Source organism: Centropristis striata, chromosome 21, assembly GCF_030273125.1.
Source record: "Centropristis striata isolate RG_2023a ecotype Rhode Island chromosome 21, C.striata_1.0, whole genome shotgun sequence".
Lineage (NCBI taxonomy): Eukaryota > Metazoa > Chordata > Actinopteri > Perciformes > Serranidae > Centropristis > Centropristis striata.
In genome coordinates this window covers 6850652-6971143 of record NC_081537.1, presented here as the reverse complement: position 1 = coordinate 6971143, position 120492 = coordinate 6850652, and the positions used below count along the sequence as shown (strand labels likewise).

General features: G+C 37.4%; 2 protein-coding genes across 2 annotated transcripts in view; both read right to left on the bottom strand.

Moving 5' to 3' along the window:
- Positions 1 to 5987: 5987 nt before the first annotated feature.
- Positions 5988 to 93004, bottom strand: gas7b (growth arrest-specific 7b). The gene is made up of 14 exons (XM_059324092.1): positions 92740 to 93004; positions 52887 to 53004; positions 41765 to 41842; positions 40340 to 40428; positions 34294 to 34347; positions 29278 to 29367; positions 27234 to 27349; positions 26960 to 27034; positions 18341 to 18419; positions 15233 to 15361; positions 14054 to 14177; positions 8813 to 8892; positions 8495 to 8593; positions 5988 to 7076 (listed from the first exon to the last, which is right to left on the bottom strand). The coding sequence occupies exons 1-14, from the start codon at positions 92917 to 92919 to the stop codon at positions 6963 to 6965; spliced, it is 1425 nt and encodes a 474-aa protein (XP_059180075.1). The 5' UTR covers positions 92920 to 93004; the 3' UTR covers positions 5988 to 6962.
- Positions 93005 to 97458: 4454 nt separating this feature from the next.
- Positions 97459 to 120492, bottom strand: part of LOC131959005 (myosin heavy chain, fast skeletal muscle-like) — a 23887-nt gene continuing 853 nt past the window's right edge. The window contains exons 2-38 of the mRNA XM_059324087.1: positions 120304 to 120447; positions 119337 to 119493; positions 119200 to 119227; positions 118999 to 119113; positions 118016 to 118108; positions 117864 to 117927; positions 117687 to 117785; positions 116592 to 116695; positions 116373 to 116511; positions 115183 to 115301; positions 114376 to 114525; positions 114119 to 114289; positions 113728 to 114034; positions 112898 to 112986; positions 112712 to 112799; positions 112479 to 112596; positions 112287 to 112410; positions 111108 to 111244; positions 110695 to 110950; positions 109531 to 109773; positions 108467 to 108643; positions 108250 to 108395; positions 107264 to 107354; positions 106782 to 107171; positions 105827 to 105953; positions 105626 to 105744; positions 104558 to 104754; positions 104279 to 104462; positions 103040 to 103205; positions 102764 to 102888; positions 101761 to 102069; positions 100821 to 101024; positions 99731 to 99856; positions 99403 to 99573; positions 99117 to 99317; positions 98199 to 98330; positions 97459 to 97562 (exon numbers count right to left, since the gene is read on the bottom strand). Of these exons, the coding sequence (XP_059180070.1) occupies positions 97545 to 97562; positions 98199 to 98330; positions 99117 to 99317; positions 99403 to 99573; positions 99731 to 99856; positions 100821 to 101024; positions 101761 to 102069; positions 102764 to 102888; positions 103040 to 103205; positions 104279 to 104462; positions 104558 to 104754; positions 105626 to 105744; positions 105827 to 105953; positions 106782 to 107171; positions 107264 to 107354; positions 108250 to 108395; positions 108467 to 108643; positions 109531 to 109773; positions 110695 to 110950; positions 111108 to 111244; positions 112287 to 112410; positions 112479 to 112596; positions 112712 to 112799; positions 112898 to 112986; positions 113728 to 114034; positions 114119 to 114289; positions 114376 to 114525; positions 115183 to 115301; positions 116373 to 116511; positions 116592 to 116695; positions 117687 to 117785; positions 117864 to 117927; positions 118016 to 118108; positions 118999 to 119113; positions 119200 to 119227; positions 119337 to 119493; positions 120304 to 120447 (5628 nt within the window). The 3' untranslated portion in view covers positions 97459 to 97544. The remainder of the gene's footprint in view (positions 97563 to 98198; positions 98331 to 99116; positions 99318 to 99402; positions 99574 to 99730; positions 99857 to 100820; positions 101025 to 101760; positions 102070 to 102763; positions 102889 to 103039; positions 103206 to 104278; positions 104463 to 104557; positions 104755 to 105625; positions 105745 to 105826; positions 105954 to 106781; positions 107172 to 107263; positions 107355 to 108249; positions 108396 to 108466; positions 108644 to 109530; positions 109774 to 110694; positions 110951 to 111107; positions 111245 to 112286; positions 112411 to 112478; positions 112597 to 112711; positions 112800 to 112897; positions 112987 to 113727; positions 114035 to 114118; positions 114290 to 114375; positions 114526 to 115182; positions 115302 to 116372; positions 116512 to 116591; positions 116696 to 117686; positions 117786 to 117863; positions 117928 to 118015; positions 118109 to 118998; positions 119114 to 119199; positions 119228 to 119336; positions 119494 to 120303; positions 120448 to 120492) is intronic.

The following is a 120492-nucleotide window of genomic DNA, read 5'->3' as shown; positions in this document are numbered from 1 at the left end:
TTATTATATTATATATTATATTTGTTTAAAAATTTATAATTTAACAGAATATAATCAAACATAATGGTTTTTAACAATGAATAAAGAACAAAATCTGAATGAAAATTGATGATAAAAAATGATTAAATGTTACGGTAATGATAGAATTGTTTGAATTTAAATATGTGAATATTTTAATAAAATACATTTTGGTGATACCAGCTACCCTTGAGCAAAAGAAAAAAGAACTTTTGTTGTTTTTTGTATTTAAAAATGTGTTACAGTAATGAATTTAGCTCACAGTGTCTCTAAAAATGTCAGAAAATACCTTAAAATTTTAAAAAATAGATCATAAATGCATATTAAACAGTGACTTTAGATTGTATATGTTATAAAGGGTCAAAGAAAATATGTATTCATGCTCTTGGATTTTTGCATTGAGCTGCACCATGTTCATGAGAATCACCCATCTGCTTCAGACTGGAGAGTTGAAGAAACATACAAAATAATCACTATATTCTTTACAGTTTTTCTCAGTCGCTTTGGTGCATTTTTCATATCACTATTAACATTTGCACAACAGTTAGTTCAAACTCCACAACATTTAGTCATTTGTTCACATCATATTAGCAGTTTTTCCTTACAACAAATTATAGATGCTTTTGCATCAATTGCTTTCATACAACTCTTTGCTGTTTAATGACATTATCATTTGCTTATGTCATGTCAGTCAAAATAACTTTCATTCATTTCATTTCATCAATTACATTCCATATAAAACTAATAGTCCTCATTTCATTACTTCAGTCATTACATACAACAATGTTGAACTAGTTGTCAAAATCTGTCAAGCAAATTTTATACATTTTTTTAATCTTTTTCTTTACTGAAAAGGTCTCCTAAATTGAGCAATTTCTCTCAGGTGAACCTCAGATTTCACTGATGAGACTGATAAAGAGCTGTGTGAAGCATTAGTTGAACAAATGACAAGTCACTTCTCTACAATAACTTAGAGCTGAATCCATAAACCCAGAAACACTTTACAACATATATGAACCAAGTAGTAAAGATAGACCGATATATATCGGCCGAGATACACTACCGGTCAAAAGTTTTAGAACACCCCAATTTTTCCATTTTTTTATTGAAATTCAAGCAGTTCAAGTCAAATGAACAGCTTGAAAGGGTACAAAGGTAAGTGGTGAACTGCCAGAGGTAAATAAAAAAAGGTAAGGTTAACCAAAACTGAAAAATAATGTTCATTTCAGAATTATACAAGTAGGCCTTTTTCAGGGAACAAGAAATGGGTTAACAACTTAACTCTATGGAGTCTTGTCCATTTTTGAATTCTTTTCATGTCTTTGTAAATCATTTTGTGTCCTTTTTGGTCATTTTGTGATTTTAATGTCTTTTTTTTAGTCATTTTGTGACTTTTTTTAGTCATTTTATGTCTTTTTTTAGTCCTTTAGTCCAACATAAAATGTGATTTTGAATCTTTTTTTTACTTTCAAAACACTATCATGCTCAATAAGGAATTTTAAATGTTGCAAATGTGCATTAATTTCAGAGTACACTGAGACATTAAACTGCATCATTTTCAATTAAAATCTGGAAAAGTTGGTGTGTTCTAAAACTTTTGACCAGTAGTGTACATTGGCCGGTATTTGCGTTTTTTTCTTGTAAGGCTCGGTGCAACATCTGCCATTCTCTGGTGAGCTGCTGCTGATACCGGGAAAAAGAAAAACACATCAAATATGTGGATCATCTGAGGCGCCACCACCTCGAGGCCTAGAACAACATACACATTGTTTACTATCCAACTGTTAATATGTTTTGTTTGTTTTGTTAATAAATGTGGAAGAGGGGATGACATCACAGCAGAGTCCTGCAGAGGAGAAACTGTCCTCGGTGCATTGCAAGTGATGATTGTTGTAAATAAGGGTGTGTTTTTCTTTTGCACAATGCTGTGAACAAAATAGATTTGCAAAGAGCATATGCAGTAAATATATGAAACATACATATTCAGTGTGTTGTACTCAGTTACCTCACTAAATACAGTAATGTGTAACTTTACTGTAGTTTTCAAATGGCTGTGCAGATAGTATAAAGTGCTGTCTGGAGCATTTTCAGGTAGCATCACCAAGAACTGACTTTTTTTGCATTGGAAAACATTTATCGAGTAAACTGTCATAATGAAAACATGACAGAGACATTTGACTATCTTGTTCATAAACATGGTGTCAGGACTTTTCATCTTGATGTCACTGACACTTTCATTAATATGAATACTTGCTTTTGAGGAATGAGCTATCTATTTTGAGCAAGTGACACGCTTCTGCATGTTATCAACTAGGTTTTGCAGGTTGTACTAATTGTTTTGGTATCAAGATGACCAAAAAAAAAGACACAAAATGACAGAAAGAAACCTAAATTACTTAAAAAATACATAAAACGACCAAAAAAAGACACAAAATTACTAAAAAAAAAAAAAAAAGACACAAAATGACCAAAAAGAAGACACAAAAAAGACACTAAATGACTGAAAAGACACTAAATTACTTTAAAAAAGACACAAATTACCAAAAAAGACAAAAAATAATTTTAAAAAGACACAAAATGACACAAAAAAGACACAAAATTACCAATCCATTTATTATCCATTTTGAGCAAGTGACACACTTCTGCAGGTTATCAACTAGGTTTTGCAGTTTGTACTAATTGTTTTGAGAAATGCATTAACTGTTGTGCAAATGTACATAGTGATGTGAGAAATGCACCAAAGCGACTGAGAAAAACTGTAATATAAAGCAACGTCAATGTCAAGTCCAATTATATCTCTGCCTGAGTCTAAATTACAACTGTAACATGTCTTGACCAAACCATTTTATTGTTGAATGTGAAAATGTGTTTTTTTAGGAAATAAAATAAATTTCATTTATTATATATTCCTTTTTTTCCCCATTTGTGATCACACAAAAATGTCACACAGAAAGCACATTATGACATAAGATACATGTTTTTATTTTATGAATGAAGACTGTCAACCTTTAGCTGTTAATGTACAAAAGCATCTCAATCCTCTTCTCTCAATAGCAGAGTGATACAAAGCAGTAAAGTTGGAGAAGACAAGGCTGGAAAAATAACAATGTGCTTCTGCAGGCAGCAGCACTGACACTAAATCTAACTGAAGCAACTGATTTACAACCCTGATCACAAAAAGTTGGGACGCTGTGCAAGACGTCAGTAATATCAGAATGCATCACCTGCCTGGGCAGAGGAAGATTAGACCAAAATAAATGTTGAGCCAAAGCTTATAAAAGAAGAACTGTAAGGCCAAAATACACATCTGAGCTTCATTTGAAAGGTCACATCTTCCAGTTTCTGCTTGTTTTGCAACTGAAAGTACATTTCAGATAGGTTTCAATAGGATACATTTTTAATATCTTTTTAACCCTTTATCAGGCGAAGAAATATATTTGGTAACTTCAGTGGATATCAAAATGGGGTCGAGAAAAAAGTTCCAAATTTACTAGATTAAAGGGGCAAATCTACAAGAAAAAAAAGTCGCAGATTTATGAGATTTAAAGTGGCAAATCTACAAGAAAAAAAAGTCGCAGATTTAAGAGATTTTAAGTGGCAAATCTGCGTGAAAAAAGTCGCAGATTGTAGATTTGCCACTTTAAAACTCTTAAATCTGCAACTTTTTTTCTTGTAGATTTGCCACTTTAAAGCTCTTAAATCTGCAACTTTTTTTCCTGTAGATTTGCCACTTTAAATATCATAAATCTGCGACTTTTTTTCTTGTAGATTTGCCACTTTAAATATCATATATCTGCAACTTTTTTTCTTGTAGATTTGCCTCTTAAAATCTCATAAATCTGCGACTTTTTTTCTTGTAGATTTGCCACTTTAAATCTCTTAAATCTGCACCTTTTTTTCTTGTAGATCTGCCACTTTAATCTAGTAAATCTTTGCAAATTTGCTTTTTTCTCGAAATATTTTTATTTTGGATATCCGCTGAAGTTACCAAATACGGTTCTTCGCCTGATAAAGGGTTAATTGAATATATGCCACAAAGGATAAGCATTCTGTTTTATTTACATTTTAGACAAAGTCCCAACTTTTCTTTGGAATCGGGATTATATAATTCCAAAACTGTAGAATTAGGAGGGTTTTTTGTATTGATTTTAAAAACACATGTTCCATGTATTATCAGTACCAATTTCCTGTCTGTCATGTGTTTGTGACTCTCTTCTACTATATAAAACATTTCTTATGAACAGCAACTTACAGTATATTTTCTAGAAAATCAATTGTCTATTAAGTGCAATGCAGATTCTTGATTCTTTTTATATAAAGACAGATAAAAAATATTTTCAGATTTATTTTGCCAAATAAGTGACTTTTGTTCCCAGTAATTGACTGTTCGCAAAACCCCGACCAAGAACAATCACAGCATAGAAACCTCAGGCCTGTCAAACTTTTAATTCTCAACACGTATAAAGTAATAAGAGGAATAGTCCATGTCAGTCGTTCAGGAAGGATGAAACAGTGTGTCTGTCTGCTCTAATGTAGGCTGTAATGTTAGCATGTTGCTACCTAGCTTCCCTTAACTACCTTCACTACAACTGGCATCATTTCCAAAGATATAGGGCAAGTTTTTAATAATTATATTATATATGCTTTGCTTGTCAGACAGTGTCTAAAGCATAACGGTGGTGACGATGAAGTCATGTGACTGTGGTGTAGCGTAACACTTCAAACATCATAAAAGTGGTGTTCATTTAAGAAGATTATCCTGCTGAACGAAACATGTAAGTGTCAGAAACGTGTGTTTGCCACAGAGCTGATTTTCTGCAATGATCCAAAATTAAAAAATTGCAAAAATACGTAATTTCGTTTCCTCTCTACATTCTGCCCTACAAAGCATAACTGCAAAGGGTAAAACTGAGAACAACTGTTTTAAAGTTTTTTAATGTTTTTTAACTCGCCAGCCAAATGGGTTATAGGTAGGTAAGTGACATGACACTTATTTCTTCATGTGTTGATGATGTAATATTTCATATAACCCATTTGGCTGGCCAGTTAAAACACATTAAAAAACTTTAAAGCAGATTTTGTCAGTTTTACCCTTTGCTAGTTACTGCAGTTAGACTCTGTAGGGCGGAGCTGGAGCAGTTTAAGGGACACACAGTGTAATTACAGGTAGTGAGAGCTGTCATTTCATGAGAAGCTGCTTTTGTTTTTCTGTGTGAAATTTAAGACCTATTCTTTCAAAAAGATATAATTAGGTTCTTAAACTTTCAATGTGCTGTAAGAGAATGGTACATTTGATGGGTATAAAAATCTGGTAACACTTTATATTAAGGTGCACATATTCAACTTTAATTAGTTGCTTATTAGCATGCAGATTAATAGTAACATATTGACTCTTAATTAGTCATTATTAAGCACTTATAAATGCCTTATTCTGCAAGGCGTTATTATATAACCAGTAGGCCATTAACTAAGAGTTTTCTTCAATAACCTCAGAATTATTGCTTATTAATAGCAAGTAAAGAAGTTGTTGTATATGAGTTATGATCTCAATATGCTTTGCTTTGTATGGACTTTATAAGGTGCTATTACCACAAGAATAATTATTCTCCTTTAACCCTCAAAGCACTTTGGGGTCCTAAAATGGACATTCTGCCTTTTTTATGTTTTTGATTCTCAATATATCGGTCAGCTTAAAGGCTAATTGTGTGAAACTTGGCCAGTATTCGTTTTTTATTATAATTTGAAAAATTCCACAATTGTAAACACTTGTATGAGAGGGACCATTTATGGTCCCGAAGGGTCTGAGTGTGACTTTTTCGAATAAACTCTCATAGCTCCAAAAATAATAATGCATAAAAATCAATATTGTTATCAATTATTGACCTAATCAAGGCTGTAATAACCTCACCCCAAATATTCCACTATGCACCTTATTTTTGAAAATACTGCATATTTTGTGTTTTTAGCCCTTGAGAAAATCAGGGTTTCTTATGACAAAAAGGCCATAAAATCAAAAAATGCAAAAAAAATTACATATATTTTATAATCTATGGTTAGATCGGAAGGTTTGATGTGGTGAAAGTGAAAAAAAATATTTATATTTGACATGTTTATGCGATTGAGTGTGAGTTAATTTTAAAGATGCCTTGAGGGTTAATAACACTCAATGAATATGATCTGTTCTTACATAATAAAACACAAAACTGCAAGTGTTAATAGAGTCCAAATAACTCTAAATTAAGTCTTTGTTACTGAGAATACGTTCCCCATACTAAAGTATAATTTGCATGCTAATAAGCAACTAATTAATGTTGAATACCTTAATATAAAGTGTTACCAAAAGATGTAGTGGTGGAGGGGGGCTAAGCAAACAGTCAATATCTGCACACGGTGTATATTAGTATTAAAATACTTCTTACTTTGGTACACAGTAATATCACTCTTAGGTCAGAACGCACTTAGCGTAGCAGCATCTGTTAAATCATTTTTTGCTAATAACTTGCAGAAGTCACATGTTGTCAAGTTGGAGAATGACCTCACCGAGCAAAAGCACAAACAACCTGCAGCTTCACGCTGCTGCATGACATAAAACTATTAAACTGTGGGAGGATCCTGATCATTCGTCTCACCTTTTGCCTCAAAATTCACACTCATCATAGTTCCCGTTTGATGCACCAGCTCGCACGACTACGACCCGTCACAATCTGACATCTTCATTCATTCGTCGCTGAGGATTCTGACAACACGCCCCCACCACCGACATCAGCCTCAGCAGGACGCCGTCAGGACGTGGAGAGTCAGTGGGCTCCGACTGAGCACCGTCAGTCTGGAGGAGTCACCAGTGGAGGAGTGGGGGGAGTGGAGATCCCAGCACAGATTTCATCTCCGAGTCAGTTCTCAGGCTTATAGTCTCTCTGTGTGAATGTGAGCCAGCAGCTCTGAGCTCAGATCTCTATGTCCACTGGTCTGATCTCTCCAGTCTTATTCTCCCGCACCCACAGCTCTCGGTCTTTGGCCGGGTCCACACACTGCAGCAGCTGGTCCACCGGCTCCATCGTCTGCATAGAAACAACAGTGAGAGGTGTCGGTCAGTGGGCTCTTTGGCCACATTTATACATAGCAGGGGATTTAGAGAAACTAATATTTCCCCGTCTCCGTTTTCAAAAAAGTTGTCATTTACATCAACCTGCATAAATACACTGTATTTATGCCAAACCTCTGGGCGGCAGTATACATTTAGTCATTTATCCAAAGCGACTTACAGGAAAAAAAAAAAAAAAAAAAAAAAGCAAACAATCAAGGCATAGTGCAGTAAGAGCTATTAGTGCATCAATAAGTGCTAGTGAGGATTCTTTAAGGAGTAGAATTATCATGTGGTGCTAGGAGAGAAGATGTTCTCTTCAGGAGTTAAAAAAAAAAAAAAAAAAACTCCTGAAGATCTCTCCTGAAGTGTCATAACACTTCCTGTTCCTTTCAAAACAACTACATAGAATGAGTGAGAACCTAAAACCCCTTTTCTCCCAGTTAACACGACAACACATAACCGGAGTTTTCCAAATTCTCCACTTTGCCCAGAGTTTTTAGAAATAATCTTTCTCCGTGATAAAAACAGGGTTTTTGTGTAAATGAGAGGCCAAACCGCATTGAAATATCTGTGTTTCCCCTTCGTGTAAACAGGGCCCTTGTCTCTCTCTGCTGGTGTCGGTGAGGTAACGACGGAATTGATTCAATGGATCATGCATCTAATGTACACTACAGGCCAAAAGTTTGGAAGCAAGATCAAATTTGTACAAAAAAAGATCATAGTTTCATTGCTATACTTTGTAACAAAATTAACTTGATTATTATATAAAGAGTCACTTATTAGAACACATTTTTTTTCCTATAATTATGTATCCTTCTTTCCTTAATCTATAAATCTGAACTCTTGTTTCTTTACTCAGCTGCTTCAGTTTGAGCCATTTCTGTGGTAGTTTGTCAGAGATATGAACACAGTTGAGATTTATTGGGATTTTTGGATCCAAACTCTCAAAAGCCAAAGAGCTAAAGAGAATAATCCAAACTGTGATTTGTTTTTTACTTTTGCACTGAAGTTGTGACTCTTCCAAATCTTCTCAACCCTAAAACTAAGCCCTTCTTTTATTTTGTTAACATTTATTCAGCAATGGTCTGCTAACATCAATGTTTACCTAAAGGTAAATTGAGGAAAATGGTTCAATTCAATAAAGGTAAAGTCTGATCATGCAAATACATCCAAAATCCAAAGGATCCATACTGGTTTTTAAGAAAGACATTGTGAACAGAACATTTAACTTGCTTCTAAACTTTAGGCCTGTAGTGTTTATTATAAATTACTCTTTTCATATCAACTGTAAATTGATTTGATACCAAATGTGGATTAGGAAGTTGTGTCTTATCTCAACGTCTGTCCCTCAGAACACAGTGTGGAATATTAATTAATAGAAGTTGCTCTTACACTTTGGTTGAACATGTCCGTTTCGTGTCGAAGGGTGGTGTACTGACACAGATGCTGTCGGATCATCTCCACCCGCTCCACCTCCAGCCGCTCCAGCTCCTGACAGGAAGAGTCAGACAGATATCTGTGAGGACTGGCCATGGATTAACAAGAACAATCTGCACATTTCTGATTTACACAATACATTAGAAGGTTTACACATTGAAGTTGTCATGAAAAATTATCTAAAGTAACTTTAAAATGATCTCAGATATTGTTATAAAGAAGCTTTTTTCTCTCACACACCAAACTAAACACATTGAACACAGGATTTCTTACCAGACTTGTGGTGACCATCTCCTCAAACCATTTGGACTGAGACTGGTTATAAAGATCAACACAGCGCATCAGATCGTCTCCTGTCAGAGGAAATAAAGAGAAAATAATAAGAGGAAATACATGACAGCTGCAAAATGGTTCTGCCAACTGTCTCATTTGGGTTACTGCACATTAAACCATGACTTGTTGACTCCATCCAGACTAGAAAACAAAGCAGCGTGGAGCCCTACTGTAAATTTACCTCTAAAGTTCTGGCTGTAAACTCCATGAGGCCAGTTTCAGTTTGATGATGATATAGCAAGTAAAACTGGAGACAAGCTCAAATAAATTTTGTATAAAATGATAGAACTGGATGCAACCCTCTTATATGTTATATTTACAACCTTTGTTGTAAATATAATTTCAAATTCTTTATTGAGCATGATAGTGTTTTGAAAGTTAAAAAAAAGATTCAAAATCACATTTTATGTTGGACTAAATGACTAAAAAAGACAGAATGACCAAAAAAAGACACAAAATGACTAAACAAAGACACAAAATGACAAAAAAAGACACAAAATGACTAAAAACCCCCACAAAATGACACGAAATGACTAAAAAAAGACACAAAATGACTAAAAAAAGACACAAAATGACTAAAAAAGACACAAAATGACTAAAAAAAGACACAAAATGACCAAAAAAAGACACAAAAAGACATGAAAAGGATTCAAAAATGGACAAAATAGCCCTATAAGACTCCATAGTTAAAATGTATACATGCACCATGTCTCCACTAGATGGTGCTGCTGACCAACTCTTCACTCACAGCTGATGTGTTACCACAACACTTGTGCAGTGTTCGTTTCACCTCACTCAGATAATGTGATTATCCCAAACAGTGCAGACAATCTGGACTGATAATAGATTCCATTATGAAGGGAAAGGTCTAATCCGTCCTGTCGTTAATGTTACTGTCTGTATCCTGCTGACAAACAAACATTTATTATCTTTGAGATTTAATAAAGGAGGAAATGATGCTGATCATGTCAGCAGATGAATCTGCTGCAGTCAACATCTGCTGATAGATACATTACTTTTATTCACATTAATAACAGGTGCATAATTCATTACCAAATCCTATCCAGCAGAGCGTCCTCTGTGAAAGCGCTTTGCTTATAATAATAATAATAATAAAAATAATTATAATGGGAAATGTTTCACAAAACATAAACTACAGGCCAAAAGTTTGGAAGAAAGATCAAATTTATACAAAAAAAGATCATAGTTTCATTGCTATACTTTGCACCAAAATAAATGTGATGACTATAGAAAGAGTCACTTATTTTGACATTTTGACTATAATTTATTTATTCAGTCCATACAGACTTCTGGTTCCCAACCTAAGGGTCTCAACCCCCAACTAGGTCTTGCCAAAGATCCAGGGGGTCAAGAGGGTTTCTCGATTTTAAGGGGCATAAAGCCGCATTTTGACCAAAAAGTTCCGGTTAATTAGTCCATCTGGTAGTTTTTGAAAGTACAAAAAGGTTATGAAAACATCATATGAGAGTTGAAATCATCAACCGTACTGAACTTCCAGCAATCTTTGTCATTAGGGAATAAACTTAACAAACAGCTGTACTTTTTTTTACCCGCTGTGGTTACAAATTATATGCACAGTTCCCATTTCACCGTACTGCTTTAACCCTTAATAGGGCACTCACTGAAATACTTGCAAATTCCAAATTTCAACCCTAGAGAATATTAGAGGATATTACATACAGCCAGAATGTGTGAAAAACATATGGACCCAGGGAAGAGGGAGTAATATTTTGAGAAAAAAGTTACAAATTTATGACCAAAAAATCTCAAATTAATTTATAAAAGTTACAAATTTATGAGAAACAACATCTTAAATTAACGGTTAAAAAAAAAGTTACAAATTTGTTACAAATTTCAAATTTGTGACCAAAAAAATCTCAAATTAATGGTAAAAAAATTTACTAGATTAAAGTGGCAAATCTACAAGAAAAAAATGTGCAGATTTATGAGATTTAAAGTGGTGAATATGTGAGAAAAAAGTGTTTTTTTCCCACTTTTTTCTCATAAATCTGCAACTTTTTTTCTTGTAGATTTACTACTTTAATCTGGTAAATTTGCAACTCCGCCTTAGACAGCAGATGTCAAAAAGGGAGAATTAAGAGTAACAAACAGAAATATGAGCACTATACAAATAATGCTGCCATCCTTATTCAAAAGGTCATTTGGCATGAAAATCAGATGGCACCTCAACATTTCAAAGAAACTCTCTTGCACAGTTATTGGCAGTGTGCAATTGGTTACGCCAGCACTTGCAAATTGTGGCACCAAGGTTATTATAGTTAACAAAAACTAACAAAATAATGAAAACTAGAATTGAAAAAAACATTTTCCTTTACTGAAATAAAAATAAAAACAAGAGTTTAAAAAAAAAAAAAAAATGATTACCTAACTGAAACTGTATTTTGTGGTTACAAAACTAACTAAAATTAGAGTGAAAATGTCCTTCGTTTTCGTCTTTGTCAGCTTTTTTCATACATAAGTTTTTTGGTTGATATGAAATCTATTTCATCCATCTGGTTTTATGATTTAGTAAACTTATTGGGGCTGAGATGGATCAGACAAAGGAAATAAAGGCAACATTTATTGTGACCTTATTGAATCTCACACCCAACAAATACCCCATTACAAAAAAAACTAAGCATTTTCCCAAAAATAAAAACTATTTAAACCCAGCAAACTCACTCTAAAAACTCATTAAAACTCACTGAATTTGGAAACAAAAACTGACAATGAAATTAAAACTAAAACTAAAGAAAAAAACAAAACTATTATAACCTTGTGTGGCATCAAAAAGTCAAAGTGTTAGCTGCTGCTGCTCAGTTTACAGTGGACAGGGTCTTCAGATCAGCTCACAATATGCTTCCATAAATAGAAAGTGAACAAAAAACAGGAAGAAAATGCAAAAGAGCTGCTGCATATGTTTCAGAGCTTCATATCAGCCATCCAACCCTTAAAAACACAGTTAGAAACAGTAAATGTTTAAAGTAAACACCACAAGTAATGAAGCCCATAAAGGGTGGTCACGGCCGTAGGTGGTTGATATAAAAACATTAGTAAATCTCATGAAATGCAGCGAGCGCACCGAGTGATAATGAGTCTTTGTTATGAGCAGACAGATGCCGTGCTTTACTTGTTTTGGCATCAGGCTCCTCTCTGCTCCCCTCACACTCAGTCAGCATCAGACGCCAGCAGCACCGTCAACAACTGCTGCTGTTTTCTCCTTGGTTACATAAGCAGCACGGAGGAGGGATGACTGTGTGTGTGTGTGTGTGTGTGTGTGTGTGTGTGTTCTTGTATTTCCTACATAGTGAGGACCATAACACGTTTTTAACCAACAGAGTGAGGACATTTTTGCAAAGTGAGGACATTTTGGTTGGTCCTCACTTCTTTAAAGGTTTTTTTTTTTTTTTGAAGATTTCAGACTTTGTTTTAACCCTCAAAAGCACCAAAGCATGGCTTCTTCATCACATCCAGGCATAAAAAACAAAGCAGACCAAGAAAGACACAAAATGACAAAAAGAAAGACACAAAATGAGAAGACAGAATAACCAAAAAACCCCCACAAAAGACACAAAATGACAAAAAAAGACACAAAATAACTAAAAAAAGACACAACAGACACAAAATGACTAAAAAAGACACAAAAAAGACACAAAATTACAAAAAACAACACAAAATAACTAAAAAAGACACAACAACAGACACAAAATGACCAAAAAAGACACAAATGACCAAAAACGACACAAAATGACTTACAAAGACACAAAAACACATGAAAAGGATTAAAAAATGGACAAAATAGCCCTATAACACTCCATAGAGTTAAGGGTTAAGGTTACATAATAATGATAATTAACTGAAACTGTATTTTGCGGTTATAAAACTAACTAAAATTATAGTGAAAATATCCTTCATTTTTGTCTTTGTCAACTTTTTTCATACATAATGAAGATAGATAAGACAAAGGAAATAAAGGCAACATTTACTGTGACCTCTTTTAAACTCCCACCCAACAGATACCCCATTACAAAAAACTAAAACTAACACTGAAACTAATAAAAACTATAATAAAATATATATATATATATATATATATATATATATATATATATATATAAAATATAATAAAAACTAAAACTAAAGCATTAAAAAAAAATACTAAACTAAAACTAGCAAACTCACTCTAAAAACGAATTAAAACTAACTGAATTTGAAAACAGCAATTCACCACAAAATTAAAACTAAAACTAATGAAAAATCTGAAACTATTATAACCTTGCTAGGGAATTCACTATTCCAATGAGGGCCCTCACATGGATAGAAGTACAAGAATGTGTGTGTGTGTGTGTGTGTGTGTGTGTGTGTGACAGCATGTGGTCGTGCCTGGTTGAGTCATGTTATGACATCACGTTTGTGTGGAGAGTCGACATCTGTTAACTCTTAACTCGTCACTTTTCTTTGGTCGCACACCTTCAACAGAACCAGCTGCTGCCTCTCTGTCCTCTCTGCCTTCTAACAGGCACACTGTCACAAACTGTTGGTTTTATCAGGCTCTAAACCAGGGGTCTCAAACTTGCAGCCCACGGGCCAATTGCGGCCCTCGTGACGATATTTTGTGGCCCCCACCTTGATATGAAAGTTTAATGTGAGTTTTATATGAATGAAACTTTACCTTGTTGTGTGTGGAAGGTCCCTTTAATTACTTTTTTTGGTAATTTTGTGTCTTTTTTAATAAATTTGTGTCTTTTTTAAAATAATTTTGTGCTTTTTTTTGTCATTTTGTGTCTTTTTTAATAATTTTGTGTCTTTTTTAGTAATTTTGTGTCTTTTTTGGGGGTAATTCAGTGTCTTTTTTAGGTAATTTTGTGTCTTTTTGTGTCATTTTGTGTCTTTTTAAAATAATTGTTGTTACATCCTTTTTGAGTGAAATGATCAATAAATGTCATATGTTACACTTTTGGTGAAGTTTTTTGTGTTTCCTGACAAAACTTGAAAAAATGACTAAGGCGATTATTTTAACAGGGTGACGACATGCTGACCATATAAATGCGCTACACCTACAGACTGCTGGTCTCTCTCTTTGCTAAACCAACAAACACCTGAGTCAGACTGCGACCCCACACTAACCCTGCAGTATGACCTTTGACCCCTGGCTCTGACCTGCTTGTGTGGATTTCCTGCGGGCCTTTTTGATGTCTTCTTCAATCTTGTTGCTGAGTTTGAGCTCCAGCTGCTGAGTCTTTAACTCCAACTCTTTCTGCCTGTCAGCCAGAGCTTTACGAGCCTGCCGGAGATAAGGAAGAGGAGTCAGAAACAGGAAATGGAGTCAGAAACATGCTAAGGTCCCACAGCTGCATGGATAGAAATCTTTTCATCTCAAAGCAGAACCCAACCCCCCCATTATACTACATCTAGTAAATAAGCCTAATTCAGTGTTCTGGAAACAAACAAAGGTAACGCTTTATAATAAGGTCCTTAATAACCATTAATTAACAAGTAATAAGGCATTGGGTAACGCTTTATAATAAGGTCCTTAATAACCATTAATTAACAAGTAATAAGGCATTGGGTAACGCTTTATAATAAGGTCCTTAATAACCATTAATTAACAAGTAATAAGGCATTGTTCTCGCTTTAGATCCGGTAGTTGCAAAAAGCATAGTTAACTTATAGTTAACTTATAATAGATGAGCAATAAAGTATATTTTAATATCAATAAGCAAACAAAATACGATTAATAAAAGCATGGAAAAGACATAATGGGTGGGTCATGGGTGTTTGTAATGTCATTATTAACACTTATATAAGCTTATAAACACACAATAATGTTAATAAGCATCTTGTAAGGACTTACAAGGGCCTTATTACTTGTTAATTAATGGTTATTACAAGGACCTCAATATAAAGCGTTACCAATAAGCCTAATTCAGTGTTCTGGAAACAAACAGATAATGTTGGCTTCCATTCTCCACAGTGATGATGTGGTCCGTTGCACATTGTCTCAGTATTCATCCATCATTCAGTGTCTTATGACAGCAAACATGCTTAGGATCTTGTTTACTATCCGGCTTTAAATGCTCAGTTTATCAGAGAGAAACTGTTTGGTCAAAGATTTGGCAGATGATGTGAGACAGAGTTGCTGTTGCCTTCAGGCTCCAGCCAATTGAATTTCATGGTACATATACAAAAAGCAGGAAACATTCCAGCCGTCTGCTTCTGGAAGAGACCAAGAATTTTAATCACCAGCAAGATGATTCCTGAAATGCTGCTGCTGAGTACAAGGACACAACTGTATGTGTGTATTAGGGTGTGTGTGTGTGTGTGTGTGTGTGTGTGTACCTTCTCCACGGCTGCATAGCGTCCAACCAGCTGCTTCCGTAGGTCGGCGATGTGATGGTCGAACCTCTTCATGTCCTTCTTAAAGTTCTCTCTGAAGGACAGGAAAGGCTTCTCCACTTCACTCTGGAGCTGCTCGAAACAAAACCAACAATTCAACACTGACACACACAAGACTTTTCTCACACTGCAATCAGCAATCACAGGGTTTCCCAAAGCCACTTGCTTTAGTAATCCTGTGGGAAACACTGGTTCTAGAGGCTTGACAGGCTGGACAGACAAGAAATGTCCCAGCAGTATGTTCAGGGTAATGAAAGGAGGAGAGATGTTTTTGGATCCTTCATTGAGTCAGCTTCAAGTCAGTAAATTTGTTTGGCTGCACTGGGAATTTCATTTACAAACTTTTTTTTATTTATGTAAATATGTTGGTTGTTGTTTCCTCTACAGTTCATTTTAAAAATATAAGAAACCACATGCATCTTTCAAAATAAAAGCACATTGGATGTGGAAATTTATAAGAAAACTGTCAAAATATGATGCCTTAAATAAAACAGAAGAACCCTTATTGTCCTTTACAATTATTCATTAAAATATGCAATGATTAAGATGGAATAGTGGCATTAGAATGTGCGACAGGCACCAAATTTAGGCTTTTAGGGTGAAAATGTTCTCCGGGTGAGCATGCCCCCCGAACCCCCCTACTTTGTTTGGGTCCCCCATCATAGTCTCAGAAAATCCTAAGAGCAAAAAATTGCCCAGCAGTATGTTCAGGGTGATGAAGGGAGGAGAGATGTTTTTGGGTCCTTCATTGAGTCAGCTTCAAGTCAGTAAATTTGTTTGGCTGCACTGGGAATTTCATGTACAAACTTCTTTTTATTCATGTAAATATGTTGGTTGTTGTTTACACTACAGTTCATTTAAAGTTGTTTGAATAAAACATATTTTGGTTAAGGCATGGAGTGGAAAAATAACTCATTGAGTTAAAATTATTTGCTGACAGCTTCGTCCCCCCAGTTCAAAAATCCCATCTGCACCTCTGAAGAAAATTAATCAAAAATTGAAGGTTTTGATTTCACCGACCTAAAATAATCGCCAGCACAACAAATCTTAAATATAACCCAGCGTTCTATCAAGCTGCTTTTTTAGACAAGATAAAAATAAGAACATTTTAAAAATCACACAAAAGGACCTGACTTGCTATAAAGTATTTCTGGAAAAACAGTAAACATATTCAGTATATATATTTTTGGCTGGTCCAAAATATTCCCCAGGGTCTACTTCAACCCCCCTAGTCAGATTAGACTCCCACACACTCAGAAAGCAGACCTAGAACTTCTGTTTTGAACTCAGTGGCCGTTATTGCTTGTAATCGGGATAAAGTTAACATCTGGTAGGTATTTTTATATACATTTTTATGGCTGTATTTAGAAACCCAATAATGAGGTGGGTTCACCAGACCCCCAACATTGGCTGAGTAACAAAAACATGAACACCAAACAAGGGTTAAACTCAATTACTGCAGCCTCAAACTCTCCTCCCTTCTTTTTAATCTCCTATAATAATAATAATGCCATAATAATATGCTTGATCCTACCTTTCATTCATTTTGTTGGTTATTATTTTTGGATCTGAATTGCCTTCTTGGAATAATATCTTACTGAATAATCTTAAGGGTTTCTGCAAAATTGTCATATTCATTATCCAGATCATTATAATTTGAAGGCTGACGATCTGACTTATTTCTTCTTGGTCATTCTGAAATATTCCAACCTCCTGAACTCACTTGTTCTGGCCCTGCTGGGGTGATATCACCACACACCTCATTCCAAATCTGTCTCTTAAACCTATAAAATTTGCTTTCTAAAGTCTGTTACAATTCATATCAAGCATGGGGCGTCTGCCAGTCCAGAGCAACGTTATAATAGTTTTAGTTTTAATTTTGTTGTCAATTTTTGTTTTCAAATTAAGTTTAATTTAGTTTTTATTAGTTTTAGAGTGTGTTTGCTAGTTTTATTGGTTTTTATTTTTTGGAAAATGCTTAGTTTTAGTTTATTTTTTATTAGTTTTACTGTTTTTTTGTAATGGGGTATTTGTTCGGTGCCAGATTAAAAAAAGTCACAATAAATGTTGTCTTTATTTCCTTGTCTGATCCATCTCAGCCCTAATAAGTTTATTAAGTCATAAAACCAAATAGATGTAATATATTTCATATCAACCAAATAGGTTTATGTATGAAAAAAGTTGACGAAAGACGAAAACGAAGGACATTTTAACTATAATTTTAGTTTTTTAACCACAAAACACAGTTTCAGTTAGTTATCGTTTTTGAAAAATCTCTCGTTTTTTTATTTTATTTCAGTTAACAAAAATGTTTTTTCAATTCTAGTTTTTGTTATTTCGTTAATTTTCGTTAACTTTAATAACCTTGGTCCAGAGACATGCAGGTGAGGATAATTAGTGACCCTATAACCATTAGGTGAACAGTTGCCAGACCCTAGTTACAGACAGTAAAAGATATAAAAAAAAGCCAACCTTCCCTGACTAACTGAGCACATCTAGGAGACCCTGTCCTGCATGAACAGAACAATCATCGATATCATATCTATCTTATTGCGCCACCTCCTGGTCACAGGCCTGTGCAACAACAACACAACCACCTTATAAACTGTTAAAAGGAACTCTTAAAGCGCTGGACTGTTTTTAGTTCCCACAGGTGTATGTATTCATGTTTTGTGGATTGGTCATGATTATATTGCTTTATGTGGATTATATACTGGCCCAAGGAACAGCAGATGGAAATTAGCATTGTGCTATATCTGGTACAAAACCTTTTCTGTTCATTGTCCCTGTTTTAAATAAACCATTGAAAGAAACAAATCTGCAGCTACTTGTTTATGTATCAGGGAATACCACCAAGTTGTTCAAACACAAAGTGGCATCTGGAGATGCAACAGTGAAAATAAGGTTGTGAGCAGAGCAGATAAATGAGCCAGTAACAGCTGACGTCTACTCTACTGAAAAAATACTTGAGCAGCCAAATTAATGTGAATAATGAATATTTATTGTTGGAAAAAGGGCTTCAGATGATTGGAGAAAAGTGTGATGAATTACCTTTGAGGAGAACTTTAGGTGAACCTCAGCTTCGTCTGCCAGGCTCTTCTTCAGCTGGGCCCAAGCCTCCCCCAGAGTCCTGAGGACAGATAACAGCAACCACACACACTTTAAAGATGAGGAGGGAGGGCTCAAAGTGCTCAAAGTGTCGGGGAAACACACACACACACACACACGCACAGCAGAGTGGTGCAAAAGTTCATGGATGCACACATAAGCAGTAAATCTGGAGAGTTAATCTTGAGGTCCACAGACAGTGGACTTCAAGATTATGAGAATGTATGGGACATGAGACAAGCTCACTTTGTTATGTAGATAACTATTAAAATGTACATATATAACTAGTCTTTTTGGCAGAAAGTAAGTAATGCAGCCACCAGTCTTCCTGTTTAAAGTTCAGTGGGTTACTTCAAGGCATTGTTCTGAAAGGAAGGTATGAATTCCTCAGACATAAACTATAGGCATGTTTCCATTTAAGTCTAATATAATTTTGAAGTGAAATTTTGAAATATTGCATTAAAAAAAATCGTGAATTAGGGACGTTTCCATCAATTGGTTTACAGCGAATAAACAATGTTGCATAAACATACTTTTGTCAGAAGATGGCAGTGTGATGTATTTCTGTAGGCTAATCCGTCAGTTAACAGTAGTAGAAGAAGAGATTGAGCAAGAAAGAAAAAATAGGTTAAGAGGTTACCAATCGGACAACTCTGGCCATCCATGAGGGAAAATATGTCTTTAGGAATTAGATTCAATTGGGCAACTTAAAATTGTTCTTTCATGTCAACTCGTCTTGACCAGGCGGCAACCTCCGGGTCTAAGCAGGGAGGCAAACCAGGAAGTACCTTAAGCTGCATTCTACCAAAAATTCCAGCAGGGGGCGCTAAGTTTGGCTGCAGAAAGATTTCTGTCCATTCATTTCAATGCAAAATGAGAAAACTTCTCACTTGATTTATTACTTCAGAATTTATTTTGTTAGAACACTATGGTCTCAATCACTAGTAAAAATCTCCTTCAAGACAATTTGATGTTAATAGTTCTAATAATGGCCCCATTTAGACGAAAATAGAAGATAAAGAATCGTATGATTTGGGGCGTGGCTACCTTTGATTGACAGGTGGCTAACAAGGCGAGCCTTCATCAGGAGAGAAGAGAAGAAAAAAAATTTCTGAGGTAATAAATCAAGTGAGAAGTTTTCTCATTTTGCATTGAAATGAATAGACATAAATGTTTTTGCAGCCAAACTTAGCGCCCCCTGCTGGAATGTTTGGTAGAATGCAGCTTAAGGCACTTCCTGGTTTGCCTCCCTGCTCAGACCCGGAGGTTGCCGCCTGGGTGTACCTAATGTAGTGGCCCGTGAGTGTATGTTTCTTTTGTAACCCTCCTAACATTGCTTGTAGGAACCGAATAAAGTGTCAGTGAGACCAGACATCAGTTGCACAACTCTAAATGCAATCACATAATAAATGACATGCGTCATGACGCTATAGTCTCACGGTCTCCAGTGACAGACTGTCAATACTGCATCTCAGGGAAAACTAATGTCCACTTTAGCATTAAAAGCGGTCACATGCCTCACTGCCACATCTCCACCAAACAAATGGTATATTCAGGAATAAATAGATGGCTGGTCCTGTTCTGTGGACGTCGGATGGTAGGAACTGAGCAACATAACAGCAATTGTCCTGTGTGACAACAGAGCTGGCCTGAGGGAGAGAAGAATGAAAGTATTGTGTTGCACTTTTCTGGGTGTGGGCATGCTGAGCCGGGTGGCATAATCTGGATTCTATATGGGACAAGTCCATCCCACTCTATCATGCGAACATGAAGAGGCTTTATTTGATATGCTTGTACACAGTGCAGGGGAGGCGAAACCTTGTTAAATCGTGTTTGCATGCTGTCTCATTTGCACCTCAGAGTTCACCCACAATGTTTCCAATGTGGAATTACAAACTTATCATTTCAGTTTCATTTACAGCGTGGGTTTCAAACTCGTGGCCCACGGGCTAATTGCGGCCCTCGTGATGATATTTTGTGGCCCCCACCTTGATATGAAAGTTTAATGTGAGTTTTATATGAATGGCACTTTACTGTGTCGTGTGTGGAAGGTACCTTTAATTACTTTTTTTGGTAATTTTGTGTCTTTTTAAAAAATAATAATTTTGTTTCTTTTTTAAATAATTTTGTGTCTTTTTTTAGTAATTTAGTGTCTTTTTTGGGGTCATTTTGTGTCTTTTTTGGTCATTTTGTGTCTTTTTTAAAATAGTTTTGTGTCTTTTTTTGGTAATTCTGTGTCTTTTTTTGGTCATTTTGTGTCTTCTTTTGTAATTTTTTGTCTTTTTTGGTTCATTTTGTGTCTTTTTAAAAATAATTTTGTGTCTTTTTTAAAATAATTTTGTGTCTTTTTTAAGTAATTTAGGTTGTTTTTTTTGTCATTTTCTGTCTTTTTTACCCCCAGGTAATTTGAGTTTGAGACCCCTGATATACAGAGTTATAAAGTGAGTAAACATTAGCATAAGGTCTGTTTGATAAGTAGTGAAGTGTAACTAAATGTCCCACTCCATGTATGCATGTAGAAATGAATGTTGAAATGAAAGTTATTTTCACAAATGACTGGTGAGTAACTGCAATAAAATCACTTTTTAAAGTGAAGTTGCAGCTTGTGATGCTACACTGACCTTAGTTACTGTTGCTACGCACTCAGGGGTGAATTCACAGAAAGATTCTGCAGCTTTCGTGGCATGTGCAAATAAGGCATAAACAGACTGTGTCATTTTTAAAGCACCAATTGAACCTCTAACCTCCCAAGAAAACTGCGCTTCGGTGCTCAGGTTCTATTTGCACATATTTAAATTAGGTAATATGCATACATTTGGTGCAAAATCCCCTCTCTATGCAAATAAGCCTCATTGCAAATAAAAGTCCAATTCACAAACACCAGCACTAATAACCACACACACTAGTGAAACTATTACCATCTTCAGAGAGCTGGTGTTAAATGAAGCGCATTTATGAGGACGGATATAAGGTCGACTCAGACTCCTTTATTTTTTTCAGTGGCAGGACGGTTAATAAACAAATAGATTTCTTTTTCTTGTGATGTCCACAGCTGATGTGCTCACCAAGGTTACTGTAGTTAATGAAAACTAAGGAAAAAACAAGAACTAGAATTAAAAAAAACATTTTCTTAAATTGTGTGGTTACAAAACTAACTAAAATGATCGTGAAAATGTCCTTCGTTTGTCAACTTTTTTCATACATAATCCAGTGTTCCTGTTAGAAAGAGGATTCTGTTAGTGAACATGCAGGAACACATGGTAAATATGTTTACTGAGACTGGGATGTCTACATTCAAACCAAAATTCAAAACACCCAGAACTGTAAGAGTTAATAACCTTATTTAGGCTAAGGGCTATGGATAAGCCAAAGGAAATAAAGGCAAAATTTTGTTATGACCTCTTTGAATCTTGCACCCAACACATAACAAAAAAAACTAAAACTAACACTAAAACTAATAAAAACTAAACTAAAACTAAGCATTTTCAAAAAATAAAAAGGAACTAGGACTGCGCGCAGTACTGAACGGGCCCTCGCAGTACACACGTGTCGGGGCATGCTGCCGTCAGGGTTTGTGCGTTACAGGGGCCAGTCTATACCACCCCTATGAATTTCATTGCCTTAAGTGTTATGGTCTGGGCACAGTGGCATTTTTTAAATTAAACTGCCGCCAGAGCGCCACCTAGTGGCCGATCAATAAAACCTTCAAGGGTTATTCTCAAGAGGGCATTGACAATAAGTATACCAAGTTTGGTGTTAATCCGACCAACCGATTTGGAGATATAAAATACTTCAATTTAAAGAGCGCCACCTAGTGGTCATCGCCCAAAATTTTGCATCGAGCCTAAGTGGCTCATGGGGAAGCAGCAACCTGAGTTTCATGTCATTCAGACACACCAATGTGGAGATATGCAACACTTTGTGTTTTGTGTTGAAAAGAGCGCCACCTGCAGGAAGTTGTTATTTAATAACTTGAGTATTATTTGAGTAATCAAAATTCTTTTAATAACGTTTTGTCATGAGGGTCCATAGATGCAGTGTGCAAAGTTTGGTGCAAAACGATGAAATTGCCTAGGAGGAGTACGAAAAAGTAGGTTTACGACATTTCGCGAATTTGCGAAAAAAAACTCTAGGCGAAAATGGGAGTGGCCTATATCACGAGATTCAGCACAACTCAGTGAACGCGTGGATATAAGTTTTTTGAATGTGCGATGAAGTATGTGGGAGTTATTAGCTTAAACGCGTTTTCCTTTATTATAGCGCCACCGAGTGGTGGAAATTCAGAATGACAATAGATTATAAAATTTTTCGCCAGGTGTGACTTATATTTAAAGTTTCATGACTTTTGGGGTATGTTCAGGCAGTGAAAAATGCGATCATTTGGGAAGAAGAAAAATAAAAAAAAAAATAATAAAAACTAGGACTGCGCGCAGTACTGAACGGGCCCTCGCAGTACGCGCGTGTCGGGGCATGCTGCCGTCAGGGTGCGTGCGTTACAGGGGCCAGTCTATACCACCCCTACGAATTTCATTGCCTTAAGTCTTATGGTCTGGGCACAGTGGCATTTTTAAAATTAAACTGCCGCCAGAGCGCCACCTAGGGGCCGATCAATAAAACCTTCAAGGGTTATTGTCAAGAGGGCATTGACAATAAGTATACCAAGTTTGGTGTTAATCCGACCAACCGATGTAGAGATATAAATTACTTCAATTTAAAGAGCGCCACCTAGTGGTCATCGGCCAAAATTTTGCAGCGAGCCTCAGGGGCTCATGGGGAAGTAGTAACCTGAGTTTCATGTCATTCAGACACACCAATGTGGAGATATGCAACACTTTGTGTTTTGTGTTGAAATAGCGCCACCTGCAGGAAGTTGTTATTTAATAACTTGAGTATTCTTTGGGTAATCAAAATTATTTTAATAACTTTTTGTTATGAGGGTCCATAGATGCTGTGTGCAAAGTTTGGTGCAGAACGATGAAATTACCTAGGAGGAGTTCGAAAAAGTAGGTTTGCGACATTTCGCGAATTTGCGAAAAAAAACGGTAGGCGAAAATGGGCGTGGCTTATATCACGAGATTCAGCACGACTCAGTGAACGCGTGGATATAAGTTTTTTGAATGTGCGATAAAGTATGTGGGAGTTATTTGCCTAAACGCGCTTTCCTTTATTATAGCGCCACCTAGTGGTGGAAATTCAGGATGACAATAGATTATAAAATTTTTCACCATGTGTGACTTATATTTAAAGTTTCATGAGTTTTGGGGTATGTTCAGGCAGTGAAATATGCGATCATTTGGGACAAAGAATAATAAAAATAATAAAAATAAATAATCATTCGAAATACAATAGGGACCTCGCAGGTCGTTGCCTGCTCGGGCCCTAATAAATAATCATTCGAAATACAATAGGGACCTCGCAGGTCGTTGCCTGCTCGGGCCCTAATTAAAACTAGCAAACTCACTCTAAAAACGAACTGAATTTGAAAACAAAAATTCACAACGAAAATAAAACTAAAACTAAGAAAAAATCCAAAACTATTATAACCTTGGTGCTCACATATGCTCACTATGTGAAAGTGGACTGTGTGTGTGCGTGTGTTATCTTTTGGAGTGTGTAGACTGTGTAGACAAACCCAGATAGAGACAGACATTAAAAAATATAAGGTCCTGACCGATTGGTCTTGTTGGCCTTGTTGGCCTTGTGCATAAATACACAATCTGAAGACAGACAAATTTTTGCAGTAAATGTGCCGAGCTGGGCCAGACCCCAACTGAGTATGCCTCAGATTGGGAGTTAGTCAGGGCAAGCACACTTTAACCTCTGATGCATTTATATTCTGCCACTTGGATAATTGCAGTCATGTGTAAAAGGGAAGCAAATTGCACTTCATGGGTGTGTTTGCATCATAATACTGTTAGTGCAATATCTGTAGTGAACACGTCCTTATGATGGGGAAGGTAGCGGTTACAAGTGATGCGCAATTCATGGTGCTATCTGCGGCTGCAATCTATTCTTTTTGAATTTGCCTCTCCGTGTCCTCATGTTCTCTGCCGTACTAACTACAGCTTCTTCTCTGTGTGGGTGTCTTTAGCCAGCTGTGGCCCTCAGCTTCCTGTTAGCTCACTTCCCCCTAGTGATGCGTCAGTCACCAACGAGCCGGTTGAAAGAGCCACGCTGACTACGGGTGTCACGTGCATGCTGTGTGAACCAATCACTAAGCAGGGAGCGCTGAGATGTGACAGGAGGAGGAGGAGACATGCAGAGAGGAGAGAGAGGAGTGAAGAGGAGAGAGGAGTGTGGTGCAAAGATGAGTGAAAGTTGAAAAAGAAGTAGTATTTGGATGCATTTTGACACTTGTGACAACATGAAAGCACAGTGTAGGATTAGTAAAGTGTCTCTCCTATCAAGCAGGGTCCAATAATAACTTAAAGGCATTTGAGAACTGAACATCTAACAGTTCAGTTGGAAGAAAAAAGGCAGGCTAGCATGCTTCTACCACTATTCCACCTGTTGCTCCTGCTCCTCCTGCTGCTGCTACCCCCCATGCACGGTGTGTTTAAATAAATAAAAAAGAAATGTCAATAGCTGTCATTAGCTGGCATTTTCTATCTGCTTTGTGTAGCAGAGTGGTTCCTCAAGCAAGTTAGAGAGTTACAAGGGATTTTACAACTGTAAAAGCAATAGGCTACAGCAACTTATTAAAATTTAAGTGATATATGTGTTTAAATACAAATCACAAGTCAAAACAGCGCTAAATTTGGCTGAATTATAGAAGGTATAAGTGGTAAAATGAAGAGTCATTTAGGAGCTGAAAGAGGGTAAAGTGAGCCAAATGATCCATGTCACTAAAAAGAGCCCAAATTCCCATCACTACTTCCCCTCCAACCCCCAACAAACTAAATGTCTGCCACCTCAGACCTCCTCCTCTCCTCCATCCATCCCTTCTCTGCTGAGGTATGCTGCAGGACAGAGATCAAAGCATCCAGACCCAGACTCATAGCGGGATGTCTGGCCTGGTTGGCTCGCTCACCGGGGAGAATAACTGACCCACTAATCACACATCAGCATTTATTTCCACCAACTAACATCACTCAGAACAGCCTTTAAAGAGAGCTGATGCCACTTCTAAAAGAGGATATTTGAGAAAGTTGAATTGATGAACACTCAAAACAACTCTGAGGTGTTTCACTTTACTTCTCCTTACTTCATCATTGTTGGCCAACCTAGGGGTTGGGCGATATGGCCCTAAAAGAATATCACGATATTTCAGGGTATTTTTGCGATAACGATATTCTTGACGATATTACACAATACTTTTTTTAGTCTGTATAAATAAATAAAAATCAATCATGAATCTAAAATGTAGTGTAAATTGCAAATCTCAACAGTTGCTGAATACAAAAAAAATACTTTTGACTCTTGAGTATCAGCAAATAATTTAAAAAAAAATAACCATCTCCGCCTCAGGAGAATTTTTTTTACATTTTTTATTAAAATGCATCAATCTCGTCCACTTTGAGAGCTAAATGTGAGCAAACACCTCACATAATATTTTTCACAGTCAACAGGGCTTGTGGTCAGGGACATGGTGAAAAATAGCTGGTTAGGCCCAAATTTGGTGCCTCTCACACATTCTAATGCCACTATTCCATCATATACACTGATCTTTTCATAGCATATTTTAATGAAATATTGTAAAGGAGAATAAGGGTTCTTGTATGTTTTATTTAAGGCATCTTATTTTGACAGTCTTCTTGTAAATTCTGTGGTGGATTCTGTTAGTCACTGTGCTCTTATTTTGAAAGCTGCATTGTTTATTGTTTGAGAGGAAGTAATAGTAGCTTTTTTAGCGTGATTAAAACAACTTTAATTGTTAGCTAATATTAGCTCGCCGCTAACAAACGGCGCACACGAAGACGCACACGAAGAGATGATGTGGGGACGGGACTGACACAGACAGGTAGGTACGTTTCTCTGTCGGCAACACAACGCAAAATAACTTTATATTATGAAAAGTGTAGATATACTTTCAGTAGCTTGAAACGTGACGTTATCTGAGCCAGTGATGTTTGGTCAGTGACCAATATTCTAGTATTCATATGACCATACTGTTTAGAAAAAAGATTTAGTATGTCTCTATGCAGGAGTTCCATGAAGTCCTACTACATCAAATCTTCTGCTAAATATCTAATAATATCTAATAATATAATAATAATGTCTAAAGTATAAGCCAAAGTAAAAGGCATCATGCTCTGACAAAGTAGTACACTGCATGTAACAGTTTGTACTTTGTATGTGATTTGGAACGTCTCACGGCCGTTGTTCTGCAGCTGACCCTGACCTTTGACCTTCCTGGAAATAAATATGCCCTCTATGGTGCAATAAATTCTCACATCCATATTATTACAAAATCTACTGTGGAGGAAAAGCCCCAAAACACATCATTTACTGCCTCTTCGCCTCCAAAGTGGCTGCATAGTGGAATAACTTCTTCTCCAACTGTTGACGTGTCTTTTTGACAAACTGCTCCATGATCACAGTTTGTCTCCCTCTTCCACTCACCCTTCTTCCTGGCTTGCTAAAGGGATCTGGGACAGCTTGGAGAGATTCTTGGCATACTCGTCTTCTATCTTTATCCTGAGAGGGAAGTAGAGAGTTTCATTACCACATCATCTTAACGCAATCTCACTGTTTCCATGTGGGTTTTCCTGTGTTGTGCAACACAGTCATGTACATGAGCAAGCACAAAAAAAGGGGAAATGGTTTGTTTATATCACATCTTTATGGTTTTCATGGTAACTTGAGGGCTAATAGTGGAAAGTGAAACTGCTGATACCTTTCTCGTATGAACTCTGCCATCTCTTTCTGCATTTGTTTCCCTTTCAGCTGTTTTTGCAGCAAAACCTCAAATCCTGTGATGCAGCAGTTGCCCTGGGGATCCTTCTTATCAGCCTACGAAACAAACACAACGAGCACACGAGAAAAAAGCTTAGAAAACAAACAAATCTGCTGCCTGCTGCATGTTGGGTGTCAGATGTCATGTAGCAAATCTGGAGCATGAACACTTTCCCACTGATATGACTGACATTATGTATAGAACTCAATAACGCAAGTCCATATTAAATCATCACTGACCATTATAAGAATAAAGTTGGAGTTAAAGCATCGTCTGCTGACTGGTAATTCAATAAATAAGCAGTCTGTATGAAATAACCACAGTAAAGCCTATTCATTTTTTATTTCACTTCAGTTTAAAGTGAAATAATAATGAAAAAATTAATTATAGATACAAAGATACATCAGCGTTTCCTCTACGACTTTTTTTTGTACCCTGTTTTTGTACCAACGTTTTTTGGAATAATTTGCTTAGCCTGCTGCCCCCACGGCCCCAGATAAGCACCTGAAAATTTATGGATGGAAGTTTTTGTACCCTGGGTGGTATAGAAAATATTTATTTGTACAATTATTCATATTAGTATATTAAAATAACGCATGATGCTAGATTTCAGAAGATTCTTATTTTGAAATTAAATTTATAAAAAAAAATTGGGGTTTTTTGGGTTAAATCTTTCAATCAACTTCAGTCCTGATCAAAACTATCAGCCAAAAAGGATTTATTATATGGAAAATAACTACTTTTTTCTGTTTAAAAAAAAACAAAAAAAACCCATCAGTGACACCACGCAATCAAACTGGCATTTAAAGGGTTAAAATGCCAAAAATGTTTAAACATTTGGTAGTTTTCAGCAGGACGGAACTTATTTAAGAGGTTTATGCAGTAGAAAAAAAAAAGTAGAAAAAAATATCAATCTGTAAAGTTTTTATTGTGTTTTTTTGGAAGTGGACATTTTCAGCCCGAAGGGTCTGAAAGGGGAGTAAATTAGAGTGGGCCCAGATTGGTTAAAACACTTTAATGTTAAAATTCCACATGAAACTCTACTGATAATGAGTGACACTCTGTGGTGACCTATTATAAATACATTTCAGGTGAAATTAGATTGTGCCAAAGAGCTTTTTCCTTTAGTTTAATTTGGAAGAAAGATACCACACTAATCCTTTATTCAGGTTTTTTTCTTCTGATGTCACTTTCTGCTCATGTCTGTGTCAAAAAGTCAAATAAAATGAGCAAAAATCAGAATAACAATGACAGATTGTTCAGAGTGTTCAGTACTAGTGTACTAATGACAACTGCTGCATGTCTGTCTGCCCTTTTTGAGGATTTTTTCCTTATCTGATCTAAAGGTCAAAGGTCAGCGGCTGTCCTATGCTGTACAGACTATAAAACCCTCAGAGACAAAGAAGTGATTTTGGGCTATATAAATAAAATTGAAAATGTTTGTATGTTGTTTAAAAAAATGGATTAATGCAGGCTAAAGCACAGTTGTTATTTTAGAGCATGTAAACCAACTGAAACTGGCAGAAATGCTGAGAACAGAGAACAAATCAAAAGCTGCCAAAACAATAGATAAGTTCTGAAAGATTAAAAAAGCTATACATTTTTTCACGACTTCTGAACTAATATATGTGAGAAACTAACTAAACTGTAACCAATGAAAGTTGTGCTGCTTCCAGCAGTATGTGAAGGACGACAAGTGACCTGAGAAGTAGAGTTACATGATTGGTGTTAAGTAGTGTTGGGACAACGAAGCTTCGTGAAGCATTTCCTTTATTTTTTGACCCCACTAGATGGCGGTCTTGGCTTTTATAAAAAAAGGCTTCAGCAATGGTAATTGAGTGTGTTTTCAGCCCTTTGTTAAACAAAGAGCGCCATCTCTTGGGTTCCGTAAATAAAGCAAATGCTTCAAAAAGCTTCGTTGTCCCATCACTAGTGCTAAGCAACTTGTCTTTGTGCAGCCTTTTAAATGCTGAGGTGAATTTACCCAGAAGTAGTCACAGTAGCTCCATTCGTTTGGTTTCAGCAACTGCTGCTCCGGCATGCATGAAAGAGTCGGGAACGTCACACAGTTCATCTGAGAAAAGGAGAGACAGAGAGTGAGAGGTTAGTTTATTCTATCATGACAACTTTGCTCTGATTGCCACTGAACTGTATCGATATATCGATTCATCTGTGACGATCCAACTGCATTCATGTAATGCCCAAACATCAATGCATATCCCCATCTTTAATATACGCTTTTATTTTGACAATTTTCCTGTTTTGTTTCTATCTTGGGAATGGTTTATGTTCATAATTGAAAGATCATCACAGCCTGTTTAACCCTTTGATGCACAACATGGGTCTAAAGTGACCCGACAGAGTTTTTATGTTCTATATCTTTGCAATAAATTATTTTCATCATTCAGTATTCCAGGTGTTCCTCAAATAGTTTGTTTTTCCTAATTTTTATGTTTTCCTTTATTAATTTTTTAATAAAATCCATTTTTGTGTCACAACTGTTCTAATGCACAACATGGGTCAAGAATGACCCATATCCATTTTTTAGCTAAGTAGCTTGCTAAGCTAACTATTTAGCTAACTTCTTGGCTATGTAGTTAGCTTAGCAAGCTACTTGCCTACTAGCCAAGTAGTTAGCTATGTAATGATACAAAAACTATTTTTCTTCATAAAGTATGAGAAGCAAAATGGAAATAATGATCTGTTGTTATCAAAAACAAGATATTTAAAGGATACTTGGATACTTCAATCATAAAATAAGTTGATATCAAAAGATAGAGAAAAACACAGCAGCATTAATAACATGGCAAATGAATGCAGGTTATTTTTGACCCATGTTGTACATTAGAATGGGTGTCAATATGTTGTGCATCAAAGGTTTAACTTAACTCATAAAAAAACAGTTGCATTTAAAGGCAATGTGGCACTTTATTGTAAACAGAAGGTCTATTTTTATTATTTTATTTATTTTATTAAAAAAGGCCCAGAAATATAATGGTAAATGGTCCGGGTGCCATAATATAATTCCTTTTTCTGTCCAAACGAAAATAGGTTATAGGATTATGCTTGATAATAAGTACTTATTAATAAGCAACTTTTATTTTGACGGGACTGTTATTTTCCCGCTTCCAATGTGTCCGACATCATATCAATAAATGAGAAACGAAAAAATGAAAAAAGGAATTTGCAAAAACCAAATAATGGCCGTTATTTCATTTTGTTTTTTTGGTTATTTCGTTTTTTGATGCTGATAGCAAAATCCGTTTTTCCGTTTTTGGTTTAAAATGAAAAAAGGAAAAGGGGGCACTGTTTTTGTTTGTTCTTATTTTCATTTGGACAGAAAAAGGAATTATACTATATGTAAATGTAACAGGTTGTGGTTAAATGGGATATGATATCGTACCGTTTAAACCCCAAACTATTATTGCTCTGTCTGTTGACAGACATTTAAATACTCACACACACACACACACACACACACACACACACACATTGCTCCTCTGTTATTCAAGGTAGTCTGCACTCTGTTGCTTTGGCAACACTCTCATCTCAGCAGCTCCGGAACAAACCAGACAAAAAAAGACAGCATTGTTGATTGACTTTCCTCCACCTGGTCTGTCCTTGGGGACACTTGTCAATGAAGGGCCTTTGTGGTTCTCAGCTTTTTGGATTTCATCAATCAACTTTCTAACACTCAACTTCTACTTTGATTGACAACACTGCAGCTAATAGTGTCAGCTGTTAATGAGAGGTCACTGTTCATAGTGCATGTCACTCTAGTACAGGGACTTGGTGCATTTAAAACCTCTGGGTTGGGGGGAAAGGTAGAGGCCAATCTGAGCTTAATGAGATACTTTTCCACAGCATAATGACAAAATCAAAACAAAAAATAAGCAAATCACAGCTGCTTTGGATACCAACGCACAAGGAAACTTAAATGCAGAACTTGCTCTGCAGATTCTTCAGCTGTTTTTTTTTCCTGACAGAAAAAGAAACAAGGAAGGAAAAGAAAAGGAAAGGAAATAAACCAACCGTCTCATAAAGAAAACAAATTGAAAGCCATGCGGTCAGAATAAAGATACAAAGAGACTCCCAGCAAACAAATGGATCTCTATCCTCTCTCACATTCATTCCAATGAACCTGAAGGAGTAAAAACAGCCTGCAGCAAGGATGCACTGTTTCTCTTTCACAAACCTCAGAGAGCACCTTATCTAATGCCAACGTCTGGCCATTCAGAGAGAATCGAAAAAACTCTGCTACTGATGACTTTTCCAGAGCCAATATGGAAATGCAGGATGAAGAAAAAGGCCTTTAATTCTACAGTATCTTGGCGTCCGAAGCTTATAATTAGTTTGAGGGAGTTACTTCCTATTTAATCCCTGCTGAGGTCCCCCCACCTCTTTTTGTGAAGATGAAGGCTACTTCCAATAGTCTCCACACCTAGTTGTTTGTGTTCCTTTGGTAACCTCAATCAATTGCCTAGCAACTAAGCCCCTCCTCTGAAAAATCGATGCCTAACCATATATGGCACATCAGGCCTAAAGAGTCAAAGTTTCCGACCAACTCAGAGTTAACGTCAGATGGCTAAAAGTCCCTTTCATATTGCGTTTCTGCAAAAGTGGTGCAACAAGCTCTGCTGTCCAATGGCGGTTCTACACAGGGGCCTCCAGGGGCCACTGCCCCTGTGAAGAAGCCCTTGGCCCCTGCTGTGGCCCCTGTGTCAAATTAATAATAAAATGATCAATTTATAACGATGAACGACGGAACAATTTTACCTATTTTTTGTGCAAACAATATCTCATTGTACACAAAAGGAACCCAGCATGTGTACATTGTATAATAGTTTAATTGTGCAATAAAAGCTTGTGTAAATATATATAAAAAAGATCATTCTCACTGTACTGCACTTTCAAAATAAAAAAAAGTAATTGTGAAGAAAAAATGAGAAATGTCATTGTCGTACAAAAATAGTTATTATTTTTGGTAAGTCTCATCGTCTCAATCAATGTATTTGTATCTTCCAAATAAATTTAAATTAGTTTTTTTAAATAAGCTAAAATAAAGGGTTTGAATACTTAAATATCATCTTTGCCGTTTTTTAATGTGTACACAGTAAAACTGGTCTAGAACCGCCACTGCTGCTGTCACTTCACCTTAGGACCTTTTTTTTTTATTTAAAATATTTTTATTGTCAATTTTCAGAGTAACAAATAACATACATACACAAATAATAATAAAGATAATAATAAAAGGCAAATAAATAAAAACTAGACACAAACTATGACATGTCAAAACAGAGTATTCACAATATAATGTCAGAGTCGAATGTCCACTTGAATGCATCAGAATTGAATCTCCCCTTAGGACTTTTTTATACTGATTCCTCGATGGCATAATATTGGTGTCGCCAGTTTGTGAATTCACATTGCAATCTGGCATTGCGTAACGAAGTAAGAGGAGATGGTAGCTGTGTAACAGAGCAGCGGCAGGATGTGTACAATCAGCAACTGCAGCGGCAGAATTCAAAACAGTGACGGAGGAAGAACTGCAGGCCGCGCTGATTTTCGCTGTACAGATTACAGACTCGAGCACAGTTGTTCTGCTTTTTCCTTAAAATTCACAATTTTTTTGGACTCAAGTGCAAGGTGTGTTTCTGGTACCAGGTCCAATTCCTTTCTTGTGTTGGCCACACAAATAACGTACATCACATATTTTCCTACAACAGGGTTTTCCACTAGGACATGGAGCAGCCAGACAATGTTGAAATAGCTGCTAGGGGGGTCTGGGGGCATTTCCCCCTGGTGAATTTTTTTTCATAAAAGCCCAAATTTGGTGCCTCTCACATATTTTAATGCCACTATTCCATCATATACACTGGTCTTATTCATTGCATATTTAATTAATTATTGTAAAGGAGAATAAGGGTTCTAGTATGTTTTATTTAAGGCATCTTATTATCTTCTTGTAAATTCTGTGGTGGACTCTGCTAACACATCCATGTGCTCTTATTTTGAAAGCTACATGTGGTTGCTTATATTTTGAAGGCCGGTCTAACACGTTCTTAATGTTACGGTATGCTTAAGGTGTGCTAAATTTACACTGAAATTCACACGGAGAGATGATGTGGGGATGAGACTGATACAGACTGGTAGGCATAACTTTATATTATGAAAAGTGTAGATATACTTTCAGTAGCTTGAAATATGACATTAACGCAGCACATGAGACTCTGGAGTCGCCACAGTAGGTAATTAATGGGAAATCCTTACGCCACTACGTCGAGAAGTAGGAATGTTGCCAATATCATGCATTTTTTTACCCATAAAAAAAATATACCGGTATAAACGTGAACGATACGGCACATCCCTAGTGGATGGGACCCTAAATATCCCTTTACAGAACGCCGTTTCAAGCCCTGATATTTACGCCTCTGTGAAGTTTCGTCCTCAGTCTGAACATCCCAGAGGCGTGATGGGCGGACCAAGAGATTCTGACTCTTCAGAGGTACTAACAGAGGCGTTAAGACTGTTGGAGGCGGGATCAATGTGAACAGGTACAGTAAGAAATGAAATCTGAGAGAAAGTAAAAGTGAAAAATAAATCCAGTATCACACAGTAGCATTTCTGCTATTTACAGGATGTGACCCACTGACTGAGAGCAGGAATACTCTGAACAGGATGATGTCACCGTGTATTTGTACGCTAAACACTTTCACTCTCAGAAGTGAATAAAGAATAAAACATTTTTTTTAAAACTATTATATAGGCAAGATATACTGTGTATATTGTATACTAATACTAATGTGCAGAAGCAGCACATATGTGTTAGAAAAAATAAATCCCACCTGAGCAATTAGCAGTCCATAAAAGGACATTTTCCTTACTTGGGGGGTACTGAAGCTCTTCTTTAGAGGTATTAAATGTGGTCCTTCAGGGCTACTGTAGCGAGCCAGGCTGAGTTCATGGTTAGTTTACAGCTCCCATTAGTTTCCCCACTCACCGTGAACGTGGTCTCCTTGTTGTGTTTCCTGTTGGGTGACGTTGATCCCGGGCTCTGTGGAGAAAAGAAGGATGCTCCGTCAAAACCTCCGTCCTCCATGTCAGACATGCTCAACATACAAACACTGTCAGTCGCACGCACACAAACACAGTTGTTTTCCTGGCGAGTGCTGTTATCGTCTGTCTGCTGCTCTCTCTCTGCTGCTCCTGCTGCTGCTGGTGTGTGTGTGTGTGTGTGTGTGTGTGTGTGTGTGTGTGGGGACGATAGTTCTGCAGAGCAAAGCATAGCATGGTTGCCGCTCTCTGTCTTTGTGTGTAAATGTGTGTGTGTGTGTGTTTTTTTTTAACACGTAAGCTTAAAATAGAGTAATTTCCAGCATCCCAATTGAACCAACAGAGTGAGGCAGTATGGGAGGGATGAATAAATTCTAAAAAAGAAAATTAGAGTTAGAAAAGAGAACAGAACCTTGAATACTCGGTGGCAAAAGTGCTTTTATGTGTTTTTTTTTTTTTTTAATGACTAGGTGTGTGTGTGTGTGTGTGTGTGTGCACAAGTGCAAGAGGCAGCAGAGGAGAGCCATGAGGAGACTGAGTGAGTGAATAAGTGGTGGGTGGATCCTGTATAACTGCACCCTGACTGCCTGCTTAATTATGATTAAGGGAGCTGATACTGTGGGAGGGATTAATCTGCTCTCAGTGCCATCAGCTTCTCCATTAATGAAGAGACACATCTGAATAGTGGAGACAGTACATCAATTCAATTGGAACTTCCCCAGTTTGCTAAGATTATGTTTATTAACACAATATTTTTTGGCATAACAAGTTTTCTGAAATGTTTAAATATGAACTCATTAAATAAGCGCTAATTTGCATATGATGTCACGTCAGAAAACTGAACATTGGAGAAAGCCAATTTCAAAGTTATTATTTCATTTTATTGATATATTAGATTCAGTAGTTTGTTTGTTTTTTACAAAAGGATATTGGGATATCTCCTTTTATCATTTAATAAATCAGAAAATACTGTCAAAAGCCATATAAAATACATTTTCGTCATGTTTTTAGGAACCATATCTATCTATAAAAGCAAGAAACAAGAAGATTTCATATATGGCTTGCGCATGGTACGAAGGTGTGCATCCTCCGTTTTTGAATTCATTTTTCAAAATATCATTATTTACGTAGGACGTGTTGCAGCATTGCACTGTTTCCAATCGGACGCCTTTTAGGGGAGCTCCGTCCCTTTTAGGGTCTATTTAGCCTACCTATCTTTAGGAGTTTTAAAGTGCGCTACAAGGTTTGATTTTCCAATAATATTCGAATAGTTTACAGCGAATATCAATATTCAATGTCTATGTGCTGGATGGTGTGGTACCTTATGAAAAGTAAGAGTTTTATGGAGTTGCAGACGTTGTTGTTGCGTGATTAGCATGCTAAGCGGAGATTTAGCTTTATTCACTTCTTATGTTGCATTACTATGTAATTCAGGGATGACATTCATGTTGCTTAGCGCAATGCCCATAATCATTTGATATGAGATATTTACATGCAATATAGTATATCAGCTAATTGGGTTCATGTTAATGTACTTTTAGTGCAGCATACTGCGTAATGTGCTATCTCATGATTAGCATGCTAAGCGGAGATTTAAGCCCTTTCTTCTGCATCAGTTTGATCCATTGAAAACAGCAAAAACAAAACTTTATTAACTGACAGCTAAGCATGATACAGACGGAAAGATAGCTTTAGCTAACACTATCGCTGGGTACTTAATCTCCCACTATACGAATACATACTTCTTACAGGCCCTGCACTACTGTTGTATAAATCAGGGTATGAATGATAAACAGACAACCCCGTCTGTAAAAACCTTCAGAATATATTACGAATAAAACTGGTGAGTCTGGTGACTGTAAGTGGAGCTGCAGTTGAGATTTATGGTTCAGAGCATGAGAAAAACAGCCTTTAAAGATTTCATAAATTCTTAATGGAAATTAATATTTGAGGGCTAAATATGGAATCAAATCCATAGCAACAACAATACAGAACATCTAAAATCCATAATATTGTGCAGATGATGAGGTTAGGTGACTTTTATTGAATTTAGGAGAAATCTACAAATTATAGTAACATATACACCTAAATGTTTGTTTTGGATCTAATGGGATGAAAGTAGCCTAAAACCTCAGAAGCGATGCTTTTGCCTGTACTGTCTCGCCTTAAAAAAACATCAACAGGGATAAAATATTGAAGGAAACAGAGGAGGGATCCCCCTCCCACATGTGTTGTTTGTACAGAACAGATCAACATAATGAAATTACAACAGATAAAATGTGAGGAAGGAGGCTGAGGGAAGAGACAGAGACACACAGCAGCCACAATAATAGCACTAACGCTTCAGTGGTGTATATGACTAATAATCATAGCAATATTAGAAATGAATATACAAATATGACGAATAATGAGAATAGCAACACTGCCCTACAAAGTCTAACTGCAGTAACTACACAAAGGGTCAAACTGAGAAAAACTGCTTTAAAGTTTTTTAACATTTTTAACTGGCCAGCCAAATGTGTTATAGGTAGATAAGTGATATGACACTTATTTCTACATGAACTGATGATGTAATTTTTATGCACAAAAATCATGACGATTTATTTGACCTTTGACCCCAAAAATGTAGTTACTGCACTCTAGTTTTGCATTGCTGTAAAATGTTCTAATAGTAATGTTGTTGTCTTCTTTCAGCTTTTATATTTTGTTTTCAGTGAATAAAAATGATTTTGTTATCAGTGTATTTAAAAGTGTTTAAGAACTCTATTCAAAGATGTGTGTATTTTAGACTTAATATTATAAAGAAATGTTATATTTTAGTCTTAATATAATTTTATCTCACCTTTTTACTTCATCACTATCTAGACAATAATTTCCCTGTCAAATAAACTTATAATTTCTATTATTTTTATGTTTAAATTAGTATATATTTTATATAGTATATGATTTATTTTATTATTTCTCTGAAATAAAGCAAAACTGAAATCTAAAACTTTGTCACAAGATAAAACAGACATCAAGAGGTTCATGTTTAGCTATAACTTAATTTTGACCAAAAAAGTATTTACTGCAGTTAGACTTTTCCTAATTTTTTCTAATGTAATCTGACCTTTGACCTCTGACCTGATTAATGTTATATTTTATTCTTAATATAATTGCATCACTTTTTTTATTTTAATTACAAATAATCACTATCTAGATAATAATTTCCCTATCAAAACTTATAATTTCTATTAGTCTTGTCTTCACTATTCAACACAATGAAGAAATACAAGCCTACACTGTAATCACAGTCTGCTTTGGTTTTGAGCTGGATTTTATAGTTACTGCAATTTTTATATCATTATTTCCCTGAAATAAACCAAAATTAAAATCTAAAACTTTGTCACAAGATAAAGCAGACATCAAGTAGTTCATGTTTAGCTATAACTAATTTTTGACCAAAAATTTAATTACTGCAGTTAGTCTTTGTAGGGCAGTATAGACATTATGGCAGAGGCGAAATGGCCAAAGAAGGTGTTACGAAATACTTCCCAAAAACTTCCCAAAATAAAATCTGCAAACAAATGCTGACCCGGACTTTTCCATGTTAGACTAGTGAGTAATATCAGCTGGCCTGAAGTGTTGCTGTGCTGTCATTTACAGTGTTCATGCATTAAATCACCAATCAGAGCGAATCACGGAGCGGTCATTCTGCTGGTTGTTGCCATGTTTGTCTCCAAATAGTTCAGTAGTTAGCCAATAAATACTGTCTACATACAGTCTGTTGTCTATCAAAAATAGTAATAATCTGCACCCTGTGAATCCATAACCTGTTGTCGTCCTCAGTTTACTGAAAACTACATCAATAACAACAATAGTAGTTAATAACATAGTTATGGCGTTATGTTTGTACAACAGGTTGGGAATAGATAGAACATTATTTCATTCATTTTTTTCTGGATCAGTGCTTTAGATTTACAGAATCTGATTGCAGGGGCGCAGATGGGATTGATGGGCGAAGCTGTCAGCAAATAATTTCAACTAAATTAGTTATTTTTCCACTCCATGCCTTAAGCAAAATTTGTTTTATTTAAACATTTTAAATGAACTGTAGTGTAAACAACAACAGCATGAATAAAAAGAAGTTTGTACATGAAGTTCCCAGTGCAATCAAACAAATTTACTGACTTGAAGCAGGACCCAAAAACATCTCTCCTCCTTTCATTACCCTGAACATACTGCTGGGCAAATTCTTGTCTGTCCAATCCGTAACCAGCGTTTCCCACAGGAGTTTCTGAGACTATGATGAGGAGACCCAAACAAAGCAGAGCATGCTCCCCTGGATACATTTTTGCCCTAAAAGCCTAAATTTGGTGCCTCTCGCACATTCTAAAGCCACTATTCCATCTTAATCATTGCATATTTTTTATAAATTATTGTAAAGGAGAATAAGGGTTCTTCTATGTTTTATTTAAGACATCATAATTTGACAGTTGTCTTGTAAATTCTGTGGTGGACTCTGCTAACACATCCATGTGCTCTTATTTTGAAAGTTACATGTGTTTGTTTTGATTTTGAAGGCGGGTCTAACACGTTCTTCCCTTATGGTGTGTTCAATTTACACTGAAAGTCGGAACTTGTAGCTCGGAACTACTTCGAAAATTCTGACATTTGTGCAGACCTTGAACACATCATTAAAGTTCTATCTATCTACCATTAGCCGCCGGACTCTCTGTGTGAGCTGCAATGTTAATAAGTCTAACTAATGGAACATTAATCCTCTGTTTTACCGGCGATGATTAAGGAATATGAAAGATACTTTCTTATCTGTTGACAGTGGATTCAGCACTTCATTAATATATCCTGTAAACAGGAAGCACTGTGAGCCAAATGACACATAACCAGGTCAGAGACTTCTGTGAAGCTCTCTCTCTCTCCCTCCTTCTCTTTTAATTGATATGAAAGTTAGGTCACACTTCAGATTAGGGAACACATATTCAACATTAATTAGTTGCTTATTAGCATGCAAATATGTAACATATTGGCTCTTAATTAGTCATTATTAAGTAGTTATTAATGTATTATTCTGCATGGCCTTATTATACAACCAGTAAGACATTATGGCATCATTATAGACATCATTACTCTACAAAGTGGCTCACTGGTAGACTAACATTGGCGCAAAGTGACCCACTTTATTGAGTAATGATTGACATTATAATCTACCAATCCTCATCCAGTCATCCAAACGGAGCCACCAGTCACGTCAAAGGTCTGGAGAAGGTGGCTATTGGCCGTTTCCATGGTTTCGTTCACCGCTATATAGAGACTTATAAAGTCCATACAAAGTAAAGCATATTAAGATCATAACTCATATACAACAACTTCCTTACTTACCACTAATAAGCAATAATTCTGAGGTTATTGAGGGAAAACTCTTAGTTAATGTCTTACTGGTTGTATAATAAGGCCATGCAGAATAAGACATTAATAACTACTTAATAATGACTAATTAAGAGCCAATATGTTACTTATTTGCATGTTAATAAGCAACTAATAAATGTTGAACGTTGGGTTACAAGGTAACCCTGGTTCTCTGAGTATAGAGAATGTCGTTGGGTTACAAGGTAACCCTGGTTCTCTGAGTATAGAGAATATCGTTGGGTTAAAAGGTAACCCTGGTTCTCTGAGTATAGAGAATGTCGTTGGGTTAAAAGGTAACTCTAATATATACTCTCTGAGAATATCTCTCCACATAACATATATTCTATATGTAGTGGAGAGATATTCTCATAAGAAAGAGAATATGTGTTCCTTAATCTAAAGTGTTACCGAAAGTTGTTCCCTCTGTCTGATTGTCCTGTGAGATTTCTCTAAGTCTGTAAAGTGCAGGTAACATGTTCTGTGCATGAAAACTGACACGGATGTAAAAAAGGAAGTCGTATGATTCTGTCAGTGAGTCCGTGTCCACTCCACACATGGTTTCCACTGCAGTAGTCAGAAAGATTTACCTGTGGCTCTGTACTGCTCTTTCTAACCAGACTGTTGTGTGAATGTTCCACATGATGCAAGGGACTACCACCTGAATGAAATCCATTCACTGGAGAGAAATAAGAGAAAGAGGGAGAGATCAAGACAGAGAGACAATCCATTAGTTCTTTGCTTTCTGAGGATTGGGCTGAGAACTGACGTTTATGAGTCAAACCAAGACAAACCCTTCTGAACTGTGCTTTCGTTTTGTACCTAGAAAAATGTCTTTAATGGGGCAAACAGATAAAACAAAGATCTGGATTGTGCAACACGAGCTATACACAAGTCTATTCTCTAAGTTGTGCAATGTCCTTCCTAAATTCTTAGTAACTGCAGCAAAGTTTCAAACTTACAAAACTTGGTTGCACCATTAAAACGTAATCAGTCTTTGATAGTAAAGAACTTACAATGTATGTAGGTAATTGTAAATGACAAAGAAGTGTATCAATGTTCCCCACTTCAGTATTTTATAACACATATTAATTATTGTGTCACATTTGACCCATTTCAGGTTAAAACATTTGATTAATATTATCACTACTATTCTGCCCTACAAAGTCTAACTGCAGACACTACACATAAGGTAAAACTGAGGAAAAACTGCTTTAAAGATTTTTAATGTTTTTCACTGATCAGCCATATTAGTTATAGGTAGATAACTGATATGACACTTATCTCTACATGTATCGATGATGTCATTTTTATACTCAAAAATGATGATTTATTTGACTTTTGACCCCAAAAACGTAGGTAATGCAATGCAGGAAAAGGTTCTAATAGTAATGCAAAAACAGAGTGGAGACTTAATATTATAAAGAAATGCTATATTTTAGTCTTAATATAATTTTATCTCACTTTTTTACTTCATCACTATCTAGAAAATAATTTCCCTGTCAAATAAACTTATAATTTCTATTATCTTTATGTTTAAATTAGTATATATATATATATATCCATAGCAGACTATGATAAGTGCAATTACTGTTGGATTTTGTGGTTTTTATATAATTATTTATCTGAAATAAAGCAAAACTGAAATCTAAAACTTTGTCACAAGATGAAACAGACGTCAAGGAGTTCATTTTTAGACATAACTCAATTTTGACCATAAATGTAGTTAATGCAGTTAGGCTTTGTAGGGCAGTATTGATATTCCTAAACTCTTCTAATGTAATCTGACCTTTGACCTCTCACAAACCATACCGCTGCTCTAGAGCAGGACCTAAAGACAGACACACAAGGCTTTATTTCTGTAGTTAAAGGCTACAAATTAGTCACAGGAAGTGTGTTTGGTGTACATGAGCGGGTGCTTTGTGTCACTGTGGAATTTTAGTTCAGCCCCGGGACACGAGAACTGAGACAGTTGACGTAACGGAGAGTTCATAAGGAGAGAGAAAGATTTGTACCTGTGGGCAGGGAGTTCTTGTGTCGGTGGGAGGTCTTGGGGGTCCCAGGAACGCTGGACGGTCTCTCCCATGTTGTCTCTGTGTTGAGGAGAAGGAAGGAAAACGGCATTAGGAGAGCACTAATATGTTTACATATTATATATTGTGTTATGTATGTATGCACAATCTGCACAGGCAAAATATATGACACATTGCTATGTTATTATTATTATTCTAATACTACTATATATATATATATAATATACTGTTGCTGCCATTACTATTATTACCATATACTTTGATATGGTACTATTATTATACTGGCCTTATTATATATATAAATATATATATATATATATATATATATATATAGATAGATAGATATATATATATATATATATATATTATGGCATGCCGTTCAGGAAATTAATCTTTGAATATATTGAATGAATTCTTGAATATATGGAATGAACCTTGAATATATTGAATGAATTCTTGAATATATGGAATGAACCTTGAATATATTGAATGAATTATTGAATATATGGAATGAAACTTTGAATATATGGAATGAACCTTGAATATATGGAATGAAACTTGACTGACGTCATCAAGGCACTGCCATATTGTATTTTGCTGCCGCAATAAGTGAGCATGAGTCAGTCAGCTGGGAACCTTGTGGCAGCAACACTGACCGTGAAACTGACACGGATTTTGCTACAATGCAAGTTAATGACAGTCATATCCCGTGGCTATTGCATGGATGTTTTTTCCTCTTGGTTTGTTCCAAGTCACGTGACTTTCAAGGTGAAAAATAATAAATAATAAATCAATATTTTGACTTAGTTTCTGCATAAAAATGGATTTTGATCACATTTCTAGCGAGCAATATATGTTTTATTTTCTAAATATTCACTCAGTGAATGTACATAATCACTTTGTATGGTGGAATAGCCACGGGATATGACTGTCATTAACTTGCATTGTAGCGAAATCCGTGTCAGTTTCACGGAAATCTGAGTGATTCCGTGGCTATTCCACGGATTTTGAGTTAAGCAAATGACAATTAAGTTATCTGTCAATCTCAAAGTCAATTTCACATGTCCTTTTATTATTTTCAGTCAAAAATGTTTTAACCCTCTGGAGTCTAAAAAAGCTTGCAACCTTTGTTCACATTTGCAACATTTCAAATTCTTTACTGAGCATGATAGTGTTATGAAAGTAAAAAAAAAATTCAAAATCAGATTTTATGTTGTACTAAAGGACTTAAAAAGACACAAAAAGACCAAAAAAAGACACAAAATGACTAAAAAAAGACACAAAAAGACACAAAATCACTAAAAAAAGACACAAAATGACCAAAAAAGATACAAAATAACAAAAAAAAGACACAAAATGACAAAAAAAAGACACAAAATGACTAAAATCCGTGGCTATTTCACGGATTCCTGTGAGACCATGTTGGCATGAGCGACAAAGACCCTAATATCTCTTTGAGTGATTCTAACCACAGCACTGAGCTAAATGAGCCCTTCACTGTCAGCACAGAAGGAAGAGGCAGAGACATGTAAAGAGCTCTTATTTCATTTGGCTCTTTGTGGCGTTGCTTAGCAGAGGAGACAAGTGAGCCAAGCCCATCAGCTCCAATGACACGCATGGACGAAATAACTGGCAGCATGCAGGCTTATGGAGAGAGGCTGTGCCTTCACGTTTGATGCACAACACCAGCGCTCAGCCTTTACTCACTGGCCCAAGATGCCTCAATTTCTCTCCATTAGCTTGTCATAAACAAATCAATACTGAGAGAAATATAGGATATTAATGCAGGGGAAAAATACAGCATAATCTACTTATCTCTGGAAATGGGTTGTCATTGTGCCATGTCAAAGAGATATCAGTGAAAATCCCATTACAAAATATCTATTTATGTGACACTTGATGAAATCCAGTTTGCAACATTGAAAACGAGGAAACTCAATTGAAATGACAATTAAGTTATCTGTCAATCTCAAAGTCAATTTCACATGTCCTTTTATTATTTTCAGTCGAAAATGTTTTAACCCTCTGGAGTCTACAAAAGCTTGCAACCTTTGTTCACATTTACAACATTTCTAATTCTTTACTGAGCATGATAGTGTTATGAAAGTAAAAAGAAAAATTCATAATCACATTTTATGTTGGACTAAAGGACTAAAAAAGACACAAAATGACAAATAAAGACACAAAATGACTCAAAAAAGACATAAAAAGACACAAAATTACAAAAAAAGACACAAAATGACCAAAAAAGATACAAAATAACCAAAAATAGACGCAAAATGATGAAAACAGAATGACCAAAAAAACCCACAGAAGACACAAACTGACAAAAAAAAGACACAAAATCACCAAAAAAGATACAAAATAACCAAAAAAAGACAAAAAATGATAAGACAGAATGACCAAAAAAGAACCAAAAAACCCCACAGAAGACACAAAATTACAAAAAAAGACACAAAATTACTAAAAAAAAGAAACAAAATCACTAAAAAAAGACACAAAATGACCAAAAAAGATACAAAATAACCAAAAAAAGACACAAAATGATCAAAACAGACACAAAATAACTAAAAAAGACACAAAAACAGACACAAAATGACTCAAATAAACACAAAAAAGACAGGAAAAGACATGAAAAGGATTAAAAAATGAACAAAATAGCCCAAGACTCCATAGAGTTAAATGACTTGAGGTATGTGGTGTGAAATTCCACATAAACGATGTGGAACAGGTCGAGTTTCTAGGCAACTGGCTCTTGAAATGCAGATTGATCAGATCATTTCCGTCAAACAGGTTTTTATGCAGGTGAGGGATCAGACTTGGCAGCTGCTGATACAAGCAGCTGGAGCTATTCTTATCAGCCACCTTGTCACAGACGAGCTGAAGTCTGAAACGCTGTCAATCACTCTAAATTGCCTTAATTGTCTTGAATGTGCAATATGAAACCAATTCAGCTCAATTTACCCACTTCACCATTTGTGCAATAGTTTATCCGGCCTGTTCAGGCCCGCCTTGGATCTTAATGATATGCATTCATGATATCAATGACAGTATGTAGCATCAAGGATGAGGCTGTTTTACAGAACATTAATGCTTTCTGACTCACCAAAGTCATTCATAACCATATTTATTCTGCTTATATCCCTGTTTCAGACTGTACAGAGTGTAGCAGCAAGTCAGTGGCTGAAATATGTGCCACCAGAAACAGAATTTGAATTATTTATATTTGAATTTGAATTGCTTAAGTGGAATAATTGCATTAAAAAACTGAATTTGAATCACATAATTTGAATTTGTATTGTTCAATTTGAATCACTGCATTGAAAAACTGAATCTGAATTGTAATTTGAAATTTAATTTATTCGTTTGGAATTGAACATTCAGTTCTCACAATTCAAATTCAGTTGCATGGTTGGAAAAAAATGCTAAAAGAATCTAGTTGTAGTCTAGTAAATAGTTACCCTGCAAGATTGACAGTCTGTCTAAAATCTCAGTGTGAGACTAAAAACTCTAAACACTTGTCTTTAGATGTGAGCTGGTTTTCCAGGAGTCTTTTCCAAATCTTTTCAAAATCTTCTGATGTATAGGTAGCATAAGTTGTTTTGCTGCTTGAAATAAACTTTGTTTTTGGACACTCTGATTCATGCTTTTGGGTTCAGTGCTTTCTGAGTCACGATAGTAGACAAATAAAGGCTGGGTCACAGGCTGCAGGAATGTATGGATTTTACTGTCTGCAATCCATAACATAAGTCATTTTTTGTCAAAATTGTTGTTGTTTTTGCCTAAATCACCTCCTCATAGCCACCTATGGTAAAATCTCCTATATCCTCAGTTGATCAGATCATGTGATGTTACCCCTTTAAGATCATCACTTCTTTGACAATTTGCCACATTCATAGGCATCAGATAAGAACCCAGCAAAGAAGAGCTAGAAGGAGATTGTTTACTTATCAGTTTAGTTTATCAGTGTTTTATTGTTGACACTAATATTGGTAACACTTTATTTTGAAGGTGTCTACATAAGAGTGACATGAGCGTGTCATAAACATGACATGGGATGTGTCATGAACATTAATGACACTTTGAAGTGACATTAATGCTCATGATACTTGTCATGTCATGTTTCTGACAGGCTTGTGTGACTCTTATGTAGACAACTTCAAAATAAAGTGTTACCATTACTTGCTTAAGTCACAAAGGCATGTTCAAAAAATTGCCTGTCTGCCTTCAGTCTGGTTCTGGTTCAGTTTTTATTTTTTTGGAAAATGCTTAGTTTTAGTTTAGTTTTTATTAGTTTCAGTGTTAGTTTTAGTTTTTTTGGTAATGGGGTATTTTTTGGGTGCGAGATTCAATAAGGTCACAATAAATGTTCCTTTATTTCCTTTGTCTGATCCATCTCGGTCCCAATAAGTTTATTAAGTCATAAAACCAGATAGATGAAATAGATTTCATATCAACCAAAAAGGTTTACGTATGAAAAAAGTTGACAAAAACGAAAACCAAGGACATTTTCACTATAATTTTAGTTTGTTTTAGTTTGCTTTGTAACCTCACAATACAGTTTCAGTTATCTTTTTTTTAAAACTCGTTTTTATTTTTTATTTCAGTTAACGAAAATATTTTTTCAATTCTAGTTTTCGTTATTTCGTTAGTTTTCGTTAACTATAATAACTTTGGTTCGAACAAATAAATATATTGTCTTTGGACAGTTTTCAATTGAACATATGAACATAACATACAGGATTTATCAAATGATCACACTGTTTATCTACATTTTAGACAGCTTCCAACTTTTAGGGAATTGGGATTGTAATTACAGACATACTGTTCAAAGTGTGTGGGCAGGCTGCTCTCTGGCTGTGTTGCTTTATACAGCTTTAAACCAGAGCATATGAAACATGAATGTCTCTTCTGAATGTAGTGATTTTGTCCCCAAAAAAGGCAAAAAAAGACACAAAATTACTAAAAAAGACACAAAATTATTCAAAAAAGACAAAAAATTATTTAAAAAAGACACGAAATGACACAAAAAAGACACAAAATTACAAAAGAAGACACAAAATGACAGAAAAAAGACACAAAATGACAGAAAAAAGACACAAAATTACAAAAAAAGACACAAAATTACAAAAAAAAAAGACACAAAATTACAAAAAAAGACACAAAATGTGTGGGCAGGCTGCTCTCTGGCTGTGTTGACAAGAGGACTGTGATGCTTTCTACAGCTTTAAACCAGAGCATATGCAACATAAATGTCTCTTCTGAATGTTGTGATTTTGTCCCCAAAAAAGGCATTTACAGGGTAAATGTGAATGCAGACAGAAATCAGTAAATCTGAAAGTTTTTAGGGTCTAACATGAATCAGTCTGTGTGCTGTAAATGTACAGTGTGTGTGCTGTAAATGTACAGTGTGTGTGCTGTAAATGTACAGTGTGTGTGCTGTAAATGTACAGTGTTTGTGCTGTAAATGTACAGTGTGTGTGCTGTAAATGTACAGTGTGTGTGCTGTAAATGTACAGTGTGTGTGCTGTAAATGTACAGTGTGTGTGCTGTAAATGTACAGTGTGTGTGCTGTAAATGTACAGTGTGTGTGCTGGGACTGGTCAGACTGGGATGAATAGAGTCTTCAGAGACTGCTGGTACAAACCACAGCACCCTGTGCAACTGCACCCAGCAACACAGGAAGGGAAACTTAGAAAAACAAGGCCTGACACAAGGACATGCAGCCCTCACCCACGCACACTGCCCTGTTACTATGGCGACGCAGGAACACAAACGCACACGTAAACACACATGCTGGACTGTATCTTATCGAGCTGAACTTTAGCGTAACAAAGGGGCTCAGCAAAAATAGTAGAGATGCTATAAATAGCAATAGTTTGAGGAAAAATGCTATCAGATGGGTTTGTTTGGGAACAGTTGGTGGCCTGTAGAACACAGAGTGTGTTTTCAACGCCACGGTAACAGTGTTTATGAGCAGGATACAGATGCTGCTGGGGTTTTTTTGCATCAAGTTATGAAAAATGTATCATATTGTGGACTCTTTTGTTCCAGCACATCACTTATTTTCCCTTTGAAATATGACTCTAAAGACAAACCCTGGCACATGAAGACACAACAGAGCCTGGTTAGTTTCAAATGTTTTGACACATTTACTATTTAATTTGATGTATCTATAGAGACGGAGAGGAGGAAAGAGGAGGAGCAGCTTCCCTGGTCTTGTGGCAGGGTGGAGCTCCTTCTCATGGGCACAACTTGACCACTGCAAGCATGAACCATGATCAGACGTACATGATGAAGAGCATCTTGGATAAAAGGCTGGTTACACTCTTAAGTGACTACTAAGTGGCTGCAATCCTGGTTTATCAAAGTCCATGGCATGCTTTTCTGTCTCTAAGTTTTAGTTTGCATTTCAGTATCCTGGGGTCTAACCAGGCGGCAACCTCCGGGTCTGAGCAAGGAGGCAAACCAGGAAGTGCCTTAAGCTGCATTCTACTGAAAATTCCAGCAGGGGGCGCTAAGTTTGGCTGCAAAAAAATTCTGTCCATTAATTTCAATGCAAAAGGAGAAAACTTCTCACTTGATTTATTACCTTTTACATTTTTTTAGGACAACACTATGGTCTCAATTGCTAGTAAAAAATCTTCTTCAAGACAATCTGATGTTAATAATGTAAATAATGGCCCCATTTAGAAGAAAATAGATGATAAAGAATCGTATGATTTGGGGCGGGGCTACCTTTGATTGACAGGTCACTAACAAGGCGAGCCGTCATCAGGAGAGAAGCAGAGCAATGCGTATCCACGGCAACGTGTCAATAAAGTTATATATAACGTTATATAGATATAAAAAAGGACATTTACCGGTTTGGTCTAAAGGTCAAAGGTCAAAAAGGTCTGAAAATGGCTCTGAAAAGGCTGTCGCTCTGATCGTACTGCTATGCTGTATTGAATAGGGATACTTTATGTTTTTAATTCTATCAGCGTGGAAATCAGCTGTGTTTGCCTTTATGAATGCAGATCAATCAGCTGATCCACTTCATCAAGACGCAAGTGTCACCTCAGTTTTAATGCACAAGCTTACAGGGGCTCCGATGGTGATGTCTTTGCTCCTCAGGGCAACATTTAAGGTTGTAGGCATGTTCATAACTGTCATAGGCCAGAAAAACAAATAGTATAAAAACAGCACAATTGGATTGTTGCCAGTGTTAAATAAAACTATCTGACTAACTGAGTTAAATGTCAGTTAATGGGGATCATCAACTATGCAAATGAATTTATCAAATGATCAATGAACACGTGGCAATCGAAAGTTTCAAAAAGTTTCAAAAGTACAAAATCCATCTTGGAGCAGTCATTCAACCAAAGTTCACATATTTAGTAGGAAGAGATTTAGGATCAAGGCCCGGCCAGAAATGAGATCATAATTTACTCTCACTGAACTAATGAAAAAGAAGGAACAAAGGACTTTTTCAACTTTGGTTAACTTTGACACACAAAGTGGCTCTGTTGGCCTTTACCATCCCACCTAGACAGACTTTTAGGGAACAGAGAGCTGGTGAAGCTAAAGGGAAGAAGCTCCTATGGCTTACTATGTTGATTCATCCACTCTTATTTAACTCTGCTCTGTCTGAACCTAAACTGCTACACCAGGGGTCTCAAACTCAAATTACCTGGGGGCCGCTGGAGGCAGTATCAAAATAACAAAAAAAATACACAAAATTACTTAAAAAAAGACCCAAAATGACCAAAAAAGAAACAAAATTACAAAAACAGACCCAAAATGAAAGAAAAAACTAAATTACTTAAAGAAGAAACAAAATGACCAAAAAAGACACAAAATGACCAAAAAAAGACACAAAATTACAAAAAAAGACACAAAATGACTGAAAAAACACTAAATTACTTTAAAAAAGACACAAAATGACAAAAATACACAGAATTACAAAAAAAGACACAAAATTATTTTAAAAAAGACATAAAATTATTAAAAAAAGACACAAAATTACCCAAAAAAATAATTAAAGAGACCTTCCACACAACACGGTAAAGTGCCATTCATATAAAACTCACATTAAACTTTCATATCAAGGTGGGGGCCACAAAATATCGTCACGAGGGCCGCAATTGGCCCGCGGGCCACGAGTTTGAGACCCATGCTTCAGAATATCTTCAAGTCAAAGGTACATAAGAGTTACCAAGAAGACAGTCTATTACAACCATCAGTCAGGTTTTACACTGAGTTCAGTCAAGGACAGAGGAGGAACAGAGGAGGTATTAAGCTGCTCTGTGCAGCTGTGTGTGTCCAGAGAGACACTGAGTGGAGATTGTGTTGACAGAAACAAAGCACTGTTAGCACTATATGCTGTTGTCCGCCCTCTGGCTCTCACTGGTACCATCACTGCCCTACAGACACCAGTGTATGTTTCACTCCATTACTGAAATAGTAGCTTACTTATCACATAACTACAAGCTCCTTCATTTGTTTTTAATTAAAAAAAATTCTGGTTATTTAAAAAGTAGTTGAAAAAGGCAGTGAATGTTTCTGCAAAGTGACAGATTCAAAGTAGAAAGTACATGTAAGGTGAAATGTAAAGAGGATCTCAGGAGATATTTTTAATTTTGGCTGAAAACATTTAATCTTTTAAATGTTGGCCCTCAGTTACTTTGATAAGAATTCATCCCCATCACCCATGACCTGTTTCAGAGTCTAAATACACTCAGTTTTGATCCACCTTACTGAGATAATACAGATTAATCATGTTATAGCCAGGCGGCAACCTCCAGGTCTGAGTAGGGAGGCAAACCAGGAAGTGCCTTAAGCTGCATTCTACCGAAAATTCCACCAGGGGGCGCTAAGTTTGGCTGCAAAAACATTTCTGTCCATTAATTTCAATGCAAAATGAGAAAACTTCTCACTTGGTTTATTACGTCAGAAAATGTTTTAAGGACAACACTATGGTCTCAATCACTAGTAAAAAAATCTTCTTCAAGACAATCTGATGTTAATAGTGTAAATAATGGTAATTATTTAGACAAATAATTTAGAAGAAAATAGAAGATAAAGAATCGTATGATTTGGGGCGTGGCTAACTTTGATTGACAGGTCACTAATCTATCAGGAGAGAAGCAGAACAATGCGTATCCACAGCAACGTGTCAATAAAGTTATATAAAACGTTGTATAGATATAAAAAAAAGGTCGTTTAGCGGTTTGGTCTCATAACTTTGACCCTTTTATTGTATTTTCACTTAATGACAGTTTATTTGGACGTTTTGTTCAGTAAAAATGTCTTGTTCAGCGTTTGGTTGGACTAACAGACACTCCAAGGAGTCGAGTCATTATTTATACAGTCTATTGTTATACCATGAAATTCTCCTGTCAGGCTCTGCTCACAGAAGGAAAACAGGACAAATTTGTGAACCGGGTCTTACTTTCGTAGTTTGTTCCATCATCGCTATTTATCATCTCATCCCTTACAGCAACCATTTTATTTAGAGGAACCGAAAGAACAAGATAAGAGACATGAGACAAAGAGACAGGTGCATGGCAGTGTTATAAAAAAGCAACAAAAGTACTTATTGTGGGGTCGTGTTGAGCCCATATGAACGCCACACTTGTTGTTTTCATACTCAGTAGGTGGAAAATATCTGAAATCTACAAGTTCACGAGTTTTGACTATTTCAGCAAACGGCCGAGGCCATGAATGTTACTTTGTCTGTGTATCATAAGTTATTTTTTAGTTATTTAGTTCCATCCATCCATCCATTTTCTTCCGCTTATCCGGGGCCGGGTCACGGGGGCAGCAGGCTAAGCAGGGGTTATTTAGCTCATATTGAGTTTTCTTTGTAATTGTACAATATGTAACTACAAGATACCGATATTCCCAATCGCCATCACTCATTACATTTTCCTCCATTAACATTACTCTATCTGTTCATGTTGCATCTCGTGTAAACGACTTATAATACGAGTCATGTCGTGATTACGATTTCACAAGTTCCATTTGAAGGCAGCATGAAGCACTGAATGTCTGATGGCTGCACATTAGACTCCTTCTCAGCCATAACAGACATGATACACATATTTTTATCCTCAGTGTGACTTCCTGATGATATCACATATGATGTCCATTACAAAGGAATGTCCATAAATCCAGTTAGAGGAGAAGATGCTCCTCATAACTACAGAATCATTTTGAGAAATGTATTAACTTGTGTCTGTACATTAAGTACAAAGCTAGAGTCAGGAGGCAGGAGGTAATTAGCCTAGCTTAGCAAACACATAAAAATCCAGGACTTTCACCCAGGAGGCCGATCTTCATCCCCCATGTGAAACCAAAAGTAAACAATGTTATTTGAAGTAACGCAACTAAACTTCAGTGCGCCACATTTTTTTATGTAAACATCGCATCTCAGCTCAGTTTTTGTAGCTCTTTGGTTTTTCACTCTGTTGAGGATTTCTCTTGTTGCTCCCTTAATTAAGAGACTTTAAGTACCTGCTCTGCGTCTGAGTCCCGCCTTGAGCCCGGCCTGACAGTTTTAAGCCTAAACCGAACAAAACTGTGAAATGTGACTCTGAGTGGCCATTAAATGGACTGATAACCACCTACTGGACCTATTAGAAGGTTGAGCAGGCCATATTTATGGTAAATGGTAATGGTAAATGGACCTGCACTTATATAGCACTTTTCTAGTCACTTTGCGACCACTCAAAGCGCTTTACACTACAGACTGCGCTCATTCACCCATTCACTCAAACATTCATACTGGTGGCAGAGGCTACCCTAAACGGTCCCACCTGCCACCATTATGAATTCATTCACACACCGATGAACGCAGCATCGGGAGCAATTTGGGGTTCAGTATCTTGCTCAAGGATACTTCGACATGTAGCTGACATGGTCAGGGATCGAACCACCAACCATCCGATCAGTGGGTAACCCGCTCTACCAAATCAGCCACAGCGCCCCCACTTATGGGTAATAACCAATAGTGTGATTAAGTCTAGATCATTTGAAAAGAGATGTAAGACCTTCAGATTATGTTCTATTGTCCTTTTTTTTCTAAATGAGCCCTGGACTGTGACATTTTACTGACTCTTACCATTGTTTGTGGTGTTGACGTAGTATCGCCGCCCTTGTGGAGACATGTAGCATCTCCACTGAGGAGGCAGGGGGTCTCTGAGGTCCTCAACAGGGAGCTGACTCAGAGATGCTGTCCTCTGTCAAAACAAACAAAAAAAAGTTGATCAGCACATTGGAGGTAAACTGAAACAATGTGTTCGATCCAAGCCAAAGACTAATTTCTCAAGGGGCTATCATGATTGAAATCATTTCTGGTGATAAATAGATGAAGGAAGATCAGGCTGCACAAGAGATGAAGAAGAAATGAGCAGCATTCAGTTTGGGTTCAATAAGGTTCTCATTTCCTCAAGTATTTCACAACCAGCAACCAATGACATCATAGCAGAGCAGGCTGCGCTGCCGCCGCTGCTGCACAAAGAACAACAAAGTGCCTGTGAGACTGAGAGCTCCACAGTCAGTGTGTGCACACAACATACAGCTGAAGAACACACGAGAGCGTGGAGGCAAGCTGAGCACATCTGCTACTGATTATCAGGAAAACAACAGGCTGACACCACTGTAACACATGGTGCAGATGCTGTTTGGATAAAGTCCATATGAGCTACAGTTTGGTTATCTAGGTCCATGCCAAGTCACAGAAGCAGCAACTACATGGACATGTTCAAAACAAACAAACAAACAGCATGCAAAAGATTCCCAACGTCCTAAAAAGCACTTTGTCCAAAGATTACTGTGATGTGCACACCTGCTAACACACAGCTAGGTGTACTCACCCTCCTGCATGCACACATCTTAGGCTTCTATAGGTTACACTTGTTGACCTATTGACCTCATCCAGATTGCACACACATCAGAAAGCAGATGACACATCACCTCTGTTTCATACATCATTCATTCTTAACTGCTCATCTGAACTCAGGTCGTGGTGATCACAGCTAACGTTGGCGGCTGCAGTGAACACATGTGATTAACTTGTGAACATTCTAGCAGCTAGCAGAGCTGAGAGTGCTGCTGGAGGGACATCATGTTACTACCATAGACTGTATATGATTTGTTTGGAAACAGACCAAGCTCCTTCTTGCAAGTGGTCTCGGACCGGTTGTTTTAGTCGGCACCAGAGTGACTGGAGCATTCACGAGCGACCAAACGAACTGTAACAAGGATTTAAGTGTACCAGAGTTAGATTAAAACAGACTAAACTTAAGTTGGTTTGGTTAGTCCGAACCAGAGTGAAATTGATACATTTGGTTAGTTTTGTATTTAGTTTGGTTTGCTTCCACGGTACAGAAATGTAAGTGGACCAAATAAAAAAGAAGAGGGGCATATACAAAGGAGGAGGGCTGAAAATCTACTATACAATTATTTCTTATTGGTTGAAAAGTTGACTGTGAAAAATGTAGACACGGAAATTAACAAAGTTACATGGAACCGAGCGCAAACCGAGTACGTTTGATTATACCAGCCGTAATCTGCTCTAGTGTTCACCAAACTAATTTGGGGTGAAACGCTCAGGAAAGGTCCTGTTGAGACTCCGGGTCGTCAATAATGTGTTGAGCCGTTATTTCCAACGTGCTGTGATCAGACAGCTGTAGAATGAGAGAAGGAGAGCCAAGATGCTCCTACCATAATCTGCTTCTACCACAAAGGTAAATATTAAGTTATTTTGAGCAATATGTTGTTAATTCTGCAATGACAAATTAGCTTTAGCTCAGCATTTTGGTTAATTTCCTGTAATTGGGTCTGGGAAAAGTAGGAATGTGACGAGATCCCGTGACACGAGATCTCGCGAGATTAAACTCAATGATATTTCTCGTCTTGCGAGATTTGTGAGTTACTCAAACTTCTATTTGTGACTTGTGGGGGCAGTAAAATGAAAAGCAGAAGAGGAGGGGGAGGAGTAAGCAGCCAGAATGACGTCGAAGGGGCCGGCGGCTCCTTAAGAAGAGTATGAATCGAAGCGCGCAGTCCTCCTGCAACTAGGAGAGAATGCAGCTGCAGAGCCGGAGTCTGCAAATTGCTAACAGGCTAACAGTTAGCTCTGTAGCAGTACAGTGTGTATGTGCTGCTGCTGCAGGAGGTGTTCACTTAGCGATCTCTGTTTGTTTACAACAAGCACCGATAGGGATGGCGGTTAATTAAAGATCGCTATGTTTATGATAATTAGCCATGCTGCTTTGTTTTGATCAGCTGCTGATGTTGTGCACAGTTAGCGACGGCGGCCACAGTTGCGTCTCCCGTCTTTAATCCGTCGCATATGTGATCACGGTCGAAACTGTCCCTAAGCGATTACGTGATGATCGAAAACCATAAATCACCTCCGGAGTCTCATTAATCCCTCTGGGGGATTTTCATTTTTTATTTATCTTATTTTAACATTTATACATTTTAGTTTTAGTTTCAATTTGTAGAAGTTTATTCAAAGCTCATGCTTACATCATGCACGTAAAGAGTTATAATAAAACATTTCAAAATGCATATGCAACTCGGTTAAATAAAAGTCTGTTGGTCCAGTCATATATTTTGTCATTGTAGTTTTCTTAAAATCTCGTCTCGTCTCGTTCTCGTGAGGTGAGAGTCGCACCCCTACTGAAAAGTCTTGCAAGGCCCCTGATGTGTTTGGATCAGCTGGTGTGATGGGAAAGAGGAACGCTATTCATGATCATTACACAGAGAGAAGAGAGAGAAGATCAAGTATGGGTATTCACTTTCTATCATCAACCCATATTTAGTGGTAATGAAACACAAGTAAGCACTGATTGAAGCCCAAGCTGTTTCTACAGGTACTTCTGCATCACCTTTGAACAAAATCCTCCTCTGCTCTAGATGGAGGAAGAGAAAAGAGGCAGCCAGAGCCCTCAGGTCCCACAGGGCTGGGGAGTATGAGTCCATGACAACCGTATGACTTATGACTGCATGTAATTACACAGTTTCTGACAGCATTACAGCCATGTTTTCCCTTTGATGGTCTTGTGGTCACTGTTATATTCGTCCTTTTTGCGCTTTGAGTAACCGATTTGCTTAAATAGTCCAGTTATTTCTAACAGCAGTTAAAAGTAGCAATGAATACAACAATGGACAAACTCCAGCATGCTACTAAAACATATATGATCTATTTCCAATCACGTCAGTGACACAGGATTACATGTTTATGTACTGAAACAGAAATGGAAGGAGAAAAAGTCAATAAGGCTGCCAAACCACAGATAGAGTTACAGCAGAGCTAAGTGCTACAGTACAGGAATGTGTGGTGCCCTTCAGTTGATGCACACATTCTGTTCCTAAGTCAAACAATATGGGTTTTATACATATTTGTTCTAAGCTCTAGTGTAAAACAGGACAGAAAAAAAAGGACAGAGCAGGAGCAAACCAGGGCAAAAATGTACTGTAAAAGAACACACTGCAAAAAAGCCAACTTGTATTTTTTGGCCTAAAACAGTGATTTAAGTTGGTAAAACTTGGAAATATAAATTATTGACATTTAGGGCAATAATGTAAGTTAGCACAACAGAGGAAGCCAGTTGTCTGCTCAAAAACAAGTTGGTGAGTTGTTGTTACTTATATCTTTAAGTTGGGGTTCACAACAAGGGACAATAGTTCTGCTAACTCTTATTTCTTTTTTGTGAAATGCGGGAAAGCGGTGAAATTCATTAGCGAAAGTTAGCGGCTAACTGATGCTAGCCGCGCTGCTTGTTACAGCTACAAGAGTAGCCATTAGCGTATCAATGCTAACTCAAAATTGTAGTGGCAACATTAGCTGACATTTCATAGCGTCGTTACAATCGTGCCAATCGTGCCAGTTCAGCACATTGCAGAAGTTAGCAGAAGTAAGGATTAAAAGTTATTACAATGTAAAATTATAAGTTAGTACAACTTACAGTTGAGTTGACAAAAATCAGAATTCAGAGTTGAGCAAACTCAAAAACAAAACTTAAAATATTTAGTTGAATTGTCCAACTTAAAATTTTATTGAAGTTTGTTGCCTTGAAATTTTGAGTTCACCCAACTTTTCTTTTTTTGCAGTACAGTTACATTGAGGTTACCTTTGCCGCAACAAAGTACTGTACATAAACAAGCAAACAAGAAACAATAAAATAAATAAAACAGGAATACAGACAAAAATAAATAGTTGTATTGCTTTTTTTTTTTAAAACAAAAATTTAAAAAACAATAAATAAAAGCAAACCATAAAACACTAAAACAAGAGCAGAGTCTCTTACTTCATCTAACATTGCAAATATCTGACACGTGTCTAAAAAGAATGCAGAAAATCGTGCCCATGCTTTTGCAACTTTTAGGTCAGATTGCATTAACGAGCATTTGAACAGGTGTACCTAATATATTGGCTGTGAGTGTACATCAGTATGAACTGGTGTTAACAATGTTAAAAACTGTCAGACATTTTCCTCCCAGTTTCTCAAAGACAAAGGTGATGTCTTTAAATGTCTCGTCTTGTCAGTCCAAAAACATCTCTGCATTTGATAAGATGCAATCAGCATAAAATGTGTCATATTAATTATGTAATAGTTACTACTCTATTCTACTCTGTTGATCTGCCCTGTACAACATCTATTGCATGTCTGTCTGTCCTGGGAGATGGATCCTGAGATTTCTTCTTTTTTTTCCCTGTTAAAAGGGTTTTTGAGGAGTTTTCCCTGTTAAAAGGGTTTTTTGAAGCATTTTCCCCGTTACAAGGTTTTTTTGAGGAGTTTTTCCCTGTTGAAGGGGTTTTTCCCTGTTAAAAGGGTTTTTTGAGGAGTTCTCCCCTGTTAAAGGGTTTTTTTAGGCGTTTTTCCCTGTTAAAAGGGTTTTTTGAGGAGTTTTCCCTGGCTCCTGTGAGGGTCAAAGGTCAGAGGGTGTCGTTCCATGTACAGTCTGTAAAGCCCTTTGAGGCAAATCTGTGATTTGTGATTTTGGGCTATATAAATAAAATAGACTTGACTTGAAAAGTGTGAGATCCAGGATCAGTTCTACTGTGTGCTGCAGTAACATAAGGCTGCTGGTTACTTTCCTGTTGGCTTCCTTCCGACACGTTGTTGTTGGTCACATGTTCATTATCAGCAAAGTGATATATCTGTGTTGTTTTCCGGGAGCTAAGCAGAAATGGCTCTTAGGAGCAGGCAAAAACAGATGGGAGTGGGATGCTTGTTTTCAAGGAGGTTTCTGCAAAACACTTGGACGGGAACACATTTAGGGTTGTTGACATGGCTATTTTCTAATGCATGTTTTTCAAATCCCAAAGAGCCTTTAAATCTTCTGTGCAACTTTTTGTATCTTGAAACATCTACAGATCTGTTTGAAAAGGAGTCTCTAAGCTTTGTCTGCTCCCTGACAGGACCATGTGTCAGATCTGACAGTCGTGACATCTATCTGTAAAAGCAAGAAGCTTTGTATACAGGGTTCGTACACTTTTTCAGTGGTCAAATTCAAGCACTTTTCAAGGGCTTTCAATGTCCATTTTCAAGCTTTTCCAGTACCTTTCAACGGTTGTAAATGTCATGTTTTAGATGAGTACTTCGATACTAAAAGGGGTAATTTCACTTAACCATACCACCAGCAATGGTATTACACTTTTAACAACTAAAAGTAGTTTGATAATCTCATAAAACATCCTGGTATGGGAATCTAGGGGCTAGGAGCAAAAGGAAGCTCACAAAAATCATCAAGCGGCAGCTGGTGGAACTAAACACGACCCAAACTAGGAGGAAAGACCACAAATAGGCTACTTCAGGAGCCCTCACATCCACTAGGAATTAGAAAAACTCCCTTCAGTTAGAAGATACAGGGTAGAGCAACAAGATATTAGGCTATTCACTTTATACATTTTTTTCCATTGAAAATGCAGTTATCTATAGTCAGATTGCAAGAGAAATACAGTAAGAATTTCAAGCATTTACAAGCACTTAATCCAAACCTTGAAATTCAACATTAAAATTCAAGCATTTTCAAGGATTTCAAGCACCCGTACGAACCCTGTGTATATTAACACTACACAAGAGTATTACACCTCATTGTACATCCCACTTTCACACACAACTTAATTTGGCCATAATTGAAAAATCTACTTAATCTCCCACTATACGAATACATACTTTATGGGCACTGCACTGGTAAAACAAAAGAGATACGAGGGAGAAAATGGGACACCTTGGTGATGGCAGAGCCGGTCCAAGACAAACTAAGCGACTGCTTAGGGCCCCGTGGCCACTAGGGGGCCCCAAGAGAAAATAAGAAAAAAAAAAAAAAAAAAAAAAAAAAATATATATATATATATATATATATATATATATATATATATATAATTTAAGCTGTTGCAGGTTTTTTTTAAACAAAATAATGACTATTTTGCAGTAAATACTATGTTTTACCATTTGGAACGTTGTGTAAATCAACCCCAGGTTGCTCTTGTAGCTGAATGTGCTACATTTGAGATTAAAAACTATATGTGGACATCATTCATCATTAATTAATTGTTATTATTTGCATTATTATTATTGCATTGGTATTATTTATGTTATTAACTGGGCCATATCAGGCTGACAATAGGATTAGTAGGTGTGTGAATGATCAACAATCAATATTATTGGCAGAAATATAAAGGCCTCAAATTTGAATTTAGCTTAGAGCCCCATGGAGGCTTGGGCCGGCTCTGTGTGATGGATCTCAGAGCCAGCTTGTCTCAGCATATGCAACATTAAATAATGCAGCGCTCCAGATGGTTAACCTTCTCAACCCCAGACTGCCTTTGGCTCCACATTCACAGCGAGCCAGAAAGGCCCCCGGCAGAGAACACAAGGACTCATGGATGGCTGAGGAGCGACCGCAGCTACCACTGCTGCTGACTGGGAGAAACACATTCACTCTCTATGTGTCTCTGATGAACTTTAAATACAACCTGTATGAGTCATAATAGCAGTCATTTGAGGAACAAGAAGATAAGGTAGCAGGGTCTATTTTTACCAACAGATTGTGTCATCATCAGATACTAACAATGATATTTTGCATATTTACTGGACAACAACAAGAAACATGATAATCACTAACTATAGGAGGAATCTTACTGTTATAAATTCCCTTTGTGACCAGCAAATACACCCTATTAATCTGTTAATTTGTTAAATATAATTTATGATATTGATATTGTTGATTTAAACAGGTTAAGAATTTTATTCAGGCACTATTTAGTTCAGTCTGTTTTTGAGTCGGGCAGTTTACATGGCAGCTACGTTTACGTTCGGGGGTCCTTAGAATCAGCATGTGTTGAACAATGTGAGTGTGTACTGACCTGCTGCTGAGAAAGTTTCACATAAAGAAGTTGAACGTCAAAACGGTGTCCTTATTCAATGCAATGTTGCTGAATTATGAATCTATAACTGTGGAGACTGGTCTCCCCTGAAAAACGTCAATAATATTTGTTAGCAGCAAAATATGACACATATTTAAGTTTTAGACTTTCATCTTGCATAACTACTTCACTTCAGGCATTTACATACATTTACTGTTTAAACCTTACCGTATAAGTGCAATAATATTATAGTGCAATATTTATATTCATACTTTCTAAAATACTACCTCTACATGCTACCACTCATTCTCATTTGTCTCCTTTACATACATAGCTATTAATTCTATATTCAGTATTTTTTTGCCATTCAATTATTTATTCTTGCTGTGATATTTTATACTTTTTATACCGCTATACCTTATTGTCCTTAAGTGTTTGTGTGTTGTTGTTCTTAATTTGATTTATGCACTATGGGAGTGTTCTATTCTATTCTATTCTAAACTGTCTTTTATAACGCCTAACCAGGAAGTGTTTTGCCTAAACCTAGGTCAGTGGTTTTGTAGCCTAAATTTACAGAAACTGCAGCCTTTTTTACAACCGTGAACCGTACGTGTATGTATAATGCACTGCAAAACACATTAAGCTTACCAAGTATTTTCTTCTTATATCTAGCAATAGTATCTTAATTTTCTTGTTTGGAGTATGACCATAAGAACATGTGTCTTTTTGTTACAAAAATGAGTGAATAACCCCTCTTCACAGGGATTTCAGTCTTGTGTAAAGACTTCCTTTTAGGACTGACATTGTGAGCTTTTTCATGCTTTTCAATCTAGTCAACTGTTGAATATGGTGAGTTTTTACCAAAAATATTGGTTCCAATTGAGAGTTTTAGGCCCCGTTCACACGAGGACGCTCGCGGGTAAAAAAAACAAAATATTTTATCGGAAGTGCCTTTCGTTTAGACGGTGACGGCGTTTTGGGGGCTTAAAGACGCAAAAATCTGAAACCACCTTCCAAAGTGGAAAAGTTAAATACGCTCCGCCGTAGCGTGTCGTCTACACTGACAAGACACAAAACTCTGCTCAGATCTGCTCACGTCACATACATGCTCCAGTAAAGGAAATAAACAAACATGTGGGATTATTTCCATGCGTCGGACCTTCAAGCTGCTCTGGCAGCTCTAATAAACTTACAGGAGTCTTTCCACCAAATGTACAGGATATGTAGAGATAGTATTAGTGAACAGAGAAGGATCTGTAATTACCTCTATCACATTTTGGATGCACCAATTGGTCGGAGGCGAGCCAGACGGCTGTGAACGAGACCTGGGAGATCTAGTGGATGGTGGATATCTTTGTGGAAGGAGTAGCTGATGAAAATGTGTGGCGTGAAAACTTCTGCATGCCCAAAGATGCTCTTATCGCTTTAAGTGATGCCGCCTGGCTGCATACAATCGAATTTCACACACTTTTGCGTCACCGTATGCAGCAGATTTCCTCCTGAAAATGCTCGTCTAAACGAGGAATAAAAAGTGAAGACGCGACACCACTTTTGCGTCTTCTGTTGAGACCGTCCTCGTGTGAACGGGGCCTTAGTTGCATGTAGTTTAAATGCTATTTCAAAAGCATTTTCTACCATCAGTATCTAACCACAGATACTGAAATGAGAAAAACAATGTGCTAGTTTCAAGTATTTCTGGCTTATTTTAATGTTACTACAGTTGGGCTTTTCAAGCCACATTTACTCAAAATAAGTATTTTTGGACTTTGTCACTGTTTTTCCAGTGCCTAGATATTTATACTTACTTAAATAATTCTTACAAAGAAAAATTTACTTTCTGCACTGGCAGATAATTTTACTTGTTTCAAGCATGTATTTGCTTAATTCTAGTTATTTATTTCTCATTTTTTGTCAGATGGTTTTTGCAGTGTGACGTTCGTGCTATTTTTAGAACGCTCCGTGGTACAGTGAGCCACCAAACGCTCATTTTGACAAACACTCAAATGTGTCTTATGGGTATTGACAAGCGGTCTATTCTGTTGTTTTAGGTTGGAGATCTTGTTGGATTTATGTGATGGAGTTGTGTTTGCAGTTGATAATTTCTGTTGCATCCATATTTGTCCCTTTTGGTGCTCAGTATCCTATTGAACAAGGAAACAAGGAAGAGCTGAAATGAAATTTACAATTTTAAAGTTGTGATGTGACAAGCTCAAATTCCCCTCAGCACGAATTAGTTATTTTTGTGTCTTTCAGTTCTTTGCTTTGGTTTCACAATCCAAAACTTTACAGTTTTAGTTCACTAATCATGCTCACCCAAAAGGTCAGCTGTCAGTGCCAAAGATACACACAAAGTCATGATGTGCTCTAAAAAGAGATTATTAGCACTATGAAAAGAAGTACAAATCTTTTGCACAAACACACAGACTCACATGAGAAATGAAAACGCAGGAAAAAATGATCCGAGAGCCCAAAATGATCGATCGACCAGAATCATACATTGCCCAACACTGTGCCAACAAATATTTAAGAAGAGTGAATATATGTGAATGAATATTATCATGCAAATCTGTGAAATATGTCATCATCAGCCACAAAGAGAAGTGAAATATCAACCCAGGATATGCCATTCATAAGGCTTCAGGTGTAGCTTAGCTGGGGATAAGAGAGAGACTTCTGTCCAGTCTGACCACTTCAAGAGAAGAGGACATCTACCTGAAAAAGACAAGTTGTTCAGCCATCAATCGTTTTTGTGCTCCACACAGGCGGCAACCTCCAGGTCTGATCAGGGAGGCAAACCAGGAAGTGCCTTAAGCTGCATTCTACCGAAAATTCCAGCAGGGGGGCGTTAAGTTTGGCTGCAGAAACAATTCTGTCCATTCATTTCAATGCAAAATGGAAAAACTTTTTTTCAGGACATTACTATGGTCTCAATCACTAGTAAAAAAAATCTTCTTCAAGACAATCTGATGTTAATAGTGTAAATAATGGCCCCATTTAGAAGAAAATAGAAGATAAAGAATCCTATGATTTGGGGCGTGACTACCTTTGATTGACAGGTCACTAACAAGGTGAGCCGTCATCAGGAGAGAAGCGGAACAATGCGTATCCACGGCAACGTGTCAATAAAGTTATATATAACTTTATATAGATATAAAAAAGGACGTTTAGCGGTTTGGTCTCATCACTTTGACCCTTTCACTGTATTTTCACTTAATGACAGTTTATTTGAACGTTTTGTTCATTAAATGTCTTGTTCAGCGTTTGGTTGGACTAACAGACACTCCAAGGAGTCGCTGCTCAGTTTTCTGAGGTAATTAACGTACATTTTGTTTTTGTTTTTTTGCTAGCCAAAACTAACATCCTAGTTAATGCTCCAGTTAATGCTAACATGAATTAGCAGCAGCTTCTCTCAGTCAGGTTGAGGTGTAGAGAGGCTGTAGTCAGTGATCAGATCCCTCTCCTCCTCCACAGTCCAGATATGGTCTGCTCCCCGTATCAGAAACAAGATGGCGACGAGTTTAACGCTGAACTCGATGCTTCCAACGGGCCACAAACCAACGGGTGATGTCACGGTGACTACCTCCATTATTTATACTCTCTATGGCTCCACACTGTCAGATGAGTATGCTGAGATTGAAAACTTTCTTGCACAACTCACTCAGTAAAGGCAGGGTGTTGGAGTGTGTTTGCAGGCAAACTCGCAGCTTTCTTGGCATAGTTAAAGAGCCAGATGGAATCACCATTTTCTCTGTTTTCGAAAGATATCATGTTTATTTTTTGGGTTGATATCAGCTCCACACCCGATTGAAATGATTTTAGCACTACAAGGCTTGATGACAGCTGTCTGCTTCCACATGAAACTCCAACAAGATCTCCCACATTAACAACAGAATAGGTTGTTTGTCTATACCACCCATAATGACTCATACCAACGTTTGTCAAGATGACCAATGTGAGCATTTCGTGGTACAGAACAGATAGCACACGTCATAATACACACACATACGGCTTGTGGTTGTTAAAAAAAAAGGCTGCAGTTTCTGTGAATGTAGGCTACAAAACCACTGACCTAGGTTTGGGGCATCAAAGTTCCTGGTAACTGGGACTGTAAAGATGTGAAATAGAGTCAAAAATGAAGAAGGCTGCACATTTTATTACATTTTTCCTAAATGATGCCGTTTTTTAACATGCACATTTTTATTTTTATTTTGAATGCATAAAATGAGAAAAGAGCATTTATTTACAGTAGTTATTATTTATAATCCCTCTGGTCTAAATGTGAAAAATAAAAATAAAAATATTGTATTCTGGGGGATGACTCCACTGCTTACAAGAAGAAGTCTGTTCCTATGAAATCAATAGGAATTTGAGCCGACTTCTCATTAAACATTCTCATCATGAGTTCATGTCTCAGCTGCTAGTTTCACTTCTGTAACACAGCATGATGTTCATTTCAGTCAGGAACATGCGTCATTATAAATGTAACCATTTATTGCAACAAATCACAGTGTTTCCCATAAATTCATTCATTTTCGTGCACCGCTGCTGAAATTTCACATGACCATTAATATCAATGCACTAATGATTTCATACTGTCTCGCACTGTGTGAGCACAACAACACACAACGTTATTTTCTACTTGTTTTGAGTCATCAACGAGAGCATCAAATCCTGTCGGACCCTCTTATGACATCAACATAAAAGGTAACGTTCAAGCTTATACATGGTCTATATAGCGAGTAGCGCAGGTAACGTAACGTCAATGTAACATCGTAGCTTCTTAGGGCAGTTAGCGGCAGAGTTGCCAACTTAGCGACTTTTCAGACCCCCTAACGACTATTTTACCAAAAAGCGACTAGCAACAAATCTAACGCCTTTTTCTGGTGTTACTGGAGACTTTCGGAGACTCGTTCTTACTCGTCTTAAGGAGCCGTGGGGACCGGCACGAAGTGGCACAGTTCTCCCGCAGCAGTCTCTCCCAGCTGCAGCCACAGAGCCAGAGGGGATGTTAACCCCTTAGTCTGCCGCTGGCTGGTTTACAGTCAGAGTCTCTTTTGGGTCACTTTAGCCGGTCCCGAGGCCGGATTAAGGGTTGAAGTTGTGACAGAAGACAGTGCACTTGCAGTTCTAAAGATTAAGATTAATTACTTTATTAATCCCGCAATGGGGAAATTCAACGTCTGCATTTAACCCATCCTTTTTTACACACAAGTGAACACACCATGCAAGGAGCAGTGGAGCAGTAAACATATTTAGGGTGTTTTTTACTCACTTTTTGTCTCCCCCACAACGTTATTCCTCTCTCCTACAGCGTCCATTACAAGTACATGCACATCGTAAATTATGCAAATTAGGCGATGATGTCATTTAGCGACTTCTAGCGACTGTTTGGACAGCCAATAGCTACTTTGCTTACTAAGGAGTTGGCAACACTGGTCAAGGCCATGGACACAGCAGCACCGCTGCTGAGGAAAATTCTCGGGAAACACTAAATCATGTAAATAAAGTTGGATTTAGTGCTGATGGTCCCATTACAGAACTCTCCCATGAACTGACCCAGCAGCACGAGCCAATACAAGGTTTTTTGGAATAGCAGCATTAGCAACAGTGTGTGATGGTGATCAGTGAGGGGGGAATCATATTTAAAAGGCCTTATTGTGAGAATGGCTGTGATTGGTGTGTGGGTGTGGCTGATGAGGAATGATTCAATCAGAGGGCTGTCAGCTTGTTACAGCTGGGCTGTATAATTTCTGTGTCCTGCATCAACTAACGCAAAGCTCTATTTTGTGAATTATGATGCGATTAAAAGAAAAAACAGACAATAAGGCAGGGGATTTTCAGGGCAGGGCAGTTTTTAGAGTGGGGTTACTTTTGAACTAAAACTCTTTCACAATGTGTTTACACTTCATCAAAGTTAACTGGAACAATTTGGTAAAACAAAAATCACAGGTTGTAAAAAACCCAATATGTGACGACCAAAATGCCACAAACCAATGGGTGACATCTATTGTTTTTATACAGACTGTGGTGATGATGATGAGCAAATGTTGTGTTCACAACCTGTTGCCCCCAGTGGAAAAAATATGTATTGCATATGTTATTAATACATCTAGATCAGGGATGGGCAACTTAAATGCTGGAAGGAGCCACAGTTTTTCATGGACACTACCACAGGGCCACATATAGGACCGTGTACTTCACCAAATATGAGTAAACTGCAATTTTAAATATGTTCACAGTGCAGTAACTTAACATATTTTATGTTCAAATGCATGTATAATAGTATAAATAGGAATACAAAAGGTTTGAAGCAAATAAAAAATAACCACTTACTGTGATTTCTGCAGACCAACATTAATTGCAGTAATTTTGGCCATTTTTCCACTGCACTTTTAAGATTTCATGCTCAAATACATGTAGTTGTACTGAGGGCCACTTTAAGTGAGGGTGCGGGCCGTATGCGGCCCCCGGGCCTCCAGTTGCCCATCCCTGACTTAGACTATGAATAAAAATGTTTTAAAGTAGAATAATTTTATGCAAATCTTGAGAAATTGTTCAAATAAAAATCATAATCAAATAGGACATTGAACCCTTCCATTTATAACATTAACCTTTAAATGTCAATGACTCAAGGTGAACTGTGATATGTGAAATGTTTATGATGGTACTATATTATAAACAGATTCCAGTATTTTATTTCTCAGATCACAGACTTTCCCACACACCCCCAATCACAGGCAGCCTTTTCTATTATGGAAAACAAAATACTTCATAGTCTCTCCCACTGGCTTTCTGCCTGGAAAGCCAAGAATCATTTGTTAAATCCCCTCGGAAAAGCCTTTAAATAAACAGGCAGCCTTGGTTTGAGGTCAGTCAGAGAATAACAGTGTAGTAAACCTTCACCTGGGTTTGAACAGCTTCACCTCAGACTGTGATGATATGGGTTGAAAAAGCACCGTAGCCCTGCGTGTGGTTTTGTAGGTTTTCCACTTGTGACTCCAGTATTTATCATTTTTCCCATGCTAAAAACAGTTATTATTGATGTTTTCCTCCCATTATTATTATTGTTGTATGATTGCCTTGTTGTGATTGGTGATTTAAAATTTTACATTTTTTAAAAGTTTTTTAATGTAATTTCTTCTTGTTGTTTTATTTTGTTGTCAGTAAATTGTATTTGATATGTTTTATTTCTGTTGTACAGCACCATGTAACTTGTTTTTGAAAGGTGCTATATAAATAAAGTTATTATTATTATTATTATTATTATTATTATTATTATTATTATTAGCAATTCCCATGATGCCTTAGGTTTTCTACCAATCAGAACCTCTCACAGCTCTGATCTCACAATCGTTGCTCGCTGGAATAACAAGAGATTGACCTTACGAAAGCACACATGACCCCAGCATATTTTCACTTTAAAAAAGAAAAAAAATCATTAAGACGCCAGGAAAGGGACATACATTTTGAAAAATGTTATTTTAGAAATCCATGGGATAAAATAATAAATCACAGAACCATTTAATCACTTATTCTTCCCGGGAAACCAAGAGAGACTTATTTCTAGCTGTAAAGTTTCCACCATTGAGAAACAACTAAACACTGAGTCACAGATCCATCTGTCAGATTTCAATAGGTTAGCAGTGTTAGTACACACACACTGATTGTACTCAAAAGGTGAGTCATCAGATACAACTGTCTCTGTCTGAGATCACATGCTTTGTGAAGCACTGGTCACCCACCTGCTGACTGTGTGGAGGAGGACTGTTGTCTCAGTGGTCCAGAGTGTCAACACACTGGATTACTGGACAGGACTAACGTTGAGCTGTCCTCACACATGCCTGAGTGACTCATGTGGTTATTGCCACAGTGTAGGTGTATATGTGTGCATGCTTCCAACCCAACGTACTCAAAAACAAGCTCACAGAGATGGGAGTGGATCTTTCCTTCATCTCCTGGATCACAGATTACCTGACAGCAAGACCACAGTATGTCAGGTTGGGGAACTGTGTTTCTGGGACATTAATGAGCAGCACAGGGGCTCCACAAGGCACTGTTCTGGCTCCACTCCTGTTCACATTGTACACAGCGGACTTCAAATACAACTCTGAGTCCTGCAACATCCAGAAGTACTCGGACGATGCTGCTATTGTGGCGTGTATCAGGAATGGACAGGAATCTGAATATAGGGATCTGATTAAAGCCTTCAGTGACTGGAGTCACAAGAACTATCTACTGAACACCTCAAAGACCAAGGAAATGATCAGAGATTTCCGCAGGTTCAAGCCCCCCCTTCAGCCAGTGAATACCTGTGGGGTGGACATGGAGGTGGTGCCAAGTTCTAAGTATCTAGGTGTTTACCTGGATAATAAGTTGGACTGGTCCCTAAACACAGACGCTCTCTACAAAAAGGGGCAGAGCCGCCTCTTTTTCTTAAGGAAGCTCAGATCTCTGGACATCTGTAGTAAGATGCTGCAGATGTTTTATCAGTCTGTGGTGGTAGTGTGTTGTTTTATGCTGCAGTCTGCTGGGGAGGCAGCATCACACACAGAGATGAAGGCGGTTGGACAGACTGGTCTAAAGAGCTGGTTCTGTGGTTGGAGCCAGGTTGGACACACTGGAGGAGGTGGTGGAGAGATGACCTGTCAACATGTTGAGGCCATCTTGAAATACCCAGATCATCCGCTACACAAAACCTTTATGGACCAAAAACCCAGCAGTGGACGGCTCCTCTCTCTCAAAAGATCCTTCTCTCCTACAGTCATCAGGCTGTCTCATTCTAACAGAGATAACAGACTAACTGAATTTCCCCTTGGGGATAAATAAAGTAATTTTGATTTGATTGGGGGGTTTTTTGGTGTAGTTTAAAGTGTGTGACATAGATTTTTTTTTGCCATGTAGTACTGTATCTTCCATTCTGTGTATGCTGGATCTGACCTGTGGTGACCCCTATGGAAACATCTGGATTTGGGAAGAGGAGAGTCTGTAGGGGTCAAGGCCTGTCAAAGCAGCTGTCCAGTTTCCAGCTGGAAAGAACCAGAGCCGGACAGTTTCCTGAACATGAGGATGTGGAAATGATCCTAGACAAAGCACTGTATAAAACTGGTATGATTGCAGTATAGTTGTATACTATTTGGAGTATTACTCTGGGTAAGATCCATGTTTTCAGTAGGAGTGACTCCAAATAGTCTAATATTTGATGCTTAGTTTTAAAGAGCATGATTGGACTGCCAATCTCATAGTCGAATTGCCACAGTGGGAGAAATGTGAACAGGAGGTCCTAATTGTCAGACAACACACAAGAATGAAGCAAGCACTAGCAAAGTGCTTCTTTAAATGTATTAATGATTCTCTTTTAAATTCAACAGCTGGAGAAACAGCTGTCGGCTGCAAACTGTGGCTCCATGGAGTTAGAATTATAGATCTATATCAACAAAGCAGAATGGTTAAGGCGACCACCATTTTTATTTTTAAGCTGCACCCTAAAGTACTGTAGCCCATGCACGCAGATGGCACTAGGGACGGGGGGGATATGTCCCCCCCCCCACATTCCCTACATAAGGCGACAAACATCACTGTCAGAATTTTCCAACTTTTAAGTTCCAACTTTCAGTGTAAATTAAACACACCATAAGGTGTTACAGGAGGAACGTGTTAGACCCACCTTCAAAATAAATGCAAACATATTTAGCTTTCAAATTAAGAGCACATGGATGTGTTAGCAGAGTCCACCACAGAATTTACAAGAAAACTGTCAAAATATGACGCCTTAAATAAAACAGAACCCTTTTTCTTCTTCACAATAATTCATTAAAAAATGGAGTTTATACTAGGCGGTCAACTTTTTCATTAAAAAATGCAATGATTAAGATGGAATAGTGGCATTAGAACGTGCGAGAGGCACCAAATAGAGGCTTTTAGGGCAAAAATTTCTGACAGAAAAAAATCTTGTGAGAAACACTGGTTCTAAAGGCTTGACAGACTGGACAGACAATAAAGCAGCAGTATGTTCAGGCTGATGAAAGGAGGAGAGATGTTTTTGGGTCCTTCATTGAGTTAACTTCAAGTCAGTAAATTTGTTTGGCTGCACTGGGAATTTCATGTACAAACTTCTTTTTACTCATGTTAGTATGTTGGTTGTTGTTTACACTACAGTTCATTTGCTGACAGCTTCGTCCCCCCAGTTCAAAAATCCCATCTGCGCCCCTGCTGTAGCCCCAAACTTCCTAATGAATTTCAGTTTAAATCTACTTGAAGTCACAAACACACAGCTGAGGTTTTGCAGCAGTGACATGGAGAGGTATGTCAGAATTGCTGGATCTAACTGCTGCATGTTTCTAATGGTAAGTCATTAAATTCTAACCATTAAAGCAACATCACATAGATTTGGTATTATTTTTACAACTTTGGAGTGCACGTCACTTACACTGCTATTGTGAATATGAACATCTGTGCATTTGTTATGATGACAATCCAGCTCGAGGCCCTTCTGTGTGAAGTTTGCATGTTCTCCCTGTGTCAGTATGGGTTTTCTTCACAGTATAAAGACATGCAGGTTAACTGTTCCAGCCCTCTGTGAGTTGCGGTTAAGGAAAATGGAAGAATGAATGATCATAAACTAGCAAGGAGGTGCTAGTTTAGATTGAATACCCATGTGCACATTGGATCCTGGGAATATTTCTCAAAGCTGTCATAGCTGGTGTTTGATCCACCCATCTTCAGCTCATGACTGGCACCAATTAAGTTAGTGCTGCAGTCTGATCGCATCTGCCTTGCTGGGCCGCTGATGGCATTGATAAAGTTGAAGCACTTATGCTGTTAATCAATTCGATGTGCATATCTCTGGTAGAACCACATGGATCATGTCTTGCTGTTATGTGTCCTCCTCTAGTTGGGCATGACACCACCTTCCATGGGCAAAAAAAAACTTGACTACCACCTTAGTGAAGTGGCTCCACTTGCAGTTGTCCCCTGGAAGGACAGACATCTGCTGTTACTTCTTTTTACCGAGGGTCTTTGAAAGTCATACCATCAGGATTTCTAAATACCCTGGTGTACGCCTAATTTCTATAATAATTGCTGCTAAGATTACTGATACTTCTGGTGTCATTCACATACTGTTTGCTTTACAGCAGTTAGTAGCTTATGTTTTAAGCTAGACAGACACACACCTTACATACATAAAAACTACCTATACATACACACCGCAACGGATATAACGGATGGATAAAGCTTCTGTGTAGAAATTGCCTGTCTATCTTCAGACTTAGACAATGATTGTTGACACGTTGGCTTGAAGTCATGCTGGCAAACCTGTTTTGATGGTTTCAGCCAATGCAATCACTGCTCTCATCTCCTTCTCTTGCGACATGGCCTAACTCAGGGATGGGCAACTGGAGGCCCGGGGGCCGCATACGGCCCGCACCCTCACTTGAAGTGGCCCTCGGTACAACTACATGCATTTGAGCATGAAATCTTAAAAGTGCAGTGTAAAAATGCTCAAAATTACTTCTTGCAATTAATGTTGGTCTGCTGTTAACCCTAACCCTTGCACTGAAAAAAAAAGAAATCACAGTAAGTGGTTATTTTTTATTCTTTCAAACCTTTTGTATTCCTATTTATACTGTTACACATGCATTTGAGCATGAAATATGTTAAGTTACTGCACTGTAAACGTATTTAAAATTGCAGTTTCATCATATCTGGTTAAGTGCACGGTCCTATATTTGGCCCTGTGGTAGTGTCGATGAAAAATTGTGGCCCCCTGCAGCATTTAAGTTGCCCATCCCTGGTCTAAATATTGAATGTACCCAGTGTATCAAGGCTTGTGTTATGTGCAATGTAGTAAATGTCTATATCGAAACTTTATTTCTCTTGCTCTCTCCCTGGACAGATAGACACACACTTCCCACACACACAGTGATCTGTTTCATTCTGAAGAGTCAGCTTTTTTAAACCCAGCATGGCTCAGTTCAAAATTTAGTTTCAAAACAAAACTTCTCATCTCTTCTCTGACATGATTTTGACATCAGATGAGTTGCTACCACTACACTAGTAATGTTTGCTCAAACAGAGAGACTGAAGTCTCATCTGTCACTGGATTTAAATTAATGCCTCTGACTGCAGTAAATGCAGAAAAATCTACCGTCCGTCATTGAAGGCAATGTATAAAAGTAAGACTGTTTGATTTCTGACTTCTGATTAGTCTAAAAATCAGACTTTTAAAGAGAGATTTGTAGCTTTGTGGAGTTCATCTCATCTTTTGGGGGGATTCTCCTCCTTCTTTCTTGCCTGCTAAACATGCTCAATTTCGAATAACTTCACCTTGTGCTAAAACAGTGCTGCTTTATGATACCTAAAAAAATACTAAAATAAATTTTAGAATATAAAAATGTAAAACTTTCAGTTTTTGTACCTGGAGTTGTAAAGTAAAGATCCTGGAGAAGTGACAAAGCAAATGAGGAGTTAAAATATATATTGTGTATCATAATATAGCCTAAAATATCCTTTTGACTGACAGATAAACAAACACACATACAAACCAAATATTACTTCTCAGGTGGTTTGCTTCCTGGAAAAAAAAAAGCCTGTCTACCCTACTGGGAAGACATTTCATACTTTACAGACGTGCACGTCTTGAAGAAGAACCAAACAAATTCCAGCTGTAAACATACTGGAACTGGAGTTGTAAACAGCCACAAGCAAGCACACCGCCACAAAGTCTTTATTCCTGATGAGATGCAGACAGTGGGCCATCTCAAGGTACACAGTGGACATGCATTATGGGATGTTTTATTCCGGGCCATGTCAGAGCAGCACAGGAACAGCGGTGTAACAGACAAGGGAAGTGTCTGTTTCCTATTTTTCTCTCATGAATACCTTCACCTTCCCTTTCTGGGGCAACACGGTCATTTCTAGGGCTCTAGTCAGGCCATGAAATATTGGTAGACTGAAATGGCCAGAGCGTTTTTCTTCTCGGTGTGTGAATGAATTCCCAATGGTGGGAGGTGGGACCGTTTAGGGTAGCCTCTGCCACCAGTATGAATGTGTGTGTGAAAGGGTGAATGAGCGCAGTCTGTAGTGTAAAGCGCTTTGAGTGGTTGCAAAGCGACTAGAAAAGCGCTATATAAGTGCAGGTCCATTTACCATATATTCTGTGGTGGATTCTGCTAACACATCCATGTGCTTTTATTTTGAAAGCTACATGTGTTTGATTTATTTTGAAGGCGGGTCTAACACGTTCTTAACGTAACGCCTTATGGTGTGTTTATTTTACACTGAAAGTCAGAACTTGGAGCTCGGAACAATGTTGAAAATTCTGACATTCATGTAGACCTTGAACGCACCATTAGCCACCGGACTCTCTATGTGCGCTGCAATGTTAAAAGTCTAACTAACGGAACGTTAATCCTCGAACATGAGTTCGGATAATCAGTTAAGGATAATGAATGAATTAATAAATATTGAAGCCATTTTAAGCAAAAAATGCCACATTAAAGCTACTAAATTGTAAGAATGTGTTGCCTTTCTTCATCATGTTTGATAGTAAACTGAATATGTTTATTGCCATACAATCCCTGGGTTCCTAATCCTTTCCAGTTTCTCACATGTATGCTCGGTCGCTAACTACAAGACCTAGAGAGAGGAATGTGTCAAGATATGACAAGACTGAGTGAATAGAGGAGGAGGAGAAAGAATGAAGCAGTCCTTGGAGGGAGACTGTGAGACAGGGAGAGGCGAAGAGAGCGATGGGGGCTGTGGACCGTATCTTTATTTGGGAGACATTGTTTTGGTTTGGGCAGATGTGGGAGGCTGAAGTGAAGCCACATTCTCAGATGTTGAGACACTTCAGATACTCAGAGAGGAGGAGGACACACACATATATATACCGTACATGCAAACATACACTCTCATAAACTGTAATTATTGTCTGCTCAGCACTTCAGCACAGGGCAAAATATGTGTGTGTGTGTGTGTGTGTGTGTGTGTGTGTGTGTGTGTGTGTGTGTGCAGGCAAGAGTGTCCCGTACAGCTAACAAAGCCTGTTTTGTTAGAGCCGTCCCATCCAGTTTTATGTGGATTTCTCAAGCCTTGTTCATGCTGCTTCTCCTCCAGGTTTCTACTCCTGCCATACACATTAGGGGTGTGCCATATCGTATCATTCACAATAATATCGGTATATTTTTTTTATGGTTAAAAAAAATGCATATCATGATATTGGCAACGTTCCTCCTTCTTGATGTAGTGGTTAAAGTTGTTTTAATCACAAAAAGCTACTTACTCCCTGTAGCTAAACACATGCAGCTTTCAAAATAAGAGCACATGGATGTGTTAGCAGAATCCACCACAGAATTTACAAGAAGAATGTCAAAATAAGATGCCTTAAATAAAACATACAAGAACCTTTATTCCCCTTTACAAAATTTCATTAAAATAAGCCCCCATAACCCCTAAATGGTTATTTTTATTATTTGCTCATACACAAGAGTCAAGACCAACTTTTTTGTATTTGGCAACTGTTGAGATTTGCACTTCAAACTACATTTTAGATTTTTATTTATTTATGCAGTCTAAAAAAAGAATCATATTTTCTATATCTTTTTAAGTATTTCCTAATATCGTCAAGAATATCGTTATCACAAAAATAGCCTGCAATATCGTGATGTTCTTTTAGGGCCATATCGCCCACCCCTAATACACATAGACGTGAGAACGACAGGACCACACTGCAAGAAAGCCAACTGGTATTTTTTGGCCTAAAACAGTGATTTAAGTTGGTAAAACTTAAAATTGGTTGACATTTAGGGCAATAATGTAAGATAGCACAACAAAGGAAGCCAGTTGTCTGCTCAAAAACAAGTTGGTGAGTTGTTGTTACTTATATCTTTAAGTTGGGGTTCACAACAAGGGACAATAGTTCTGCTAACTCTTATTTCTTTGTTGTGAAATGCAGGAAATTCGGTCATTAGCGAAAGCTAGCAGCTAACTGATGCTAGCGGCTAACTGATGCTAGCACCTAGCGGCTAACTGATGCTAGCGGCTAACTGATGCTAGCGGCGCTGCTTGTTACAGCCATAGATATATATAAGAAAGGCTAGATGGCTCGAGGCGGAGTCACCAGCGTCCGTACACGGCGGCCATCTTACCACAGGCAGCTCGCCCACTCATAACATCAGTCATGGTGCACGTAGCATTTAAATAACCATAGTTTGCTTAATTTGAACCGATTTTCAAACGGTTTGGTTTGTTATAAACCTCAGAGTTGTTATTTTCAATATAAATATGTCTTATGCCTTCCTGTATATCCATATACATAAACACACACACACACACACACCGCTTCACTTTTGGGCCGGCCGATAATTTATTTATTTATTTATTTGACATTTTTCACGTTAGTCCATCTTCTCTTAAAGTACGCTAAACACGTTTTGCATTCTGACACCGCAGCCTCAGCATGGGTTGTACCATGTGAGGGAGTTCTCCCCTCCCAAATAAAGTTGGTTGGGTCCATAGCCGTCTTTCCAAAAAAGTTTTCTCAGGTAGGCTACTGATAGCTGGGCCAGCCCTATGTCAACGATACACGTCGGGGGGGATGGATGGGAGGAAGAGGCCAGGAGGGGCTGAAAAAGCCAGGTTGAAGAAAAGAAAGGCATTGGAGGAGGATGCTGCCAAATGTTTTTCCAAGCTTACAGATTTATTTTCGAGAGGACAAACACAAGTGGCAACTGGTAAAGAGAGACATAGGCCTAATGCAACGTAACTGTTCGGCTAACGTTGTTAATATCGTTGAAGCGTTGTCAACCTATTCGCAAGCAAAATATTGAATTGAATTAAAATATAAGCCTTTTTATATCACCTGATATATGGCGATTCATAGACTTTGCAAATATTATGAAAATATTGATAACAAAACTCAAACTTGATCTGTGTAGGCTATGCAGTGAAATTATTTTTTCTTTGTAGCTTCTGAGCAGCAGATAAGCCAGTCTCCTGCTGAAAATGATGAGCCCGAAATTTGCAATGAGGAGGCCATGACTACAGGGACAGGTAGAGAAGAAAACAGAGCAAAACAATATGAATTAAAGTTATTTAATGTAAGAAATAGTGTAGCTACTGTGAGTTGAACTGTAAGCAGTAGTTCAATATGCATCTTTATTGAAGAGTGGGATATGTTTCAAATGCTTTATTTATTTTATGCTTTTGTTAATTAATCAACCTACTGTATCCTTATGGAATAGTGAAATATTTTTTGTTAACTTGTCATCTTAAGTGGATTACTATTTTAACCTTTACATTATCTGTTGAACCATGGTATTAATATATAATACATATATACATATACATACATATATACATAAGACATATTTATAATTAAAATAAATACATATATGTTAATTTTATGTGTCATTATTGTTATTATAAAAGAAATATTACTAACATAATATACATGGAATGATTAAATGCTTTATAAATGATTTAATATAGGCTAACTACCTTGTGTGTGTAGGCCTATAGCTATTACTCTACCTATCTGCTTAATGTTTTTTTATGAAAGTCCATGGTTAAAATTATTCTTCAGTATGCAGGCACATAACCACAACTCTGAGGTTTATAACAAACCAAACCGTTTGAAAATCGGTTCAAATTAAGCAAACTATGGTTATTTAAATGCTACGTGCACCATGACTGATGTTAAGAGTGGGCGAGCTGCCTGTGGTAAGATGGCCGCCGTGTACGGACGTCGGTCTCCGTTGGCTAACAGCGAGCGTGAGCCATCTAGTGTTTATATATATACATCTATGGTTACAGCTACAAGAGTAGCCATTAGCGTATCAATGCTAACTCAAAATTGTAGTGGCAACATTAGCTGACACTTCATAGCAGCGTTACAATCATGCCAGTTCAGCACATTGCAGAAGTTAGCAGAAGTAAGCATTAAAAGTTATTACAATGTAAAATTATAAGTTACTCAACTTACAGTTGAGTTGACAAAAATCTGAATTCAGAGTTGAGCAAACTCAAAAACAAAACTTAAAATATTTAGTTTAATTGTCCAACTTAAAATTTTATCAAAGTTTGTTGCCTTGAAATTTTGAGTTCACTCAACTTTTCTCTTTTTGCAGTGTTGCACTGTGGTACACCGCACTGCATATTTAGGAGTGTGCAGCTCTTATCAGCACAGGCCTGCTTATGTTCTCAGGATCAGATATGGCAGCATGTCAACTCACTGAGCGCTCTACAGTGACTAATGCATTTCCCGCTATGATCAGTCGAGGCTTTTCAAAGCTTGATTGCTTCACTCAGCTGGTGAAGCAAAGTTTTGCAACTCAATACATCCTGGTGGTAGCACGTGAGTCCGTTCAGAGTTAAGCTTCATGCACATTGTCCTGCCCCCATTGACACAGATGCAGCCTAATTGTTAAGTGTGCATGCCAGTGGTTAAGACTGGTAGACTAACTGCTTAACTTCAGTGGTTACATTGATCTGGGTGTACCAAACTGATCTGCATTTCCTTTCCAAACATCCCACATGGCCACATTCTTCTGCAATGCTTTAATGCAGGGGTCTCAAACTCAAATTACCTGGGGGCTGCTGGAGGTGGTATCAAAAAGACAAAAATAAAGACACAAAATTACTAAAAAAAAGTACACAAAATTACCAAAAAAGGACACAAAATTACAAAAAAGACACAAAATGACTGAAAAAACACTAAATTGCTTAAAAAGACACAAAATGACAAAAAAAAAAAAATACACAGAATAACCAAATAAGACACAAAATTATATTTTTTAAAAGACAAAAAAGACAGAAAATGACAGAAAAACACACAAAATGACAGAAAAAAAACTAAATTACTTTAAAAATAAACAGAATTACCAAAAAAAGATACAAAACTATTCAAAAAAAGACACAAAATGACCAAAAAAGAGACACAAAATTACTAAAAAAGACACACAATTATTAAAAAAAGACACAAAATTATTTAAAAAGGACACAAAATTACCCAAAAAAGTAATTAAAGGGACCTTCCACACACAACACGGTAAAGTGCCATTCATATAAAACTCACATTAAACTTTCATATCAAGGTGAGGGCCACAAAATATCGTCACGAGGGCCGCAATTGGCCCGCGGGCCGCGAGTTTGAGTTTCTGATGTACATTAATGGGATGGTTTGGATTGTTTTAAGTGTGGTTGTATAAGGTACTTACCCACAGTCAATGGGTAGTAGATGCAGTAGATGATGGTCTGCATGTTCCCAGTTTGGAGAACCAGACTCTCTCCAGGCAGGAAACAGACTGCAGACGGGGACTGTACTAAATCATATTTTAACCACCTAAACAAAGGCCCACCCTAAAAATGTTATACCTGTTTATATGTATGCTATAAATATAATATGTCCACAGCTGTTTGCTTTGGCACTACTTTTATCTCAACTGTAGAACAGCCATGTTCCTACGCTTAAGCGCCTTAGATCTGCTGTAATGGTCTAAATCAAACAGAACCAAGTCCCACTCAGCAGCAGCTCTCAGGGTCCGTAGAAATGGGTTAACAGTTTACACAGCGGCACCACCAGGTAGCTTGGGCTTTTCGGACCAAAACAGCTGATCAGTGGCAGTTATGAATAAGATGGTAGTTCTACACTTGAGAAAAAGTAGTGCCAAATAAAACGGCTGTGGATAGCAACAAAAATCACTGAACATATTGTAAATATAGTGTACACATAAACAGGTATACATTTTTAGAGTGGGCCTTTGTTTAGGTCATTAAATACATTTGATACAGTCCTGCCTGCAGTCTGTTTCCTGCCTAGAGAGCACCTGTTTTCCAAATTGGGAACGTGCAGATCATCACCTACTGCAGGTAATACATTGACTGTGGGTAAGTAAGGTTCAAGGTCTACACGAATGTCAGAATTTTCAACGTTGTTCCAAGCTCCAAGTTCAGACTTTCAGTGTAAATTAAACACACCATAAGGCGTTAAGGCGCATTAGAATGTGCGAGAGGCACCAAATTTAGGCTTTTAGGGCAAAAGTGTTCCCCGGGGCATTATGCCCCCGGACCCCCCTACTTTCTTTGGGTCCCCCCATCATAGTCTCAGAAAATCCTGACAGACGGAGGAGAGATGTTTTTGGGTCCTGCTTCACGTCAGTAAATTTGTTTGGCTGCACTGGGATTTCATGCACAAACTTCTTTTTATTTATGTTAATATGTTGGTTGTTGTTTACACTACAGTTCATTTCAAAATGTTTAAATAAAACACATTTTGGTTAAGGCATGGAGTGGAAAAATAACTCATTGAGTTGAAATCAGTTCAAAAATCCCATCTGCGCCCCTGCCTCGTACAACCCCACTTCAAAAAAATTCCAAACTCTCCCTTTAAGGTCTCACACATGAATATTCAGATGATGCAGCTCTGCTGGTATCATCAACATGTGACCTCGAAGGCACCATGGAGCAGTTCACAGCTGAGTGTGAAGCAGCTAGAATGAGAGTACACATCTGTGTGTCAGAGGCCACGGTTCACTGTTCTCTGGCTTTCTCACTTCAACTGGGAACGGAGCTGCTGCCTATAGTGAAGAGCTTGAAATATCTCAGTCTATTTCCAGCGAGGGTAAGATGGAGCAACAGATCGAAAGGCAGACGGGTTCAATAAGGTCAGCAGTAATGCAAGAGGTGTACTGGACCGTCATAGTGGAAGAGGAAGCTGACCATGAGGGCAACTTCTTCATTCATCACTCATTACATACGTGAAACCTTAAAACTCCTTTTCATTCAGTTTACACAGAATTGATGATTAGTTTTTTTATTGATTAATATGTGAATTATTTATTCTTTTAATTGATGAATCTATTGATTAATACAACAACAACAAATGTACCCAAAATACATTTTAAAAATGTGTCATTTATATTTCAATATGATTTTTATATATATAATAAACAACGTAGGGCAGGGGTCTCAAACTCAAATTACCTGGGGGCCGCTGGAGGCAGTATCAAAATGACCAAAAAAAGACACAAAATTACTAAAAAAAAGACACAAAACGACAGAAAAAAAAGAAATTACTTTAAAAAGACACAAAATGACCAAAAAAAAGACACAAGATTACTAAAAAAAGACACAAAATGACTAAAAAAAGACACTTAATGACAGAAAAAGACACAAAATGACCAAAAAAAGACACAAAATGACTGAAAAAACACTAAATTACTTTAAAAAATAACACAAAATCACCAAAGGAAGACACAAAATGACCCAAAAATACACAAAATTACCAAAGAAAGACACAAAATTATTTTTAAAAAATGACACAAAATTATTTTTAAAAAATGACACAAAATTACAAAAAAAAAAAGGACACAAAATTACAAAAAAAAGACACAAAATTATTTAAAAAAAGACACAAAACGACCAAAAAAGACACAAAATTGCATTCCATAACATTTCCACTTCTTCCAGTAACAACAACACGGCAGATAATAAACGGTCCGGTAGCAGCTGCATTTCTTTTTGTTAACGTTGTCATAGAAACAAGTGAAACAAAGCTCCAGCTTGCGTAATAAAGGGACCTTCCACACACAACACAATAAAGTGCCATTCATATAAAACTCACATTAAACTTTCATATCAAGGTGGGGGCCACAAAATACCGTCACGAGGCCCCGATTGGCCCGCGGGCCGCGTGTTTGAGACCCATGACGTAGGGCATAATTCCCCAACAGAAAATAGCCCAGTCTCAACTGGTAATCTGTGTTTTACAGTCCAATATAAAGTCTCTCCAAGAAAGAATGAATGCAAGAGCTTGTTCCACTCAAGTAAAAGGAATGTAGCGCAATGTAATCTACATTTAGCAAATTGACCAACAAAATAAAATCACGAAAAACAAAGAGAAAATCAAGTCCCTTTCTAGACAAAAACACTGTGTTACCTCAAGTTAAGCAGTCTATGAGGAAATCAACTTACACTAAAAATAGTGCAATGTTAGTAACCCTCTGTGCTGAATTAACACTGTAATTCGCTCTGCACACGCATACACTTTAGAGCAGGGGTCTCAAACTCGTGGCCCGCGGGCCAATTGTGGCCCTCGTGATTTGTGGCCCCCACCTTGATGTGAAAGTTTAATGTGAGTTTTATATGAATGACACTTCACCGTGTTGTGTGTGGAAGGTCCCTTTAATTAAGTTTTTTGGTAATTTTGTGTATTTTTTTGGTAATTTTTTTGTCTTTTTAAAATAATTTTGTGTCTTTTATTTAATAATTTTGTGGCCTTTTTGGTAATTCTGTCTTTTTTTTTTGGTAATTTTGTGGGTTTTTTTGTAATTCTATCTCTTTTTTGGGTCCTTTTGTGTCTTTATCTTTAATAATTCTGTGTCTTTTTTGGTAATTCTGTGTCTTTTTTTGGGTCATTTTGTGCCTTTTTTGTCATTTTGTGTCTTTTTTTTAGTAATTTTGTGTCTTTTTTTGGTCATTTTGATACTGCCTCCAGCTGCCCCCAGGTAATTTGAGTTTGAGACCCCTGCTTTAGATGATCGTTGGCAACATATGCTTCAGCTTGCAACTTAAATTGAATCTGGTACAGCCAAAAAGTCCAACAGCCTGTTGGTAGGCGGTTGGTATGTCAAGAGGTCATGAGCTTTGCATTTACACCTGAACCTGAGTTAACCCTGAAGGTGTGATTCTGCTTTTTAAAGAAGGACTGGTCAGATTATCTAGCAGTGTCTCAAAGCCCCTCTTCCCACACCTTTCTAACTTTGGAATTTGGTGGGCTGCAATTTTCATTATGTTCTAAAACCAACAAACCCTTTAACTGCACAATGTGACTGCAGAGAGGCAGTGAGACAGCAGGAAGGGTCTGAACTACTCTCGCAAGCTATCCATCTTGCTGATGTAGTAGTAATGATCGATGCAGAGTTTAAATGGCAAATATCAGACTTTCACCCTGGAGAACAGGGTTTGTTTCCCATGTGAAAACAAAAGTAAATCACTTTTTTACAGTTTGTGAATTACTTCTTTTTTTTTTAAGTAACTTTAGTTTTTTTTATGTAACTTACGTTGTTTACATTGTTTACGTAACTACGGTTTGTGAATCACGTTTTGTTATGTAACTTAAGTTTGTTTTTTTTAACGTAACTTACTAGGACGTTTTTGGCCTTAAACCTAGGTTAGTGTTTTTGTAGCCTAAATTCATAGAAACTGCAGCCTTTTTTACAGCGGCAAACAGTATATAATGACGTGTGCGCTATTTTTAGAATGATTCGCGATACTGTGAACCTGCGAACGGTCTGTTCTGTCGTTTAGGTTGGAGTTCTTGTTGAACCTATACCCACAAGCATACTTTTTTTTTTTTTAAATGGCAAAATGACACCAAATTCCAAAATAAGTATAAATGCTCTTAAACCAAGCTAATGTCATTCAAGTTTTACCTAAAAAAAAATGAAGTAAATAATTTTAAATCTGAAATTCTTCCTCCCTTTGCCTGTTGCCCTCTATGACAGCTCTGCTAGAAGACGTGTGAAAAGCCCAAACCACAATCTGCAGTGTGAAAAACACAAACAGCAGATTGTGGTTACCAGAGGTGCTACAGTAGGTGCTTCACAGCTGATACTTCACAGCTCTGCACACATTCATTCCTATATTTTGGTATGATGTCAGCAAAGGAGAGGTGCACACAGGGGAAGCACCTGGCTGCATGCTGGAGGATCTACAGCAGTGGTCTGACCCAACAGCCCACCACAGGGAGCATTCCAGGCTAAATCACCAACCAAACCTCTTACTCACTCTGGGCTCTAAAGTTTCACAATAAACACAGCTGAGGGACAAGTGAGAGAATTATTAGAGAGACATTGTGCTTCTCCATAACTTACAGCTAATTGCTAACAGGCTACAAAGAGAATTCCCACCAAAGAGAAACAATACCTGATGGTAGAATAATAAGAGGCCAGCATTAAAATGAGAGAAACTGACTTCAACTGACTGACTTCTTTAAGAGGAGGAAGATAGTCACACTTCACTGTGTAGTACTTGGCTGCCTGCACTCAACATATTTCATCCACATGAAGGAGTAGCGGAGTGGGTGGGTTAGGGGGGGTGTAGGGGGAGGGAGTCTCCCTCCAGATGGCCCCTGATAGGCCCAGCTGCAGGGCTTTGGTTACGCGTTAACTGCCCATGTTAAAATTTCAACATTTATAGGGGAGTGCTGATTTGTTATTATGGGAATGTCATATTTAGAGCAACAAGACTGTGTAACCCCTCTTTGACCAGCTGTTAAAGGCTAGGAGCCAGTTTGTGTCACCAATGAAATAAACTGTGACATATGGGAATGTTGGAGGCTGATATACATGTAAAACATGGAGAATTATCATTTCCCAATATGAAATATGCTATCTACAATTCTACAATGCCATTTAGGAGACGCTTTTATCCAAAGCGAAGTACAAATGAGAGTTAGTACAGCACAAGCAAGGATGAAGTCAAGAAACATAGCAAGAGTAAGTGTTCTGTCATCCATGTGGAGATATCAGCAAGACAAGCAGAGATGCGGGCCCAGACTGTGGGGATGCTGGTGGGAAGGAAAGAAACAGCTGGGTATCATCGGCGTAACAATGGTACGAGAAGCCATGACTGCGGATGATTGTGCCAAGTGAGCTGGTGTAAATTAAGAAGAGAAGGGGGCCGAGCACTGATCCTTGAGGCACCCCAATATCTCACTTGAATGACTCTCCTACCTACACCTCTCCTCCCATCGATACACAGGCCACCAAACACCATACAGACCAGCCCTGTAGCATTTAATTTCAAGGTCAGGAGATTGTGTCTAATTCAAAATAACTGTATAGTAGCAGTAGTAGAAGTACACGGTCGCCCATAAAGTTGGAATAATTTTGTTTTCAGACACAATCCTCTGTTAATTGTGGTTTCATTTTCATTGCGATATGTTTGAAAGAGATTGATTAATAAAGATTTGAGAAGATATACACTATATCTGTCAAGAATAAATCACATTGTCACAATAATTTAATGGAAAGAGGTAAAAAAAAATTTTATTCCAACTTTATGGGCGAACGTGTACTTCTACTACTGCTACTATACAGTTATTTTGAATTAGACACAATTTCCTGACCATTAAATGTGATGTTGTGTATCATAATTTGGACTTTCCGTCATCATAATTAATGGTGCTCTTATCGATTGTTATCCGACAATCCTCGTACTAAATAGTTTGATTGGTGGTCTCTAAGAGCTAATGACGTAAAGCATGCAAGATAATTCACTAACACGTCTCACACAGCAGATCCGCTCTCGGTTTAATTCATGCAGCTGTCCACACCGGCTCCATGTAGGCTCACATCTCAGTGCAATCTGACAAGTTTTTTCATGCATCTATTTTACCTTCGATGTGCATGTGAATGTAAGGTTGATGCAACATGAAAAAGCACTGAATTAATACATTTTTAATGTCTCTAAATAAACTGCAGTGTATCACCTTTATACATTTTGCAGTGGCATACTGCTGCTTCATAATTTTATGAAATGTCATAACGTTGCAGCTGCATGACTTGGAGCTGTCTGCTCCAACGAACTCAAACAAACAGTCGTCTGATCTCGCTCCAGTCTGAGGATGAGCAGCTGGAACAATGACAGGACTTCAATCACTCACAAACTCATGAATACCAAATAAACAGCATGAATGCAACATTTTGCAGGCTTCAGAGTTGGTGGATGCAAATCACCAAAAAGAGAATTAGTGTTTATTTGCCGGCCTGTGTCCTTATATCACAGTAAACCATCAGCCAACAACACAGCTGTGCTGCTGAGCTTGTTTCTGTTTGTCTTAGTTACTTTCTTATCTTGTACTTCTGTCCACCGTTTTAGCGCTGTGGTCACAGTGTACAGTGAGGGCGGACAGACTTCATGGTGCCTTCTAGTGCACCATGAAAAATACCAACATGGTCTCACAGGAATCCGTGAAATAGCCACGGATTTGCTTAACTCAAAATCCGTGGAATAGCCACGGAATCACTCAAATTTCCGTGAAACTGACACGGATTTCGCTACAATGCAAGTTAATGACAGTCATATCCCGTGGCTATTCCAACATACAAAGTGATTATGTACATTCACTGAGTGAATATTTAGAAAATAAAACATATATTTCTCGCTAAAAATGTGATCAAAATCCATTTTTATGCAGAAACAAAGTCAAAAAATTGATTTTTTCACTAAAAATGAGAGAACTGTCCGCCATGTTTTTTGTTCTGACCGCCGGGACCTTGAAAGTCACGTGACTTGGAACAAACCAATAGGAACAAATATCCATGAAATAGCCACGGGATATGACTGTCATTAACTTGCATTGTAGCGAAATCCGTGTCAGTTTCACGGAAATTTGAATGATTCCGTGGCAATTCCACGGATTTTGAGTTAAGCGAATCCGTGGCTATTTCACAAATTCCTGTGAGACCATGTTCAAAAATACAGAAGAATACATGTTGAAAAGCATTACAGAATGCCACACTGAATATAGTCCATTCATCCAGACAAGCATTTAATGCAGTCTTGGTGCTTATTTGGATTGAGTCACAGAGTGAAGAATTCAGAAATTAATAACTATATAATGGCAAATGTGCCACTGGTAAGCCACAGAAAAGTAGCAACCAGGTGGCAGTCAGAGAGCACAAACCAAACTGTACTACTCAGGGGTGCAGCAAATTATTTTAAATGAACTGTGGTGTAAACAACAAGCAACATATTACATAAATAAAAAGAAGTTTGTACATGAAATTCCCAGTGCAGCAAAATAGATTTACTGACTTGAAGCTGACTCAATGAAGGACCCAAAAACATCTCTCCACTGCTAAGAAATTTCTTGTCTGTCAGGATTTTCTGAGACTATGATGGGGGGGACCCAAACAGAGTAGCACTAAAAGCCTAAATTTGGTGCCTCTCGCACATTCTAATGCCACTATTCCATCTTAATCATTGCACATTTTAATCAATTATTGTAAAGGAGAATTAAGGCGTCATATATTGACAGTCTTCTTGCAAATTATGTGGTGGACATTAGCGATATCACAGAAATCTATCTCATGCGATAGATTTCTAACCTCTCAGGTAGGCCTAAAATGATTTTTTTTTCGTGTGAAAACATATTTATTACCCCAGTTTGCATTGTTTCATCAATCATGTTAAAAGTACAGCAAAAACTTGTAAAGTGACTTACAGTTCTTGTATTTTTCAAAACAAAGTACAGTATTTGCATGTCAAATTCACAAAATTGTTTTGTTATTAGTATTACAGTATTTCTCAGTTTTTGTTACCAATGTTTGTAGTTTTCACAAATAAATTTGATTCTAATCACATGTTGTTGTAATTTATACAAGAAATCTATGTTTTTGGGTTTACAATAATTTCCTGTAATGATTTACATAGTTTTTATGTAAATGTCTGTCTTTTTTTACAGTGCATAGTTGTTCCTAAAAATTATGGAAGAATAAAAATCACATCTTTGATGCTTATTATTATTCACATAAGCAGGGCTCCAGATTGCGACCATGTTTTCCTCTTCTCCTAGACTGCTGCCATCAGTTTGCCACCGGCCTTTGCCTGGCTACCATCCTGTGTCGGGTCACCAGCCCACACTCAGCCGCCAGCCTGCACCAGACCGCAACACCCCCCAGGCTAAAGACAGGCCTACTTGCCACTGTGCCCAACTACTTTACTGAGGAACAGGCTGATAAGCAAAGGGAGGGCGACAGAGGATATGATTAAGGACCGGCACTGACGTCTGTGTGCTTTCTGTGTTGTCAGGAACCTGATTTGTTTTATTATTCAGCTCTTTAAACTATTTATTTTTAAAATTCAATCAGTTCTTTTTTGTTCTGATAGTGATTATTTTGTGTAAAAAATATAATTTAAACAAAAAAAAGATGATTTCTATGTATGTGTGTATGTGTATATATATATGTTTGTTTTATTTTTTTATTTATTTTTTTATTATTTTATTTTATATATATTTTATGTATATGTGTGTGTGTATATATATATATATTTATTTTTTTTATTATTAATATTATTTTTTTTTTCTCTACACACTGTTCTCTTAACTGATCTGGTGTATTAACCTATTAATACAACGATGTAAGGGTCTCTGGGGGGAGTGGAATGGGTGTTGGGTTATATAAGAAAATGAAAATAAGTCTCTTCGATTGTACTGTTTACTGCAACTGTGAATCAATAAAAATATATTAAAATAAAAATAAAGATGATTTCATCAGTGAGCATATTTGTTTGACATTTTTTAAAGCGCTACTTCACTTTGGTACCTTTCTTATGCATGATGATAAAACAGAACATTATTATTTCTGCAAAGTATCTATTTGTTTCCAAAGTTTGCATCAGTAATACAGTTAAGTATATTGTGTTGCATGTTGATTTAAGTGGTGCTGCAGTGTCTGTGATGGAACAAGCTCGTCTGGAGGACTGCATAAGGCAAAAAGGAGAAGCAGAGTCATAGATGACTCTATGGAATGATGGAGTAACACAGATAGAAGGCCAAGAGCTATACAGCATTTAAACATCTGCCTGGAAACAGTGATGACAGCTCCACAAACATTATTTTAAAGCTAGCTGGTTGACTGGGTGATGAATGCGTCCATTCATTTGCTGATAAATGTAACAAATTAAAACATTTGTTTCTGTTCTGGACAATATGTTCCACAGAAACAAACTTACTGAAGGCTTTCAGCTTGGTGCTTTATTTCCATTTCCTCGTCATAAAGTCATAAACACTCAGCACTGACAGGACTAACTGTCATGATAACCATGATGCTCTGGTGGGACCCATATTTACTGCTTTCATTTACTTTAGATAAGAAGATATAAAACACTGTCATGCCTCTCTTTTTACCACCCACAGTCACAAAGTGATTAGCCTAGCTTAGCATAAAGACTAGAGGGGAAATACGCCTATTAGCAATGCCAAAGCTCATTAATGTCACCAGTATTTGTTTCTGTAATACAAACACAGACTGTAGAAACAAACAGCCAGGTACTAAGGTTGCCTGCTACGTCCATTATGTATGCTAATAGGCTTATGTTGAACTATTCTTATTTTTATAAAGCTCATTCAAATTTCAAATTACAACTTGGCTCAATTTTTGGAGTTTTGCCCATCATATCTGTATTAATAAGCTTGTACTCATGAAGTGAACTGCTGAGATGTGGAAACTGTGTGAAACAGTGAAATTAAGATGCTACAGTTAGCCAAAGTTAGCAGAGAAAACAGGCGAGCAGTGAAATAATGATGCTACAGTTAGCCAGTGTTAGCAGAGAAAACAGGCGAGCAGTAAAATGATGATGCTACAGTTAGCCAAAGTTAGCAGAGAAAACAGGGGAACAGAGAAATAATGATGCTACAGTTAGCCAAAGTTAGCAGAGAAAACAGGCTAGCAGTGAAATAATGACGCTACAGTTAGCCAAAGTTAGCAGAGAAAACAGGCGAACAGAGAAATAATGATGCTACAGTTAGCCAAAGTTAGCAGAGAAAACAGGGGAACAGAGAAATAATGATGCTACAGTTAGCCAAAGTTAGCAGAGAAAACAGGCGAACAGTGAAATAATGATGCTACAGTTAGCCAAAGTTAGCAGAGAAAACAGGCGAGCAGTGAAATAATGATGCTACAGTTAGCCAAAGTTAGCAGAGAAAACAGGCGAACAGTGAAATAATGATGCTACAGTTAGCCAAAGTTAGCAGAGAAAACAGGCGAGCAGTGAAATAATGATGCTACAGTTAGCCAAAGTTAGAGAAAACAGGCGAGCAGTGAAATAATGATGCTACAGTTAGCCAAAGTTAGAGAAAACAGGCGAGCAGTGAAATAATGATGCTACAGTTAGCCAAAGTTAGCAGAGAAAACAGGCGAGCAGTGAAATAATGACGCTACAGTTAAAAATTAAACTATTTAACATGTATGGCAATATGTGGGTAATGGTAACTGGTAATACAGAGTGTAACAAAGACACTGCTACGTTTGAGGACTGACTCAGCAATGACTAATTAAGTTTGTTAACATCAGAAAAGGGTCAAAACGCAGCTAAACCTTCTAGCTTCTAATGATTCATTGTGCTGAGAAGAATAGAGCTGTTTGTAGAAGTGACGATGACAACACCAACAGATCAGAGCTGCATTGTTCTCTGTTCCAGGTGATTAACACACAGCTGCCTCAGTGTCGCGTCACTTAAAGTTATGAAAGTGTTCAGTGTGAGGCAGTGGCTCTCTGGAGGAAACAGGGAAGTGCCATGTCATCAACCTGCAGACGACATATTCAAGCACAACTGGGACAAACTTCCAGTTTGGTTTTGTGTATTCAGATTATCAAGACGTAATTAAACGGCAGCATTTTTCTGCATTTTCTTCATTCAATTCAATATCCCTCAAATCACGGCTAAGTCACTCTACTTGTCTCATTATTTAGAGCAGTAGTTCTCAACCTTTTTGAGTCGCGACCCCCAATTTAACATGCATGTTGTCCGCGACCCCTGCTCACTGAACACAATCTCACACAGTTCAGATCACCCAAAAAAGAAACAAAATGACCAAAAAAAGACAAAAAATGACTAAAAAAAGACACAAAATGACCAAAAAAGGAAACAAAATGACCAAAAAAAGACACAAAATGACTTATAAAAAGACACAAAATGACCAAAAAAAGACATGAAATGACCAAAAAGACTAAAACACATTAACACTTTAACACAGTGGAGACAGAGCTGACTTCCAAAATGATTTGGCGACCCCCAGAAATCATCTCGCGACCCCAATTGGGGTCGGGACCCCAAGGTTGAGAATAGCTGATTTAGAGAGCAAAAGAGTAAAGAGTGACAGTAAAGAATCCAGACCTGAACAAACAACATCACAAGCACCCAACACCAACGGCAGACCACAGATCTTCCTACAGTGAGGGTAAAAATAAAAGTGAGAACAGTATATGTGTGTGAAAAGTCACAGGAAGATTCAGATAAGCATGTTGTTGTTGCTTCACTGAGCCGGACTTTAGGGCTGAGACTTTATCTGGCTTTGCATCCACAAAGCTGAGGGACAGACAGAACTTTTATCTGTGTCTGTGTCTGTCCATCAGGGCGGCAACAAACACATTCATGTCTATTTTTGATTAATATGAGTGTGAAGTTTGTGAATGCTCTCTGCAATGAGGCTAAGAGAGATTGAGGGTTGGTTTAAAGAATACGGCTGGTTTTGTTCTGTTTTTCTTTTCAGATTTAAGACTTGTGAGCAGAACATCCTGCAGTTGAAAACTAAACTTCTGTGTATATATACAGTATGCAGCACTGCTCTAAAATGACCTTTTTGTACAACATATGTAGTTTCTTGCCTGGAGCACATCTGGTTCTCCAAACTGGGAACATGTAGACCATCATCTACTGCAGGTAATACATCAACTGTGGGTAAGCACCTCATGATGATGTTATCTAATATCTAATCTTTCTTTTCTCTTACGGAAACGATCCCTAATATTTTACTTTGACTGAGGAAAACTGGAGCGGGATTGTTCGCTTCACTCACAAAAGGTCAGAGGTCATGGAGCAGAACAGCATCTCACTTAAAACTTTCACACTGCTTCACCATCACCACCCTGATGCCCCACCCTGCAACAAGCCTAGCTGGAGTGTCACTGGGTCACAGATCATCTTACAAAATTTTTATTTTCAGCGTTTCACATCTAGACCAGGAGGCAACCTCCTGGTCTGAGCAGGGAGGCAAACCAGGAAGTGCATTAAGCTGCATTCTACTGAAAATTCCAGCAGGGGGCGCTAAGTTTGGCTGCAGAAAGATTTCTGTCCATTCATTTCAATGTAAAATGAGAAAACTTCTCACTTGATTTATTACCTCAGAAATTTTTTTTAGGGCAACACTATGGTCTCAATCACTACAAAGAAATCTTCTTCAAGACAATTTCATGTTAATAGTTCAAATAATGGCCCCATTTAGAAGAAAATAGAAGATAAAGAATCGTATGATTTGGGGCGTGGCTACCTTTGATTGACAGGTCACTAACAAGGCGAGCTGTCATCAGGAGAGAAGCAGAACAATGCGTATCCACGGCAACGTGTCAATAAAGTTATATATAACGTTATATAGATATAAAAAAGGACGTTTAGCGGTTTGGTCTCATAACTTTGACCCTTTCACTGTATTTTCATTTAATGATGTTTTGTTCAGTAAAAATGTCTTGTTCAGCGTTTGGTTGGACTAACAGACACTCCAAGGAGACGCTGCTCAGTTTTCTGAGGTAATTAATGTACATTTTGCATGTAGTCAGTGATCAGATCCCTCTCCTCCTCCACAGTCCAGATATGGTCTGCTCCCCGTATCGGAAACAAGATGGCGACGAGTGTAACGCTTAACTTGATGCTTCCAACGGGCCACAAACCAATGAGTGACGTCACGGTGACTACGTCCATTATTTATACTGTCTATGGGTGCAGAACAGCATCTCACTAAAAACTTTCACCCTGCATCACCACCATCACCACCCTGTTAGACAAGCCTAGCTGTGGTGTCACTGGGTCACAGATCATCTTACTATTTTCATCGTTTCACATGAAGACATAATAAAAAAAACACTCTCAGAATGGTGGTGTGGGTGGTGTCAGCCAGCGCCTCCACCTCAAACTCACTTTGATCACAAAGCCAAACTTTTACACACATTTATTATTTTAAAGACATTAATACAAAAAGTAGGAGCTCTTTCCCAGGTTGCTACAGCAGACTCTGTGTGTGTGTGTGTGTGTGTGTGTGTGTGTGTGTGTGTGTGTGTGTGTGTGTTTGACCATGCAGACAGAGAGCAGCATGCCCTGTGCGCTGAGTCGCTCAGAGAGGAGACCCGAGGATTTCGCTGGAATGTGTGTGGAATGAGGAAGTGTGCAGCCGCTCAGCCAGGCTCTGAGCCGACTGCTGGGAAGCTTCAGTTAATCTGTCAATGCTCTCTTTATCTTCAACTGTGTGACTGTGTCTGCTCAGGACCCTCCACCCATGTCACTCTGAGTGTATGAGTGCATGAGTGTGTGTGTGTGTGAGAAAGAAAGAAAGAAAGAAAGAAAGAAAGAAAGAAAGAAAGAAAGAAAGAAAGAGAAAGAGAATAGAAAATAAAAAATGTATTTTTTATAAGAACAAAATCACACAAGATAGTCAAAGTCACCTCTGACTAGGGTTGTCAAAAGTATCGATACTCAAAAAAGTATCGATACTAAAACGTTGTATCCGGATACAATACTCATTTTCAAAAGTATCGAGTATTTGAAGCTTGTTATCATAGTTGCAGTTTCTTTTTGCACAACTGTTATTTAACCTGTGGTTCTGCTAATTTTTACATGTTGCATTTTCTTGTTAATAAAAATAATTCTGTTAAATTTTGGGGTCTTTGTTTTTATCCTTGTGGTATCGAAAATGGTATCGAGTATCGAATATTTTTTTAGTTAAAAATTTTAGTATAGTGACAACCCTACCTCTGATCCAATTAAAACTTGTGTTAAGTCCAAATACATAAGAGAATAAATGAGATGTATTTACCTCCAGGACCTGGACATAACTGGAGGGGAACCATCCTCTGGCTCCATCCCTCTCCCCCTCCCACCAGCCTCCAGGAAGGGCCTGGACCACCTTGATAATTTCCCCGACCTCGAAGCTCAGTCCCTGCTGGTGCTGCTCCCCGCTGAACGGGTACAAACTTTTACAGTACGATCCCGCCATGAGTCCGTGTGAGTGCGCAGTTCAAAGCGGACTCGAACTCGTGTGAAGTTGAACAGGTTCTTGTCCGCCGCTCCGCTCCGCTACTCCAGCTGCTGCTGCTGCCCGCACGCTCTGTTTGACTCCACAACACACGTCAAGTAGGCATGGACACCAAGTCAGGGAGACGGGGGGGCCGGATGTTGGATACATCTTACTTCAAAATAAAAGCACAGCACTTTAATCGCCTAACTCATTTTTTTTTTCAAGTTTTGCAGGAAACACAAAAAACTTCACCAAAAGTGTAACATATGACATTTATTGATAATTTCACTCAAAACGGATGTGACAAAGGATGGCTATTGGCATAGTAATAACACTGTGTGTAAATCATGTAACTTTAGAGATATAAATGACTTAAGCAAGATATGGTAACACTTTATTTTGAAGGTGTCTACATAAGAGTCACACAAGCCTGTCAGAAACATGACATGACAAGTATCATGAGCATTAATGTTACTTCAAAGTGTCATTAATGTTCATGACACATCCCATGTCACGTTTATGACACGCTCATGTCACTCTTATGTAGACACCTTCAAAATAAAGTGTTACCATATAACAAATACCCCATTACAAAAAATAAAACTAATAAAAACTAAACTAAGCATTTTCCAAAAAATAAAAACGAATTAAAACTAACTGAATTTGAAAACAAAAAATCAAAACGAAATTATAACTAAAGCTTATGAAAAATTCAAAACTATTATAACCTTGTCCAGTACCCTGTGTGAGAATTATTAATACTGATTTTATGTAGAAACCTTTATACGCCTTTATTTTCTTGGCATTTGGTTTTTATGCAATGGTCCTTTTTAAGTTTTATTTTGAAAGGCGTCACCGAAAATTGCGTCTGTTATTGTAATGGGCTTGACTTTCAGCAGTTTAAATCTGCCGCTCCCTTCCAACTTTTCCTGACTTTTACACGCACTCGTTTGAAATGATGATGGTCTTTTAATGTCAAGACATTTGTCCAGTTTATAATTCACCACGTTGCCTCATTTTACTACTTATTTTACTTTGTTTATCTACTTTTCAGTCATTGCTGTTTTTCTCTTTTGGGATGGACTGAGTGAGACCTGGCCATATCCAATAATCAAACACACATGGAAGAGACTGAAACTCAAATAAAACAATTGCATTTATCAAGTCCATGGACTTTTAGCCATATGTTTATATATTCATATACATATGTATGCAGTCTGTTCCTGTGTAGACAAGAATAATAGAAATTATAAGTTTATTTGATAGGGAAATTGTCTAGATAGTGATTACGTTAAAAAAAAGTGAGTGAGATTTATATTAAGACTAAAATATAACATTTCTTTACAATATTAAGTCTAAAATACGCACATCTTTGAATAGAGTTGTTAAACACTTTTATATACATTTCTAACAAAATCAAATTGAAAATATTTATTCACTGAAAACAAAATATAAAAGCTGAAAGAAGACAAAAACATTGTAGTTCCTGCTCTCATTATTACTATTAGAACCTTTTACAGCAAAACCAGAGTGCAGTAACTACATTTTTGGGGTCAAAGGTCAAATAAATCATGATTTTTGAGCATAAAAATTACATCGTCAATACATGTAGAAATAAGTGTCTATAACATTATATACTACAACCCATTGGCTTGCCAGTTAAAAAACTTAAAAAAAACTTTAAAGCAGTTTTTCTCAGTTTTAACCTTTGTGTAGTTACTGCAGTTAGACTCTATAGGACAGAACAGCTCATCATCAGCTATCCACTGACTTGTTTGACAATGAAGATAAAAGAAGGATAAAAATCAGTTCTATGTTTAAAATGAAATATTCATAAATGGGGTTTTTTTTCAGACCTGTGTCGTGGCTGCACAAAGGACTGGTGGGTTGTTGACAATGTTCTTTTTTTTTTTTTTTTTAAACCCTATTCAACTTCCATAATATTCTGATCACACTTTGTTTATGTTTGTTTTTTGCTTATTCTAGATGCAAAGAATGACAAAGCGTGAGAGATGGATGTTTTAGAGACATGGAAGAAAACTTCTACAGTGCTTTTATTGCATTTCTGTTAATGTTGCTGTTGAGTTTTAAAACAGGCTTGTCTTTTATTTCATTTAACTCAAGAGTTCTCAGAGACAATGTGAAGATGAAAGCTATATTTTAATTTTGTAAAGGGCATAAAGGCCACTGCACTTTTTTTACAAGGAGCCCATGGCTGTGACTCTGATGCCACCTTCTGGTCAAACCTAAAAGGGGGAAATATCCATATGTTTCAATAGAAAACCTTTGGTTATTTTAAGATATTTATGGGGGAAAAAATCTGAAAAAAACATTGATGTATGGTGATTTAATAGCAGTTTTAGTGTGAATGGCCTTGTTTTGGCCACAAGGGTCACCAGAGGAAGTAACTGGCACTACATAAAAAATACTAATGCAATCAAATAAATTGTGTTGCTAATCTTTGACATATCCAAGATTCTAATCACCACCAAAACACCAGCTCCCTACTATTTATTATATGAAAAATAATTCATTTTTTGTGTTTTTTGGAAGAAATTATGGAAAACTTCCAATATATAACTGGCATATAAAGGGCTAAAATTCTGAAAATTATTTAATGTTTGGTAGTTTTGAACAAGTCTGAAGTTGTTTAAGAGATCTATGAATAATAATCTGAAAAAATATTGATGTTTGATGATTTAATAGCAGTTTTAGTGTGCATGGCCTTTTTTGGCCACAAGGGTCACGAGAGGGTCTAGTTAGATAACTTCCATGTTAAATAAGCTCAAGCTGCTTATTTATTTTAATGGAAAGAAGGATACATTATTTAGGTATGACCTAAATAACTGATGAATCCCATGTTGGTGCCCAGTTCCCTGATTCTGTTGTGTAATTATAGACTTTGTAGCATTGGTTACAATAGTGTCCTAAATTCCTGGATGAATGCATGTAAGTATCCCCTGGAGTTTTCCTTTTTTTAAGTTTCTTTATCTGAGTCGATGTTTCATTTATTGTTGCTCCACTGCTTGGCATATATGCATGCATTACTGGTTTTGGAGAGTAGTTTAAAAAAATATGAATTTATTCCAATTTCTGTTATGCTGAATAAAACATCAAGTATATTGGCTGCTACAAGATATTTGCAGAGTCTTGTTTGACAGAAAACTAATTAAAACTGTGGTTAACTGAGAGTATAGAAGTTTTATGCTTTCATGTAAGACTCTAACTTTTGTTCTGGGTCTCAGATGAATGACATTCCTGTAATGCTGAGGACTCTGACACACATAATAGTCCTAATCATGGTTAATCCACTGTTGGGACCACAGGTGTGCCACAAATGGATTTTGTTCATTTGTACACCGTAGAGCAGGGGTCTCAAACTCAAATTACCTGGGGGCTGCTGGAGGCAGTATCAAAATGACCAAAAAAAGACACAAAATTGCCAAAAAAAAAGAAACAATTACCGAAAAAAAACACAGAATTATTAAAAAAGACACAAAATTATTTTAAAAAGACACAGAATTACCATAAAAGACACAAAATGACCAAAAAAGACACAAAATGACAGAAAAAAACTAAATTACTTAAAAAAGACACAAAATGACCAAAAAAAAAACTGTAGTGTAAACAACGCCCAACATATTTACATAAAAGAAGTTTGTACATGAAATTCCCAGTGCAGCCAAACAAATTTACTGACTTGAAGCTGACTCAATGAAGGACCCAAAAACATCTCTCCTCCTTTCCAAGAGAACATTTTTGCCCTAAAAGCCTAAATTTGGTGCCTCTCGCACATTCTAATGCCACTATTCCATCTTAATCATTGCATATTTTTTATGAATTATTGTAAAGGATAATAAGGGTTCTTATATGTTTCATTTAAGGCGTCATATTTTGACAGTGTTTTTGCAAATTCTGTGGTGGACTTTGCTAACACATCCATGTGCTCTTATTTTGAAGGCATGTGTTTGCTTTTATTTTGAAGGCGGGTCTAACACGTTCTTACCGTAACACCTTATGTGTTATATTAACACTGAAAGTCGGAACTTGGAGCTCTGAACAACGTTGAAAATTCTGACATTCGTGTAGACCTTGAACGCACCCAAACTCTCTATGTGCACTGCAATGTAAATAGTCTAATTAACGGAACATTATCTAAGCACAAGATTTGAGTTGTAATAAATAATTTGGTTTAATGTGCGTCACTTTATTGTTGTGATATCTGTGTAGGTTATTGGTATTAGGTTTTGCTACTCCACTAAATTGAATGTTAATTTTGCTTTACTAAGTTACTTACACTTTTGAAATCTGAGACCCATGTAAGTGGTGCTCATGTGTATTATGTAGATTCCTGTAGACCCTGGTCTCTGCAGACACATGCTCACATTAGACCCTCAGTGCTGATACATCAACAACCAGCTGAAACTTATCCATTTAAGTCCATGAGAGACAATCATGTCATCAGGTGTGCAGAAAAAGACGGAGAGAGTTTATGCTTCACACATCTTTATTCTGCTACATATGTCTCACAGCAAAACAACTCTGGTCTGTCTCTACATAACCAACACTCATGGAGGACGTCTTGAGGGTCCTCACTGCACGGTCTACTCAGAATCAGTGGCCTGAAGAGACAAGACAGAACAGGACAGGACAGGACAGGACAGGACAGGAAAGGACAGGAAAGGACAAGACAGGACAGGACAGGACAGGACGGGACAGGACATGATAAGAAGGAAAGGCAAGGAAAGAAAAAAGAGGAAAGAACATCAATGATATACAATTAAAAACAATCTTGCATCTAGGATTAAAATCAACATCTGCATACAGTAAACAACATGTAACAAATGTAACCATTTAGCCTCCTGAAAGAAGTTTTTTCCTAGATTCTACATTTGGTACCAGATCCACTGAAAAAACTTTCAGACAACAATGCTTCAAAATTAAAAAGGCATGCTACCACTCAAACTCAATATAATTAGAAGTACGGGACTGTTAACTATGGCAGTAAAAAGCAGTATATCTATGAAGCCTTGTGATTTTTTGTTTTGACCTGATGATCCATGTTTTGTTTCTTTGATTTAGTTTTGAGGTTGTTGAGGTTTTTTTTCAATGTTTAATGAATGCCTCAAATTTTGAGCACATGTTTAATGACTCAGATTTTGAGCATATTTTGAATTATTCATCTGCTTAGAGCCAGGATGCCACAAAGGTCCCAGATAAGCCAGACCAAACTCAACTATAAATACATGTGGTGTTACCTTTCCAAACTCTCTACTCTTGGTTCTCATTTTGTTGACCTGAGACTCAGCGATGTCTGCCCGCTCCTGGGCCTCTTCCAGCTCATGCTGCACCTTCCTGAGCTTAGCAAGATGAGAGTTGGCCTGCTCCTCCTGGAACAAACAAAATCATGTTATGCAAGTTATGCTGCCCTACAAAGTCAAACTGTAGTAAATACATTTTTGGTCAAAATTGAGTTTTAAGATTTCAATTTTTGCTTTATTTCAGAGAAATAATCATAAAAATTCCAGAAAATGTGGGTTGCTTTGACTCAGACATTGTATGTCTTCATTGTGTTGAATAGTGAAGACAAGAATAATAGAAATTAAAGGTTTATTTGATAGGGAAATTATTATCTAGATAGTGATAAAGTAAAGAAGTGAGCTAAAATTATATTAAGACTAAAATATAACATTAATTTATAATATTAAGTCTAAAACACACATCTTTGAATTGAGTAGTTAAGTTAAAAGCGTTTTAATACTCTTATAATAAAATCAATTTGAAAATGTTTATTCACTGAAAACAAAATATAAAAGCTGAAAGAAGACAACAACATTGTAGTAACTGAACTCTGTTTCTGCATTACTATTAGAACCTTTTACAGTAAAACCACAGTTCAGTAACTATATTTTTGGGGTCAAAGGTCAAATAAATCGCCATGATTTTGAGCATAAATATTACATCATCAATACATGTAGAAATAAGTGTCATATCACTTATCTACCTATAATTAAATTGGCTGGCCAGTTAAAAAAAACGTTAAAATAAACTTTAAAGCAGTTTTTCTCAGTTTTACCCTTTGATCATTTACTGCAGTTAGACTTTGTAGGGCAGAATACTCAAAAAAAACAAAAGCAATAGTTGTTGCAGTTTCTAGCAGTCTAAAAAGATCTTACAGCTTCTTCATTCTGCCGTTTGTATGCCTTGACTTTGAGTTGCAGCTTGTCGACCAGGTCCTGCAGCCTCAGAACCGTCTTCTTGTCCTCTTCAGTCTGGTAAGTGAGCTCCTTCACTCGTCTCTCATATTTACGGATCCCCTTGTTGGTATCTGCAGCTCTTTTCTGTTCACTTTCCACTTCTCCCTCCAGTTCGTGCACCTACAAAGGAAAAAATCCAAACCCCTCAAACCCCAACATCAGCTTTAATTTATGCTCTCAATAACGCTACATGACTCTCTTTTACCCGAGCTTCCAGTTTCTGGAGCTGTTTCTTGCCCCCCTTCAAAGCCAGGTTCTCAGCCTCATCCAGACGGTTCTGCAGATCCTTCACAGACACCTCCAGGTTCTTCTTCATCCTCTCCAGGTGGCTGCTGGTGTCCTGCTCTTTCTTCAGCTCTTCTGCCATCATGGCCGCCTACAAGAATACAGCAAGTTATGAGATTTATGCACATAATGAGCTGACAAGAGCATCTAATAGAGACAACCAGAGGGCCTTCTAACTGTCACTGTTTCTGACAATCACACTATATAAAGTTCTAGATATGATTAAAGGTAAAATGCATCATATTTACATCAGTGATTGCCTTCTTGGCCTTTTCCTCTGCATTGCGAGCCTCTTGGACTGCATCCTCCACCTCACCCTGCAGCTGGCTGACATCTGCATCCAGCTTCCTCTTGGAGTTGAGGAGACTGGTGTTCTGCATCCGAAAAACAAGAAACTGGTCATAAAAGGTGACTGTTTATACAATACATTGTATAAACACAAGTACATTACTTGCCCCTAAAATGAGGAAATTCCAGGCCTGGTACAGACTATAAAACCTTCTAGGTAAATGTTGTGATTTTGAGCTGTTGAGCATCCGACTGAACTGGACGTGGAAACATCTTCACTATCTGGAACCAAAGACTTCCAGTGTTCAGATGATGAACACCACTTCTCTGCGGCGCCTATTGGCCTGTTATCTCCCCATAAAGACCCCCTGTCCTTCTTTATGGGAGTGGACTATCAAGAGCAGGGGTGGGCAATTAATTTTCCTGAAGGGGCCACAGACCAATACCACGAAGGCTGCAGGGGCCGGACCAAAACTCTGAACTAAATTCTGCTCAATACTAATTAAATCGCTTTATAAAATATAGTAATCTGGTTTTGAGCTGCTACTGATAAGAATACATGTTATGATAAGACTGGTAATGTGGAGAAAATCAAACATAGCAGTAAAAAGTAGTAAATACTCAGTCACTATATCACTTTTCCATCTATTTTTAACACAACTGTAAATGACCTTTAGTAAGATTCCTATTGGTGTTTTTGTATTATAGAGCTTGTTTTTCATGTTTGTACATTTTATAGGTGTTTTACAATGTTGTGATGCTTTTGTTTTGAAAAGGCGCCGTCCAGTGTAAAACGGGTGCTTTTATTTTGAAATGCAGTGGCAGGAAATATCAGGTGGAGTGGTAAAATGAAAAACGAACGGAAAATAATAATGAGTGCGTCGACGTAACCCACCTGCAAAATAAAAGCACCGCAGTTGTATTGATTTCTAATTTAACCTCATGTGGGCCGGATAAGGACAGTCAACGGGCCGGATGTGGCCCGCGAGCCACCCATTGCCCAGAGGTTATCAAGAGGTTAGCTTGATATGTCTTAGTAATATTGCTCACCTGAGAGTGCAGTAGCCCCACTCTTTCACAGGCATCAACCAGTTCCTGTTCAGCTAGTTTGCGACTTCTTTCTGCCTGCTCCAGAGCGACCCTGAGCTCCTCCACCTCCGCCTGCATCAGGGTGCTCCTGCGCTCCACAATCGCTACCTGCTCCTTCAGGTCCTCCTGGCTCCGCAGAGCCTCATCCAGGTGAAGGGTTTGTTCCTGCAGAAATACCGGCAGGTAAAAGTCACTTTGGAAAGCTCACAACTGTTAGAGATTAATAAAATTAGCAATGGTCTGCATTATGGCCTTTAGTAAAATGCTGCTTAGAGGTGTATCTGGCTGCATGGAACACACATTTTATATGCCAGGCACAGCACACAGAAGATAGGAGTATCAACAGGAAGGACATACTGATAACACTTTCCACATTGCCACATATTTTGAGGGCAAACAGATAAAAAACAAAAGCACTCTTCGTGCTCCAATTCAAGCCGCAGGCCCAGGTGGAGACAGGCACTGACCAGGTGGAGACAGGCACTGACAAACACTAGACAGGATACAGAAGTGTGCTGTTAGCTTTTTTTCTTCCACAGGGCGCTGACCGGAAGCTGAAGCACCAAGAGGCTAGGACTAGCCTGTGTGCTAACGTAATGGGCGGGCCGAGTCTAAACCATGGTGCTGCCCCAACAGTTTTGACCAATCAGATAGTCGCACATTCATATTATAAAACTCTGTGTAAAAGTAAGTTAGGCATCCTTTTCTGGGAGGTGATTACAGCTAACTGCTTAGCAGCCTGTGATTTCTGAGCAGAGAAGGTCCATGTACATGCTCACTCTTTCATTGCTGTCTTAAATAAATAGTCAAAATGATTTTACTCTCCTCTCATCTGTTCTGCAAAAAAAAAAAAACTCTAACACAACCTTTTTGCTGAAGCTGCCAAAGAACAATATCTCACTTTGAGGTGGGCTTGCATGTTCCTCAGCTGCTTCTGGGATTCAGCTGCCTGTCGGTTGGCGTGGCTCAGCTGGATCTCCATCTCATTCAGGTCGGTCTCCATCTTTTTCCTGATTCTCATGGCGTCGTTCTTGCTGCGTGTCTCAGAATCCAAGGCAGACTGCATTGTTTCCACAATGCGCTGGTGGTTACGTTTCATCTGCTCGAGCTCCTCGTCCTTCTCAGACAGTCTGCGATCAACCTCTCCTTTGACTTGAGTCAGTTCCAGCTGGATCCGCAAAATTTTGGACTCTTCATGTTCCAGTGAAGCCTTGAGGACAGATAAACATTGATTTATACACTACAGGCCAAAAGTTTGGAAGCAAGATCAAATTTCTACAAATAAAGATCATAGTTTCATTGCTATACTTTGCAACAAAATAAATTTAGTTATTATATAAAGAGTCACTTATTAGAACACATTTTTACTATAATTATCAGGTCTTTGGGTTTTTATTGCTTAGACTTTGTGTATCCTTCTTTCCTTAATGTATAAATCTGAACTCTTGTTTCTTTACTCAGCTGCTTCAATTTAAGGCCATTTCTGTGGTAGTTTGTCAGAGATATGAACACAGTTGAGATTTATTGGGATTTTTGTATCCAAACTCTCAAAAGCCAAAGAGCTAAAGTGAATAATGCAAACTGTGATTTGTTTTTTACTTTTGCACTGAAGTTGTGACTCTTCCAAATCTACTCAACCCTAAAACTAAGCCCTTCTTTTCTTTACATTTATTCTGCAATGGTCTGGTAACATCAATGTATACCTAAAGGTCAATGGAGGAAAATGGTTCAATTCAATAAAGGTAAAGTATGATCGTGTAGTAAACACATCCAAAAATCCAAAGAATCCATACTGGTTTTTAAGAAAGCCATTGTGAACAGAAAATTTAAGTTGCTTCCAAACTTTTGGCCTGTTATGTATAATATATAGGTGTATATTATTTCTTGTTAGTAGATGAAGTTACCTCAGCTTCTTCCAAAGCAGTCTGGATCTCGGTTTTCTCAGTCTCAGTTTGTTTCTTGATCTTCTCCAGCTCATGGATGGCTTTACCATTCTCTCCAAGCTGTTCAGTCAAATCAGAGATTTCCTCTGAAAATGTAACACATTTTGTCAATTAACAACCAGGTCCAGCCAATATAAATTGGCATATGAACATAACTTTCATATTAAAGCAAATATATATCCTGTTGAAACGACTTTCTAAGAAAACACTATTATTATTTCACAGTAATATGCATACGTTGCAGGTTTTTGTTCTCTCGTTTGAGGACCTCAAGGTGCTCCAAAGCTTCCTCGTAGGAGTTCTTCATTTTGAAGAGCTCCGTGCTGAGGGAGCGAGATTCTTTCTGTGATCCGTCCAGCTCAGCTTGACTCTCCTCATACTTCTGCTTCCACTCAGACAGAATCTAAGGGAGACACAGAATGAGGCTTTGGATAAGGATGGGTTGTCTGATTTTTAAGATTTTAACAGAACCCACATTGCTCCAGCGGTGTGTGAGTAGTTATTATGTGATGAGCAGGGTAACCTCAGCCACCAATCTATGAATGTGTATGGGTGAAATGGGTGACCTCCGGGTCTGAGCAGGGAGGCAAACCAGGAAGTGCCTTAAGCTGCATTTTACCGAAAATTTAGCTGCAGAAAGATTTCTGTCTATTAATTTCAATGCAAAATGAGAAAACTTCTCACTTGATTTATTACCTCAGAACATTTTTTAGGACATACTATGGTCTCAATCACTAGTAAAAAATCTTCAAGAAAATTTGATGTTAACAGTTCTAATAATGGCCCCATTTAGAAGAAAATAGAAGATAAAGAATCATATGATTTGGGGCAGGGCTACCTTTGATTGACAGGTCGCTAACAAGGCGAGCCGTCATCAGGAGAGAAGCAGAACAATGCGTATCCACGGCAACGTGTCAATAACGTTATATAGATATAAAGAAGGACGTTAATCGGTTTGGTCTCATAACTTTGACCCTTTCACTATATCTTTAAGATTTTTTTTTATCTTAATGACAGTTTATTTGAACGTTTTGTTCAGTAAAAATGTCTTGTTCAGCGTTTGGTTGGACTAACAGACACTCCAAGGAGTCGCTGCTCAGTTTTCTGAGGTTAGTAACACAAGTTTTGTTTTTGTTTTTTGCTAGCCAAAATGAACATCCCAGTTAATGCTCCAGTTAATGCTAACATGAATTAGGTTGAGTCCAAATATGGTCTGCTTCCCGTATCGGAAACAAGATGGCGACAAGTGTAACATTGAACTCGATGCTTCCAACGGGCCACAAACCAACGGGTGTCTATGGACACAACTATGTCATGGCAGGTGCATTGCTCAGGAAGTGAAGTGCTGAGTGTCAAGTTGTTACAAGCAGTAATATAATCAGCCAAGCGTTCGGCTGGTCTGAACGTTTTCAACAGGAACTTCACAACCAAACCCGTGGCTTGTTGTGATTTATTTTTAGAGAGTGTTTCTTTTACCTTATCAAAGCATCTCTGCTTTTTATCCAATCCAGCTGCTTGAGCATTTGCCCTTTCCACATCAGCCATGAGGTCCTCCACCTCTCCTTGCAGCCTCTGCTTGGTCTTCTCCAAAGACGAGCACTTGGCATTCACCGCCTCGATGGCCTCCTCAGCCTCCTGCAAACGTTGTGCGAGCTTTTTCCTGAGCAAGGCAAAATGAAATATGTATGAGCAATGATTCCCCATCCCTTATGTTTTATTGTATTTCCTATCTACGTGTGTAAGAACAACTCTCACTTGGCCTCCTCCAGTTCATCAGTGCGTTGGATGGCATCAGTCTCATATTTGGTTCTCCACTGGGCCACCTCACTGTTGGCCTTGGACATTGCTCTCTGGAGCTCAGCCTTGGCCTCCTGCTCCTCCTCAAACTGCTCCCTCAGCAGGTCACAGTCATGGCGGGCAGAGTGGAGCGCGTGGGCGAGGGCATTCTTAGCCTAGCAGAGAGGTTTTGAGATTTGACTTGTAGTTGACATTAGAATTTATCTTGAGGCTCTTGTGCTGAGATAAACTAGCCCTCCTCTGGTGAATGCATGTAGTTCCCAATAACTATTCATTTAACTCTTATGTCCTCCTTAAATTTACAACCCTCTGGTGACCCTCGTGGCTAAAAAAGGCCACGCACACTAAAACTGCTATTAAATCACCATACATCAATATTTTTTTTCTGATTTTTTTTCAGAAATCTCTTAAACAACTTCAGACTTTCAAAACTACCGAACATTAAATAATTTTCAGAATTTTAACCCTTTACATGTCAGTTTATATATTTGAAGTTTTCCATAATTTCTTTCAAAAAATGAATTATTTATGTTTTTATGTTTTCTTTTTTCCATAAATCTCTTAAACAACTTCAGACTTGTTGAAAACAACCAAACATTAAAAAGTAATTTTCAAAATTTCAACCCTTTATATGCCAGTTCTTTCGTGACCTTTGTGGCCAAAAATGCCTCATAGACTTCCATTCAAACCACATTTTTTAATCTCACTGCCATTATGGTAAGTCAAAAAATTTTACTGAAAAGAAAAGTGCCTGAAAAAAATTCATGCTCAAGCTGTAACACAGAATGATCAACAAATGAAAGGGGAAAAAAGAGAAAAATGGCCTAAAATGGTAAAAATATAAAAAATAAATAAAGGTTAAACCTCCTTGATGTCCACAGTAGAATGTCCTTTAAATGAAACCTGAAAAAGGCCAAATCTGTGAGCCTAGCTGAGCTTCCTAAGATCCTACAACCTATATTATTTCAAGCTTATCAGCTGACCTTCTAAGATAATCAATGTATAAAGTGAAGCAATGACATAAACCTTCGTTTCTTCCTCCACATGCCTCTTCAGTTCTTCAACCTGCTGACTGAAAGCGAGCTTCGCTCTCGTCATTTGAGAGAGTATCGCTTCTTTCTCCTCGAGAAGACGGGAGAACTCTCCTGTTCAAGGAGAAAACAAGGTGTGAGAAGAGAGAAGAGACTTGAACTCCACACGTCTATTTAAAATGATTTGACTCCAAACCGTTTTCATTCTGAAGTCTGGCCCTTTGAGCATTTATTTCAGTGATGAGACGAGAGTTCTCCTCATGTTTTGTCTTGAATTCACCCAGTTGGTCTTCCAGAGAGTGACTCAACTTCTCGTAATTACTCTGTAATATTAATAACAACAATGACATTGATATCATTAATGTTATATTGACTACGTATCTCTTCCATACTGGTCTAACTCAGTTGATACGACGAATTTTGTACAAATAATGAAGCAGACAACAACTAAAACATCTCTCTGTCCGTGTATTTATATATATTTTTTTATATTTTATTGTTAATTTTAATCTAAGTCCTTTGCTATAAGTTTAAAAGTCCATTCTGACCTCCTGAGTGTGTAACAGTCAGCTTCAAGTCAGAGACTCCTTGTTAAGTAATAACTTGCTACTTTGGGATTTTATCAGAAAAGACACAAAATTACCCAAAAAAGAATCAAATTGATCACAAAATGATCAAAAAAGACACAAAATGACCAAAAAAATACATAAAATTAAGCAAAAAAAGGACTTAAATTGACCAAAAAAGACACAAAAAGACCAAAAAAAGGAAACAAAATTACCAAAACAGACACAAATTGACCACAAAATGATCTGAAAAAGACACAAAATGACCAAAAAAAGACCCAAAATGACCAAAAAGACCCAAAATGACCAAAAAAATACATAAAATTAAGCAAAAAATGACGTAAATTGACCAAAAAAGACACAAAATGACAAAAAAAAAGACACAAAATGACTAGAAAAACACAACATGACCAAAAAAATAAAGACATTAAATGACCAAAAAGACTAAAACACATTAACACATGAATACTTTAACACAGTGGAGACAGAGATGACTTCCAAAATGATTTGGCGACCCCCAGAAATCATCTTGCGACCCCTATTGGGGTCCCGACCCCGAGGTTGAGAATAGCTGCTCCAGCCTACCTTTGCCTTGACCATGAGCTCTATGTTGCTGGACAGATCATCAATCTCCATCTTGTACTCTTGTTTCTCCTTCTCCAGCTTCTGTTTGACTCTCTGCAGGTTGTCTATCTGCTCTCCCAGCTCGGCCACAGTGTCAGCGTGTTTCTTTCTTAAAACCGTAGCGGTGGCCTCGTGGTGGAGGGTCGACTCTTCCAGATCTCTTCTCAGCTTCTGGAACTCGACCTCTCGCTTCTTGTTCATATCGATCTGAGCGGTAGTGGCTCCTCCAGCCTCCTCCAGCCTCTCGCTGATCTCCTCCAGCTCCCTGGAGAGATCAGCCCGCTGCTTTTCCACCTTCGCCCGGGCAACACGCTCCACTTCAATCTCCTCCTCCAGCTCTTCGATGCGGGCCTGAGGAAAGCAACAAACACCTGTGATCACTTATTGGCTTGCAGAAAATATTTTTAGTTCATCCTTAAAAAAAGAAAGAAAGTTTGAAGTACCTGAAGCTCCTTGATTCTCTTTTGCGATTGGACAGCCACACTCTGCTCATCCTCAATTTTAGATAAAAGTTGGCTGAATTCAAAGTCTTTCCTGTCATACAAAACCATAGAATATGATTAGAGCACATTAAAACTGCTATTAAATCACCATACATCAATATTTTTTCTTTTTTTTTTCCATAAATCTCTGAAACAACTTCAGACTTGTTGAAAACTACCAAACATTAAATCATTTTCAGAATTTTAACCCTTTATATGCCAGTGCATATATTTGATTTTTCCATAATTTCTTAAAAAAAAAAAAAAATAAAAAAAAAATAACCAGGATATGTCAAAGATTAGCAAAAAAATTGATTTGATTGCATTAGTATTTTTTATGTAGTGCCAGATATTCCCTCTGGTGACCCCCGTGGCCAAAAAAAAGGCCATTCACAATAAAACTGCTATTTAATCACCATACATCAATATTTTTTTCAGATTATTTTTCATAAACCACTTAAACCACTAAACCACAACTTCATGCATGAAATGCATATTCCAATGGAGTATAAAAGACATGTAAAGGCTAATGACACTGGATTTTTAAAAAATTACTAAAAAGAAAAGTTCCTGCAAACATCCATGCCTCAAGCCTGGTTTGCCTCCCTGCTCAGACCCGGAGGTTGCCGCCTGGATCGAACCATATACGGTTGACCAAAAAAAGGTGCCAAATGAAACACTGTGCATAGCGACAAAAATCGGTGGACATATTGCAAATATATCATACACATAAACAGGTACAATATTCTTAGGGTGGGCCTTTGTTTAGGTGGTTAAAATATGTTTTGTGACTGTCCCCGTCTGCAGTCTGTTTCCTGCCTGGAGCGTCTGGTTCTCCAAACTGGGAACCTGCAGACCATCATCTACTGCAGTTAATAAGTATCTCATACAAACCATCCCTTTAAGTACTTATCATTATGCTTAGACACTGTTGTACCAGTACACACTTTTTAAGGCGCTCCTCTAGCTGCTGCTTGTCATTTTCCAAATCCATTATGGACTCTTGAGTTAGTTTCAGATCTCCTTCAAGCTTCCTTTTTGCCCTCTCGATTTCCATCCGGATCTTCTTCTCTTGTTCCAGAGAGCCCTCGAGCTATTTAAAACACAGTAGAATTAGTAAGTCATACATGACATGATTTCAAAGAGGTAATGTCTGTAGCTTACATCATCAACTTGTTGCTCCAGCTTGATCTTGGCTTTGGCCAAACAGTTGACTTTGTCCTCCTCTGCTTGCAGGTCATCCAGTGTCTGCTGGTGGGCCTCCTGCAGGGCAAGCTTCTCCTTGGATAATTTGCTGATTGTATCATCAAGAGACGACATTTCTTCAGTCATATTCTTCACCTGAATGCAGGGACGCAGATGGGATTTTTTAACTGGGGGGGACGAAGCTCACCAAATAATTTCAACCCATTTTTTCCACTCCATGCCTTAACTAAAATATGTTTCATTTAAGCATTTTAAATTAACTGTAGTGTAAAAAACAACCAACAAATTTACATAAAAGAAGTTTGTACATGAAATTCCCAGTGCAGCCAAGCAAATTTACTGACTGATATTCTGAGACTATGATGGGGGGACCCAAACAAAGTAGGGTGTCCGGGAGCATGCTCCCCCAGAGAACATTTTTGCCCTAAAAGCCTAAATTTGGTGCCTCTCACACATTCTAATGCAACTATTCCTTAATCATTGCACATTTTTTATGAATTATTGTAAAGGAGAATAAGGATTCTTATGTTTTATTTAAGGCGTCATATTTTGACAGTCTTCCTGTAAATTCTGTAGTGGATTATGTTAACACATCCATGTGCTCTTATTTTGAAAGCTACATGTGTTTGCTTTTATTTTGAAGGCGGGTCTAACACGTTCTTACCGTAACGCCTTATGGTGTGTTTAATTTACACTGAAAGTCGGAACTTGGAGCTCGGAACGTCGAAAATTCTGACATTCGTGTAGACATTGAACGCACCATTAGCCGCCAGACTCTCTATGTGCTGCAATGTAAATAATCGAACTAACGGAACATTAATCCTCTGTTTTACTGGCGATGTTTGTCGCTGAAAGTGGGGGGGACGGATCAGGATCACTATGAATCTGGGAGGGACATATCCCCCCCCCCGTCCCTAGTGACATCTGCACACATGCCTGAATGTGTAAAAAGATGTCAATGTGGTAGTAAATTCATGGCTTGCAGGGGTTGGCGTTCAGATGGCCACCAAGCAGACACACACCTTGTTTTCAGTGGCGTGTTTTTCCTTCTCCACTTTAGCCAGGGTTAGCTCCAAGTCATCAATGTCCTTCTTCAGCTCGGAGCACTCGTCCTCCAGCTTCCTCTTCCTGGCAGTCAGCTCAGCGTTAATCTCCTCCTCGTCCTCGAGTCTCTCGCTGAGTTCTTTGGTTTTGGCTTCCAACAAAATCTTGTTCTTGATCAGCCCCTCGCATCTCTCCTCTGCGTCTGCCAGACTCTCACTTTCCTGTTACATAAAACAGTTTTAATTCATGTTTCATGCAGTCCCGCTGTCAGATGACTTACTTAGCCATTTGGAGTCCACAAAAGCATTGACACATTACTTCTTCATTATGTCATGGCGTAATAACGAAGAAACTTCAAGCCCTGACATCAAGTTTCCTCTAAAGTTCTGGCTTCAAACTCTGCCAGTTTTTGTTTGATGATGTTAGGCCAAGTAAAGGTCAAATATATGTAGTATGAAATATAGAACTAGATCCTCATTTTATATATATATATTCGCATCTGCAACATTTAAAAAATTTTACTGAGCATGATTATGTTTTGTAAATAAAAAAAACAAAACTATTTTTTAAACTCCAGTTTTATGTTTTGGGTTTTTTTTCTGTATCCTGGGTTCAAAATGTTGATCCAGTAAGTCAAAGTGAAAAAATATGCATCAGATCAAATAGATGAGGTGCTGAAAATATGCACTAGCACAGTAAACACTTTGGTAACGCTTTATATTAAGGTCCTTGTAATAACCATTAATTAACAAGTAATAAGGCCCGTAAGTCCTTACAAGATGCTTATTAACATTATTGTGTGTTTATAAGCTTATATAAGTGTTAATAATGGCATTACAAACACCCATGACCCACCCATTATGTCTTTGCCATGCCTTTGTTAATCATATTTTGTTTGCTTATTGATATTAAAATATACTTTATTGCTCATCTAATATAAGTTAACTATAAGTTAACTATGCTTTTTGCAACTACCAGATCTAAAGCGAGAACAATGCCTTATTACTTGTTAATTAATGGTTATTAAGGGCCTTATTATAAAGCGTTACCAACACAGTACTCAAAAACTGACAAAATAGCTCAAGACTCCAAAGGGTTAAACAGCTATATCTAATGCAAAAAGTATATTTCTTTCTACTCACAGAGTGAATCTGCAGACACAAGTCGTTCTTCTCCTGAAGCAGGGAAACCATTTTGGCTTCCAGTTCCTTCCTCTTAGACTCAGCTTTGGCTAAATCCTCCTTACACTTGGCAAACTCCACTTTCATGATGGCCATCTCCTTCTCAGTCTCAGCACTCCTCAGAAGTGGCTTGATCTTAAAGTAAAGCTTCATCCATGGCCAGTGTTTCACATTCATGAAGGAGCGAATGTTGTACTGCACTATGTAAATAGAGTCTCTGAAAAGATGGAGCTCATTCTTAGTTCTTCAGAGTAAAAGTACATTTTTTTATTGAATTACATGAACAAAACTGCAAACATGCAATTTATTTAGGCCTACATTCTGTGTACATGTGACAAATCATCTGTGACAAAAACTACCATCATTTTTATTACCTCCTCTCGTTCATTTTCTGGAACTCCTTCCTTTTGAGGAAGCCACGGCACAAGGCTTGAGTAATGGTGATGAGAGAGGCCAGTTTTTCATCCCTCATCTCTTCCAGTAGGCCTAAGAGTCCTGCTTTAAAGAACACCTACAGGAAATAGAACATTTTCAACCCTAGAATAAAATAAAATTTCTTTGCACTCAAATCCAAAGTCAACACTATTGCCAGTATAATAATACTGGATGGAGTCAACCTGACATCACCCATTGATGAGTTGACGACTTCTTTGAAGCTACAAGTTGAGCATTTTCACCGTCACCAACTTGGTTTTTGACTGTTCCCCATATTGTTGTTTTGAAACCGTTGCAAACGTTTTTTTAAGTGACTGAAATATTCCATTTAACTTTGATAAAGTGGAAACACTGTAAAAGTCCAAAGGTAAAAACCAGGCGGCAACCTCCTGGTCTGAGCAGGGAGGCAAACAGGAAGTGCCTTTAGCTGCATTCTCCCGAAAATTCCAGCAGGGGGCGCTAAGTTTGGCTGCAGAAAGATTTCTGTCCATCCATTTCAATGCAAAATGAGAAAACTTCTCACTTGATTTATTACCTCAGAATTTTTTTTTAGGACAACACTATGGTCTCAATCACTAGTAAAAAATCTTCTTCAAGACAATTTGATGTTAATAGTTCAAATAATGGCCTCATTTAGAAGAAAATAGAAGGTAAAGAATCGTATGATTTGGGGCGTGGCTACCTTTGATTGACAGGTCACTAACGAGGGGAGCCGTCATCAGGAGAGAAGCAGAACAATGCGTATCCATGGCAACGTGTCAATAAAGTTATATGTAACGTTATATCGATATAAAAAAGGACGTTTACCAGTTTGGTCTCATAACTCAACCATTTCACACTCTATGTTAGCTTTATGACAGTTTATTTGAATGTTTTGTTCAGTAAAAATGTCTTGTTCAGCGTTTGGTTGGACTAACAGACACTCCAAGGAGTCGCTGCTCATTTTTCTGAGGTCAGTAACGTACATTTTGTTTATGTTTTTTGCTAGCCAAAATTAACATCCCAGTTAATGCTCCAGTCAACAAACCAATGGGTGACATCACAGTCACTACGTTCATTATTTATATACAGTCTATGGTTCTAACACACTGAGGCTATGGAGTTGAAAAATGAATTACCTTGGTATGCCCAAACTTATACTGTGTGTGATCCACATCAATAGAACCCAAGAGCTTCTCAGCAGCTTTCTTGTTGTCAATGAACTGTCCCTCTGGTATGACACTAGCATTCAGTACTTTGTACCTACAAGACGAAATAGAGAAAAGTTAGTTTTTCTTTATTTCTCACAAACATACTCTACTGCTTCTCACCTTTGCTTGAAATCCCCATACAGGATCCTACTAGGGTAGCCCTTCCTGCAGATCCTGATTCCTTCCAGCACACCATTACATCGCAGCTGATGGATAACCAGATGGTGTTCCATAATCCCTGAAATTCAGCCAGAAAAAGATTATAAGCGAGCTGCTTGAGAAACCATTTAAAGATATACAATCCTTGCAAACAATCCTTAGATTAGGATTGTTTGTAATATGAACTAAAATACCTGGAGTTTTAGTTTCATTTGGAATCAGACACCTAACAAAGTGAGGATGGGTGCTCTTGAGATTTGTCATAAGCTTTCCCAGGTTCTCCTGTTCAACATGAACAATACTGTGTTAAAACCACTGTATGACAATTATTTTCACAAAGTTATGAGCATCCCTAAAATATTATTTTAGAACGGAGTTACCCTGAAGAGGGCTGACACAGTCTGGAAGGATGACCCTTTCTTCTTTGCAGCTTTCTTTACAGTAGCACCACTTCCTCCTGCAGGGTTCTCTGGAAAAACAAATGTTTTTATTGCCATTAGAAGACTGAATTGCAAGCTCTTTAAATGTAATAAATGTTAGGAATCACAGTAGTTCGATACACTGCGGGGATCCACTGCTGTGGCTTTGTTTATGCAAACTTTTCACTCTGTGAAATTACCTGACCTTTTCCATTACCATGAAAAATGTCTAGATATCAGCTCTTAAATTATTATTATATTTAAGAGAGAAGAACAGTCAATCTTGAAACTGAAAATATTAGATTTCTTTTCCTTGATAAATGACTTAAACTGTTACTTGATTACACCAACTTTATTTACAATAATAATAATAATAATTATAATAATAATAATAATAATAATAATAATAATAATTTCATTTATATAGCGCTTTTTAACATATTTACTGTGCAATGTTTATTATACAGTCATGGAAAAAATGATTGGACCACCCTTGTTTTCTTCAATTTCTTGTTCATATTAATGCATGGTATGAAATGGTTTTCTTTATAATAACCAAAATCATTAATTTGACATTTGGTCATGTTTTTTTTTCCTATTATTATTATTATTATTATTATTATTATTATGTTTTGTGTCTGAATGTTTATGATTTTTTTTTCGCTGGCAGCTTTTCCCATTTATTTATTTTTTGTCTGTCATTCCTGCTGTATCTGTATGTCGTATGTATGAAACATTCAATAAAATCACAGTGACAAAAAAAAAAAAAAAAGGATCACAGCAGTTCTTACCGTCAGATGAAGAATAGTTGGAGTAGAGGAAAGCCAGCAGCTTGAGGCCGGCCTTCTGGTAAAGCTGGACTACAGTATCATTGAGCGGGTCCTTGTTTTTGTCCAGCCAGCCTGTGATGCTGTAATCCACGGTGCCAGCGTAGTGCACCAGGGAGAAGTGAGCCTCCACCTTGCCTTTGACAAGCTTTGGCTTCTGAAAGTTGTTTGATTTCCCCAGATGCTGGTCATACAGCTTGTTTTTGAAGGTGGTGTCTGACGCCTTGGGGAACATACACTCCTCTTCAAGAATGGAAAAGATGCCCATTGGCTGTTGAAGACAGTAAAAAAAATGTGACACAAAACACTAGGCATTCATTTATATAAATTTACATGATATGATAAATGAACCAACCTTTTCAATGAGCTCTATACAAGCAGCCAAGTCCATGCCAAAGTCGATGAACTCCCACTCGATGCCCTCCTTCTTATACTCCTCTTGCTCCAGCACAAACATGTGGTGGTTGAAAAACTGTTGCAGTTTCTCATTGGTGAAATTGATGCACAGCTGTTCAAGGCTGTTATACTGTAAAAACAAACCATTAACTGTAGAGAATGACAACATGATTCATTACAAAATGACAGTAAATAAACTGAGGAATGCAAGCTTACATCAAATATTTCAAACCCAGCAATGTCCAACACTCCGATGAAGAACTGCCTGGGCTGTTTGGTGTCCAGCATCTGATTGATGCGGAGGACCATCCACATAAACATCTTCTCATAGACCGATTTAGCCAAAGCACCGATTGAATTGTAGACCTGCACATGACAAGTGGCAGTGAGATCCCAACACATCAAAGAGATAAAGCCTTTAAAAATACTGGAGGACATAATTGGTATATGAATTTCTCTGATAAATCTTTTTTTTTTAATTGGAAAGAAATATAATTAATAAATACAACACTTTTCCAAGTGCCCATGAGGCTCTTCTTACAGCCTCTCCTGTCCTGTCCTCTCCTCTCTGCTCTGTGTAAGCAGTTTCTGTTCTTCAATTGTAAAAATGTGCAGCTTTTATGCAGCATAAAAACTTTTTTTTTTTTTACTTTTTGGTCAACTTAAATGTGCATCATAGCTTACAAAAGTCTATGAGACACCACCTTAACCTCTAAATTTTGACAACTTCAAGTCTAGTTTTAAGTTTCCCTAGTCAGGCTAGGTTTCGATTTCAAATCTCCTGAGATATTTGTCAAGTGTCAAGCATCTCATTTGCACTTTGGTTCTCACTGCTTTATGACAAAATCATATTGATAAATGCTAACTTAGTAGGCTGTTTTATCGTCATTGTAAGGTTTGAGATATGGTTTGCAGCTCCATTCCTACATTTTTTACCTTTTTTTGGCCAGCAGTGGCTCTTTTGCACATAAAGGTTGCCGACCCCTGATCTTGTTATTCCAAATGCTTACAACACACAGGTACCTGCTGAACAGTCTGCGATTTGGTCACATACTCATTCCCGACCTTCACTCTGGGGTAACACAGCGCTTTGAGCAGGTCTGCAGAGTTCAGACCCATCAGGTAAGCTGCTTTGTCAGCCACTAACCAAAGAAAAAGTAAGAAGAGTAAAAAAAACTTTAACCCTCTGGAGTCACAGATCACACTGGCGTCATCAAATTACATGGCTTTTTCATGATGATGTCACAATATTTAAAAAAACGAAGCCCTGTCGTCAACTTCCCATTTAAGTACTGACTTGAAACTTCATGCCAGTTTTTGTTTGATGATGATAGGCCAAGTAAAACCAGAGATAAAGTCAAATATATTTAGGATAAAATATAGATGTTATCCTCATTTTATGTCTTATATGTTATATTTACCACCACTGTGTTTTATGTGGTTCAAAATGTTAATCGAGTAAGTCGAAGTGAAAAAATAATTATCAGATCATATAGGTGAGGTTGTGCTGATAAAAAAAACTATATCAACAGCATTGTATAGAACAAATATAGAACTAGATATTATCCTCATTTTACCTGTTATATGTTATATTTGCAACCTGTGTTCATATTTGCAACATGTACATTTCTGTATGTGAAACATAATTTTCAAGATCAGATTTTATGTTTTCCTTTGTTTCTTAGTAAGTCAAAGTTAAAAATGAATTATCAGGACATACAGTTGAAACCAGAAGTTTACATTCACTATATAAAAAGACACATATGCTTTTTTTCTCACTGTCTGACATGAAATCAGACAATCACTTTTCCTGTTTTAGGTCCGTTAGGATTACCAAAATTATTTCTATTTGCTTTTAAAAAATCCCTCTCTCATTATTCTGGCATTTAGCAAATAGAAATAATTTTGGTAAATGACCTAAAACAGGAAAAGTGATTGTCTGATTTCATGTCAGACAGTGAGAAAAAAAGCATAAACATTACTAAACTTGTAAACTTCTGGTTTCAACTGTATAGGTGAGGTTGCGCTGGAAAAACTGATACCAACACGGCATGGTAAAGATTTTTAACAGACATAATTGATAGATTAGGGTTAAAGCAGAGTGAATAACTTATTGAAGATAAGATAGATATAAAATAGATATTTACATCATCAAAAATTAAAAGACTATTATGATAAAAAGAAAAAAAAATCCAAAGACTGGATAACTTTACCCTCTGTGCCGTCTGGCTCGGCCTGCTCTTCTCTCTGCTTCTGCTTGAACTTCATGTTCCCATAATGCATCACAGCACCTGTCAGCTTGTAGATGCCGATCCTCTCCTCCCCGGTAAAGCCGAGGGTTTCGATAGCGCTCTGAAAGTGCATCATAACAACACTGATACTGATATCTCTGTGCATGTTTGCAGGAATGGAAAACAAAAAGAGTGCCTTACATCAGTGGCCATCAGTTCCTCACTGTCATCGATGCTGGCCACGCTGATCTCCCCCTGGCTGACAAACGGGTAGTCGAAGGGGTTGGTGGAGATGAGGAGAGTCTCTGGGTTAAAAAATAATGTGCATGTCAAATGCACTGCAAAAAACAACTGACAGAAATAAGTAATAAATAACATGCTCGAAATAGGGCTGGGCGATATATCGATATTTTAAAAAATATGATATGGAATTAGACCATATCCCTATATCGATATAGTTCCATTTTGTCTTTTTTTAGTCATTTTGTGTCTTTTTTGGGTCACTTTGTGTCTTTTTTGGGTAATTTTGTGTCTTTTTTTGGTAATTTTGTGTCTTTTTTTAGTCTTATTGTGTCTTTTGTGTCTTTTTTTTGTCATTTTGTGCTTTTTTTGGTCATTTTGTGTCTTTTTTTAGTCTTTTTGTGTCTTTTGTGTCTTTCTTAGTTATTTTGTGTATTTTTTGGTAATTTCGTGTCTTTTTTGGCAATTTTGTGTCTTTTTTTAGTCATTTTGGTCATTTGTGTCTCAAAATAGGGCTGGGCGATATATCGATATAAAAGATATATCAATATTTTTAAAAATGTGATATGGAATTAGACCATATCGCATATATCGATATAGCTCCATTTTTTTCTTTTGTGTCTTTTTTTAGTCATTTTGTGTCTTTTTTTAAGTAATTTTGTGTTTTTTCAATCATTTTGTATCGTTTTTTGGGTCATTTTGTGTCTTTTTTCTTAGTAATTTTGTGTCTTTTTTGGTCATTTTAAAATAAGCCAGCAATACTACCATATTCAACAGTTGAATAGCTTGAAAAGCATGAAATAGCTAACAATGTCAATCCTAAAAACAAGTCTTTAAACAATAAGATAATTAAATAAGCAAATAATAACAATACTAATAATTAAATTCAAGCACATAAAGCTATGGTCAGTAGGTAAATTACACTCAAAACAATATAATTTCTATGCTATTGCTAGAAATAAGAAAAAAAATACTTGGTAAGCTTCATGTTTTTTGCAGTGTGTAAGCCATTCAATAAACTAGACATGACTCAAAATGCGATATGTGATATGTTACCTATCAGCTCAGGCTTTTTGTTGGACATGACCTGGTAGAAAATATGGTAACTTCTCTCTGCAGACAACTGAAACGTTACTCTTGATTTTTCCAAGAGATCTACCAAAAGAAAAAAAAAGACTTAAACTCAAGACATTACTATGAAATATTACATATCTCCATTGTGTCCCAACTCACAAGTTTCAATATCAGCAGAAGCCAGTTTTCCTGAGGTTCCAAAATGGATTCTTATGAATTTGCCCTGAAAAAGAAAAGAATATACAATAATCAATGTATGAAACGAAGTGAGATATCAGAATTGGGTATTGATAAAGTTTCTTGTCACTCACAAAACGTGAGGAATTATCATTTCTGACAGTTTTGGCATTCCCAAAAGCCTCGAGCAGCGGGTTAGCAGAGATGATCTGGTCCTCCAGGTTCCCCTTCAGCAACACAGAAAACAAAGTGCAAATATTACAAATGCAGAAAAGAAGCAAAGTGGTTGCCAAGGTTATCATCGTTAAAGAAATTACAAAAACTAGAATTGAAAAAACATTTTCTATTAACTGAAATTAAAATCAAAATTAAAACAAGTTTTTTAAAAAACGATAACTAACTAAAACTGTATTTTGTGGTTACAAAACTAACTAAAACTAACTAAAATTATAGTGAAAATGTCCTTAGTTTTCGTTTTTGTCAACTTTTTTCATACATAAACTTTTTTGGTTGATATGAAATCTATTTCATCTATCTGGTTTTATGAATTAACCCTCTGGAGTCTCCAAAAGCGCCAAAGCATGGCTTCTTCATCACATCTAGACACAAAAACAAAGCAGACCAAAAAAGACACAAAATGACCAAAAAAGTCACAAAAAGACAAAAAAAAGAAACAAATGACCAAAAAAAGACACAAAATGACCAAAAAAGACACAAAATGCCTAAACGAAGACACAAAATGAACAAAAAAGACACAAATTGACTTACAAAGACACGAAAAGACATGAAAAGGATTAAAAAATGGACAAAATAGCCCTATAAGACTCCATAGAGTTAATAAACTAATAAGACAAAGGAAATAAAGGAAACATTTATTGTGACCTTATTGAATCTCACACCCAACAAATACCCCATTACAAAAACGAATTAATAAAAACTAAACTAAAACTAAGCATTTTCCAGAAAATTAAAACTAATAAAAACCAGCAAACTCACTCTAAAAACTCATAATTTAAAACTAATGACAAATCCAAAACTATTATAACCTTGGTGGTTACAAATGTAAACAGTGAAGGGTTGTTAGTAGACTATTGAAACCATGAAGTCATTATATTACATGAAGTTTCCCGGAGGCGGCAGCATCTTTCCTCCTGTCTGCAGAACCTGCGATTGTCGCAAAGTACTGGATGACTCGTTTGGTGTTGACAGTCTTTCCTGCACCGGATTCTCCGCTACACAACAAGAGACACAACGGTTTTATTTCCTCTTCGACAAAAAGAAGACAGACTGAAGCTTTTGCATTAAAAATGCAGCTTACGTGATGAGGATGGACTGGTTTTCTCTGTCTACAACAAATAACAACACTCATATTAGAACGGTACCATGCAATACATCAGAGCCTTAATGTGATTATAATATATGTTTTATATAATATATAACTGAAGAGAACTTTACCAGTCAGCATGAACTGATAGGCGTTGTCAGAGATGGAGAAGATGTGTGGTGGAGCCTCCTGGCGCTTCTTGCCCCTGTAGGCCACCACCACCTCCTGGTTGTAGACTGGAAGCCACTTGTAAGGGTTCACCGTGACGCAGAAGAGCCCCGAGTAGGTCTGAAACAAGTCAAATCAAACATGTTGTCTTTTTATAGAAGCTCTTTGTGTCCTGATCATCCTGAGAATGTCAGCCAATGTCCAGTCGTGTCTTTGTAAGGTCATTTTGTGTCTTTTTTAGTCATTTTGAGTCTTATTTTTAGGCATTTTGTGGCTTTTTTGGTCATTTTGTGTCTTTTTTTAGTCATTTTGTGTCTTTTTTAATCCTTTAGTCCAACATAAAATCAGATTTTGAATGTTTTTTTTACTTTCAAAACACTATCATGCTCAATAAAAAAAAATATAAATGTTGCAAATGTGAACAAAGGTTGCAAATATAACATATAAGAGGGTTACATCCAGTTCTATTGTTTTATACTAAATATATTTTAGAAAAATGGATATAATGATCTGTTGTAATAAATAAAAAAAAGTTATTCAAACACACAGCCAGCATGAAATAACATGGGGAATGAATGCGGGTCATTTTGGACCCATGTTAAGAATTAGAAGGTGTTTATATGTTGTGCATCAAAGGGTTAAAATAACTATTTCTGTGTCTCTTTATATCTCAATGTACATCCATGTATTACCCAATATACACTTTGTATATTAACACTACACAAGAGTATTACACCTCATTATACATCACACTTTCACACACAACCTCATTTACTTATAATTGAAAAATCTACTTAATCTCCCACCATATGAATATTTAAATTAAATCTTAAAATCATGAACAATAGGTAGTGCACACTGCCTTTGTCGGCATCATACATCACAAACTCTAATGTTTGACATTGTGACAGTAAATGTTTCAGGACTCACATAGATCATCCACGCTGCGTAACGCTCTTTGAGGTTAAACAGCACCGAGGCCTCGTTCAGGTGTGTCATCATGGCCATGTCCTCGATCTTGTCGAACTTTGGCGGGTTCATGGGGAAGAACTCATCATCCTTCACTGTTACAACCTGTAACAGTCAGCAGGACAATACAGAGAGTGTGTCAGGGTTATT

What these genes read in the sequence shown, in the direction of transcription:
- gas7b (XM_059324092.1), bottom strand. Translation starts at nt 92,919, where the DNA reads ATGGCGGGATCGTACTGTAAAAGTTTGTACCCGTTCAGCGGGGAGCAG. An exon ending in CAAGAACTCCCTGCCCACAG is followed by an intron (nt 40,429 to 41,764) that starts GTACAAATCTTT and finishes ATTTCTCTCCAG; the next exon opens with TGAATGGATTTCATTCAGGT. An exon ending in CGGACATGTTCAACCAAAGT is followed by an intron (nt 7,077 to 8,494) that starts GTAAGAGCAACT and finishes GTTTCTATGCAG; the next exon opens with ACGATGGAGCCGGTGGACCA.